This window comes from Cajanus cajan, chromosome 6 (assembly GCF_000230855.2).
Source record: "Cajanus cajan strain Asha chromosome 6, NIPB_CcT2T_4, whole genome shotgun sequence".
NCBI lineage: Eukaryota > Viridiplantae > Streptophyta > Magnoliopsida > Fabales > Fabaceae > Cajanus > Cajanus cajan.
Genome location: NC_138522.1, coordinates 47,367,003 through 47,511,181, shown reverse-complemented (window position 1 = coordinate 47,511,181; position 144,179 = coordinate 47,367,003). Strand labels below are relative to the sequence as shown.

Below are 144,179 nucleotides of genomic sequence, written 5' to 3'. Positions count from 1 at the left end.
TATATTTAGACAAATGAGAACATTTGTAACTGGCCGGTAACAAATAATTTGTAATATTAATATATTCTAGTGCAATCTTTTTAAGAACATTCTAATGCAATGTTACATGAGAAATTTTCTTACTTTATTTATTAATTTATTAGAGGGGAGAAACATTTCGTCCTTCTATGTTTTTTTTTTTATTTTAAAAAAACTACAATTATGGAGAGATAGAAATTGAAATAAGAAAAGTAGCTATTGTAACTTTGAAATTGTAAATTATTTTGTTGTGTGGGATTGAGGAAGCAATTATATTTCAAAAGAATGATTATTCACCTTTAGTTCAACCGTCATGTTCACAAAATTTTGTTTAAGCGAAATACATATAATTAAAAGATGGTAAAAAAATTGTAGTATAATTGAGAGATAAAATTATCTAATAAAATATATTAAGATAACGGGACATTTCCTTTTATATTGCTTTATATTATAGATTATGATAGTGTATAATGAGAAGTAATAGAATGTTATTTTCCCCTTTCAAATTCCTTTTTACATCGAAGGGAAGATTTAATCACACGTGTTATAAACACGATCATTGATTGAATTAACGGACAATTGCGTATCTTTATTGCATATATTTAACATGAGATAATTAGATTAAAAAAAAAAGAAGGTATAAATAAAAACAACTACTGTAAGTTTTTTTTTATATTAATTATTATATTTTAATAATAATTGTGTGTTAAGTTGTTCTAAAGTAAAATGTTGAAAATTTTGAAAGTTAAAAAATTGTTAAGAAGTCTTTAGATGTTTTAGAGAATTTCTCTATACAGAAGTTTAATTGACCTTGAGGAGAAAAGTATATAAGATTTCTTTTGAGAACTAATAAGCCTCATAGACTCATTCTCATAACCTCAAAGAGATCTTAGAGAGAGGAGTTATGGATATTTTAACCTCCCTTCTTCTTCTTCAAGATTTCCTGAGTACGTAAGAATTTGTGTGAAGTATTGATTCGAAGCTAATGGGAAGCAAGGAGTGTAGGTGCAGAGCTTGTGGAAGCTCGAAGTTCATTTCTTCCTTCTTCCTCTTCTTCTCAGTTTGGAGATTTTCAAAAGGTAAGGAAAACTATGAATGATTTGTTGGCTTCTTTCCTGAGTCTAGATTTCCTAAGTACGTAAGAATTTGTGTGAAGTATTGATTCGAAGCTAATGGGAAGCAAGGAGTGTAGGTGCAGAGCTTGTGGAAGCTCGAAGTTCATTTCTTCCTTCTTCCTCTTCTTCTCAGTTTGGAGATTTTCAAAAGGTAAGGAAAACTATGAATGATTTGTTGGCTTCTTTCCTGAGTTATATGTGTTGAGATGAAAATATATGATTAGTTAAATTATAGGTTTGCATATTTGTACAAAATATTATATAATTAAAACTTCTTATTAGTAATTTTTCTTATTTAGCCCCTAATTTGTAAGAGTGAAATACTATAAAAATCTAGTATTTTGAATATAGAAAGCATGAATGAAAATTATTGAATTTTTTTTTTTCAATTTGGTACCAAAGTTTAGTTTTTTTTTTTCTTTCTAAACCCTCAAAGATCTTTGTTAGAAAGATGACAAAAAAAAACATCAATTTCAGTGGTAGTTCAATTTAAAGGTGTCTTCACTGTATACATTATCCTAAACGAATCCAACTATGACCTGTGGTCACAACTAATGGAGATGCATGTTGCAAAGAAGGAAAAGTTGTCCTACATATATGGGAAGGCGGAACCTCCAACAACAAAAAGATGAGGGATAAGAAAAATGGGATGTTGAAAACTAAAAGGTGAAAAGATGGCTATTGATATTCACCACTACAAGAAAAAGTCAAATTTCCCACAGATTATTTCCCACGGACCAAAATCCGTCGAAAATTTCCCACGGATTTAGATCGCGGAAATTTCCCACGGATTTTTACATGAAGGAATTTCCGACGGAATTTCCGACGGATTTAAATCCGTGGGAAATTTCCGACGGAATTTCCGACAGATTTAAATCCGTGGGAAATTTCCGACGGAATTTCCCACGGATTTATATCCGTCTGAAATTTCCGACGGAATTTCCGACGGATTTAAATCCGTCTAAAATTTTTGACGAAGTTTCCCACGGATTAAAATCCGTCTGAAATTTCTGACGGAGTTTCCCACGTCTAAAATTATTAAATAAAATTTAAGCCAATTATTTTTCAAATGCAACCAATCCTAATCGCATCAATACACACAACAATGCACTATATAATGTTTTCATTATTATATGGGTGTTTTCAAAATATAAATAAGATAAATATAAATCAAAGTGTGTGAGGTATGACTTATATTACCTATATATAATTATATGTTTAGGTTATTATAAATTATAAACTAATTAGCGTAAATGTGTTTTTTGTTACTTATCTTGAAAAATACCAACACATGACGTTCAAATTTAAGAATAACACATCTTTTCTTTAATTTTTAAAAATTACTCATCTCTTTGAAAATAACATTATTAATTAAATAAGGGGGAAAAAAGTTAAATTATGTTCTGCAAATCATATATATGTATCTATCATTTATTTCTAAATTACATCCAATATGTCATTTTGATGAAAAGTTTCATTGATCTTCAATTTTGAAAATAAGATTTTTTTCAATTCATTTTTAAAATTATTACTTGAATTTAATATATTTTTTAAAATCACAGTGTGCATGATATTTAAAATAAATTTCAAAAAAGTTGAAATAATGAAATAAGAGATCAAATCTCATTTAATTATTGATATTTGTATTAATAAATTATTTTCTCTTAATAGTATATAAACAATATTATCTTATATAAGTAGTTGTATGTGCCTCTTAAATAAATAAATAAGAAAATTAATACTCACTTAAAAATTTGAGAAGAGATATATGTATGACGTTATTGAGAAAAACTTCAAGTAGGGGTTAATGAAATTTTTTCTAGATTAAATCTTCTTTATTTAAAACTTAAAAGATTAAAGTTAAAATAATTACACTAAATAATTATTTTTGTTCCTAATAACTGATTGATTTAAAAATCTCTTTAAGTTGTAATAATTTCTTAAATTTACATTTTATTGATTTCTGAATTTTATATTTAAGTAAATCAGTAACAAAGTAACAAGTATAATTATGAGTATTTAAAACTTCAATGAATCTATATATAGAAAGTAGAGATAAAGACAGAGAAAATGAATAGAAGAAAAATAGTTAAATATATAGTTGTTTGATTATCTATAGTAATAGATAAAGGGAAATATATGTCATCTTGTAACTGATTTTGTCTAATTTTATTTGTAATAATATGATTATATATTTAAATAGTTTAATTTTAATAATTTTTTAAGTATATTTTTGTCTTTTCAGTTAAAATATTTGAATTTCTATATTTTAATTTGAATTATTTTTTAAGTATATTTTTGTCTTTTTGTCTTAAATTTTTGAATTTCTATATTTTAATTTTAATAATTTTTATTTCTATTATTTATTAATTCTTTTCATTTTAAATATTTTATAACATTAATAAAATTTTATAATTTTAATCTCTCTAATTTTATCTTACTTTTTATTTTATAAATATAATTTGGATTATTCATTTTATAATTAAATTAAATTTTTTAAATTTTTTATGAGTTTACATTCTAAGAATGTATTGAAATTCCTCAATATTTGATTATTAGATAGCAACAACATGGATATTCTGATTATTAGACATTATGTTATAATTCTACTACTGATCGTACTATATGTTATTTTTAAATTTGAACTCCTAAACTTTATTTGTTATGTATGACATTTTATTTTGTATGAATGAATTTGTTTTGATTTACATATTTATGATTGATTTAATATCTTTAAATATGATAATTATTTAATAAAATTTTGAATTTTAAAAAAATAATTTTTCACAGAATTTCCCACGGATTTATCCGTGGGTAATTTCCCACGGACTAATCCGTGGGTAATTTCCCACGGATAAATTACCCACGGACAAATCCGTGGGAAAATCCGTGGGAACTTACCCACAGATAAATCCGTGGGAAATCCGTGGGAAATTCTGTGAAAAATTATTTTTTTTTTAAATTCAAAATTGAGGAGTTTCAATACATTCTTAGAATGTAAACTCATAAAAAATTTAAAAAAATTAATTTAATTATAAAATGAATAATCTAAATTATATTTATAAAAAATAAAAAGTAAGATAAAATTAGAGAGATTAAAATTATAAAATTTTAATAATGTTATAAAACATTAAAAAAGAAAAGAATTAATAAATAATATAAATAAAAAATTATTTAAATTACAATATAGAAATTCAAAAATTTAAGACAAAAAGACAAAAATATACTTAAAAAATAATTCAAATTAAAATATGAAAATTCAAATATTTTAAGTGAAAAGACAAAAATATACTTAAAAAATTATTAAAATTAAATTATTTAAATATATAATCATATTATTACAAATAAAATTAGAATATATAAAATAAAAATCATTTAAGGGTATGATTATCTATTATTTTTTAGACAAAATCAGTTACAAGATGACGTATAACTTTATATTAAATGTGAATTTTGTAAATTCAACCGTTAAATTAAAAATATTTTACTCTTAAATCATATATACAAAATGTTATATTAATCGAAGATGATTTCTTATAAAACAAAATTAAATATGTTGAAAAATTTATATTTTCGATGAGAAAATTTTTTGTAGGAAAAACTATATTATTGATGAAATATTTCAAACAAATTTATATTTGTCGAAAATGTAAGAACTGGTTTTAAATTTGATATGAAAATATTATGATATTATTAGATAAGATTTTAAGTTAGTATTTTATTAATAGTTGATAATTAAAAAATAAAACAAGGATAAATACATTTTTTTAATTTTATATGTTTGATTTAAGATAACTTATAAAATAACTCTTTGGTAAAGTTATTCCGCTCAGTAACTCATGGCGTGTGTTGAATTTTATCGATCTAATTAATTGTTAAATTAAAAGTTACTAAATTTTACTAATAATTAATATAAAAAATTAATTAGTTTTGGAATAAATTATTTGTGAATTAACAATATAATTGAAACATTAATTATTTTAAATTATTTAACTAAAATCTTATTGACAATTTACTATATGATCTTAATATTTTTGTATAATTAATATCTGGTTTTACTATATGATCTTAATATTTTTGTATAACTAATATCTGATTTTAAATTTGATATGAGAATATTATATATAATTAGATAAGATTTTAAGTTAGTATTTTATTAATAGTTGATAATTAGAAAAAAAAAACAAGGATAAATACATTTTTGGAATTTTATATGTTTGATTTAAGGTAAATAAATATATTAAATTAATTAATAATTTATTTAAAATATTAAAATTTAATTTATAAGTATGTATTAAATAAATATTTATAATTTTTTAAATTATATTATCATTATAAATTATAAAATTAAATAATTTAAATTATAATTTTAAATAAAAATAAGTAGACGTTAATTATAAAAGTAAGTACATATAAATAAATAATAATTAAATATATTATTATTATTAATTATTATTATTTGTAATATAAAATTATTATATATTATTATTATAGTACAAATATGAGATTGTATATTTGAGAATGACTTAAATGAATTAATTTGTACAAGTTATACTGACAACATACATATACATTTCGGTAGCTTACTCATAATAACTTCACAGTTAAGCGTGCTTGACCTGGAGTAGTACAAGGATGGGTGACCTTCTGGGAAGTTTCCCAGAAATTGCACATGTAAGGATCCCAGAAATTGCACAAGTAAGGATAAAACACACTAAACAATGAAATATCGTGAAATAGAACCCTCGAGAGGTCAAATATGAGGGTTGTTACATTAATAAATTTATTAAAATAAAAAAAAATTATAATTTTTGGGTAATTTCCCACGGATTTATCCGTGGGAAATTACCCACGGATAAATCCGTGGGAAATTACCCACGGATAAATCCGTGGGAAAGTTACCCACGGATTAAAATCCGTGGGTAAATTTCAGACGACCAATTTACCGACGGATTAGTGTTCGTCGGAAATCCGTCGGAAATGCCTCATTACCCACGGATTTTGGGCATTTCCCACGGATTTTTGCCGTCTGAAATACCGAATTTTCTTGTAGTGCACAAAGCCATAAATCATGAAAAGGTATATTCAATTACTCACTACCCTTGATATTTGGAATGTTTTGTCAAACACATTCTATGATGGAAGTAGTGAGCTCTAAGTGTTTGCCTTGAATCAAAGGGTATTTATCGGAAAACAAAATAATAGAACACTAACTAGATATTATGAGAAGCTGGTTGAGATTTTTAGGGAATTGGACCATCATCACAAAGTAGTCATGAAGGACCTAGATGTTGTGAAATCATAATAGAAGTCAATTGAGAGATATTTTAAGCAAGTTTGTGGAGAAATTTTGCACAAGAAAATAACACATGATTTAAAATAATGTTACGTCTTAATTTGTTGAGAGACAGCCCGATAAATAATGTCGAAGACAAAAGATATCAAGTCAGATTCCACAATTTAAAATATTTTATATTTTGTTTTTATTTTTATCATATAAAAATATATTTATTATTTTTAAATAATAATTTATATGTTTATTAAATTTGTTTTAAGTTTTAAAAATACCATTGTAATAAAAAAACTAGTTACATGTGCTAAGCAGAATAAACAACAATACTAATAAAGAGTCAAAATAATTTAGTAAAATATAATTATATTTTTGAAATTTAATAATTTTTAGAATTTTATATGATATTTTAAAGAGTGGAACTTCAAAGCATCGTTAATACAACATAAACGGCTTTACAAATAGATGGAATATATATGAAATTAAGTGACTGAATATTAGTTATTCTTAAGAAGACATATTTCCTTAATTATTTATTTCGTCCCATTAAAAAAGTAAACATCTTGTAGCATGTTAAAGTCACACCTTTTTCTTGCTTTGAGTGGTTGGTGTACACGAATTTAAGTCTAAAAGCAACACCTAAAATTTGACTAGCATGCAAAAGTGATAAATGCGAATTTCCCTCTTCAAAATTATAGGTGGAACACAAAAGAAGTTACTATTATGAATTCAGAATACAAATTTAATGGAAGTCAAACGAAAGAATGGTCCTCTAAAATGGGTACTAATTAATAAATTTTAACCGTTCATTTACAAACAATATTTTAAATCGAAAGAAACAATCTACTTATAATGACAGTAATGGTATTTTTTTTTAATATTATTATCCAATAATAAATATATATGCATGATAAATTTATTAATTTTTATAATAGTTATTTTAAAAAATCACACTTAAATTGATTTTTAATATAATTTTTTTAAAAAAAATAAAAATACACGAAAATAAAATCATTACATGAAAAAGTATACTTGTAAAGATGAATTTCAAAGGGGTGAAAGTTAAACGGTAACTTTATTAGGTTTTGTTAATAGGTGTTTTAAAAATACTAATTAAAGAATTAAAAAATATTTTTTTATTAAAATTTTAAGAAATTAATAAATCATATGTATTATTTTTCATAAGCATACCACAGGCATATAATTTAATAGATGGGAATTCCTCGTTTTATTTTTCCAACAAGACCACTCACTTCACTTGATGTTATAAAACTTAAAGTTTTCTCATTAAGTAGGCCGATTGAAGCGCTATGTAAATGTAATGCGCGATGTTCCCTTATTATGATCATCCAATTCTTGTAATCATAGCATAAAAAGCTTAAAATCGATTGTGAAAAGAAAATATTGAAATTCCTGTAGGGAAAGTTGAATTTTGAGGAAAAAGAGTGGAACCCATTTGCGAGTTTCACTTTTTGTTGGACAGAGAAAATAAAATGAATCCATGAAAGGACAGAAGAATTTGGTTTTCCCCCCCTTGGTTTAATGTTTTTGCATCTCATGTGGCATAAGACGACAGCATATAAACTGCAAAAGGTTAGAGAATCTCTAGAAGCCCCTCCCTCCCTTCCCTTTATCTGCGATGCCCTCGTCCTTTCCCTCTCATAAAACCCACTTTTCATTCGCCCAAAAAAGAAAATAAAAAAAAGAAAAAACAAAGAGAAGGTTTTTTCAGTCTTTGCATTGCAAGTGAAAAGAGTTATAAAAGGTTGGGAAAATCCCACAGCTTTTACTCCCTTGTCTCCCACGACGACAATGTCATAAACAAAAGGAGCTTCATCACTTCACTTGTGTTCTGTCTTGAGCTTCTTCTTCTTCTTCTTCTTCTTCTGTTCTGAAAATGATAACAGCCTTGGACCTCTACCACGTGCTGACCGCCGTGGTACCACTCTACGTGGCCATGATCCTGGCCTACGGCTCCGTCAAGTGGTGGAAGATCTTCACGCCGGACCAATGCTCCGGCATAAACCGCTTCGTGGCGCTCTTCGCCGTCCCCCTGCTCTCCTTCCACTTCATCGCGGCGAACAACCCCTACGCCATGAACTACAAGTTCATAGCGGCGGATTCGCTGCAGAAAGCCATCGTCCTGGGCGTGCTCTTCCTCTGGTCGAGGACCAGCTCGAGAGGGTCCCTGGAGTGGTCCATCACGCTCTTCTCCCTCTCCACGCTCCCCAACACGCTCGTCATGGGAATCCCCTTGCTCAAGGGCATGTACGGCGACGCCTCGGGGACCCTCATGGTTCAGATAGTGGTGCTCCAGTGCATCATATGGTACACCCTCATGCTCTTTCTGTTCGAGTACCGAGGGGCCAGGCTTCTTATCGTGGAGCAGTTTCCCGACACCGCTGGCTCCATTATTTCCTTCAAGGTCGACTCTGATGTTATCAGTTTGGATGGGAAGGAGCCGCTTCAGACTGAGGCTGAGGTTGGTGACGATGGCAAGTTGCATGTCACCGTTCGAAAGTCCACCAGCTCCAGGTCTGACATTTTCTCTCGCCGCTCCCATGGCCCCAACTCGCTTTCGCTCACGCCACGCCCTTCCAATTTGACCAATGCCGAGATTTACTCGCTCCAGAGTTCCCGGAATCCCACGCCGCGAGGCTCCAGTTTTAACCACACCGATTTTTATTCCATGGTCAATGGAGGGAGGAATGTGAGCCCCAGGCAGAGTAATTATGGGTTTGATGAGGAGAGTGGAGGGAGGGGTAATGGCTACCCTGCTCCTGCCAATGCTGGGATCTTCTCTCCGGTGGCTAAGAAGAAGGGTGACCCTGCTGCTGCTGCTGCTGCTGCTGCTGCTGCTGCTGCTGGTGGTGGTGGTGGTGGTGGTGGTGGCAAGGATCTTCACATGTTTGTGTGGAGTTCAAGTGCTTCTCCGGTGTCCGAAGGTGGAATCCATGTATTCAGAGGTGGGGATTTTGGGAATGACCAGCTTCCTGCTACTGGTGTCCCTCACCACAAAGGTTTGCTTGCTTTTTCACCCCTTTTTGACCTTTTGACCATTCACAACTTGTTTCTATTTTTTGGTTTGTGGACTTGTTGATGTGTTAGGTTAAAAAAAAGGAGAAGAAAATTTAATTTTTTTTTTGTTTTCTACTGAAAGATCTAGCTTTTTGTTTTTTGGTGGGGCTTGATGGTTTTTGGAAACCTATTGGTGAAAAACAAGGAATTATTTATCTGGACCGTGGAAGATATAGTTACTATTAGGTTATGTGGAAATTGTAATTTTTTGTTGGTAGAAAATATATGAATAAAGTCACGTTTGTGATGTGGAATTAAGCATGTTATTTGTTTTCTTTTGACTGTACTGAACAGACCCGTAATCTTGTTCAAATGTGACTTTCCTAGTTTTGTTGCGAGTGTGTTTTTGTCTCTTTTAGGTTGTTGTTGGTGTTAAAGTTGGAGTGGGGTTTGTTGGACTGACTTGGACTTGCTTGTCTTGTCTTTTCTCGATTGCAATAGTTTTGGTTTGTTAATCCTGATGTATCTGATATTTGGTTTTTTCCTGGTCCAATAATAGTGATTGTTTGTTTGGGCGTGTCATTTTCTCGTGTTCTGATTGGGTGCGTGTTATTTTCGACGTTACTGGTCAGATTATGATGAATTTGGTCACGACGAGTTTAGCTTCGGGAACAGAACCGTGGCTAATGGTGTGGACAAGGAAGGGCCAGTACTTTCGAAGATTGGTTCAAGTTCCACGGCTGAGCTTCACCCCAAAGCTCAAGGTGAATCCAAACCCACGTCCATGCCACCCACAAGTGTTATGACAAGACTCATTTTGATCATGGTTTGGCGGAAGCTGATTAGGAACCCTAACACATATTCCAGCCTCTTTGGTCTTGCTTGGTCTTTGATCTCGTTCAAGTATGTAATCATACAATGTTTTCTTATTTAGTTATTAGTTCAAATGGTTTTAGTTATACAACAAGGTGTTAATGTTTTATGGTATGTTGCAGGTGGAATGTTGCTATGCCCGCGATTGTTGCTCAATCAATAGCAATTTTATCTAATGCTGGCCTTGGGATGGCCATGTTTAGCTTGGGTATATTTTTTAATTTGGGTTTGTTGACATGTTTGGGGTTTGGTGTTCATGTATTGAGATTTTGAATTTCTTGGTGGTTGCAGGGTTATTCATGGCATTGCAGCCAAAGATTATTGCATGTGGAAACTCGGTTGCTTCCTTTGCTATGGCAGTTCGTTTCCTTACTGGACCTGCAGTCATGGCTGTTGCTTCAATCGTTGTAGGGCTCAGGGGAGTTCTGTTGCACATTGCTATTGTACAGGTAAAAGGGTTGTCTCAAGCATTTTTTCCTTTAATGTAAATTATTTGCTCTTTAATATTTTATTTTTGTGATTTTATCACATGATAGTTCTTTAATGCATGTGTTGTGTGTTTTTTCAGGCTGCTCTGCCTCAAGGGATTGTCCCTTTTGTGTTTGCTAAGGAATATAATGTTCATCCGGACATACTCAGCACTGGGTTTGAACTCTTGTTCCTCTATTCTTAATTATATGTCATCAACATGAAATGGTTATGTAACGAATGATCATAATGACTTTTGGTTGTTTATTGTGTTGCAGGGTTATATTTGGGATGCTAATCGCTCTTCCAATTACGCTAGTTTACTACATTTTGCTTGGGCTTTGAAGGAATGATGAGGACGTGAAGGGAAAAGAAAAAGAAGGCTAATTGCAGTGGATTACACTAGTCTTTTGTTATATTATAGGTTAATTTTTTTGCTATCCTCTAACAATGTAGAATTTGGGAAGTTAGCGAGAGGGGGGGAGTGACATTGTAATATCTAAATTCTAAACACAATGGTGAGAGCTGGAAGAGAAAGATGAAATATTTTAGGGCTATAGCTACTAGGAAACTTTTGTTTTAGCCTTTTTACTGTGAACCCCACTCTTTTATATTTTGCTTCGTTAAATGAAAAAAGAGAAAGTGAAGCTTGTTTGTAGTTGTGGGCACCTTTCTTTTCACAAGTACTACTACTACTACTTTTCTAGGCCAAAAGGAGATCGAGAATCTCAATCTCTATCCTATGCAAGTATAAGAATAAGAATATATGAAGCAACCAGTGGTTTTTGTAGGGCAAAAAAAGTAGGAAACCAAACAGGAGCTTTTGCTGGCTTGTCTCTTTGGTGCTGTTTTTTTAGCATTTACTACATCTTTTGATTTTGAATGCCACAAGTTGTCTTGCACATGATTTATGGAGTATCGTTGGAAATTGAAGCTAGGTCTTAGGTGTATGGCTAAGGTTGCTACTAGTGGTCCTGCTGTTGGCAACAACTACTGAGGCTAGCTTGAGTGCTACTGCTACGGCTAAAGTTTGGTTCGCACTTTGCATAGCACATCACATGTTCCTGCACCCTCATTGGGTCTTCTTTACTTGGAAAAATGGATGCCTTAAATCAATTGTTGGACTGCTGCATGTAGCGGGAACACTTATTGCACTCTGCTTTAGTGATCCTTCATAAATACCCTTCATTGCTCCTCTAGTTCAATCATACCTGATGCATTTTGGTTTTCAAAGACTTGTTACATTTCATGTTACCTCTTTCTAAAGTTCAAATCTAGAAATCAATTATTACGGTGGATGATATGAAAAAAAATGATAAATGTTACTTAAATTTTAGAAAGGACATTACTATAATAAAACCGGAGGGAATACAAAAAGATGGGTTGTTTTTTTTCCTTTTTGGAGACGCTATGGAATTATTTCGAGGTTAAAGCTGTATCCAATGATTAATGTGATACAGGCATTTCCTCTCTTTACGGCTTTTACTGTTTTTAGTGCCTTTTTAAGTTTTTTTTACTACAAATAGATAAATCACGGTACAAAAATATTAAGAGCTACATTAAATTGTACATTATTTGCAACGGTTGATTTAATGTTTATTAATAATGTTTTTTTTTTACTTTTTTTTTATTGTTTAGATAAGAATACTAATACACATTTGTTAGTAACCATAATTTTAACTTTCGTGTTGTAATTTTTTATACAATTAAAATTTATAATAAATGAATCATTTAGATTTACATTAAATGATTTAATATATAACTTTTTGAACAGTTAACAATAACCTATAAAAGTTATTGAAATTTATTTCAGAAATAGAAATAAAAGAGAGTTGGTTAAAATTGATAGGCAATTAAGAAAGTTAAATATGCATATAAAGATAAAATAATGATAGTTTAAATTGATTGAGAAGTTTTTTTTAATTGCTTGCAAGGATACGTCATGAAAAGACAGTTTAAATAAGAGAGGATAAAAAAACTAACTAATTTATGAGGAGTAGTGGAAGATTGAAGTAGAATCCACAAGGTTTTAGACACTTAGTATTGTTATCTAAATTTTTATGGATAAAAAATAATAAGAAAAGATAAAAAAATATTGAGAATGTGTGAAAGGGAAAAAAATTGACATTTTAATTTATAATATAAAAATAAAAATTTATGATTTTAAATTTTATAAAGTCTACTACTAGTAATAATAATAATAATACTTATTATTATTATTATTATTATTTACCGGTTGATTTTGTATTTTTATTTGAGAATAATTGTTGTATTCGTTAGATTTATAGTTTGTGATGTCTTTCTTTTTTATTCTTTATTTTTCAATCTAAGTCACAATTATCTTCCATAGAATTAAAAATTTATATAATATTTAAATTTGAAATCTCATAGTTATGTTGCTTAAATTAACTAGTCAAAAGTATTGAAACGACTAGTGTTTGATAAGTCACTTTAGTAGCTTATTAACTAGAAATTAATTAAGTATGGATGAACATAAGCTAGAGTTTGGGTATTGAGAATCCTAATTCTAATTCCAAATACTAAAATTATTCTTTTTCACAAGTATGATTTTACATATTTAATGAATACTTAGATTAAATTATTTTCATTAATGCATAACTTTTAAGTACAAACAAAACCCTTGATTTTATGATGTAAACATCGGGATATATTAAATATTTCACATTACAACACTTTTATAATCATTTATCCTTATCCCTTAAATTATTATCAGCTTAAATTTGTTTAGGGCTTAGATATAGGTCGTGTGCCCTTGAACCATATACTAACCACAAAATCAAGTTTCAAGGGAACCAGTTTCTTGCTTAATGTTTGAAGAGAAGGTATAATATAACATTGTTCTCGGTTCATGAACATAGAATTAAGGGTCTCTGAACTCCATTTTTCATTACTCGTATAAAGCCCCAATGGTGAATTGGTGATCCACCAAGTGAGGAGCCCGTTGTTTAAAAAATTGATCTTCAACATTTTTTAAAATAATTGTTAATAGTTAAAAATATAATTTATAGATTAAAACACATTCAAAGTCCAATTTAAAAACTAAAATACTATTTTTTTTTTTACAAAAAAAAAGATCAGTATCTTATTTATGTATACGAACATTTATAATTGAATTAATATAATTTAAGATAAATAACTATTTTCACTCAGTTTTTATATAATTATTCAATTTAGTCCTTTATTATAAAAGTGTTTAATTTGGTCTTATTGTATATGTGAATAAACATATAAAATAATCAACGTGTTTCTCTCCATTAGACAAAAGAATAACAGTATGTTGTTTTTCAAAATTAAGGGATGAAGTTGAATATTTTGATAATAAAGGAATCAAATTGAATCAATTAAATAAAAAAGGAACTCAAGACTAATTTAATTTAAACTATATTGTTTCGGTTATAGATGTATTATAGATGTTTAAGATAAGATACTTTATTTTTTTTAAAAAAATAGTATTTTAGTTTGTAATTTCTGAGTGCCAAGTATTCCTTACATTTAGTTTAATCTTATTTTTCGCAGTAGCTATTTTTAATCTTTTTGTAGGCTTCTGTTCGTGCATTTCTTGCCTAGAAAAATAAATATTTCATTTATCACTTCTACTCTTCAAAAAATATTTTGTTTGGCTTGGCAGCCTTAGTTTAATGGTGATGACAGTTCAAATTCTTATTCCACCGACTTGAGACTTTCTTCCTTATATTTTTTATCCATGCACATCCACACTTTCAAATTTGAATAGTCACTTGCACATAATTATTATTCCATGATGTTGTTGTCCATAAACATAACCCCATTAAAGTGATGAGAGGTAAAATATCGATACCACATCGTGATAGAAAAAGTAAGATTAAAATATCAAGAAAATAGTTGTATTTGATAGATGTCTTAAATATATTAGATCAAAAGATTAAATTAATTAGTTGAATCGTAACTTTTTTATTTCACTTATCCCATTCAAACTTGTTTTATTTTGAATTATTAAGAACCATAAAATTGTCTTATGTTATGTTTTGTATCACTTGCGTTAAGATTTCTAGTTAAAATAGTTTATTAATATTTTTCAAAATTTCAAAATTCTATGTTATAAGTGAAAAACATATATCAATTTTTTGATTATTAATCTCAATCTGAAAATTAGATTAATAGTATTTAATAAAAATACCATTTTAATCACATTTTTTCATTTATAAAATTTAAATGAATATAAGATTTTTATTAAGAAACAACTTTACTATCTAATTTATATATAGAGTGCAAATTGAATTGCAATTTGATTTTCCTATTTTTTTTTAACAACATATAGTTTGACTAAGGTTTAATGATTGTTAAATTATAATTGAATATGTTAAATTAATTATAATATATATTAAAAATCTTATAGTGTGTTTGAATGAAAAAAAAATCATATCAAAGTGGTTCATAATTTGTAAGTTATGATGTACAATTTTTTAAAATACCTAATTAAGCACATGCAGTGTTTTTCTCTTATCACAATTATCAGTTCAACTTATTAGATCAAAAATTAATCTTGCTAACAGATTTTTCACTAAATAGATGATCTCTATACTTGTAAATACACGTTGTCTAATCACTATGGTTCATTGACATGCAATTATCTATTTATATTCCATTTAATTAAAAAAAACATGTTAAAAAGTCTTTAAATTTGTGATCAACTTGGTTCTGCATAATATCAGTGGCTTTTAATATTGATTTCATGAAACTAGATGAAAAAAATTATTTATGGTTTTGTGGTACTGTCTCATCTTTGTTCTTGAGTAATAATAATACCTACATCTCACGAAAGGCACTTTCATGATGTAGAATCATTTCAGTCATTCTGAAAGGCCGCATTTTCTGTTAAAGCAAAGCTGAATTCAGGAAACAAGAAGGACGATAACACCTAAATGTGAATGAGAAACAGCAAACAGCAATATTCAATTGAGCAATTCGACTCCACGCCCGCAAATTTAGTCAATGATAGCTGAAAGTGATTTAAACTAAAAAGTGCTTTTATGTGTGTATGACACCAATCTCAATCAAAGCAGGTATTGTCTGTCGTGCAGGTATATAAAAAGGACCATAAACTTTTTTGCCCTCTCTTTTGATTAGCTCAAGTGAGAAAAGCTCAATAAACTATTATAAGATGGTGAATATAATGATGAAACCAGTTTCATTTCCCACATATTTTAGTCATGTTTCAAAGAATGTGCAGCACATGCGTGTGCCACTTAAATCAGTACTCTCTGCCTAGGCACTGCTACTTTATTTGCCTTTCTTCTGTTCATAATGTTTTGTTTGTAATGAAATTACTTTGTTGAATAATAGGTGGAACTCATTGATTGGCATGGTTGGATGAAGCACAACCAGCCAATGCTCTTCTAGTGGTTAGAAAATGTTTAGATGGAGCTGTAAAGTCAAAGGAAAAACTTTAGTATAATGTAAAGACCATGAAGAAACAGATAAGGAAAAAGGTACCCAAGAGAAACCTTCATCATATATGTAAACCTTCTTAATTCATAATTTTGTTATTTTCTTATCTTTTTATTCATTTATAATTTTTTTTATATAACTCATGATGTAGAAACAATCTATTAATTATCGAGAAATTTTGTGTTAGATCTCTACTGTGTATAAAAATTCTTAAAATTAACAACCTTTATATTATTATGTGTGAAATTAGTTTCTATTATAAAAAATTAAAAATATCATACACAATTTATATGCAGGTACAATTTTCAAGGAAGAAAAGAAGGGAAAATATAAAATAAATGATGTATTGAGAGAAGTATAAAAAGATGAGTTAGAAAGACAATATAAGATGAGTGTGAAAAATTAATATAACTTATAAATTAATTTATACAGTATATACCGGTGGAAAGAAGGTGCATGTTATGGTTGAATATAATTAAGAATGAAAGTAAACGATAATGAGGCAGGCACTAGTGTGAATGTTGGCATCAAGTGTAAATAATTGGTTCATAGCTCGAGTGGAGTAGATCTCAATGTTGACAAAATAGAGATGGATTATGATTTATGAACAATAATGAAATGCATTGATGATTGGTCAGAACCGAAAAATTTTAGGTTCTTGTAAATTTAATTTTTGATGGTAGGAACAACTGATAAAGGAACAGAATTAGGGCACTGTGTGAAATTATTTGTCTACAACAAGTGGAAAAAGTTTAAAAGCACAGAGGCACCGGCGAATCTCGGAGATTTGACCCACGAATGTAAGTCTATTGGTATTCAATATTCTGTGCCCGGAAATTAATTACACTAGGGCGGCTAGTATTCGAACCCATTTCAATTTTGATTCAACATATCTGATTTGATTAAATACGGGTACGAATAGAAGTAAAATTTGATATATTAAATTAGATATGAATACATTCTCATCTTCGATTTAATACTTACTCTTAATTTAATTGTGTTAAAGAATTTTAATATTTAATTATGTATAATTATTTATTATAATGTAAAACATTTATAGTTGTTTAATTATTAAGAAATCTCTTGATTAAAATATAAAATAGAAAAATAACTTAATTATAATTATAATATCATGAAAAATAATTTAAAAATGTTGTGTATTTTTTTTTGCATTTTTTTTATGGGTATGAGTATGGGTATACTCCATACCCAACGTGAATGAGATGAGATAAAAATTATATATCCGATAGATACATGTACGAGAACGAGAATGTGTTTGTATCATAGGGACGAAGACGAGTATCATGAAACCCGTATCCGACCCGTCCCGTTGTCATCCCTTACACCAAGTCTCATTTTCAATTAGATCAACTTAAACAAAAAAAAAATCAAAACTTTAATTTACTTCTTTTCATTGATTAAAATAACTTGTTTATATAACATCTATTGTAAAATATTTCTTAATTTTGGTTCTTATTTTCAAAATTCATGAATAGTTATTGTAGAGCGCATAATGGACATGTCGTAGCCTGATAGGGTTTGAATTCAGGGGTTAGATTGCATCAAGACTAGTGCGTATGAAGAAAAGATCTGTATTTTAACATCATTTTGTATTTCAGGACATAATTCCCTTGTGGAATTATCAAATTAGATGATATTTTGTTTTTTAAAAAGCTACACATATGAGAATAAAATTAGCTAATCTTACTTCTTATAAAAATATTAAACTAAAATTTAACGAAATATGTTTTGAAAAAAATTTCCACAACAAATATGAATAATAGCATGACTGTTCTTCTAGTGAGTTGAATTCCCCTTACTTAACTTATGGACACAAATGGAATGTTTGGTTGGGAGAAAAAGAATAAAGAAAGAACTATGTCATGCAACTCCTTCACCCCGTTGTAACTAAAATAACGGTTTTAAAATTTGAGTGAAGAAAAGAGAATATAGGTTAAAGTTGTAAATGTGCAATATAAACTTGTAAGCTAATAATAATGTTGTTTTACTGTATTTGAAGGTGTTTCCAGAATATGAGGCAGGAAGACAGGGTAGAGTCCATGGATTAGAAGCCCACTAGCGAATTTGGACCTAAAAGGCATTACAACCATCCATTGTCAGTGGAGTCTCACTTTCCATCAAAAACAAACAAAAAAAACGTGGACACTCTCCAAAAATATCCTCTTTGCTTTTAAGTTTTTATATTTTGTGCACGCAGTTCCAAAAAAAAAAACCCTAATTGAGAGAAAATACATTATCTATTACACTTTTTGCTCCTCCCTTCCTTGCACCAAACATAGTTTTATGGTGTGTTTAGATGAGAAATTTATATAGGATAATTCATTTATTTGAAGAATTTCTAATTTCTTGAAGTGAAATGCTTTGTTTGAATGAAGAATTTACAAAGAATTTGAAATCCAAGTATTTGTGAAATTCTTTAAAATAGTAGAATTTCAAATTCTTCCAAAAGTGGGAGAATTTCAAATTCCTCATATTTGTTTTTCTTATTTCACCTATATATTTTATCTTATCTCTTCATTCTTTTAATTATTGGATATTCAAAAATATTTTTAAAATTATTAAATATTATCTTATATTAAATTTTAAAATTTTAAATATTATCTAATATTAATTTTTAAAATTATTAAATATTTTAAAATGAATTAATATTTACTTTTATAAAATTTAATTTAAAAATCTCAACATATAAATATATTTTTAAAATCAATTTTACTATGATGGAATCAAATTATCATATTTGACCTAACAATTTAAAATTTAAAAAATTTGAATTGACTCATCCAAACAAAATATTTTAAGAATGATAGAAATTGAAATTAAAGTAATTCAAATACCAAGAATTTAAAATTTCTTGAATTTATAAAATTCCTCATCCAAACACACTATTAAGGTGTATACTATTACTTCACATGCATCAATGATGAATACACAATTATTTGGTTTGAATTAAAAGTTCTTCTGAATTACTCTTGTCTTTCCCTCCTCAACCTAACCCACATAGTCACATATCATGGCTCATGAGTGGATTCAACATTCGAGCAAATTCATGACGATTAACTCTACCAAAAAAAATTATGCTTTGAAAATACCCTATAATATTATTATAAGATATGTCCATTTTAATAATAATACATTTGAAAGTACTTTTAACTAATATCATCTAAACAAGCAACGACGAGCTTCTAAGGGCCCCCAAACTTTTTTTAATTTACTAAATTTTGATAAAAATAATTTTAAAATAAAACTGTAAAGTCATACTAAATTAACTTTTAATTAAACCTTAAGTTTACAAAGTTAAGTTTAACTAAACATTACTTATAATTCAAATGAACAAAAATGTTATTATCAATGGAGATATGGGCACAAATCTTTATCTCATAGCTAATTAACCAATGTGAAGTAGTTTTCAAAACTAATTACAAAGTAAGATTAGTTTTAAACAAATTCTCATTTTAAAATAGTAATTACATGGAGTGTTGCTGGTAAAAATAATTCAAAATGAGAATTCGTTTAAAAACAATCTCACTTTCATAATTTGTTTTCGAAAACTGCCTCACATTGTTGCTCAAATACTGAAATAGCTCGCCACTCGCATGTTAAGTGTGGCCTTGTTGCATATGGCAATGGCATGCATAATATTTGAAATATAATAGTCATAGTAGAAGAATGGTTCTAAAAGACAAACTTCTGATTATGGCCACCCTAAGCATGGAACGGATGGAGTTTGATTTTAATTTATGGAAAAGCAAATGGAATATATTTTATAACTAATTATTTTTAATTGATCAGCTCAAAACAAATCACTTTGTATTTTTCAAAAGCAATTTTATTTTAGTCAAATAATTTTAAAATGGTTTTAAAAATATTGATTTTATAGAAAATAAAAAATTGTTCTGATTAACAAACAATTTTAAATCAAATTATCAAAGTCGAATTTAAAATTAATTTTTTAACCAAATCAGATTTGAATCCATTTTTTTTAAAACTCCAGTTATAAAACCCATTCTAAATATATATTGAAATTCAATTTTAAGTTGAGACCAATTTTAATAATAGTTTTTAACTAAAACTCTTATTTTTTTAAAGACCACACATTTTTTTATATAGGAAACAATGGTTCTGTTTCATATTTTGCACTCAATTAAAATCACGATTAAGGAAAACTTAAATTGATTTTTTAATTATCAAAATGACAATAACGATAATAAAATTTAAATTTAAAATTATATATGTTATTTTAATTTTTATCACTAAATTGATCTTAGTGCTTGAATAAAACTGATTCTAAAATTATTTTTTATCCAAACTTTAAATTATTTCTTAAGGTAAATGAAATGCATTAAACTGGAGTGTTAAACATTAAGTACAACAGGGATCCAATTCACCTGAATTTTTTACTAAAAAAAAAAGTGCAACAATATTAAGCTAATGGCGTTCAACGTCGTCGGAGGAGCTAAGGTTACGGAGTTGTGCATATGTATGAAAAATTGTTCCTGCGCTGTCTCAAGATATTTTGAAATTGTGATGTTTTTTTTTTATGTCATTGGCTTTCTTTGATGGAAATGTTCCATAGAGGTCAAATCACTATAGAAGAGATGGAAATATACTTAATTTATAATATTAGTATTATATTATTTTCAATGCAATTTTTTAAACATATACTTCACATATTATTAGCTCTCTCTCTATGAAAAAATATAATCAAAATATTTTAACTTATTATTTACGAGGATGCGATGATTTTCATGTTATTAGCTCTCTTTCGAGTGGTTATAATCTCTTCACTATCAATTTTCTTTTTTAAAGATAGGAAAGATTAGAAAGATAGTCGCAATGAAGATTGAACCTAAGTCATCATACTTCTAACTACCTCAATCCTTCCCCACCCCTAGTGGTTGACCTTCACTATCAGTTTGATGTATTAAAAAAATATTTACGAAAATATTTAGGAAAAAAAATTTATAAAAATATTTTATAAGTTTCATTATGTATTTAATAAGTCTCTTAGTTAAATTAATAATCGACTCCTATACAAAAATATCAATTATTATTATATATAATAATTTTTAATTTTTTTATCTAATTCAATTTTTTTTATTATAATTATTTATAATTAAATTTTAATATTTTAAAATTAAATTATCAATAAATAAAAATAATTTTTTATTATAATTATATTTTTATCATAAGTCTAAAATATAATTTATATATAATAAATTTTTAATTTATATTGCATAAACTAAAATATTAATAAAACAAAAATGTTAAGAAGAATGTTACCCCTCTGCACAATGTATTTTGAATCTTCGTCCCACCATGTACCAGTAGGACATTTTAATATATATATATATATATATATATATATATATATATATATATATATATATATAAAATACATTATTTATTAAATAGATTTTATTCAAATATAATTTTAAATATTTAACTATTATAATAATTTAAATAATAAGTCATATAATTTGAATTTATTAATTAATTATGTTATAATTAAATATTTAACTGTTATAATAACTAATCTGTATTTATAAGAAGAAGAAGAAAGGAGAGAATAAAATCTAAGTTTAATGTGTAGGTGTGCAATTTTGATATTTTAATGGGTTCAGAGAGGATAAAGTAAGGGTATTACATCCTTAAAAAACTGCACCCTGTCCTTGCCTTTGCAAATTAGAGAAAACCTAAACCAGAGTCCAAAATTAATCAAATTATCAAAGTGAATTTTATCCGTCAAAGTTGGATAAGAATTAGATGAGTGCTTACAAGTTTGGATTTAAACATCCGAGTTTTTTACTTTATTACTTTTATTTTTTGAGCCAGTTGCAGTACTATATATATTTACATGCATCCTAAAGTATATTCATTATTTAGAGACAAATAAATAAATAAATAATTGCTTAAATGCTAGTACTTTTTTTTTGTAACATTGAATTTATGCAACACACAATTTTGAACAATAAAAGAAACTATTATTATATAAAGAGAAAGAAAAGCATATTAAGTAAGAGTGTGGATAGCAAGACTTGAAAAATTTATAAATTTATTTGACAAGTTTAAAAGTTCATTTGATTAAATTATTTTTTTAAAATACGAGTTTATTTTAGATATTTATAATTTTTTATTAGTTAATTGAAGTAATTTATAATTTATAAAAAACTCTTAGCTTAATTTAAAATAATTGATTTATATCTTAATCTCTTTTCTTACTTATTGAATAAATGAATATGATATTTAATATTAATCAACTAATTTTATTAAACACTTATAATTTAGTAAGTTTATAAGTTGGTTTTATTAAACACATTTTAAGAATATTTTTTCTTCTTTTTCCTAATTTTATTTGAACTAGCTAGGGTTGACTATGAGTATGGAGGACGATATAAATCTCCTTATTAAATTTTAACACAATTATATTGAGTGATAACATGAGAACATATAAAGAATGATTTTTAACAACTTATACATAAATGATTGATATTAAATTTAAGTAAAATTAGTCTTGATTGTTAACCTATAATTGTATGACCATATCTTTACCTTTCACTTTATTAGGATTTGGGGATTAAGGTTACGTATAAGTTCTCGATCGTGACTCTCAATATCTTTTAATTTTTAATAAATAAATATTATGCGTCACTCTTAATTTATTATACTAAACATGAGATAAAATTTTACTTATTTAATATATACGAATAGAGTTAAATAAATAAATTTAAGCACAATTTTATTATTATAAAATTTCCCCCTTTTTTTTACACTAGTTATTATAAAATGTAACAGGACAATAGGAGAATATAAATTTTCATGTATGCAAACAAAATATAAATGATTTGAGTCCATAAAGTAGGTCTCAAAGACACGTGTGAACCAAAGAAGCGGGAGGGACGCCAGTCAGAGAAGTAAATTGATTAGCATATCAATATAAGGAAGGACAGATTTTTATCATTTATGTACAAGACATGACAACTAATATTAAAATCATAGCTTAAAAACTTATTTTAGTTTTTTATAATAATTATTTATTTTAATTTAATTTAATTTTTATTTTTAGTCTTAATTGAGTCCTTAATAAATTAATTAGTTGCAATATCATATTTTTATCCAAATTATTTAAAAGGAGTTAATTGTTGATCACGTGGATGTCACGTAGAAACGTAGGTGGATGTCACATGAATGTCGAATTTCTTGAATACACCTGGAACCAGAACGGGCCGTTCTGAGTTCACTCTTAGTGTGTTAATTTTTCATTTGAAACGGACCGTTCCAGATGCAAAATTAACACACCACGAGTACATCAGAATAGTCCGTTCTGAAACTAGAACGGACGTTCTGGTTTCAGAACGAGACGTTCTGAATTCAGAACGGTCCATCCAGAACGCCAACTTGTTAAGTGGGACAATAAAATATTCTATATTATTTTTATTAAAAAATATAATAATTTTGAAAAATATTTTTTTTACGGTAAAAATTTTAAAATTACTTATTTTTATAAAATACAATTGTCTTATAAATAAAGTGATAACTTTTCCTTTTTCTCTTTCTGTCTGAAGAAATATTTTAGTGTCACTTTATAATTTTTTGCAACTTATTTAAAATTAGAGGAATAAAATGATAAAAAATTAATAGGATAAACATAATAAAATTATTAATTTATTTTCTTTTAGTGTCCTCTAAATTTTTACACTCATTTAAAACAAAAATATTTTATATGTTATTTTGAATTAATTTAATGAAGTATCATATAATTTTTAATTTTTTAAAAAATTTTATAAATTTAATCTATACATGAAAAACTTTTTAATTTAACAATTAAATTTTTAAAAATTTGATATAGAACATTAATTATTAAGTAGAATAAATCTATCAAGACTTATTCTTGAAGTAAGTAAATTTTTTCTTCATTAACAATGAAGATAATTTTTTACCACAAAATAAAAAAACAATTAAACAATAAAATAAAATATAAAAAATATTAATGTATTTATTATATTAGATATAACAAGATAATTAATAATATATATTTTATAAAATTATTAATATTTTATATATAAAAAAAAGAATGAAATTTTTTTTAGTGGGGGCAAGTGCTCCCACTATGATTAACTTAGATTTGTCCCTGCATGTGGTTGTGGTGAAATGTTAGTCCTATGTATCCTCTTCTTTTACTTCAGGTTGGTAGTAAGTGGTTCATTCCAGTTTGACTAACAATGAAATAAAATCTGCTACCATTGTCTTTAGTGATATACTACATTGTCCTTAATGATACACTGTATAGCCCAATTGTTTAGTAATTGAAATTATCAATTTTCATTGACAATATTACTAAATCCAGTGTTTGAAATGCTTTGTACCTTGGATCTTTTTCCTTCCACGATTCACAACTGTGAACTATAATCATTGACCGTTTGTGTTTGGTATTCTGGAACCAGAACGGCCTGTTCTGAAACCAAAACGACCCGTTCTAGTTGCACTCTTAGTGTGTTAATTTTGCACCTGGAATGGGCCGTTCCGGATGCAAAATTAACACACCAAGAGTGCACCTAGAACGGTCTGTTCTGGTTTCAAAACGGGCCGTTCTGATTCCAGGTGTTTTCAAGAAAATTGGCATCCACGTGGCATCCACCTATGCATCTACGTGGCATCCACGTGACTAACAATTAACTCCGTTTAAATAATTTGAACGAAAATCTGACATTGCAACCAATTAATTTATTAGGGACCAAATTGAAATAATAAATAAAAATAAAATTAAATTGAAATAAACAATTATTATAAAAGACTAAAATATATTTTTAGCCTAAAAATCTACTTTAATGTTTTTGTGGGTGGGCAGGCATATATTTGTAGCAGAAATTAAGGAAAGAGTTGTGGTGTGAAATTGATTTATGTGATTTAGTTATTATCTATATTGTGTTGAGTGATTTCAAACATAATAAAGCAAAAATATTGTGAAGATATTAAGATTTATTGAAATAGTTGGAAGTAAAAAAATGGGCACCGAAAGGCAATAGGAAGAGTATGAGGCTATGAGGGGATTTGAATGGGAATGGTTTGGGGTGAGTCAAAAGGTGCAATGATAAGCATGAGTTGAGCACTAAAACTGAAACTGTACCACACTAAGACCCTTCTTATTAACCCCTCCCCACCACCTACCCTATCATGATGCACCACTTTGCTATGGACAACTCTCAGCATCAGCATCAGCATCTCCTCCAATTCTTCCACACCACCCCCTTCTTCCAATCTCCCCCCCACACCACCACCTCCCACCAATTGCAAGACAGAGCCCTGGCTGCCATGAACAACCACAAGGAAGCTGAGAAAAGAAGGAGGGAGAGAATCAACTCCCACCTCGACCACCTCCGCACTCTTCTCCCTTGCAATTCCAAGGTTCTCTTTTTACACTTTAATTGCCATTTCCCATACCAAAACTCTATTTGCAAAACGTTTTACCAACATAACATAACATAACATATCATATAATTCATTCCTTTCAGACAGACAAAGCTTCGCTTCTCGCCAAGGTTGTCCAGCGAGTCAAGGAGCTCAAACAGCAAACCTCCCAAATCACTGACCTCGAGACGGTTCCCTCGGAGACCGACGAGATCACCGTGCTCTCCACCGGCACCGACTACGAAGCCGGCGGCGAAGGGAGGCTCATATTCAAAGCCTCTCTCTGCTGCGAGGACCGCTCCGACCTCATCCCGGACCTCATAGAAATCCTGAACTCGCTTCACCTCAAAACCCTCAAAGCGGAAATGGCCACGCTCGGAGGAAGAACGCGCAACGTTCTCGTCGTGGCTGCTGATAAAGAACACAGCATCGAGTCCATTCATTTCCTTCAGAACTCCCTCAAGTCCTTGCTAGACCGTTCCACTCCAACTGACAGGTCAAAACGACGCCGTGGCCTAGACCGAAGACTAATGCCTTTAACATGACACCCCATGCAAATGCACGTCTTACAAACATCACTCTTCCTACATATCTTTCCTTCATTTCGATTTGCTACCACAACCACAACCCCCAACATACCCTATTACATTTCTAAGCCTACAAAATTTTGTTTAAAGTCTAGACAACTTGGTTAAAGTTGTACAAACCACTGTTACTTTTGCGAGTTTTGGTTATGGAAAGGGAAGTTAATTAAGATGGATATGTATTACTTAGGTTGTTATTATAGTACGTAGTAGGTACTACTTAGGTATAGCTAGGGTTTATGTGATGTCTGCATGGGAACCAGTGTTGCATGTAAGTAGGAGGGTAAGAATCTTAGTGGGGTTTTGTTTAATTACGTGATGTGCAAGTTGAGGCTAGGGAAAGGAGTCTGTCTGTTCTGTAAAAGCAATGCTTCTGTGAGTTTCCAAGTTGTAGAAAATGGCATATTCCTTTCTCTTTCTCATGTCCTTATTTTCTTTATCTGATGTATATATATGTGTTTTTCCTTTTACACTGATTCTAAAGAAAGAACTGGCCGGTGGGTTGGGAAGTGGGTTTTGGGTTGGATTCTAGCTCAGGTATGTTGCTGTAATGGGATGCTCAGGTTTTAGTTACAGTGCTATCTGCTGGTGTGTGTGTGACAGTGAAATGACAAGGGGGTTTTGGTCCTGGAACTGCAACATTGTGTTGTGTTTCCAAATTTTGCTTTTGGGGGAGAAAAAGGAAAAAAAAGTCTAGTCACTGGTCGGAGAAAGAGAGCTACCTCTCACTCTGGATAAATGCTAATTAAAACCCTGTTTAATTTAATTAATCTGAGTGCATAATTTCTCTCATTATTTAAAGGCCGAATCAATATATTGATTAATAAAAACTTGGGGAAGAACTTAGTCTTGCCTGCTGCTTCAGATGTCAGTGTGCAGAAATTGTATTGCGTTTAAACTTTGATGTCAATTTTGTTTAGTAACATATTCAAATCAAATGATTCTATATTTGGATAGATATCTGATTAATATATATGTTATTGCTTAATGCTTACAAGTGCAGCTTCACTATCTGATTTATCTAAATAGTTCAGCACTGTAAGTTTGGGAACCGGTCGAGAAATAAAAAGAAACACTATAAGGATTTAAAAACTATAATTATAAGCTTCTTAAAGTCATATTCAAAGATATAGAGAATCACAGCAGGGGTGATGTGAAACCAAACGCATTATTAGTTTGGTCAAGATTTGAGTTGAGGGCGTCAAAAAGGTTTAAGTTGACTGGTATATACTTATCTACTTTATATCCTTAAGCCATATCTGTAAACTTCATGCCTTGCAAAGCTCCTACATATATGGTTTGGGACATGAATTAAATTAATACGAAAGTTTATTCTGCTATTCTAGATTCTCATGTCTGAAATTTCAGACATATCTAAATCTAATTGGACGGCTCCATTTAAGAAGAGAAAAAGTTCTTTCGGCTCAAAACCTTAATTAAAGAAAACAATGACTTTATCACTTGTCCGTTAATCCTATAGTATTTAAATTCATGATTACAAATGTTGCAATTTAAATTATATATTGAGACGATTTTGGGGAATTAATTAACCTCGGTGATTCTCCCTCACTCTCACACACACCAATGATAATAACTAGGAAAAAAAAAGAGACTCTATACTTCTCTACTTTATTTTATTTTTTTATTATTTTTTTTTATAAACAAAATATAAAAGAAAGAAAAAAGAAGTTAACAAAATTAAAGTAGGTAATTGACTGGTAAAATTTAGTTATCATATGAAAAAGTGAGAGCAGTTAATACATATTAGAGATAAATACATCTAAAAAAAGGTAGAGGCCGCTGTTATTATATATTATTATAGATATTATAGATTATAAATACTAATTTGAATTAATTAGGTATGTATGAGTTTGACTCATTTATATACAATTCTACTTCTCACATCTTTTATATTTTATAAAGAATACTTGTATTTTTCAATAAAATATATAATATAATTTATTTTACAATAAAAAAAATCACAAAGAGACGAAAAAAATATATGAAATAAGGTAATATAATAAAAGAAATAAAAAGTAAATAAGTTTTTTTTTTCTACATCATTATTCAATCACAAATTTTCCTGTACAATAAATTTATTAAATTTTATAATAATTATATATTTTAAAAGTACTTTTTATTGGCATTGACGCATTAAAAATTAAACTCATTTATCCATTATTATGTGATAAGATAAGAGAGTAAATAAAACATAAATGAAAAAAAATGCGAAATTAAAATGATTGTTCCCTATCGGAAAACTTGTACATTCTCTTGCACGGCCATTAAATCTCTTTCCTATATCAAATCAATGTCTTGTGGCGGTCGAAAAAGGAGTGTGACTCACTAGCAGTGTCCTGCAATGATCGTCCAACGTACAAAGAAATCAGCAGATACGTAAAGCTTCACGTTGCATTATTGATTATTGTTGTTGTTTTCTTTTTCTTTTTCTTTTCTTTATCCCGGACACAAATTTAGCTTTTTCTTTTATGAGTCCACCTAGTTTTGGCCTAAAATATTTTTTGGCCTTTAAAAACAGAGAAAAATTCACCCAATATTAATCTATGATTTATAGCCTTTAAAATAGATAAAAATTTGAATAATATTTTAAAATTGATAATTAAAAATTAATTAATTTGCATATGTGAGGTGTGAATTCCATTTTCTAACCGAGTATATATATTACCATAATATATAACTTTTTTTTTTCTCACTTAGTCCACCTAACTCCAGCTTCGAAACGATTTAAAAGCCTTTAAAATAGACAATAATATCATATATGATTGGGAGTTTAAAGGATCAACTGAAAAAGAAAATGGTAAGTCTCATGATTAGCTAATATATAAGCAAAAAGCCCTGCATTTATGCATTTTCCATTCTCCTTTTTTTTTTATTAACATGAAAAAAAAAGATAGGTTGCTCCTCATCAAGAATCTATAATTATTTCAGACATTTTTTTTATTATATAACTTGAGATTGCTTATAAATATATTTTAAATAAAAATATTAAGTTTTAAGCCATTAAAAAATAAACAATTTATATCAAATAAGTTAGTCATTTAAGTACATAAAAACAATGTTATTAAGATTATATTTAATTGTGGACATCCACTTGTCTAGAGTCTTTATAATGACTAATTTTTTTTACAATGTTATAAAATATTTAACATTATGACAATAATTTTTTCCTTCAACTTGATGTATCATTATTTTTCTTTATTGATTGACAATAACTATTACAATTATTAATATACATATTAGGGTTATGGATAGGGTTAGTATTTATGGTTAATGATTTGTGGGTTTAGGGTTTAACTGTTTTTGGATGCATAGTTTTTAAGGTTTAGGTTTTACGGTTCTATGATAACAATTTATGGTTTAAGATTTTAGCATTTTAGGATGTATGGTTTACAATTATGATTTTAGGGTTTAAGGTTGTAGTATTTTAAGGTGCGAGGCTTTTAGGGTTTATGGGTTATGATTTTACGATTAGTGAAAGGGTTAAGGTTTATGGTTTTAGTGTTTTGGGCTATAAGGTTTATATATGATTCTAGGATTTGGATAACATTATAGGATTTAGGGTTATGTATATGTGCTTATGGTTTTAAGGTCAATGGATTTTAGCATTTAGGATTTAAAGTTTATGTTTTAGGGTCTAGGGTTTGAGTTGCAACAAAAAATCCTAAATCCTAAAAGCTCGAACCCAAAATCTTAACCATGAAAAGTAACCATTTTCTTAATGTGAAACCCTAAACACTAAATTATAAACTATAAATCAAAAATCTAACATTATTGCTAATGTTAAACCTTAACAGTAACCCTAAACCCTAAATAATAAGTCAAAAATCATAAAATATAAACCCTACTACACTAACCATTAACATTAATCCTTACCCTAAACCTTAAAACCCACAAATCATATACCTTAAACCATAGACCCTAAACCCTAAAAACTAAACCATAAACCATATACAATAAACAACATTCATAACCCTAAACCATACTCCCAAAACCCAAAATCCTAAAATACAAAATCCTAAACCCTAAATCACAAACTTTAAATCATAAAAATAGCCATAAATCATAAACCCTGAAAGTTGTAAATCTAGTTAACCATAAACACAAACCATAATCATAAATCCTAAACCATAAACCTTAATCATAACCCTCAACATTAACCCCAACCTTAACACTAAACCTTAATCTTAAATCTAAACCATACACCCAAAACTCTATACCACAAACCTTGAAATCATGAACCTTAAACTCTAAAACACTAACCATAACCCTAATCACAAACCAAAACCTCAAACCCTGACCCTAACCATTACATACCCTTGCATGTAACCATAACCTTAAACACTAAACCATACAAACAAAATCTTAAACCTTAAATCATAGTCCATAAACACTTAACCCTACTTAACATTAACCTCACATTAAATCCTTAAACCCTAAACTAGTTACAATGATGGGACTTTCATTTGAGTATAATGATGTGATTTTCACGTATTAAATTAGTTTATACAAGAATATTATTATAATAAAAAATAAAGAGAGTGAACCTATTAATTATGAAACCCACACAAAGTGAATAAAGAACCATAGTTAGGTCCTTCTTTTGAAAAGAAATATATATAATTTTTTAAATCCTAAATGACATTGAGAGACCAATATAAAATATATTTAAAAATCCAAAAAGAATCCCACATAACCATTTTACTTCAATTTCCTCTACTTTTATTCAAACTTTTAGGGTTTTACCCATTCCTTTGTCCAAATCAAGCTCTAACATGCTCCTAAATTTTCTTTACAAAGTCTAAATTCTTCAAGTTCAAAAGTTAGACCACCCAAAAAAAAAAGCTAACAAGTTTTAATTGATAAAATTAAAAAACAATAGTAGAACTACTCTTAATTAATATTAAAATACATACAAACTTACATGAAATACTATTGAAAAATTGACATGGAGTATGACATAAGAAGTAGTTAATTAGTCACTAAAGGCTATATTAGTTTTTGCATATATAGAAGAAAAAAAACATCATTACAATTTTATGTTTGCTAATTGCAAACAAAAATACATAGTTAGAGTTAACTAGATGTAATAATCTTTTATATGGGATGGTAAAACATGCTAGCATGTTTCAACCCACTAAAAAGGAGGTCATTCTATCATGTCTTACCTAGCAAAGTAGTTTGAAAATTCTTACCCTAAATCAGAAATCCTAAAACCTAAAATAAAAGTTCAAAAATCAAAATTAATATTACTATATTATATATTTAAATCATATAATAAATTTATACTTTACTAAAAAATAGAAACATAATATAAGAATTTTTTTTAAAGAAATTGATATGTCTTGACCCACCTTTAACCCATTTTTTGACTAATATAAAATGGAACAAATCAAGGTGTGAACACAACAAGTTAGTCAGTTGAAAATCTTAAATTATCTCACAAGAAAAAGGGATTTAGTGAGTTAACTCGTCAAATCTAGCATATTTTATCACCTCTACGGCTAAACCATACTAAATGGACAACGCATCACAAATAATGTCATCAAGTCAATAATTATGGTGCATTATTTTTTTCAAAAGAAATTGAAATTGCAGCAAGCCAGAAGATGATCATAGAAAATTGCAAATGTCATCAACCCTAAAATTGCAAATCAAGCAACCCCTATAAAGTACACAATATTTCCCACCAACAACAGAAAAAGTTGCAACTTAAAAGCCATGTCCCACCAAAGGTAAATGGGGTTTCCATGATTTTGGAGGGCGAAAAATTATGTATTGTTCATGTAAATAAAAGTTTATGCAGAACCAAATGTTTTTGCTCCTTCTTTTTCACAACGTTCAATGGCAAGCAAAAAGATAGATATAGTGAGACAAAAGGTAACAACACACTGCTTAACTTTCTTCGTCTTGCAATTACAGATCAGACTTCGACGACCAAAGAAGAAATGGAGAAGGACATTGTATTTTTTTTTACACGTGTGAAATTAAGAAAAATATACTATATCTTTAGAACCGTGTAAATAAAAAATGCAAGTTTTTTCGTCAAACAATTCATGAATTTCTTCCTTTTTATTCTATAATAAGGAGGGAACCATTTGAGGGCAGAAAATTCAGACACGTGTAGGGGTATAATAAGATGGAGTTATGAATAAATTAAAAGCATCAACAATCTAATTTGATATCGTCTTTCTTAACTCAAAATTTTGAAATGTTATGTGATAAGATAGAGTCTAATATGATGCTTAGAAGATATGCTCATTCTACCCGTAAGAGTTTGACTTAGTGAAAGCGTGAGGATTCTTTAAGGTATAAGATGGTGTACGAGGACATTTCATAAGAAAGGCTTTGGCTTGATTCTTGTGAAAAACATTATCTTGGAACTCTGAAGTTTTCTTTTAACAGTTTTATCAATAATAAAAAAAAAAAGCAACTCATTCTTTGTTTTAACTTCTAAGATGCTGCATCTTTCTTCAATTTTTCCTTTTTTACCTCCTCCAACACTATATTTCTAATGAATATTAACAACATTGTTACAAATGGCTCATTAATTTGTAGTATGTTATTGTGACGGTAATAATGACCAAATTGTATTGGCGTGTAGAGACTACTGGGTCTGTCTAAAATACAGGTAGTTTTTTGAATTAATAATTACAATTTAAAGAAATTTAGTAAAGTTTGAGCTCTTAGCATTCATTGTTCAAAGATAAAGTATCATATTAAAAAATTGAAATTAATAATATAATAATGTAATACTTTCTTTTTTTAAAAAAAAAAAAAGAAGAGAGAGTATAACATAAAAGAAGACAGTAAATGGAGAGTCTTTTTTTGTTTTTGTTTTTGTTTTTAATGAAATTGATAGTAAAAATGAAATAAATGGTAAGTTAAAAGTTATAGGCTCAAATATTATTTCATGTATATAATATTAAAGAAAAACATTATAAATTAATGAGATAAATTAATTATAAGACACTTTTAGTTAGTTTAAATAAACTTATAAGGTAGACAAATAAATCAATTGAAATGACTTGTTAAACACAATGTATAATTAATTAGACAATAACATTAAAGTTAATGTCTCCTAACCAGTAACCACGTAACAAATTATGATACGTAAAAGTACACCCTTCAAGGCTGCAAAAATCAACCCCTTGAGAAAAATATGTTTAAATAACTTCATATTTTATTATATATTTGCATATATTTTAAGTCCCAACTATTGATTTTCAAATTAAGAACTATAATTTTTCATTTTTTCTTCTATTTGTTTTTCTTCCCAGTTTAAACGAGTCAAGTCTTGAAAATGAATATTCTAAAAAAATTACAATATATGGAGATTATTGGCATAGCCAGTGATATTTCTTTTAGTGTTTAATTTGCTTGTTTTTTCCATAGCTATGCTCATCATTAATTATATTATTATATATGTTAACTCGACATTGACGTGATGTTACACTAATAATTATGAATAAAATGACAACTGTCTGTGTGTAGAATTAATTCAATTATCTTTATAGTTAAAATTAAATTTACTTACATACACCCATTAAACATGATGCAATATATGCATTAAGCAAATTAAAATTAAGTATTGATTTCATATATTTTTTTTTTTTATTTTAGCTTTAGACCACTTATTTAATTGACATAACTTTATTGATATTGTTTTTTCTTTTATATATAAACTTTGCTTAAGTTTTAGTCAGAACTGATTCCACGCCTAAAAGCTGGAAAGCAAAGAAAACACAGAAAGAAAAGGCTGTATCTGGTATCATAAAGAATGAAGACTTTATATATACCGTCATAATCTCTTGAAACGAATGAACATGGCTGGTGGGAATTGAAATGAATGCAAGGCAATGCACTAAACATAAAAAGGAAAATTGAGAAGTGTAGGAGCTTGAATTAATAGCCTGCACCATCGTCCATGAATATTTGAGGAGGAAGAAAAATGTATCACTATATGCAACCAAAGCGTGTGCTATATCATTATTATTGTGTCCCACTTTTACATTTTTAATACTATAACTTATGCCACTTACATTGATTCAATGATACAAAACAAGTAACTTTCTCCTGCTCTTATAGTACCCTAGAATCTCTCTCTCTCTCTGATATATATGTAAACACACGCGAGGGAGAAGCGTGCATAAAGGAGGCTGACAAAAGGCACAACTAGTGGGGACTAAAACACAGCAAATCATACAAAGAAAATGATATATGTATATATTATTATATTTAGCTATATATATATATCCATAAACATGATTCACATAATATCCTAAATCTAATAATTAAGAATAAATGTGTTTTTTATTAACCAAATATTATTTTAACTAGCATATATGTGTGTATTTTTTTTTTAATGTAATGAACCTTGTATAATTTAATTCATGTTTCATTGGGGGTCCATGAGAAAAGGGTTTTTATCACTTCTCATGTTAATAATCATAATAATAACAACATACAGTGGATTAAACTTTAAATAGCATGATTAAGTTTCACCCAAAGTGCAGACAAAATGCATTGTGAATCGGGTGATTTGTCGGAGACGTGCTTATTTTTGAATATACTTTAATTTCTCCAGACTGTGATCCATTTTTAATGGCCTCAATTGTATTGTTGATGTGCCTTCCTCAACCACAAATTTCATGTAACATGCCTCTGCCCTTATATATATTTATACATGTCTTTTTATCTCCCCCACACACAAAACAAAAAAGCACACATGTAATGCAATATTCTTGTCACTAAATTTTAACTCTTCTACATACAGTTGGATATGCAGATAAAGTCTCACCATCCTAAATCAGTAACTGAAGCCTCTCAATTGTTTCCTTAGTTCATTTGGCTGTATATGATTTAGAACTCATACTTGAAACCCCTCCTGTCTCTGCAATTCTCTATTTTTCTTTCAATGAATATTAGGGTCCTTGATCAACTCATTTGGTACGTGAGGGAAACGTTGAACAAGTCTCTAAAATTTAGTACCAGCAATTGTTACTCTAGTTTGGTTTTTAATGTTAAAAATGGGAATTTAAGTCTTAACATTAACAATCATAAGTCGACTTAGTCATTAATTTTGATGTGCATCCTACTGTCGACATTAAATCTTGTGAATCTTATTTTAACGAGTAATATTGGAGTTACATCGGTGTAATCATAGTATTTTTCATGGTTGTAAAGCCAAGGGAAAGTTACAACTTCCTAAACACTTCCCTCTCCTCTATTCCAAAATTATTTTTAATTTAAAAGCATGTTCTTATATCTTTTCACATGTGATATTTACGTTTTGTCTTCCTCCGATGTTAAAATCAAATTAAATTTAAGATAATTTTCTCCATAACTATTTATAAATGAAGAAAAGAAGGTACAATGAATTCAACTTCTTGTATAAACAAAATTATGCACTTAACTTTAATAGAAGGGTTTAGGGTTATAAGGTTTATAAGTTGATTTTATCTTGGGAAGAAATTCAACATATTTTACCGTCTCATTTTCTGTACTTGTAAGTGTTTATGAAAAAGAAAATATCCAAAATAAAGTCCTAAAACTATTCAACTTCAAGAAGTTACCTAAGAATAACATGTGGAAATGCTCTTGTATGACATGTTGTTAAGTTTACATGGTTGTGTAACTGCAACATATGCAAAAATTATAATTGGCTGAGATACTCAATTTTGCTATTTAATTTTTAATCTGTTGACATTAAATTTGGTACTTTACAATAATTCACGCACTATTCAACTGACATTAAACTTCCTTGGTTGCCATATGTTGTTAAACACTCATTTAGGCTAGACGAAAAAAGAATACCGTAAAAAAAAATAGTAATACCTTTCGTTCTTGTAATAATGCACAACTCTTTAATGGAAGTTAAAAGGAAAAATATAATCAAACTCTCATTTTCACCATTCATTTTAGAAAACTTTAAAAACTGTGAACAATAAGAAATAAAAATCAAATAAAATCAAACCCAATTTAAATAATCCATAGGCCAATTATGAAAAGTGAAATGTAACTATACCGTATGGAGGCCGACCAGGCCGAACACCCTAGTCTATACCCAAATACGCCGAGTATTCGAGCCCGTGACTGACTGAACCGAGCACCCGAGCTAACCGACCACTAATGAAACGGAACATGTCGGTGTGCTCGGCCTAGGCATGGATTTATACCAAAGTGATTAAGGAAAGATTAATTTACGTAATATGCCGATTTAGTCCCCTAATTTTCCGGGGTCCAGTCTCTAATCACGGCCCAATAAAAAACACTATAAATAGACCCCTTCAAGGTACGTAACTAATTTTTCAACTATCGCATTTAATACGTCGAACACTTACTTGAGCGTTGGAGTGTCTTTGCAAGCACCCCCCTCACTTCGGAATACTTGGAGAAGGACGAGAAGACCTAGATCCCGGACCCGACCCGCTACAACAAAGATAATTGGAGTGTGTATCCTAACACAGGAAGAGTAAGGAAGAGTAAGTATATGTATATGATGCAAGGAGTTTTTATCTGTTATCGTATTGAAACAAATTTAATTTTAAGGTGGAAATTGACATGACAGAGCAGCCTGCGGGATCCGTCAGTTGTTTTACCTCGTTCGATTCACATGATTCAAAAAGCAAAAGAGCACCCTGCGAAATCTTAATTTGATCGTTTAATTATTTTTATGAGACCATTGGGCTGTAATGAAATGCCTTGATAAAGGACCAGTGCGTGACGAGTTCAGCTGAATAAGTCTATCAACCCCACATTTTAACATAATATATCAAAGACTCAAAATTAATATTATTTATAATTAAAATGTAGAATAAAAAGTGTATAAAAATCAAAGTAAAATATATTTAATAATATAAATTTTTAAATAAATAATATTATTATAAATATAATATTATCTATTAAATTAAATAATTTTACACAATTATTTAAAAACATTTTTCAAAAAATTATAGGTCATTAACCAAATTGGGACGGATCCACAAAACTTTAAAATGAAATATGGACTGTCTGACACACTACACCCAAGAAGGTCCTCTCAACTCAAGTGAGCAAGTACGAATTTATCACTCTTAAATTTTAGCATATTATCATGATGCACTTTAAATTAAATGGATTTAGTGGTTATAAATATAAAGATGATAATAGATTAGACTTTAAACATGGACCTTTGATCTAGCCTTTTTAAAGTCTAACATGTTTAATAAAAAAATTAAATTTAAATTTTAAAAAAGTCTATTTATATAAAAAAAATTAAATTCTGTTAAGTCTAATAGACCAATCTATCTATTTATATAATATAATTAAAAAATAATATATATTATTAAAATATAGATAAACAAATAAATTTATAAAATAAAAACAGATTATTAATATTTAAATATTTTTTTATATAATTATTTTTTTTCATTATAGGACCTATGCTTGAATATATATCAACATACATGATTATACGTAAATTATTTCTTCAATAAAAAATGATTCAATTTTTCTCCTATATTTCTTTTAGAATTTAAATTTTAATAATATTAAATAAATTATATTTTAAAAATAATTTCATTAATTTTTAAAAATTAAGTTTATTAACCTAATTAATATTAATAATTTAAATAAATTTTTAAATAAATTAATAGGTCATACCAAACTTTAAAAAGGTCATACTAGACTTATAAAAAAAAATCCATGATAAATAATATATTAGATTTAGACTTTAATTTTATAAGACAAATCTGACCTATATATTTAAAATTTGACCTAATTTATTCTCGTCTCTATATAAGATATATCCTATAATAGGAGAGTTGACCTATAACTCCCAAGTTTGATTTTTGTATATATTAAAATAATATTTGACTAATAAAAATCACACCCTACAAATCAAATTAATCTTTAATTATCAACTTTAGGACATTACATGTATTAAATCCACGAAAAAAAAATGGGTTCATACAACCTTATTAGCTCACTACCCCTAGTGCATGCATTATGCATAATACCTCTTATTCATAGTTGTTTTAGAAGCCACTTTCCAACATTTGAGGTGCATTTGAAAACATGTTATAAGGACACGACATACTTAGTTTATATCATAAATTTTAGGCAAAAATATTATTTTGGTCCCTTATAATATTTTAAATTTTTAATTTAGTCCCACCTTAGTTTTTTATTTCAATTTGGTCCCCAATAAGTTAAATCACTACAATGTCGAACCTTCCGTCCAAATTTCTTAAACGGAGTTAACGGTTAGCCACGTGGATGCCACGTAGATACATAGGTGGCAAGGTCTCATGTCTTCCTCCTCCTCCTTCTTTAATGCATCTAGAACGGCCCGTTCTGAAACCAGAACGGGTCGTTTTGCGTGCACTATTTATGTGTTAATTTCGCATCTAGAACGGGCCATTCCAGATGCAACATGTAACACACAATCATTCTGGATTCAGAACGGGCCGTTCTGAATTCAGAACGGACCGTTCCAGAAAGTGAACGTATGTTCAACAAAATACAGCAACAACTACAAAATGCAGCAATATGATTCAGAGATTGAAAATAAAAATTCATAATATAACATAAATTCAAAGATTGAAATATGGTTCAGAGACTACAAACAAAAATTCATAACATAACATATACTAAGAAAGTTCAAATAAATTACTAAGGGGGGTTATAAAACCATGTCGATTCGTCCTTAACTGTATAGTGCCGATTTGGTACGACTAACAATGAAATAAAACCTGTCACCATTGACCTTAGTATCCTTAGTGATATACTGCATTGCATAACAAGTATTATAATTAATACTTCTAGAAGTTTTTATATCCTGCAATTGGTCCAGAAATGGTGTATAGCCTAAATGTTTAGCAATTGAAATTATTAATCCCCATTGACAATATTATCAAATTTAGTATTTGAAATATTTTGTACCTTGGACTTTTTTTCCTTGAACAATTCATAATCGTGATTTAGAATCACTGGCGTAAACTATAATCATTGACCGTTTAGGGTTGGTGTTCTGGGACCAGAACGGGCCGTTCCAGATGCATTAAAGGAGGAGGAGAACATGGGACCTTGCCACCTATGCATCTACGTGGCATCCACGTGGCCAATAGTTAACTAGATTTAAGAAATTTGGACGGAAGGTTCGACATTACAGTAATTTAACTTATTGGGGACCAAATTGAAACAAAAAATTAAGATAGGACTGAATTGAAAATTTAAAATATTATAAGGGACCAAAATAGTATTTTGACCTAAATTTTATTACAAATCTGTCGAAATAACGGGGAAAAAACTTATACAAGTCATAAGATCTAACAAACTTCCAAGAAACTTTTTCAAATGGCCCCTCCAAAGAGAATGCGTAACTTTCTCTGAATATCAAATATTCTGCTCAAATATATTTCCTACACAAGTTTAGGGTTTAGGGTTTTACACGCAACAAATTATCTAAAGATCCTATCATGGTAATGAAAAATGTTTAGCTTAAGTTAGAAGTTCGCAACAGTAATTGCTAAAAGCAAAACATACGTAAATATCTCCACACAATGCTAGCAATGGTAATTTAATGACCAAAATTTATCTGCCAGCTAGAATGGTGGTCATCCCACTGATTAAAAAAAAATACAATGGAGACATTTTACATGTGCCTTAATTTGCAGCAAAGAACAAAGGAAAATAATTGGAAGTTGTTGGTATAATCTCACCCTTGTATAAATAATACCACTTCTGTAGTCTGGCCTGCAAAGCATTTACTGTTCAAGGGTTGGAATCAATGAGCAGATGATAATGTTAGTCAGTCACTTGGCACTGGAACTTATTCATGGGTCCAGTAGGAGGATGTAGTATAGCAATATGAGGGAGACAATGTAGAGACACATTTAGATGACAATTTTAAGTCGCAGGCAGAAGATTTGCAATCATTAGGAAGCTCAAGCAGTTACAGACTTAGAATGCCTGGAACTCTCACAGCCTGGGCAGTTATGTAAGCTCTCATGAATGTAGATGTCACAATCAAGGCAGAATTGTTGTTTGCATTTTGGGCAAATGACAGAAAGTCCAGGCTTGTTTCCTGTGTCACAACAAGTCAATGGAGGGGTGTTAAGGAAAATTGAGCAAAAACATATTCTATATGCAATACTATTTGGAAGAGAAGTCAAATGACAAGGTATTTTACAGCATTAACTGTACAACCGAAGATTTTAAGCAGTGGGCTTATGCAAGTAAAAACCTATCAATATCACATAATGCTTAAATACCTTTAACCAAAAGAAGTCAACATTTTGTCATATACTCATGACATATGACCACAACCACTTAAAGTCACGTTCCTTAAAATTTCAACTTCTTTGGTAGTTGTAATTAGCATGCCTAAAGCATAGAAGTTGTTATTAGAATTCAACATTGTCCATAATCCGCATGTTCCTAAACAGCCATATAAGCATCATCACGATCAAAGAAAGTTGAGGCTTTTATGTCAGGTAAAAAGTCATTCCCTATTATCATGCACATTATATTATAGTTGATAGAATTATACTAGCATTAAGACACATTGTATCAAGAACATATTGCAGAATAAGTAGTCAGACTGCCATTTAAAAAACTTAAGCCACCACAGTCAGAACTCTACAGTTCATTTATGTTGCAACTTTCAAAGCTCTAGGTGATTAACAAGGATGTTTAACATAGATAAGATATTTTCTCTTTGCCTGCAGAGGCTGCACAATGAAAGTAGTATTGAATTTTCAAGACTTGAATGTGTATTGTACATTGAAAGCCAACTGCATCTCTCAAAAATACTATTGCTAATCTCTTTTACTATGGTTAGATCCTTTTAGGGTTTAGGGTTTAGATATAATAATACATGAACAAACCAGCAAACCAGGTTACAACATGAGACCTGAAACAACTTCTGTTATCAATTTATGAACATTTTTAAAATCTGGAAGATATAATCTCAGTACATAACTTGAGAAATTACAGATATTTTTGCTATCTTTACCATTATTTCACCTTTAGAGCAGCATGATGAGTCTATATCTGATATATGTTCGCCAACATGGTAAAATTGTACAACACCAAAATTGGAAATGTAGGAAGAAACTTACCCTGACTATTAAGACTTTGTTGACAACCAAAACAAGTGTTGGAAAAACTGAAGCTTGGATCATTTTGAGATGACGGAGAGACCTCATCAAACATTACTATAGGAAATAGATGATGATATGATCTTGCCAAATGGGGTGAAGAAATAAGGGTCAATCCACAGATACGACATTCAGTGGGAAGCTCACAGACACGAACTTTGCATCTTGGACAAGTGTATCCCCCTCCGGTCTTGGCCTCTTCATGACATGTACATATTGCGACAGAGCCCTCAGCTGATCGCTGTGGGAAACCCATCTTAATTAAATTAGCTGTAGCATACTCTGCTATTGCTGGAGGAGGTGGTGCATGCTCTAGGATTAACTCTTTAAAGTGGGACTGCACGAGATGTATATAAATATATGAATGTGTACATTCATGAATTTACAAACATTTAAAAAATGAAAATAAATTCCACACTGATCAGCAATATTATAAGTACTTGATTAAACTAAGGCTGCTTGACTATAAAAACTCAAATCACTTTTATAGAGGACACTTATTTGTGTTTGTACTACACTACATGGGTTCCACCAATTTCAACAAACTAACCTCATCTAGTGCAACAGAATAAGTCCCTCCGGTTTCCTGGCAGAGATGTTTGCATACAAACATTTCAGCAGCAAGACCAATGACTGAGCACCTTATTTTACTCTTTTTGCATTTCTGGATGGTTTCCATGAGATCACCAGGATCGCATGTACTTAGAGCTGAATATAAGACCAGAACTTCTCGATGACCATATGATGGGATTTGATTTAGATATCCAAGAACAAGCTCCAGTGCATTTTGTAAGGAGGCATCACCTGAGCATTCCAGTTTACCCATCAAAGCTTTAATGTGAGACTCAGGACTGCCACCAAGTTCTGTTAAACAATGAGCAATCCCATCTTTTATAGTCACCAGACCAACATGACTAAGTGGATTCTGATCAAAAAATTCCCTGATAAATGCCTCAACCTGTTTCCCAATCACAGCCATCCTACTAGGTCGAAAGTCTCTCTCTGAAGCTGCCTTCACATGATAACAGAAACTGGGTTATATTCAAGGAAAAGAGATTAAAAGGATATACATATAGGAGAAGAAATTCAACTTTCAAAATTTTCATTGACAGTGTTTCTATCATGATCACCAGATCCTCCAATTTTCTAGTAAATAAAAACCATTGCTCAATGTCATGTATCTCAGAACTCAGAAGTTACAATCAAGTAAATACCTTGGAGAGGTCAACGACAATGTACAGGTATCGTATAAGCCCCTTCTGAATCCGTGCAGTAGCTGCTTTGGAAGCAAGATTACGAAGGCGCCTGCGGTACTGAGCATGGTAAATGGCTGTATTATCTATGGGGCGAAGAAGTCCAGATTCATCCTCTTGCAAAGCCTCCCACGACCTATCTTCTGCATAAGTTCTCTCCCAGGCTTCAAGGTCTCCACCCTCATCCTCATCATCATCCTCCGCGTCTCCATTAACCGGTCTTTCAGCAGCATTACTCATAATTTCTAGACCAAAACGACGCAACAGTCAATAAACCAAGGGCAGCATAGTATTGATCAAAGAAATTCCGTATTTTTTTTTCATTCTATACAATTACACTCTATAAAGAGGGCATGAAAGAAACAACATAATACAGTGTAGGTTACAATCCGCTCCAACTCCGTGTTTCTGTTTAAAAAATAAGTAAATTGAAGATTGAAGCGTCCAAGTTTGATCGTAATAAATGAGAAGTAATTGCAAGGTGATTTATGCGAATCGAAGGTGTTATTATTGAAATCCGAAACTAGAAACGGCATTTACAATCATTGAAAAGGAAATGAATCTGAAGAGCTCGAGTAATCGAAAAATTTACCTCAAATAAACAACAGCAATGGTTTCGAACAAAAACTCCACTACAGTATCTTTACTCTACAAAATACAAATCCTCTCACTGCTCGCTCTCGCACTCTGACTCGTTATTCATTACAAACTCCACTATGCCTTTAGTTTTAAAACACCTGATTTGGGCTTCTTTAATTCTTTTGGGCTTTCTTTTATTTGAAATACAACATTTCCTAAATTTTTCTTATTTCTTTTTCCTTTTTATAATCACTGTCAAACTAAAATATTAGTAATACAGTACCAGCAAAAAAAAAATATCAGCTTGAATTTGAATGGCAATATTACGTAATGAATTTTATAAATTTAAATATTAATTAAAGTGAGAATTTTATAAAATTACGTTTTAAAGTGACCTGTACAATCTCAAGGACAAGAACCAATAAAGAACTTTTATCTGTTTTCCTTTGTAGGAGCTTCAATAAAACTCAAAATGTAATGGACTAAAATTGGATTAGAGTCATTTCTTGGGAAAAATGAAAAGATTACAGTTTCTTAAAATACTGATTTTGACGTAAAAATAATCCTCGTTTTATAATTTTATAATAACAACAATAGAAACATTCACATCAAAATAAACTTATTTTAATGTAAAAAAAAAATTGATAAAAATACTTTTTCATATCATTTTTAAATTTTGAAAAACTTACTTGGTATAAAAAATTTAAAAGATTAAATTAATGTAAAATAAATCTTTAAAAGAATTTTAAGAAAAAATCTTAAAATACTTGGGCTATGTTTAATAAAAAAACTGAAAAATCTTGGGGTCAGCTATCCCACTCTTTGAGGTGCCTCTAACGTAGCGAGGAGATTAGTCACTGCTGTCGGTGGTGGATACTCCAAGAACGAATAAAAAAAAAAAAAACTGAAATTAACTACAAATTCAAGAATTAACCTTTTACTAAGATTTTATTTGAAATCTGATAGGCTTATTAAATTAAAAATATTTATTGAAACTAACTGTCAAATTAGTTAATAAATGTAAAATAATATAAAAAAGTATGACATATTTTTCGTAAATTTTTAATTTGAAAAAAAAGTATTTTTTTTAAGTAATCCTAGTTGTATATATTTTTTTAATTATTTTCGAACTCTCATCCTTTTCCAAACTCTTAAATTTTGTTGGTTTAAAATTATCTCATTATATTCTTGAAAATACATGGATAGGGGATGTATTTTTTTTTCATATTTGTTACAAGATTAAAATTTTCATTTTCGAACATGGAACATTCCTAACAAAAATTACTTTTTACATTCCCATGATTTTATTGCAAAAAAAAAAAGAAAGAAAGCAAGTTGATTGCTATATCATGAGAATAACATTATGATTTATACTCTTTTTAACTTCCTCCACACCCCACTTTCACAAAAAAAAAAAAAAAAAATTCACAACACTAATCAACGTATGTATATATATATATATATATATATATATATATATATATATATATATATATATATGTGTATATATATTTATTTATTTATTTATTTAAATGCCAAGAAATGTTATTCCTGTCAATATTCCTAAGAATAGAAATTGATAACTAAAACTAACTCCCATCTAATTTTGTTTATCAATCAAATATTTTATTGAAAATTAAAAATAAATAATATAAATAATGTAATAATTGAGATAAAAAAAGTATAACATTAAAGGAAAAACTTTATTAAAATAAATCATGTAACATTAAATAAAAGTAGTAAACGAGAAATTTTATCAAGTATTGAAAGCAAAAATTTAACAAAAACAACTGCAAGCTCAAAATGTTATTTCAAATAATGTTTGAAAAAACTTTATTCAAACTTATAAACTAGTGATAAATTAAAAATTTATTGTATAACATTCCTAGTCCTGAAATGTTCACAAATGACAGGAATAACAAGTTGCGCTAAAAGACAAGGGCGCCTGGCCGGGTTATGAAGTGATCAAGGAAAGTTGATCGAAATTTGGACGACTTTTTGTCTAGCTTCACCATCATTCGCATACTATGTAAAAGACTAAATTTAACAAGCATCATAACAATGTTTAGAAGCACGCTACAAGTGTTAGAGCTTCAAATTAAATTTAAGAAAAAAATGTCAAGGAGCATATATACAGTTCAGAAACACTTGCCCTGAAATTTTACTGCAAATACATTAGCAAGAGAATGCAAAATTAAGTCATGCTGGCTTTAATGAATGAGCATTGCATTTGGCTCCAATCATGCATTAATTGCCCCAACAATATGAGCTCCGGTATCCGAGTGACACAAAATTTTATAGCATATGCACTGACGCAGGTCCAAACACATTGACTCATAGTTAACTCAGTCATCACTAGTTGCCAAAAAAACATTCATCAGAGCTCAGCAAGAAGCATTATGATCATATTCAAAATACTAGCAGCAACACTAAAGTCAATTTTTCAAAATAGTGACAAATGCAGCTAAGCAAATGTTGGCACTTTAACAGAAGTAAATGCAGTTTTGATCATGTGGACGTACGTGCAGATCATAAACATAGGAAAGGAAATTATATTTGCATCATACAACTACATCTATACTACCGCATGCAATCAATTGCCTGAATAAGTAGTTGGATTGACAATCTAAATGATATAATCAATCCCATGTTATGTGAAACGCTGATGTAATACAGACTTTTCCATGGATTCAGCAACATGATTACTAACCTTTCAATGCCACAGCATTCGATGATAAACAAAACAATTCAATGATGAAGATCACAGAAGATGGAAACTCCCAGACCTATAGTAAGGACACATACTTCATAGTTAAGATATATATTGCATTTAATAACGTCATAGACATTAGACAGACACACGATCAACAATAAAGTTGAAAAAACCAACTTAGATTTCTTCATTGCAAATATTACCATCATGGCAACAAGAAAAATCTTGAAGTAACTTGAAATCATGAGCATAAGCAAAAGGTCATTGCACCTGCATTGATTAGTGATTTAAGCAGAACTGCTGAAGTGATCATGGTGGTCCAGAAACACCAAACTAATATGGTAGAAAAATATAATAACTATAAATAACAAAATCATAAATGCTTCCATGAAGTTAAGATGAGCATATATAGTCCCATATTCTATCATGAATTATCTTTTTTCATCCCATTAATTACATATTTAGATGGATTAAAAGATAAAACTTGATAGCATAATATTAGGCATTAATTACATATTTAAATGGAAGGATTGGACATATTTACATAGATTAAAAGATAAAATTTGTTGTCCATTGCTTCAAGTATTTGAAGAGACAAGCATAGATAATTTGGGAGTCTTTTAAGACAGTCATTAAAGAGATTTTCTATTGGAGGCACAGAAAATGCTTACGGGCAACTTGCAGCATTGAAGCAAATAGATAGGTTGGATGGAAGAACTTGTCCAGCAACCAACAATTTGAAATGTAATGGCCAAAACCAATGAAGTGCCAGAGAAATCAGTTTTGAGGTTCTTAATGAATAGAATTACGTTACCAAAAGAAAGATAAGAACTCATGATCCTCAAACCATATAACCAGTGGCCAGAACCAGAAGAGCTGAAAATGAAACTTACGGAGAGAGTATAGGCTTAGTTTTAGAAATAAATTTGAAGGGCTCTGCTTCTGTTATGGAGTAATATGCAAATGGAGATATGATTATAGATCAGTTCAAAAAGTCAGGTTTGCGGCATGAACATTTGGTGTTTTCTCAATCAACAATTACTGTTTTTTGGATAACCCACTTAATTCAGGTGTGACCCAAACCCAAGAACCACAACCTGACCCAAATCCAAGTGTTAAATTGATGGGATTTTCTCTGTATCTGGTTTGAGCTCTAATGCAAGCAGTACACCAAATTCATAGTTTAGAAATAGGAGAAAACAACATCTATTTTACAAAGAGTATGTCAGGAGAGAATAGAGACATTGTTTTCAATGTGGTCAACAATTTGGGCCATTCAATGGGCATCATGAAAGGTGGTTTTAGGAAAGCTTATTTTGGAGGAAGATGATGAAGGGGAAGAAAAAAGAAAATTTGAAAGGGTTGAACTGATAGAACCAAATTCAAATGCTAATCTGCAAAGGACAGATTTCTTCTTTCAGTTTTGATAACAAGGCTGCTTAAGTACCAAAAGGCATTGATTGACCAAAGTCTAAATTCGCTAGTTATAACTCTGTACTGGGAAGTTACAAAGCAGCCACTTTTATATTAATTTCAGATTAGGCAGTTATATGATATGGTGTGATAATTATAGTGATATATATAGGTTGTGTGACAGACTTATAGAAAGTAACTAAAGTGTCAAATTGTTATTTCTGGTGTTTCTATGTTCATACTAATCTACTTGTCATATCTAGTCCTATAAAAAGAAACACACCCCCTGAAAAAATCTTGAGTGCAAAATTTTGATAGCATGAGATTCCTAATGGACAATTTTGTTACTAAATCTTTCTTCAACCTGCTAAAATAACAGATTGCTATCTTTTTTTGTAAAATTAAATGGAAAGTGCGTTAACTAATTGTCCCTTTCCTCATTACAACTATGGTATGACAAATAAATAAAAAATATATACCTGGAGAGGGTGATTGGGACATGAAAAAATGTCTTAACCATAAAGAAGAAAGTCAATAGAAACATAAAGTTCCCAAATATAACATCCATCAGCACCTGACAATGAAAGCCATAAAACATTCATCACAATTGGCACAAAAATCCATACTAAGTAATTTGAGTAAAAGAATGATTTTAATATAGACATCTGAATTCTGAACCTTCCAGCATATTGATAATAAAGAAGAGAAGCTCGTTGATGAACCCAATTTTCCCTTGCTGCCTTCCAAGATCAAAAATCTGTCTTCAACAAACGGAAAAGTCCTCAATTGTGATATATGGTTTTGTAAACCAAAAGCTAGAATTTACGATTTTATGCTCCTTAAGCATTAAAATAAAAAGAAAAATATCCACAAAAGAATGCATACAAGCTTCAAAAAGAAGAAAAATGACAGCCGATTTCCAGAGTAGTCCCTGCAAAGTTATAAAAAAGTATTTGCCAGTTAGTGTTGGTAAAGGTATAAATGAATCAATAAGATGTACAAGTGAAAAATTGATGAAAAATTGGATTTGATTATTCTAAGCATTACACATGCCATATGTTAAAATGAATTTTTTTTAGTAAGAGATGTCTTATTAGAATAATTTTTTTTTTTTGTGAATACTTATTTTAAATTTGCATTCCCCTACCGAACCATGCATATTATTCAAGTTCTACCTGATCATAAAACCAAAACAAATATCTTGTGTGCACCGACAGGGCCAAAATGCAAGTAGCAATAGAAAAAAATATATCAATTTGTTTATTTAAATACCCAAAATCTATTGATGAGATATTTTTCATATAAAGTTTAAGAATACACAAAAGTGACAATGTAAAACCTGTTGAAGATTCTAATATCCAGTTCAAAATTCAGAATGCTTCATGCTTGCTATTATCAGACAATAAAATGACAACTGCTACCAATAACACTAATGTCAGCAATGATGCCGACTGAAATAATGAGATTGGCAATATTCAAAAAAGAGAGAAGTCATAATTACAATACTCAACTGTTAAAAAAAAATAGTGCTCACCAAGGATACATAAAAACAACACACACGATGACTTAATTATACAGGATGGAGGTGTAGGAGGAATAATGTAGGATCTCAACCATACCTGAAACTTGATTGTTTCTTGATTGATGACATTGTGGAGAAGATGTCTATAGGCCTTGAGCTTGTGAAGTATCAAATCAATTACAAGAATCTACAAAGGGGAATCAGGTTAATCTCAAGACAAAAAATTAAGGTTTCAACTTATAAACTAGTGACATAAGGGAGTATGGGCACCATGATTTCACATTCAATATATTCATCTGCCACAGCCTTGCAGCTCTCCTATGACACAAGGATCGGGAAATCAGTTCATTAATTGGGAAATTCAAGACCAAATAGAATGAATGATCATGAGTTTCATTTTATTTTTCCTATAAAGAAGGCCTACACATTTCATCAAGCGAATGTTGCCTGGAGAATACTGCACGTAAAGTGTTCTTACTGGAAACCCACACTGAATGCATCTGTAACCCATTGGTGATGAAATTACAATTCAGATTCAATCAAAATTGCACCTTCATAATTGCCAGCATCCAGAGACACTCAACTTCTACAAAAAAGAGACAAAGGAACCTAAAGTGTGAACACACAACAAGAATGCTGAGATGGAAAATGTATGAAAATTAAAAGTTTGAGTGTTGAGGTGTTATATGACCCTTTTCTTCTTCTGAATTGGTTTGTTACTGTTAAAGCTATTTTGAAGCTAACATGCTTTTAAATCATAACTTAAGAGTCAGCAAGAACAGGTATTGACGATGCATGTCTGCCTCCCTTCAATTTTTCTTATCAGTGTGTGTGAAATCATTTGTTACAAATTTAATTAAGTGAACCTGTCAAGTCAGGACCATATTATTTCCATTCTTTGACTATGATTACATTTAAATGGATTTTAGGGCCTAGTGTGTGATGGATAAATCAAGTTATAACAAAAAGGGTTTCAAGAGAAAAATAGTTGTTCAGGCCCTTTTTAGAAAGGTCTTGTCTTCTATCTGTCTGGGTTAAGTGACCACAAACAGTCAACTTGATACAAATTCTGTCCGTCTATTTCTGTATGAAAAATAAAATAAGCCTTTTTAAATTTCTTTGGTAACCTTTATTTTGTTCTAGGATTTCTTAAACAAATATCAGGTACCCATAATACTGAAATTAAATGATGAATTATTGTAGGAGAAATTTTGTTTCTTTTAAAATGTATGTTAGGAAATGTTCAAAACTCAAAAGGCTGCCCCTAGTTTAATTATGGAGAGGAATGGTTTTATTTATGGTTTCAGGAAAAAATCTGGTACTCTATTCTTAACATTGGAGTATGCAATTGCTTAATGCTCAAAAGTTTTCTCTTACATTTTTTTCAACATTTTAATGTAAAAAGGCTCGTGAGAGGGTAGTCTTGGCACAATGGTAAGATTGTTGCCTCGTGACTTTGAAGTCACAGGTTCAAGTCTTGGAAACAGTCTCTCCACTGGCAGGAGTAAGGCTGTGTCTATCCTCCCCAAACCCCACTAGGTGGACAGTCTTGTGGACTGGGGCACCCTTTAATTTAAATGGCATTCAATGACCACACTTGCAATTGTGTCTGTTATGAGCTTAATGTATGATTAAATTTTTCTCCTACTATTCTGTTTCCAGGTGCCAAAGTTTTGTTCAAGAGATAACTCATTAGTTGTCAAGGAAATCTTAGGTGTTACAGAGTATGCTCTATATGCTTGCTCTTATGGTTGTTTTGGTTCATGCTAGTAAAAATGATTGAAATATTTGATTCTTTGGCTATGCATATAGAGAAGACTTTGTTAGAAAATACAAAACTCACTTCAATAATCTCTACACCTTGAAAGGAATTAGTTTTCGACTATTAGTTAGAGGGCATCCTTGGAACAAACCAAAAGAAATAAAAGGGAAACCAATATCTAGAATTTTATTTTGTACCATTCTTTCCTTTGAAGTTTCTTGACAAACTTGATATCTCTATAAGCATTCTTATGTAAATATAGCTAGCATTAAAGATGTCAGATGCTACGAATTTATACCAGCATGCTAGAAGTCCAATGGAGCCTTTTTTTTTCTTTTTTCTTTTTTATGAACATGTCTTTGTAAATAGGGTGATAAATTTTTCTTCAAAGGAATGTTAATTGAGTTGCAAATTAACTCTCAGAACAGCCAAACAAAAATGTATAGCAGCATGCTAGAAGTCCATTTGAGCCTCGCTTCTTTTTTTTTTCTTTTATGAACATCTCTTTATAAATAGGGTGTTGATTTTCCTTTCAAGGAAGTTAATTAGGTTGCAAATTAACTCTAAAAACAACCAAAAAAGAATGCATGCACATAGTCAAGTTCATCAACACCATGATAACAAATTCATATTACATGCATCATCACAGTTCACTCAGCCCATAAGTAAAGAAACAAACTCTGAGAAGAACCAACACGAGAGAGATTAGCCCAAAATGAGACCTATTCCTGCAGTCCAAATCACAACCACTAAGCACTAAACAGAAAAAACAAACTAATTCCCCACTTGTTCAAGCAACAAACACCACACAAGCTTTTATATAACAAAATATAACTCCAGCAGTCGCAATGGACTTGAACAGCGTGTGGGAATCCAAATTCCGTGCATAAAACTGGATGCAGTATAGATTTCAAGCCAATGTCATGTGAAGGTAAGATTAACCGCACGGAATTTTGTCATGCCGGAATATTAATTAACAACAGTAGGTTACAATCCGAATAAGTCCAATATATCCGATACCAAAAAATAAAAACAAAAGGCGATTGAAATGTCATTTTTCATCGTAAACGATGACAAATAATTAGAAGCTGATTCACGCGATCCAGAACCGTAGGTGTTAGTTATTATTTAAAGTCCAGTACTTATGGCATTACAATCATTGAAAAGAAAATGAATCAGAAGAGTGCAAGTTTAGGCATTGAATAGAAGGCACCACTTAGTTTACAAATTACCTCGAATGAACACAATTGCGTAGGCAGAAATGACTTCAAATTGTGTCACAGATAGTGAATCGGAAGAAAACTTCAACTACTGAGAGTGCCTCTCGCCTACTGCAACTCTACCCTCCAAATCCTCTCAAAGCTCGCAACGCGACATGCCGAAGCTGTCTCTATTTTGTTTCTGAAACCCCGGGAATTGTTGGGCTTCTTTTGGGCTTTTCATTTCAAATACAAGATCCCAAAATTACAAAAAAATATAAAATTCGTTACAGTAATATTTTTTTTGGTTACACAAATTACAAATTAAACATATAGAATAATTAATAGTATAATTTAGCTTTTTTTAATATCAAAAATATATTTTCCTTTCTTAATAAAAAATAAATTATTTTCTAAAAAATCATTGTGAATTTTTAGTCTATAATAAACAATGATCATTTTAAATTTCAAGATGTAATTTTAAATATTTTTTTACTTAATCAAAACATAAAGTCAAGGCGTAATTTTAAATATTTTTTACTTAATCAAAACATAAAGTTTGTCATATTCATTTACATAAAAATTAAATTATCAAACTCGACCAATATTTATTAAAATGCTCAATTTGATCTATAAATTTTTAAAAATAATACAATACACTCCTTTGTTAAAATTTTCAACACTGATCTCTCTAAAAAGTTTGATACATCAATCCTTTCTCCACACTAAATTGTTAAGCACAAATTTTACAAAATAACACACTATCCCATTCTCTCTCTTTTTTTTTTTTTTAGGTATTCCTAATCATGCCATAGTACTTAAAAAGATAATTTTCTACTGCAATTCAATTTTAAATATGCACGGAAATCATCTATAACAGCGAAATTAACTAAACACAACCCACCGTAGCACAATCCAATGCGTGCAAAATATAACTTTAGTTACATTTTGATCAGTTGGTAGTAGCAACTCAGTAAACCAAAAGGCAAAATAAGATTCAAGTTGAAGTTTATGGTTGAAGCATCGAGTTGGCTTTGTACAATACATTGTTTGATATATCTCTTGCTTTGCTAGTAAAGATAAAACATTGTTGCCCTGCTTGTGAGAAGTGAGAAGTAACCAACTACAGTGGTCACTTTCTTTAATGCAATGGATAGAAGACATAACCAATGACTATGTTCTGGTTCGTAAATCTATTTTATAAGGTTAAATTAAACTTAAATTTACTTTTTTAAAATATGTATCACCATTGTAATCTTTCTTGCTCAAATAAAAAATGTGGCATGTTACATGCTGAATGTGTCATTATTGGTATAATCGTTTTGGAGTTATAATTTTCTTGTGCTCATAAATATTTGCATCATAGATGTTCATATTAAGCAACAACACAGTTTCAACCGTCACTTTGTCTTTATTGATCTGCTGCGTTTGGGAAAAGTCAATCCACCACTTTTGTGCAGACAAAGAAACGAATAACCCAAACTAAAACACGAAAGTTACGCAAAGTTAAGAATCGTATATGGGCCCAATTATTGATATTGAATTGGGCCTCCCCATTGGGTTCCTGGGTCCACGCTATTCAGCATAGTAGTATTTTATGTAGAACAAGACAAACAAGAAAAGGAGAGAAGAAAAAGTATTGCAGAATCTAAGCATCAAAGTGGAGTGTGGTCTAGAGCATCAAACAGGAACAAGATTGTGTTCCAAACTAAAATTTTAATCACTAATTTTTATTTTTTTAAAAAACATCCCCACCACTTATTTATCTTAAGAATACTACTATATTAACCACTAGTGGCCGAAATATTGTTCAGACCAATGTAAATAAACTACATAAGCTATACTTTGGGAAGGGATTAAGAGAGAATCTCTAATCCCTAATAAAGTTCTGCAATGCATAATCTTTTGCATCGGAAATTGTCAGAGATTCCACCCACCGATCTGTGACATGTGTGTGGCTTTAGGACATTATGAGAACAAGTGAGAAAGAAACTCATCTAATGCCAATGCAATGCTTTGATCTTCCTAAACTCAATGATCAAAAACTCCCAAATGATGTCACTTTCTTTTCTTTCCCTCCATTCCTAGTCAGTGGTCAGAGAAATTCCAATCTGTTTTTGGTACAACATGAAAACCCTCTTGTGGTGGGTCACCTACTACCTATACCATGATGAAGATAAAGTGGGCCAACCCTACCAAAAAATCACTTGTCATTCAAATGCTCTTAAGGTATTTCAGTACCAAAAGCTAATTAAAGTAAATTTGTAGCTTCAAGTTTCAACATCCTAATCAATGTAGTGAGCACTCAGCAGTGATGGTACACACTCCTTAAAGTAGCTCACACAATTACCATTATAATTATAATTACAATATACTTTGTTTAAGTAACACTCCAGGCATTACTTCCTCCAAAACAAGCCCCAGCCAAAAGAAAACAACCAAATTTTCCTCTTAAAAAAAGGGTATACAACTTTTCATCCCATATTTTTTGGTTTGCTAGGAGAAGCACAAAGCATATAGTATTGATCAATTAGTTAATAATTAACCATGATAGGTACCCCAAATTAATAACATTCCCCGATGCATTCTCAGTTCCCACCTCCTCCACTTTGTCCTCCTCCCAACAACTTCAGATGAGAAAGTTTGACATCCTAATATTATTTGGACCCTTTTGCTTGCCAACTTGGAGAGACAGTGAGAGAGAGAGAGATCATGTCACAAGAAGCTAAACATGTGTCGTGATTTGCGCGTAGAGCCATTGGATTCTTAAAAAAAATTGTGGGTTTTAACAAACATTTGACCAATTTTGTTAACAGTGTCTTGATCAGAATTTTAATTCTGTACAACACATGTACATTTTCCTTTTAATAATTCAACACAACTTAACTCTAATGTTTCTTTGTATGATGAGTATGATGAGTGTGTATATATGGTGGTGGGGAAGGGTGCTTATTTTCTTGGACCCGGGAGAATAATTTTACTTTAATTTGTTTTATTCTCTCCTTCTCCCATTTATACAAATCAGCTTTATTCTATTACCATCAAGGGAAAGAGAGAAAAAAACATGAAGGAAAGAAGTAAAAGGTGGAGTGATAACAAATGTAGGAGGGTATCAAAGAATAAGAATTTCTTTAATTTGGTTTTGAAAAATGGGGGGGAAAAAGAAGAAAAAAACCTCCACTGAGAGATAAAAGGCAAATATTATTGGAATATTTCATCTTTCCTTAGATCTGGGGCATCATCGATATATCTAGTGGCCATGAAAGTGTTTGCCAAATGTGAGATATATTCTCATACATGGTTCGGAGAATATTTTGCTTTACAATGTATTTGTGAGTTGTGACTACACAATATATATACACTAGTGTTAGAATTAGTGAAAACCACAGAAAGTTTTTGATTAGGTTTGATCTCTATAATGCAAGAGATTTTCTATTGAATATGACGTGGGTAATGTGTCTTTTACCACCTTGGTTTGTCCTTAAAGAAAATAAGAAATGTGGTCAAACTTGGATCAGCAAAAAGCCCTTGCTTTTCCACCTCTCTTTCTTTCAGAAAGAACCAACTACCACCAAGCACTGCCTCTGCGGGGGCAATAATGCCTCTCTCCATTCATCAATCATACTAACAACATTTTTTTTCCCCAATATTTTTCACGTACTATTTCAAAATTAAAAATTATAACTTCCGCTGGAACATTTGATAATGCACACAAAATTCAATATAATTAAAGCAAAATAGTAATCACTCTCCTAAGAATTTTTTTTTTAATTTTTATTATGATCTATAATATTTTTTTTAATAAAAGTGTTCAACATCATTAATGCATGTAACTTAGATGGGCTCATCTTATTACACTTTAATGAATCACACACCGCTACATTATATTCAACCAACCAATAAGTAACACGTTAATTTTTTTCTTTAATGATTAAATTTTAAGCAACTCTTACTGTACCCACATTTTTAATGTTCAATCTCCTAATTTTTAAGAATAAATAACCGTATCTTATATAAGACAGAACTTACTTTTAAGCAAGCTACTGTACGACATATAAACTTCTCTTACACTAAAAAAATTAAGATACGCTTGTTTATTAGACTTAAATTACCAACAGTAAGCTTGCAAATAATTAATGAATGTTGAGATATTTTGTATCTCTATATTTTATTTAATAAAATATTTAAAAAATTATTATTTTTTGATATATTTATTAGTGTTATATTTGATTTTTAAACTTAAAAATCTTGAGTTTAAGTCTTATTTTTTAAGAATGATTAATTTTTAATATTATTTTTAGTATTTAAATTTAAGGTTAAATTTTTTTTTTTAAATATGTACATCAAACAAGACAATCTCTTTTATTGTGTGTTATGTTATAAATACTAACAGTTATTATAGAGCGGACATTTAAACCAAAAAACACTATGTTCCTCTACTAAAATAAACCAAAAAAATAATTAATTTTTTCTCAATTTTATCTTTAAAAGATGCTTAAGTAAAAATAAAAAATAAAAAAAAAATATATATATATATATATATATATATATATATATATTTCTTTTATGTATTACCAACAACGTAAAAGACACTACTGTATCCGAAAAAATAAATATCTTTTTAAAATAAGTCAGTAATTATTTTTTTTCTTAAAAAGAAGTAGTTATTATTTTGTATATACATTTTTTTCTTATGTTATTTTTAGATATATATTGGTGAAAAAATTAAAATACAAATATAAGGGTATAATTATCTTTGAAAAAGTGGACACTAAAATAAATTATTCTTTTGGACATTATTATGGTGCCCTCATAATTGAGATATTTTTATATATTACTATTACTAGTGAAGAAAAAGACACTCTATACCTTACTAATGTTGTTGTGGGATATGAAAGTTAAAAAAATGATTACGATATAATTCATTTTTAGAAAATAATCATTTTATTTAAATTAATAAAGTGAAATTATTGAATTATCCTTCACTAACAAGAAAATGAATTGTGTAGTTACTATAATAAATAAAAGATAAACATGTATTAAAAATTGTGTACACGAAAATGATGAATCATCTTTATATATTGTTATAAATTTGTGAAGTCGAAACATTTCGTATCTCTAAATTTTATTTAATAAACGGTGTTTAAGAATTATCAACATTTGTTGAACCAACTAATATTGCACTTGGTCTTCAAGTTTTAAGGTCTTGTTTTTTTTTTTTTTGGTTTTTTATTAGTGTTTTAAAGTTTTACTTTAGACTAATCTAGTTCGATCGGGAGGTAAATAAAGTTTGATAAAAAGTTGTTAAGGTTTTGGGTTTAACAATAGTAGTTAATTTTCAAAATTATTTTTTATTATTTAAAAATTTAAAGATAAAATCGTCTAAAAAATGTGAAAACAAGAAATTATTGTATTTCTTTCATATATAAATATAAATTATAGACTAATATTTTAGTATGTGCAAATGCACTGACATATTTATTATATATAATATAATTAAAATTTATAATAAAATATATAAATAAATATTATGTTTGAAATATATAAATTATATTTAAAATGAGTATATATAAATATTTTTAAACATATAAATTATATTTTAAATTTATGATAAATAATTTGTATTGTAACAAAATATTTATTTTTAGTTATTGATAATTTATTTTAAAATAGTATCTAATTCATAAATAATTATGATAAATAAAAATTAAATTATATAAAAATTTTAAAAAAATTCATACAAGGCATCTCATTGAAAAAAAAATTCTTTAAAATATGTTTATATAACATAGATATTCGTATTTAATATACAATGATTAATTACTAGCATAAAAAATAAAAGTAAAATAAATAATATAATTAATCAAAGTTAAATATGTATGAGTAATTAATAATTAGATGATATAAGCGATTTTGAGAAGTTATTTAGATTGTAAAAGAATTTTGAAAAATAAATTTACAAAATAAATAGATAAGAGAATAAAAATATATATAAAAAAAAGTATGGGGAAAAATGTTTTAGAAGTCAAAAACGACAAAATGGTCAATAAAAAATAAAAAATTATTTATTTTTAATGATTTTCCCTCCCTCTTTTCTCAAAAGTCAAAAGTGATAGTAACATAATTTAAGGGGTTTTATAATAAGGACGGCGTTACACACATAATACATAAAAGTATTGTAACGTTGAATTTAAACTCATACAAACTTAATTATTTCTCATATTAGTTATACATTTTTATTAAAGAACTCACAACTTTAACATAAATTATTTGTAGTAGAAGTCATAAAGCTAACCTTATCGGAATAAGAGCTTCTAAGCTATTAAATATGTGCCATAGAAATTGCCTGGTTTTGAAGGTTCGGATTGGATGCCTAACTTATCTTAATTATTGGGTCTATATCTCTTATCCATTAAATAAAATTTAATAAGTGAAACATACCTAACAACTAATGGAGATTAGTATTTTTCCCTCATCATTTCCTAATTAACTAATTAATGATAAAAGGTGTATTCACTTGTGGTAAGTTAGGTAAATGGGTCACACTGCGTAATTTTATTTTTATTTTTGCGTCAAGAATTTTGATTTGGTACATAGAAGCTTCTGTTTATCTGTTGAGTATTGAGGTAACTTAACGAATGCACTATACCTTATATGATAAATCAACAACAATCATGCATTGCTTGCAAAATGACATTGACAACCTGACTTAATCATATTGGTATTATATTTTTGCCATAATCAAGCCTCATTATGCGGCAAATCATTATTTATTATTATTAGTGAAACCCCAAAACCGAGTCCTCGCTTTTAAAAATGAAAAGAAAAATATATAATAATAATTTAAAGACTTGTACGTGTTTTGATTTTTCTTTTTGGAAAAAACAGAATATATAGACAGAAAAAAGAAAAGGAAGAAGAGAAAGCTTTGTGCTGTGCCCATGGAATATATACTATTCTCAATAGCTTTACGAAGATAAATGAACTTCTTTTATGTGTTTGCCGAGGCAAGAAATGACGAACTCAGAATTTAAATGTCATAAAAGCTTTGGGGCCATTCGCAGACTCGTGCCACTAAAATTAAACATGCATTTGATGCTTAGATACCAAAAAGTTCCCAACACTTACATAAGTTACGAGTAACGTTAACTATATTATCTATATCTCCGAATTCTCTTTACATATGCATAAATGCCATCACGTGGTTTGGTTTGTTGGGTGGGATATGCTAAATAGAGTTATCAGTTATGTATGTCTTAAGTCTTCAACCTTTTCATATGAATGTACTCGATCATCGGAATTAGATACGAGACAAAGAATTCATAATACTAAAGTCTATTAGGGGTAAAGGAACCCCCCCCCCCCCCCAACTACTAGCAATAGTAGGAAAGAATTAAAGTTTGCAAGGATAAAGTGATGTTCAAAGACAATGCTTGTCAAATAATGTTTCTTTTCAGGTTTTTATGATTGCAATTATTTTCTTCTTTCTCTAGTTTGTCAACCGATCCTTCTGAAATCTCAAGTCTTTATGTGGGAACTTAAAAAGTAGCTGCACCAACTTTGGAGCAAGATCTGTTTCAAATCAAATGCAGTCAACAAGGCTACATGTGACACTTGGATTTTAGGACCATACTAGGATTTTCTTAGTTCAATCAATTTTCACCATAAAGAGTACTCTGTTTTACAAAATAGTAAAAGAATATGGAAATTTCTATAGTTTTCAACATAGATATATATTATTATGAAAATGAATTTAATTAAACTGAAATTTGCCGTGCGACATGAAGCATTTCTACATCTTAATCCAATAGTGCTCATTGGTTTTAAAATAAATTGAACTAAATAGAAACCCAAAAATAATGTCAGCATCCAATGGACCTAAAGGTGTGGGGGCAATTGACCTAGTGAGAGTCACTGATCTGCAAATTAGACATGCATGGTAGGGGAACAGTACCATGACTTGGCCAGAGATGCATGCATATGCCTAGCTAGTATAGCATCATGAACTTGGTGGTGTGAGGAAGGTTGAGCTGGTAACAGGTTGGTAATATATGTCTTTCTATATATGTGGTGATAAAAAATTGAGTTATTGACTAATTATAGCATTCCATATAAGATGCATGAGGAGTCCCACTGCCAGTGCTGACCTTAATAGAGTCATCCATGTGATCAGTTTTGGTTGGCTTCTTAGCCAATACATCCAAGGTGCGATATCTCGACTGTGTATTGTCTTTGATTCAAAATAATGTCCTTGTGGGAAAGTGCGATTCAGAAAGTACTTCTAAGTGGTCCATATTCTAAATTTTGAATCATGCATGCATCCAATATAAAAAAATAACATTTTCGTTAGGTTAGGATTATGTTACCCATGTACGTATACGTAAATCGATAGATAGCAGTGAATGAGTTGGAACTTGGAATCCTTCTTCAACAAAAGAGAAAGAGAATATATACTCGGAGACAGTGACTCAATAGGAGAATCGTGTTGTCTTTTGTTGAATCCAAACCAACTCACCGCTCTCAATTAGTTTAACTATATCAAATTTTAATTTTGTCTATTCCATCGGATTCAAACTTCATCAGCATAATAAAGAAGTTAGTTGAACAACCGTATGTGAATTGTTGTAAATAATGCCATACCAAATTCAATCATATTTATACAAAATAATCACTTTTTTAATATAAAATTTAATAATAAAAAAAACATTATTTTGGTTATTTTAAAATTGATATAAATGAATTTATTTTAGTCTAATTGTTCAAATGAAATTATATATATATATATATATATATATATATATATATATATATATATATATATTCAATCATCATTCAAGTCAACCTAGTTACTTAAAATTAATCAATTCAATTAATTTTACTTTTTTAATATAAACAAATTGCATATTCAATCATTCAAGTCAACCAAGCTATTTAAATTTAATCAATTCAATTTTTTTTTATCCTAAATAGACATTGCGTAGTTGCAGCCACCTGGGGTCCAAAGTCAATGAGAGTTTGAGTTTCATTTTTCTCTAAAGTTTGTATTTTAAATGGGATCTCTCGCACTTTTTCTTTTACATTTAGTTATTACACTGCTTACGTATCAAAGAGCTTAAAAGATAGGCTGAAAGACAATTATTTTAGAAGTAATATGATTAGAAATAGTGAAAAAAAGAAGATAAACATGCATGCTAATGAGGAATGTGGCTTTATTGGAAGACCACAATGCTGTGGGAGTCTTGAAAATAAGTGTTCTCCTAAATCTAGGGTATTGCCCAGCAATTGTTAGGACAACCTGTAGTTTTAAATAGTTTTTGAAAACGCAACTAATGTTGGAGTTGTAACTTGTGAGATAAGAGAAAACTGTTGTTAGATAGATGTGTTAATATAGAGTTTGTTTGAATACAAGATAAATACTTTTGAGAGTTTTTTTTTTTATACTAGAACTAGGGTATTTTTTTGTAATTAAATTCATGCCTTTCAAAAAAAAAAAACACAAAGATTTCGACTAGAGCTCCTGCAAATTTCGCAACTTCTTTCTTGCTCACTCCTTGTTCGCTATTTCTTGAACTGAAGCAAAACTTGTCCTTTACAAACCTCGAGATCAAAAGTGTCACTTACTATTATTATATAATTTTAATTTAAAAACTAAAGTTGAAAAATAAGGTTAATCTCATTTATTCATTTCTTTTTAATAAATTCAATGATGTTAAGTTCATAAAACACATATGAATCACATCCTTAATTTAACACGTACTTTAATAACATAGTTATTCGGTGAATCATTTGATCAGTAAATGCACGATAGAAAACGTCTATTAATTGTATGTATTTAGAATTTCTAATTTTGGGTTGTTCAAATTAGGAATTAGAGTTCCCCTAAAAAAATAAGGAATTAGAGTTAATTTGTCATTAAAGTTGTAAAAGAATTTATAATAGTTATTGAGGAAAAGATAATCAAAGAAGGCAATGAGTAAAAATAATTATTTACATGACATCAGAGTCTTCTAGTTTATAATACATTTTCTTCTGTGATAAAATTGTGTGTGTGTTTTTTTTTTAATAGTAATAAGGGTGTGCAAAAAATCTAAATTGATCCGAACCGATCCATAACCGATCCGATCCATATTAAAAAATCTGATCCATTTTGAAAAAAAATCCAAACCGAACCAATTTATAAAACCGGTTCAGTTATCCAATCCATTTTTACAAAGTGAATCGGTTCGGTTCGGTTTGGTTTTCTAAAAAAACCGATCCATATATGAGTAAAAAAATGGATAACTACACCGCACCGAACCGATCCAGTTTCAAAAAAACCGATCCATATTTTAAAAAAACCAAACCGATCCACTTTATAAAAAATGGATCGGTTAACCGATCTACTTTTATAAAACGGTTCGGTTCGATTTGGATCGGTTTTTTGAAAAAACCGATCAATGAACACTCCTAAATAGTAATGGGTGTCAATCTTTTTTGTTTATTGCGCGCCATTCTTGCACAATCTTAATTTAGTGCAAGTATACATTAAATAAATCCTAAATAGTAATGGGTGTCAATCTTTTTTGTTTATTGCGCGCCATTCTTGCACAATCTTAATTTAGTGCAAGTATACATTAAATAAATCCAAACTGCTTTTTTGTATGTGGTAAGGGAAAAATGGATAGTTAGTCTAAGGGAAAAAAAAAGGTTTTAGATTAAAATTATTTATAGAGAAACTTACATTTACCTCATGCCAAAGAGATGAGTGAGGGATCAAACCTTTAAATATGAATTTTTGTCTTGCTCCACTTGACAACCCCTTGTGGTTATCCAAACCCTCCTTGAACAACAACACCAAGTAGTTATTACACATGTAATTCTTATGGTAAATCATCGTACTGAAAAATATTATTAACACTAAACAAATATAATAAGCAATGATGAAAGGTACCCAAAAAGATGAGCAAAATTAAACGTTGGCCAATTAAGTCATGAGTGAAAAAATCTCAAAGCAATTTATACCACAAGTTCAAGCATCACTCATGCTAGTGACCAATTAAATTTGAGGATGATGAATAATATCCTATTTGACTTTAGTAATGTAAACTTATTTTCGGTGCATAACACATTTGATAGAAAGACAAAAAATAACATGTACAATGTTAGGTAATACTTCAAGTTAATGTTTCATTAAAAAAAAATCATATAAAGACACACTAATGAGATAATATTATTTTTACTTACATAATAAATATAATATATATTGATATATTATTAAAAAAAAATATATAAATTATAATAATTATTTAAAATTCTATAATATTCGGACAATTCCAAATTATCTTATAAGAACTTCCACTGGTATCAAGTTTTAATGAGAGAGAAATAGGATAAATTATAAAAGAATGAAAATAAGAAAGAATGTAAATAATCAATAATAAAAATTGGAAGCAATATTATAATAAGTTATACATGATTAAGAAAAATGTAAATATTCTATAATAAAAATTAGAATCAATATTAAGATAAGGAATAACACAATAGTGTTACCTTTTTCTTATGGTAATAGGGTTGTCTAAAATCAAATCTTGTGACAAAGAGATCAATAAAATCAAATAAAACAATAAAATAACTTTAGGTAAATAATCAAGTACTTCTTTATAGATATTACCTAAAATTTATGACACAATATGTGACATTAACATATACCTACTAAGTAGTTATCTTAAAAGAATACTTGATGCAAACAAAATAACAAAATGTGAAATTGATACTAAACCTCCAAATAAACAAAAATATTTACATCTTCTATTCTTGTAGAAAATAATAAATTAAAAAATCAAACTATATTTAAATAAAGTAAACAATGAAGTTTAATTCAGTTGATTAAACATAATGCATGAATTATTATACACTCTTTATATTAAATTTGATTTTCATTGATATTAAAAAAGACTCCGGGAGAGTAACAATAAAAAAAAATTAAGTATTACCTCAATTTGAGAGAAAAATAATGAAATAATTGTTAATGGTGAGAGTAAAACGAAGATATTTTTAGAGATTGTGATGTAGTTGAAAAATATAAAAATGGGCTTTTCTTAAAAAAAACATAAAAAAATAAAGATAAAGTGACAAGAAAAAATAAAGAGACAAGGAAATTGAATTTAATGAATAACATGACTTATAGGTAAGACACTCCATTAATTAAGAAACAGACATCAAACAACATTTAGCTAATACTGTTTGAGACAAAAGCACATTTAATAGCAACTTAGTTTCTCTATATCTCTTTTTTTCTTATTTATTTATTTATTCATCTTTTATGTTAATTAACTGTTGAGATCTAACACAATTTTAATTTTTTATATCCTTCCTTGCGAATGCACTAAATAAAGAACCAAGCACGTGACTTATGTATGAATTAAGGTCTTAAGAGAAATATTCTTCTAGGATTCTCAAAATGATTATTCAACTATAGTAATATAGTAGATTACCGATTCAATAATTAATCTATATAAATCATTAACCAACAACTTTGTACCGAAGAGCCATTTCCCTTTTGTGTGTAGATAGATTCAACCTTAATGCTTGAGAGAAAATATTTGCTCTCCAAAATTTTCACATATTTTGTATGCAGTTAAGTAAATGCCGTTTTAATTATTAGCCTGTGAACAAGATGTATAAATTGATTAATGAATACAATATTTATTACCAACAAGTTGTATCAACTGACAAGTGTTAAATAATTTATACTTTTTATGATTAAAAATTTAATTATCTTTTAATTTTTATAAATAAAATATCTTATTTTAATTTTTATATATATTATTTTCATTTTCTTTAATTTTTATAATTATTGAAATTTTACTTTATGATCCTTATATAAATAAACGACAAATACTAATAGAAAACAAACATATATATATATGTATATTTATTGTGGACTAAACCACTTTTAGTTACAGAGAAAAAAATAATGAAACCATGACTAATAAATTATCGTCAATTGTTAATAGATGAAAAACTGTGTAAAAATTTTGTTAGACAAATTAACACTACTACAATTTGTTGTCTCAACAATCTTTTTGTAATTCTTTAATCTCATTGTAAGACCAAATAGGAATGCAACATTCCTACTCTCCTGTTGTAAACAAAAAAAATACTATATTGTTTGTCTTACTCTATGATCATTATTGTCGCTTATTATCTGGTATTGAGTTTCCTTCCATGCTTAGAACATTCCATTTTTGTTGTTCTTACATGTTCATATTTAATTTAAGCAAGGTCCAATTTCTTTTATAAAAAAAGTAGCAGACTGGGAAGTGTTCAATCTGTCTCTGACACAACAATAGAAGAGAATACCACGAAAACAAATCACCAAATTGGTATGTTTTCAGCTTTAATTCCCTTAGCTTGAAAGCTTCTCAGATCTCAAGTCACTTATTAGCAACAAAGACCGACCCACCATGAAAAAACTAAAGATATAAAAATACAAAGCAGAAAAAGACAATCTTTCAGAGGCTAACAAAAGGAGGTCAAACTTCAAAGGCTAAATACACAGTCTCACTTCCTTAACTCCTTACTACATTCTCCTTCTCATATGAAATGGATACATCCTAGTTTTTTTTTTGGGATCAATAAGGACAGGCTGGAAGGATCCAAAACCAACCCCACTTACCATTATTATTATTAGGGAAGAAAGAAAGAAACCAACACAACACCACCCTCTCCAATAAAGTGTATTTCTGTACACAAAACTCTTCAGTCTTAACCAAGATTGTAGTTGCAGCAGAAAATTAAAAAAAATAAATAAATAAAGAGCCCTTACAAAAAGCAAAAAAGAGGAGGAGGATTGATTTCTTTCTTTCCTTTTCTTTTTCCTTGCAGACTCTGCCAAGCATCTTTGCCTCCTCACTTTTCCATTCTTTTATCTCCTTCCCACTCCTTCACCCCTCTTGGGAATTTTCTCTTTTTTTCCAACCAAATTATCTTGGTTTGAGCCTCTAACATCCCATCTTATATTCCCCCCTGTCTGCCACAAATTGCTTCTTCTTTAGGTGAATTCTAGCAAGTTTTCATTCCCTCACTCACAAAAGTTCTCTTCCTTTTCTCAATATTCTACACTCCCAATTTCAAACCCCCCCTCTCACAGTTACAAGACTGCATGCCCTGATCTCCTTTCGGGGTTCCATTTCTTAGCTTGCTCACCCCAGAAAAGGCCAAAAAACAAAATCCAGTTTTGGAAGTTCCCCTGATCTAAAAATCTGAGCTTTTTGGTATTTTTGTGTGGTGTTGTGAATTCTGTTTCTGGGATTTTGTTTTCATGGGACTGTGTCATGGAAAACCCATTGAAACCTCACAAAGTGAAGGTGGGCACCATGTTTTCCCTGGCGAGAAGGAGGTGGTGGCGAGTCCCAAAACCACCACAAAAGGTTCAAAGTTTCCGTTTTACAGCCCAAGTCCGTTGCCGAGCCTCTTCAAGAACTCGCCGGCGAACTCGAGCGTGAGTTCGACCCCTCTGCGCCTCTTCAAGCGCCCCTTTCCGCCGCCGTCGCCGGCGAAGCACATTCGGGCTCTGCTGGCCCGGCGCCACGGGTCCGTCAAGCCCAATGAGGCCTCCATCCCCGAAGGGAGTGAGTGTGAAGTTGGGCTGGACAAGAGCTTCGGCTTCTCCAACCACTTCCAGGCTCACTATGAGCTTGGACCCGAGGTGGGCCGTGGCCACTTTGGCTACACTTGCTCTGCCAAGGGGAAGAAAGGCACCTTCAAGGGCCATGATGTTGCTGTCAAAGTCATTCCAAAATCCAAGGTTGATTTTCGTTGGTTTTTGAGTTTCTTTGTTTTGAATTGGGTTGTGTGTTGGTTACGGGTGTAGCTTTTGTGTGTTGTGTTGTTATTAGCTTTTGTTTGCATTGGGGAGAGGGTGTTTATAAACTATCGTTGATCTCTTCCCCCTTATTCAATGTGAGACTTTTGGTGGGACGGAACATTGTGAAACCATGATATGAGGTAGTAAGAGATGCTACTTTTAGGTTCTGGTTCACTTGGTGGTATCCCCTCTCTCATGATGAATTGTGTTGCTATTGGGAGTATACCTATTCTAATGTGGGGAATCCAGCTTTAGATATATGATTGTGATACTTCAGTAGATTGTAGTAGCCAGTAGACATCTATCTTTTTTATTTTTAGTAAATGACATTGTTTTCTTTTCAAGTATGTATCTTCTATGGGTTTGTTTCCATTCCAGTTTTTGTGTTGGTTAGGATTAGTGTTCTTCGTTTGGCTGTTGATTGTGGAAATCAGTAATTTGCTCTTTGTGCTTATGAAAGTGGGTGATGTTTGGCAGATGACAACAGCAATTGCTATTGAGGATGTAAGGAGAGAAGTAAAGATATTGCGAGCTCTGAGTGGGCATAAAAATTTGGTGCAATTCTACGAAGCCTATGAAGACAATGACAATGTTTATATAGTTATGGAGTAAGTTCATATTACAGTTTTTTCTTCTATGGGCTATCCACAAAATCTTTGACTGTACTGATAAATTAGGGATATAATCCCGGGTTGAATGAGTTTGATGGGAATGGTGGAAGTTACATATAAGCGTTAATTTTATCAATATAAAATTGACCTATGATTTTTCTTATATCTTGGTTGTATTTCCGAGTAACTATGACTGTAATGCTGATTGATTGGAGATATTGTATTGATCAAAAAGGGAATTGAAAGTTGTTAACTAACTCCATAAATTAGGATCTCATGTTATGCTGTATCATATGCTTTTCAGGTTATGCAAAGGAGGTGAACTGCTAGATAAGATTCTTTCCAGGTAACAATTTTCATTTTCCTGTGCTACAAAATAGAAGAAACTAAAAATATGCATTCTGGTTTTCTCATTTTACTGCTGACATCATGGAAGGGATTCTGATTAGTACAATAATAAATTCTGATCTATAGGGGTGGAAAGTACTCAGAAGAAGATGCCAGAGTTGTTATGATTCAGATATTGAGTGTGGTAGCTTTTTGTCATCTGCAGGGTGTTGTTCACCGTGATCTGAAGCCAGAGGTAACTAAGCTAATAAAGCTTATCAATGTTTAGCTGGGAAAATTAATCAGGATATCTTTTGCCTCTGGTTCTATTAGATCATAGAATGACATTGTTACACTCTGGAGTAGAATTTACTTGTTTGAATATTCACAGTTTATGCTAGCGTAATAGTGACCTTGCACTTTGCTGAAGCTGCTTAATTACTCAATCTTATTGATTGATATGATGAAGCCTTATTATTCTCTTGCTCTGGGTTCTTTTTTTTTCTTTTTTAAATATATGGACAGATAAGATTTAAGGCTGGGAGAGGTGGAGAAAGGAAAAAACGAAAAATTTACACAGTAAAAATTTCTAATGTTCAAGATAATGTATAATATACTATGTGAGAAATTTGGCCGAGGCTAGTATTTTGTCCTCCAATTGATGATATCATTGATACCGTTTTATATTTAATTTCGTTACTGAACTAGATTGGCTAGAAAAATTTTCAGGTACTGATCAAAATAGAGAAAGGAAAACAATTATCTGGAAAGTTTCTAAATAAATTACTAAAATTTACATTTTCATATTAATTATTATAAAGTGTTTACGATTATAGATATTGTTGCTGTCCTCTCTTCATCATCTTTAACAAATTTCATTAGAATGTTCAACGATTCATTAGCAAACTTCAGAAACAGGTAATGCTAGAGAAAGTCATGTGTTTATGATTACAAATAACTGGACTCCTAACTTGTTTAGAATCTTCTTATTACCTTTCGGTGATGCTCCCAGGGGCTATTTTCATCTCAGTTTGGTTCTTATGCTGTATGTTATCTTTTGATGTTTAATATTTGTAACGTACCTGTCATTCTAACAAAAGCAAGCGATACTTTATACCACTGCCAAGCCAGGGAGGAAATAAGTAACTGAGTGAAGGCATGAAATTTGCATTTATTTTATGTGTTCATTCTTTGCATACTAGGTTCATGACCATTCTGAATGGCAGCATTTTGTTTGAAAGTTAATTCACAAGTTAAATTATGTTGTGGTTCTGTAGTTCTTTACCCAGAATTATTCTCTTCCATTTCAGCATGGTAAACTGTTTTCATCCTTAACAAGAATGCCGATTTTCTTCTGCAGAATTTTCTTTATGTTTCTAAGGATGAAAACTCCACTCTGAAGGTCATTGATTTTGGATTGTCTGACTATGTAAAGCCAGGTTTGGCCTACTGCATATCTATATTTTCTTTGGTTTTTTAATAGTAAATAAGAGTCTGTTTGGATACAAGTTAGAAATACTTTTGAGAGTTTCTCTACTAAAAATAAAGAGTTATTTTCAGTAGAAAAGTCCTAAAAAATACTTCTAGACTTGTATCTGAACAAGTTTTAAATCAATCGGGGTTAACATTCAGATGTTTTTGCAGATGAAAGGCTGAATGACATTGTTGGAAGTGCATATTATGTAGCTCCTGAAGTTTTGCATAGATCTTACGGGACAGAAGCAGATATGTGGAGCATTGGTGTAATTGCTTATATTCTTTTATGTGGAAGCCGACCCTTTTGGGCCAGGACAGAATCTGGCATATTTCGGGCCGTCCTGAAGGCGGATCCAAGTTTTGATGAAGCTCCTTGGCCATCTTTATCAGCTAATGCAATAGATTTTGTAAAGAGACTGTTGAATAAGGATTATCGTAAAAGGCTAACTGCAGCTCAGGCTCTCAGTATGTGCTCCATTTCCCATTGGTGGTGTTTGGCATTAACTTTTGCATCTTATAATCCCATGTATTCTCTTGCTCATAGCTTTATTATATGCACAGGTCACCCATGGCTCGCCAATCATTCTGATGATGTGAAGATACCTTTTGATATGATAATTCACAAGCTTGTTAAAGCTTATATATGCTCATCTTCATTACGCAAATCAGCATTAGGGGTATGTAATACTGTCTCGTCATTTATTATTTCTTATGCTTTACCCTTCTCATATCTTAATAGAGTTTGTAAATCTCTTAATGATGATGCATGGATATGGTTACCAGTATTGGATGCGACACAACATAATATGTAAATATGACAATTTAAAAAAAAAAAAGTTAGGTTACAGGTATGACAATATATAAATAAAACATAATCATACTATAAATTACTTATATTTATTAATTTATTTTTCTTGATTTTTTGATTCTTCATAGTATTGGTTAGCCGTGGTCATGTTATTGCTAGTCCTTGATTTCATGAATTTTTTTTTATAAAAGCATTATCTAATTTGTAACCAAATTTAAATGAAAAAGTTCTATTCAAGTTCTGATCCCTTTATTATGCAAGTAACATTATAAGAAGCTCGTAAGATACGACAGCCGTGTTTTGATACAAAAGACTGTCATATCATATGCGGATCCATATTTGATACAAAGGCTGGCATATAATATGCGGATCCATATAACATGAATATGTTTTGAATTTTGATCAGTATCAATTTTGTCATTTTGGCAGGCCCTTGCTAAGACATTAACATTAGTGCAGCTAGCATATCTGAGAGAACAATTTAATATCTTAGGCCCGAACAAAAGTGGGTTAATCTCCATGCAGAACTTCAAGACGGTCAGCAGCACATGTCCAAAGTTTTTGTACTTTTTTCTCCAAATAACTTTCAATCTACTAACACATTTAAACTAGCAGGGTATTTTAAGGAGTGCCACTGATGCCTCAAAGGATTCACGTGTCTTAGATTATGTGAACATGGTAAGTCTACTAGGGACTGTAACTTTTCATACATGTTTCTAACATAGTTGCTCCCTTGAAAATTGAATTGTTACCATTCATGTTGCAGGTTAGTTCAATCCAATATCGGAAATTAGATTTTGAAGAATTTTGTGCTGCTGCTATAAGTGTCCATCAACTAGAGGGAATGGAAAGCTGGGAGCAACATGCAAGACGTGCCTATGAGTTGTTTGATAAGGAAGGAAATAGACCAATTATGATTGAAGAGCTTGCATCGGTACTCCTCTTGTTGCAATACCATCTTTTCTAAAATAATAGTACATTTTTATTTTTTATAGAGAATCACAAGTGCCAAGGAACTGCAACTCATTAATTATTCCCAAGGTCCTATTAATCACTCAGAAAATGGCCCTAAAATAACCATGCTTGTAATGTGCACTCTCACTTTGCGTGCAAGTTCACTTTAGTGGAGCCTTTTACTAATCACTTTCCAATATGATGAACATGACTTGGGCCTTATTTGGATAAATATCTATGTAAACACTTACAGGAGAAGAAAATAAGAAAACAAAATGATTTTAGTTTTTTCCATTAACTAAAATCAACTTATGCAACTTAGTTTTTTCAGAAGTTAAATGTAAGTTTCTATAAGAATTAAGTGCATAAGTTTAGTTTACAAAATAAGTTCAATTCATTTTACTTTCTTGTTTGTTTTGTTTTTCCTATAAATGTTTAGAGAGAAATTTATTCAAATAAGAGTAAGACAATATTAATTATTCAAGTCAAATTCTTGATGAGCAATATGCTTTTTCAACCACATGTATAATGGTTCTAACTAAGCTTATGTAATTTGATTTGTTCCAGGAACTTGGGCTTAGCCCATCAGTGCCTATTCATGTGGTACTCCAAGATTGGATAAGACACTCAGATGGGAAGCTTAGCTTCTTGGGGTTTGTTAGACTTCTGCATGGAGTTTCTTCTCGCACATTTCAGAAGGCTTGAGAGAAAACACACATGATTGCTATTATTTTTTGTCCCCCTTATTGATCATAAACCTTTTGAATGCATGACTCATGAGCAAACTCCAACAGCAGGTTTCTTCATCTTGATTGGCTTCAGCAAAGCCAAAAGCTATAGCTTGAAGGGAGTTTGTTGCCTCTGAAGTGACTTGCAACATCTTGATGAGTTCTACAAACACAAAACACTTCATCAGATTGATTGGTGGTGCTGGAGTTAAGGCTTGTACAGATGAAAGTAGAGCACAGGTTGTACTTAGAACTAGTGGAACTTCCATAAAGTGAGTTGTGTTTTCGGGTTTATCCCATGTGTACCCATGGCGCACTTGTCAATAAACTATTTCTACTTATGTGAACTCCTTTATAGTAGACATTTTTCTGTTATCAAAAAAAAGGAAAGCTGAACAGTTAATACTCATGGATGCATGGAAAATATAAAAAAGTATAATGTGTAACTATGTATTGTAGCTCCTTGAATGAGCAGGATCAATGATAATTTTATATAACTAAAACTTTATAATAAATATATATTTTTATTTTGGGAATATAAATTATATATTAATTAAAATTTGTAATAAATAAATATTTTTGAACATAAAAGTTAGAAGTCGGTCAAGGGTCTGTTATTTTATTAAAACATTCTAACAATTTCTCATTTGACCTAAGGGTCTGTTATACATTGAGATTAAGTTATCATCTCATCTTTAACTAAATAGAAATGATCAGATCATCACAGTTAGAAGTCATTAATCTTTAACTAAATAGAAATGATCAGATCATCACAGTTAGAAGTCATTAATCTTTAACTAAATAGAAATGATCAGATCATCACAGTTACAAGTCATTAATGGCATGATTCCTTCCATTTATAACATAACTCAATTCAAACAACTTTATTCAAATTTTACTATAATATTTAATATCTTTCAAAGAAAACTTTTAATCACCCGAAAAATAACACATGTAAAGAACATAATGTGGACAGCAAGCAAAATAAACAAAAAAAAATGTAAATTGAACTCATTGGAATTACAACAATATGAGCAAGACAATACACATCATATTATCAGGCTGAGAAGACTTGTTTATAACATCCATCAGATTAACATGGTCATTGAATGTTTTGAGAAGAAACCCTTTAGTTAACGAATTCACTATCATCAAATTAATACCAACGTGTTTGATTAATAACACGTTTTACTTTTGCACTTCTTCTATGGTGGACAAGTTCAAAGCCTTATGTTTTGTAATACTTGTTACTGTTAGAGAAGAAAACAACAATGAAATTATCACAATAATCACAGTACATGAACAATTGCCTTAAAGCACACCATGAATTCAATCTCTGTTCTAGAAGTAGCAGTGCTAGACTATTTTCCACTTTTCCATTGAATTGCTCCTTTAGTTAATAGGAAGATGTAAGCAAATGTAAATTTTGTCAAATCTACATGCTCCAACATAGTTTGATTTGAACAACAAACCATTTCAAGACGATTTAATCTTTTATACATGAACATGAAATATTTGGTGTCCTGTAAATGCCTAAAAACTATTTTTAGCGGGTTACTTTAATATCATTCCAACAATCCAACTACAAATTTTATATTTTGCTAAGTGCATGTTTGAGTTTACATTTAAGCTAAATTATTGATACATCAGGAATAAATTTAATTTATTCCTAATCACTTTTTAGACATTGTATCTCATTAAACTTGTATTTACATTAAAATTATTCTTCAAGAACACTTTTTCATTCTAAATTTCTTTAATACTTTATTGATATAGTTTTTAAAAGATATCCTAACACTTACTGTGATTTATTATAAAATTATTTTTATTCTTATTCATATGACATGACGACTTGTTCATATCTTTCATTTCAAAGTTTTATATCTTTATTATAAAATTATTTTTATTCTTATTCATATGACATGACGACTTGTTCATATCTTTCATTTCGAAGTTTTATATAAGATGAAAAAATTTCTTTACATTGTGTAACAAGTCAACATTATTAACAAAAAAAAATGTTATTAATACATAGGACCACAATAATAAACTTGCTCTCACTAGCCTTCACGTATATATAATAATATTGTTGACAAAGAACAATATTTTTTACAAAATCATATGATATAGTAGTATTGTTGAACTTAATATATCATATATTCACTTTTTTTTTAACTTATACACAGTTTTTTCTTCTTCATATAATCAAGTCATGTAAACTTTTTCTTTTAAAGTTTTTTTCTCTCACTTATTCGCTATTTACAAAAAATAATATTTACATCCACTTCGTGAAATTCTAGGTGATAATGAGTTACTAAAATCATAAAATCATTAAAATATCCTTTTTTGATATTTGAAAAAAAGATCTTTTTAATAGTCCATGTCATTCTTTTAAGTATAATTTTTTATGATAATTCCAATCTTATACATTTTAATATTGTCTATTGAATATTGTTATGTTTTAAAGATTCATTTACAATTTTTTGTTTTGAACATTTAAGAAACTTGACTAGTTCTTACATTAATTTCAAAATTTATTTCATAACATCCAACCAATTTTCAAAATTATTACATTCCATGTCTTGTTTAAAAGAGACTAGGTCCTCATCATTACTAAAGTTATATTATGTTCAAACAAGTAAATCTCATAATTATATAAAATAACTAATTATTCTTTCTTATAGATCGTCTTAAAGTCATTTATAATAATTCATTTATCAATTACTCTTTTCTCAAGTTATATAATTATATGAAATAACTAACCCTTTCTTTCTTGTAGATATTCTTAAAGTCATTTATTGTGATTCATTTATGATTACTTATTTGAGAATTGTACTTTGTTAGTTATCTCAACACCAATATGTTTATCTTGTGAGTTTGTAACATTAATTTGTTGTCTAAACATGTTTTAGGATTGTGTTACAAAAATAAGGACAACTTAAAAAAATAATAATACGTACACACAAGTATTTTTATGTCAATCTTTCAAAATATACACATTTAGTTATTTCTTGTTTTTATCAAATTAATAATTCTTAATCAAATTTTACTAAAATTAATTATTTTTGTACTATGATTTGAAAAATAAAATATACACCCCGACTTTTTGGGTTTGGAAACAATGAAATAATCACTGTAATTCTTACATCAAGTTTTTTTTTTTATGGGATTATATACCCTTACTTTTATTAGGTAATCCCAAACATAATTATAAACTCTTAATAAGAACCATGTAAAGCAACTATAGTGTTCTCTAATATATGTCCAAGATTATAAATATACGTTATAACTTATCATACTCCTAATTATATGTATAAAAGTATATAATTTCTCCTTTCATTATTTTAACATTTATTATGGTGTAGCAAATTAACGTTGTATATTGTGTACATATGTTGTGACTTTCGGAAGTTCGCAAATGGACTTATTGTCTTTTATCATCAATGTTACCATAATACTTGCCACTTCTATTAAATCTCACTGACCACTTTTACTTTTCAATAATTGATGATCATTTAAAGAATGTCTACATATTAAGATTTATCATGTGACATATACAAGTAAAAGTATAGCGAGTAATTTTATATAAGTTCATAATTCTAAAATTATGAAAATCATGAAGTATCTCTAATTAATTCTATAATTCTCACACTATATAAGAGTATTAACAAAGACTTATATGGATCGATGTTTGAGTTTTTTTGTTAGAATATTGAGTAGAATTTGACTTCTTTAATGCTTTTTCCACTTTGATTTTTTTTTCTATTTTCTTTGATAATGAAGAAAAAACATAACTTTTTTTTTTGTTTTTTTTGAATTTATGGTAAGTTGGTAACCAATCGACAGATATAAAAAGGAAAGAGATTTTCAAAATTTAAAATAAAATTTCCATTAGGTTTAGGTTTTAATTCCTACGCGAACAAAATTTTTATATTTTAATTTCTGCCATCATTTATTATGCAACTTTGTTAGTTTTAGGTTTTCTATAACTTCCACAAAATTGAAATTGGTGGTGTAAAACCGCCATAAATTTTCTAACAATCATGAAACCACCAAAAATTTGTGTAAAATAGCCACATAACCAATGTTTTTTTCTTCTTCTTAAACTTTTGCAACTATAAGAAAATTCATTCTGATTTTACACTACCAGTTTCAATTTTGTGACGGTGTTAGCGAATAATGAGCCAAATAAAATTACCTAGCAATTAACAACAATAACTAAAGTATATATATAAAAAAATCGAAAAAGAGATTAAAACTAGGAATTTTTAGGTATAGGAACTAAAATGTAAGGAGTGAACAAATGTCGGGATGAAATAATAATTAAATTTCTCACTTTTTTTTATGTTTAATATTCCTTTTTCTTTTAATTTTCCCCTTATATGTTATTAATTTTAACTAAGTTTTGGCTCTGCATTGAATTTGAATTATTAAAAAAGTTATAAGAATTTTCTGAATTATTCTTAATTGGATTGGTTCAACTGAAATTTAAAGAAAAAATTGTAAAAATGAAAGTAAATAGATCCGTGAACACCCTGATCTCCATGGTTTCCAATATTCCTTAGCAATAAGAATCATAACATTGAACCCACTTTAAAATAGTCAATTACCTACTTATGTAATCAACAGGATATATAAGGGATGATAGAAGGATTCCCATTGAAAATGGAGCTTATTCGTTATTCCTTGTTCCTACTTCCTACGAGGCAATGCAATATACCACGCCTTTGTCATCGCACACCTGTTTCCTATTAACGTATCAGCATAATTAGTGCTTTTGAGAGAAATTAAAGACACTCTTTATCTTCATTTTTAACTTCTCATGTCAATGTTATGTGGATATGTATGTATATATAAAGCAGGTGATTTTGATTTCTATATATATGACAGTACTTGCTAATCAAAATCCATTACCTAGCTAGCTTGCATAATATATATATCAGTGCAGTGTGCATGTGCATGTGATGTGTTAGTTGATGAGTAACACTTTGGCCAGCCACCTGTTTAGTGCTCTCTTAACTACCTTTCTAATCTTCCAAGCACTCACATCCACATTCTAGGACTAGGTGTTGGAACTGGCTGGCACCACCAATTTTAAGGAAAACAGATATTTATTAATTAATTATCAACACTTGTTTTACTCAGCATATGCAAATGGAACCCACGTTAGCATGTCTATGTACTTTCCATTACTTTCAACCTGAATATGTGCCACACTTCTTGTCTAGAATCAAATTCTCAAGCATCACTTTTATCAAAACCCCCACTGCTTTGACTTGAAAATGTTCTTATCCCATTCAAGTATTTAAATATGCTGTATTGTATTACACATGTTTTTCTTTATCATCAGTAGTCACAACTTACAAAAGCTTATGTAACTTGTTTGATTAACTAAACTAAACTCTTAGTAATTAACGCATCTAAGTCTACTTATGAAAACAAAAACTACCACAGCATCCTTAAATAACCAATTTAAAATGTAAATATTTATAATATAAAAATAAATACACAATTTAATTAAGACTTAATATATCATTTATGAATTTTTTTAAGAATTTCTAATTAAGTCTTGAACTAAAAAATATTACAATTTGGTCTTTTATTATTATTATTTTTTTATAATTTAGTCCCTATTAATATAGATTCATTTATAATCCATAATATTTAATTTTACATAATTTTTTTTACTTCTTTATACTTAGATAATCATATTATATTATTATTTAATGTCATCATTTATCTGTATTAAGTTTTAAATTTCATTGATTAAAATTTTTTACAATTCTAAAATTATTATGATCAAGGAGATTATAATTTTCTTATAGGTAGATTAAAATCCACTAAACATATACAATGATATATGAAATAATAATATAAGGTGACTTTACATATATAAAAATATTAAAAAATATCATATTTCACGAAATGTAAACAGTAATCTAATCTTAAGAACTAAAAAAAAAAAAAATAGTGACTTGATTACAAATTTTTAGTCTAGGGACCTAATTAAAATTTTTTAAAAAGTTCATAGACCAAACAATGTACTAAACCTTTAATTAAAAATAACTTGATTTATTGACTACATTAAAAAAAATAACAATATTAACAAATATAAAATAGATATACTATGCTTTTTTTATTCAAGTTACTTTTATACTTACTATCATTTATTATAAATTATAATATAAATAATTTTAAATATTAAAAGTAATGTATTTTCAAATCAGATGGACAAAAATAAATTGAGAAACTAGACTAATCATGGACAATTATCTCTGCAATCAAGATTTAGGATCGATCCTAATATTATGAGCGATAAAATTTTCATTTCAAGTATTTAATACGACTAAATATTTAGAAGTTAAACTTTTGAGTTTTGATTCACTCGTGTTTTTTTAATCCAGTGTTATATTTTTTTTTTTTATTCAGTGATTCTTAAATTAAAAAGATTATCTTTTATAACTTTTCAAAATAAAATAAAGAAAAAAATATTTCTCACATAATTGGTTTCTACTTCAGCATGAATGTTCTTATCCATGGCCAATCATAAAGGGTTTTTGTGCATTTAATATTTATGTGAGTGTCCACGTTTAGAATTTGCTTACCCGTTCAAGCAATCAATAAAACATCCCTATATAATTAAAGAATTCTCACATATATAAAGAGCGAACTAAATTTTTTATTTACCTTTTTTCTATAAGATATGCAAGCCCTAGCTATAAAGATTTGTGTTGGTTCATTATACAAATTTAATTAACATTGCATTTAGTTCTATTGGCCAAAAAGTTAGGATTACTACTGTATAACAAATTCCTTTCTAAAACAGCAAAGATTTCTCATTATTTCTTGAGTATTTTGTTGAAATCTCTTCAAGCTTTTTAACTCAAGTATTTTTGTACAATTATTTTTTAGACTTAACTCTCCTACAAACTCTAATGGTGAAATCTAATGTTATTCGGAAATAAATAATAAAGATTCAATTATAACCAATAAATTCAAAGAATTTTCTGAATAAAATACAAAGCGTTGGAATCCTTCCAAATTGTGATTATATAAAGGAGACTTCTTCTATCTATCAATATTCTTGTAGGTACCACCACCGGAATTTGACATCGCGGCTGCGGGAACCGTCACATTGTCGCCATAAACTTAACTTATTCCATCCATTTCTCAATAATTTTATTTTAGATATAAGTCGGTTAATATTTTTGGAGAGCATTAAAAAAATAAGATTAACATTCAACCTATGCATTCAACCAACTTAATTAATAAAATTTAGCAATTACTTCAAAAAAAAATAGCGTTGAAATAATCATGATATTAGTATAAATATTTTTTTTAATTAGTGACTAATATCCATCAAGGACCATAAATAATATATATAAAATGAATATTTCATGCATCTAACTAAACTATTAATAAACACATTAAAAAAAATAAGTTAATATTCAACCATGCATTTAACAAATAAAAATAAGTTTATTGAGACAGTAATTTGATGCAAATATTGGCTACTACAGTCTACATATCTAATGAGAAGTTGCTTTCTTCCTATAGGATACCTCGTAAACTTTTCAATTTGATCAACTTGGCTTGAAAAATTGTTTTCTTCCTTTAGTATACACAGAAAACTTTTGGCTTAAATATTGTTTATATATTTTACTATTTATGTATAGTAAAATGAAATAGTTTTGATTTTGATTTTTATAATTTTATTTTATTTTTGACCTTTTTTAAATTTGTATTTTTTATTTTTTATTCTTAAAAAATATTTTTAATCTTTACAAAATGTTAAATTTTAGTTTTGATCTTTGTAATTTTTTTATTTTTTATTTTTTATTTTTTTATCTTTATCTCTGTAAAATCTAAAATCATTATTATTAGTCCTAAAAATGATTTAATTATATATAAATAACATTTATTTTAAAAATTTATGAAGCTTTTAGAGGTGTCACATACTAATATGGTACTATGATTAAATAATAATGAAGACTTAAAAAGTAATAATTCTAAATTTTAAAAAAATGAAAGACAAGAGAGACTAAAATCAAAATTTACAAATAATTTGTAAACACTAAAAACATATTTAAACTCAAACTTTTCAATCTAATCCACTTGACAATTAGTCAATTTTCATGAAATTCAACTTATCATATTTCTTTTAAAGGATATATAATAATTTTCAACCATTTTTTATCATATTAAATTTATTTGTTATTATTACTATCATCACTACTCTCACCATAATATGTAGTGACAATGATGAGAGCATGATAATAACGATAATAGTAGAGACAATAATAATAACAACAACAACAATAATAATAATAAACAACATCATCATCATCATCTCATAAAAGATGTATATAATTGAATTTTAATTTCAATCAAATATTATCTTTTATCTATACATCTAAAGATTATTCACCGGTGTAAAAATTTGATATTAAATGTTATTAACATAACATAGAAAATAGTGTAATAACATACGTATAAATATGTCAAAATATTATATAATAGGTAAATTGTCACTCCCCATAGCAAGAAACATTCTACTAAAAATTATTTTTGGAGTAACTTAATCTCCACCTATATATATATTCTTTGTAATTTATTTTTAGTGAGATCCACTATTTTTATTTCTCTTTTTTCTATTAAAATTATAAAAAAGACAATTTTATTTGTCAACCCTCTATTCAATTTCTCCACTCAATTTTTACAATAATTTTCGTGCAACCAAACACGGTGTAATATATCAATTAAAAGTTAAAAATACATTATATTTGAGTAACTCTACTATGCTCCCAGTCCAGTTTGGTGTATTCATGTATTGGGAAAGAAAGCAGAAACATGTTAATAAAACCAGCCATTTAGGCGGATCCAGCCATATAGGCGGCAACAAATAAATAAAACTAGCTAGATGATGATAGACAAAGAAAGAAAAGAAAGTAGACAACACAAGAATTTTACGTGGTTCACCCTTACACTAGGGCTACATCCACGGGACCAACTCCGAAAATATTTTATTACCACCTTCCACAAATTGTGGGAATACAGAACTCTTCACTCAACAAACACTCACTCTACAAGAGGAAACTTGTGTTTTTGAGTAATTTCTGAGTTGATTTACAAGTGAAATGGGGAGGCCTATTTATAGTTGAAGCTCCAAGGACAATCTCGTAAATATCCTAAAGCTTAGGGGCAAAATCGTAATTTTCCCTTTTGATTTTTTTCTTCTCCACCGAAAGATCTTTTGTCTTGTTTTGGTGGCTGGATTCTTCTACAAATCTCCCCCTCCAGCCATATTTTCCAAACATTCTAAACAGTCATTCCGACAAGCTCGATACATTGTCTGAGCTTTTCTCTGGTCACATTCTTTGTTAGCATATCAGCAGCATTTCTATCTGTATGAATCTTCTTTAACTGGAATAATTGTTTTTCAATGGCCAATCTAATCCAGTGATATCTTACATCAATATGTTTGGTCCGAGAATGATACATAGTGTTCTTGCTCAAGTCTAAAGCACTTTGACTATCGCAATAAACTATGTATTCCTCTTGCTTCAACCCTAATTCTTGAAGAAATTTCTTCATCCACAACATCTCCTTTCCAGCTTCAGTAGCCGCAACATATTCTGCTTCAGTTGTGGATAAGGAAATGCATTTTTGCAACTTAGATTGCCATGATATAGCTCCCCCTGAAAAAGTAAATATATATCCTGAAGTGGATTTTCTATCATCAAGGTCTCCAGCCATATCTGCATCTGTATAGCCTTCAAGAATTGGTTTGGCTCCTCCAAATCTTAAACACAGTTTGGATGTTCCTCTCAAGTATCTCAAGATCCATTTTACTGCTTCCCAATGTGTCTTCCCGGGATTTGATAAATATCTACTCACGACGCCAACAGCATGAGCGATATCTGGTCTTGTACACACCATAGCGTACATTAAGCTTCCGACTGCTGAAGAGTATGGAATTGTTGACATTTTCTCCCTTATTGTTGGACATGATTTCTTGCTGAGTTTGAAATGCCCAGCAAGTGGTGTAATAACAGGCTTAGCATTTTTCATATTGAACCTCTCTAGAACCCGTTCAATATATCTTTCTTGTGATAACCACAATTTTCCTGCTTTCCTATCTCTGATGATGTCCATTCCTAAGATATGCTTTGCTACGCCCATCTCCTTCATGTCAAATGCCTTTGACAATTCTACTTTTAGATTTTTGATCATTTGAACATTGTTAAGTCTCAATTTTACCTCTTTTTTGGATGAGACTTATACAAGATTTAATGATCAAATTCTTCCATTCTTTGTATCATTGCATATAATTGTTCTCATTTTGGTTTCTTTTGTATATGCAGGTATTCAAGTAGAGAATTGAGGAAAAAAAGGGTTAAAGGAGTGGAAAACAAAAGAATTAAGGAGCAGAGCAGGCAACCGCGCCAGGCGCCGTATTAATCTCGCCGGGCGGGCATAAAATAGAGTACTCTCAGCCTTTGGGAACCTCGCGCCGGGCGCAATTTATAATTGCGCCGGGCTCAATTCAAGGCCGAGAGCACATTGAGCATCAGGGGAAGCCCGCGCCGGGCGCGAAGTGTAACGCGCCGGGCGCAATAACCCTAATTTGTCTCCCCGGGCTGCATAAAAGGAAAATGTCGAGGGTTTTCTCCCTCATTCGCCCAGGGGCGCCTCCAGGAGCGCTGCAGGAGGGATTCTCAGGCTTCGGAAGCCTCCCACGGTGGATCATTCCTTCGGTTCTTCCTTTCCTCTTCCATCTCTATTTTAGTTTTCCCCTCTTTGTTTTGAGAGGTTCTATCCATTGTATTGGGGTTTTGATGTAACCAACAAACTCTATTGTAATCCTTTTGTGTTTAATGTTATATATGTTTTGTTTCATTCCTTGTTGTGTATGATTCTATGCTTAATGCTTGCTTTGGCTTGATCACCCTTTGCATGATTTAAGGTTTCATTGAGTATTGGGAAATATCCTTGAAACTAGTTATGAACATATGCCTAGTGGGAATTGTACCTAGGGATAGGGCTTGACCCATTAGTAGTCTTAAAACCCTAACCGGTAATGCGGGTGGAGGTATTGAGTACTCAAGGGATTGATATTCAATATTTTGCACCTAGGCTCTTTCTCTAAGGAATTAGGTCTGAGTAAATTTATGGTTGACTGAACAATGGTTGTAACAAGAGACATAGGATTCACTAGTGTTTGTTTGGTGAAATCAAACCCCCACAACTTCAAGTGTCCATTTTACCATTTCTCACCCCATTTCATTTCTAATTCATTCATTTGTGTTTTAACAATTCCAGTAGTTTTGTTCTTAAATTCATATTCATATTTATTGGGATTGTTCTCAAGTCACAAGTAGCCAATGAATGCTTAGTTTACCTTCTAATCCCTGTGGATACGATATTTTTACTACTTGTACGGCCGGTACACTTGCCGTGTTTGAGTCCGTTGAGGGAAGTAACCTAATCTATAATTATAATAAAAAGTACTTCAACGGAAATCTCAACAAGTTTTTGGCGCCGTTGCCGGGGATTAGAATGGCAAATTGAGTATTTATAGCTATTTGTGACTTGTTTGTTTATATGTAAATATGTTTTGTGTTATATGTTGTTTGTGTTATGTATTGTTTGTGTTATTTGTTAAGTGTGTGAATCATGTTTGAAATGAGTAAATATAGGTTATACTTTGTTTGGAGTGTGAGATATGAGGTAATTCTGGTTCTGGTTGGTTACAAGGTTCCCTTCAAAGCAAATTTAGGTAAAATGTAACCATTTCAGAGTACCACGCCCGGCGCGAGTTTGTGCTGCGCCCGGCTCGGTATCAGAATTTGAACCTCGTTGGCCTTTTACTGAGATGGCGCCTGGCGCGAGTTTGTGCTGCGCCCGGCGCGAGCACTCTCCTGAACCTATATTTCTCTGTTTTCAAGCATGTTTCTTTGTGGTTAATTTTGGTCTAAGGTTGTTCTTCATTTTTGATATAATTGTATGGTCATCATTGTATACTATGCTCACCATGTTCTTCATGATTATACTCTTTCACAACTTCTGGTTACTAGGACTTGCAGGCATATACTGGTTGGCCTGGGGACCAGGCTTCTAAATGTGGGAAGTGGAGCTGCTGATGCAGATGCGGTTGAGCACTTACTGAGGAAGATGACCAAATTTGATGGAAATAGATGAAGCTCACCTTAGTTCACCTCTGTTTGCAATTTATTTTTCTGTTGTTATTTTCAGTATTTTAATTGTTTTTGGATTACTCTGGTTGGTACATCTTTTTGAATATCCTGCTAGAGCATGATTTTTAATCTTGTTGAATACTTGTTTTGTATGTGATCAATTTTGGATTGAGGTTTGCTTGATGTTTATGGTGTGTGTACTTTAGACATTTTCAAGTCATATTAGAGCTTTAGTTCATGATTAGTTGCATACGGGTTTCAATGTTGATCATAGACTGAGCTGAGCGTGATAATTTGTGGATGCCAACCGAGTGAGGTCTGAGCCTAAATACTGATGAGAGAAACTACACTTATGTTGCATGATAGACTTTGCTTGAGTTTCCCGGGTGGTTTGCTAGTGTAGTGTATTTACATGATCAAGGCATTTCTATATTTTGATAACCATCTAAGCCAAAAAGCCATATTTATTTTTTCTTTTGACCCATATCTTCCTAAGCTTAAACACTCAACCTTCCACTTATCCCAACTTTGAAAAATTAACCATAAATCCTTGTTTTGGTTAAGAGAGTATATTGATGACATCAAATAAGTTTGGGGGAGTTGAAGAATGAAGAAATTTGAGAAAGAAGAAGTATGTGGTCAGTAAAAAAAAAAAAAAAAAAAAAAAAAAAAAATGAAATAAGATGCAAAAGTGTACAGATGCATCATATAAAGGCTAATGGCTGGAATTGGTTGAGGGCCTGTGCTAAAATGATACATTGGGGTATGGAGAAAGAAATTATTGAAGAAATTTCAAGTACTCTCTTAAGCTATAGCACCCTTATTCCTTGAAAAACCATGAAACCGCTATGCTTGACCCTAATTACCTTAAATTGCCCTAATAAAGCCCTTGTGATAAGTGCCTGCATGTGTATTACCATTGGTTTCATTTGGAAACGAAGAGCAAAGTTGAATCCTGTGGCGTGAGTAGTAGATATGAGAGAAACACTCACCCCTATACACTAGTGTGCATATGAGAGAAACACTTTCCTAGTGAGGATGCATTCATAGATAGTCATTAGCTTTTCTCAGTTCTTTGATCTCTTTTGAAACTTTTGTTTGCACATTGTCATGTTCCATTGCAATAGTTGTGGCTGAAAATTCGTTTAAGGTTCATGCTTGTGAAATGAAATTGTAAGTGAACCAAGAATAAGGAATTTGACACACATGCATTGCTTGTTATCTGCTTGATTAATTACCTTTTGCTTGAGGACAAGCAAGGTTCTAAGTTTGGGGGAGTTGTTAAGTCTCAATTTTACCTCTTTTTTGGATGAGACTTATACAAGATTTAATGATCAAATTCTTCCATTCTTTGTATCATTGCATATAATTGTTCTCATTTTGGTTTCTTTTGTATATGCAGGTATTCAAGTAGAGAATTGAGGAAAAAAAGGGTTAAAGGAGTGGAAAACAAAAGAATTAAGGAGCAGAGCAGGCAACCGCGCCAGGCGCCGTATTAATCTCGCCGGGCGGGCATAAAATAGAGTACTCTCAGCCTTTGGGAACCTCGCGCCGGGCGCAATTTATAATTGCGCCGGGCTCAATTCAAGGCCGAGAGCACATTGAGCATCAGGGGAAGCCCGCGCCGGGCGCGAAGTGTAACGCGCCGGGCGCAATAACCCTAATTTGTCTCCTCGGGCTGCATAAAAGGAAAATGTCGAGGGTTTTCTCCCTCATTCGCCCAGGGGCGCCTCCAGGAGCGCTGCAGGAGGGATTCTCAGGCTTCGGAAGCCTCCCACGGTGGATCATTCCTTCGGTTCTTCCTTTCCTCTTCCATCTCTATTTTAGTTTTCCCCTCTTTGTTTTGAGAGGTTCTATCCATTGTATTGGGGTTTTGATGTAACCAACAAACTCTATTGTAATCCTTTTGTGTTTAATGTTATATATGTTTTGTTTCATTCCTTGTTGTGTATGATTCTATGCTTAATGCTTGCTTTGGCTTGATCACCCTTTGCATGATTTAAGGTTTCATTGAGTATTGGGAAATATCCTTGAAACTAGTTATGAACATATGCCTAGTGGGAATTGTACCTAGGGATAGGGCTTGACCCATTAGTAGTCTTAAAACCCTAACCGGTAATGCGGGTGGAGGTATTGAGTACTCAAGGGATTGATATTCAATATTTTGCACCTAGGCTCTTTCTCTAAGGAATTAGGTCTGAGTAAATTTATGGTTGACTGAACAATGGTTGTAACAAGAGACATAGGATTCACTAGTGTTTGTTTGGTGAAATCAAACCCCCACAACTTCAAGTGTCCATTTTACCATTTCTCACCCCATTTCATTTCTAATTCATTCATTTGTGTTTTAACAATTCCAGTAGTTTTGTTCTTAAATTCATATTCATATTTATTGGGATTGTTCTCAAGTCACAAGTAGCCAATGAATGCTTAGTTTACCTTCTAATCCCTGTGGATACGATATTTTTACTACTTGTACGGCCGGTACACTTGCCGTGTTTGAGTCCGTTGAGGGAAGTAACCTAATCTATAATTATAATAAAAAGTACTTCAACGGAAATCTCAACAAGTTTTTGGCGCCGTTGCCGGGGATTAGAATGGCAAATTGAGTATTTATAGCTATTTGTGACTTGTTTGTTTATATGTAAATATGTTTTGTGTTATATGTTGTTTGTGTTATGTATTGTTTGTGTTATTTGTTAAGTGTGTGAATCATGTTTGAAATGAGTAAATATAGGTTATACTTTGTTTGGAGTGTGAGATATGAGGTAATTCTGGTTCTGGTTGGTTACAAGGTTCCCTTCAAAGCAAATTTAGGTAAAATGTAACCATTTCAGAGTACCACGCCCGGCGCGAGTTTGTGCTGCGCCCGGCTCGGTATCAGAATTTGAACCTCGTTGGCCTTTTACTGAGATGGCGCCTGGCGCGAGTTTTTGCTGCGCCCGGCGCGAGCACTCTCCTGAACCTATATTTCTCTGTTTTCAAGCATGTTTCTTTGTGGTTAATTTTGGTCTAAGGTTGTTCTTCATTTTTGATATAATTGTATGGTCATCATTGTATACTATGCTCACCATGTTCTTCATGATTATACTCTTTCACAACTTCTGGTTACTAGGACTTGCAGGCATATACTGGTTGGCCTGGGGACCAGGCTTCTAAATGTGGGAAGTGGAGCTGCTGATGCAGATGCGGTTGAGCACTTACTGAGGAAGATGACCAAATTTGATGGAAATAGATGAAGCTCACCTTAGTTCACCTCTGTTTGCAATTTATTTTTCTGTTGTTATTTTCAGTATTTTAATTGTTTTTGGATTACTCTGGTTGGTACATCTTTTTGAATATCCTGCTAGAGCATGATTTTTAATCTTGTTGAATACTTGTTTTGTATGTGATCAATTTTGGATTGAGGTTTGCTTGATGTTTATGGTGTGTGTACTTTAGACATTTTCAAGTCATATTAGAGCTTTAGTTCATGATTAGTTGCATACGGGTTTCAATGTTGATCATAGACTGAGCTGAGCGTGATAATTTGTGGATGCCAACCGAGTGAGGTCTGAGCCTAAATACTGATGAGAGAAACTACACTTATGTTGCATGATAGACTTTGCTTGAGTTTCCCGGGTGGTTTGCTAGTGTAGTGTATTTACATGATCAAGGCATTTCTATATTTTGATAACCATCTAAGCCAAAAAGCCATATTTATTTTTTCTTTTGACCCATATCTTCCTAAGCTTAAACACTCAACCTTCCACTTATCCCAACTTTGAAAAATTAACCATAAATCCTTGTTTTGGTTAAGAGAGTATATTGATGACATCAAATAAGTTTGGGGGAGTTGAAGAATGAAGAAATTTGAGAAAGAAGAAGTATGTGGTCAGTAAAAAAAAAAAAAAAAAAAAAAAAAAAAAAAAAAAATGAAATAAGATGCAAAAGTGTACAGATGCATCATATAAAGGCTAATGGCTGGAATTGGTTGAGGGCCTGTGCTAAAATGATACATTGGGGTATGGAGAAAGAAATTATTGAAGAAATTTCAAGTACTCTCTTAAGCTATAGCACCCTTATTCCTTGAAAAACCATGAAACCGCTATGCTTGACCCTAATTACCTTAAATTGCCCTAATAAAGCCCTTGTGATAAGTGCCTGCATGTGTATTACCATTGGTTTCATTTGGAAACGAAGAGCAAAGTTGAATCCTGTGGCGTGAGTAGTAGATATGAGAGAAACACTCACCCCTATACACTAGTGTGCATATGAGAGAAACACTTTCCTAGTGAGGATGCATTCATAGATAGTCATTAGCTTTTCTCAGTTCTTTGATCTCTTTTGAAACTTTTGTTTGCACATTGTCATGTTCCATTGCAATAGTTGTGGCTGAAAATTCGTTTAAGGTTCATGCTTGTGAAATGAAATTGTAAGTGAACCAAGAATAAGGAATTTGACACACATGCATTGCTTGTTATCTGCTTGATTAATTACCTTTTGCTTGAGGACAAGCAAGGTTCTAAGTTTGGGGGAGTTGTTAAGTCTCAATTTTACCTCTTTTTTGGATGAGACTTATACAAGATTTAATGATCAAATTCTTCCATTCTTTGTATCATTGCATATAATTGTTCTCATTTTGGTTTCTTTTGTATATGCAGGTATTCAAGTAGAGAATTGAGGAAAAAAAGGGTTAAAGGAGTGGAAAACAAAAGAATTAAGGAGCAGAGCAGGCAACCGCGCCAGGCGCCGTATTAATCTCGCCGGGCGGGCATAAAATAGAGTACTCTCAGCCTTTGGGAACCTCGCGCCGGGCGCAATTTATAATTGCGCCGGGCTCAATTCAAGGCCGAGAGCACATTGAGCATCAGGGGAAGCCCGCGCCGGGCGCGAAGTGTAACGCGCCGGGCGCAATAACCCTAATTTGTCTCCTCGGGCTGCATAAAAGGAAAATGTCGAGGGTTTTCTCCCTCATTCGCCCAGGGGCGCCTCCAGGAGCGCTGCAGGAGGGATTCTCAGGCTTCGGAAGCCTCCCACGGTGGATCATTCCTTCGGTTCTTCCTTTCCTCTTCCATCTCTATTTTAGTTTTCCCCTCTTTGTTTTGAGAGGTTCTATCCATTGTATTGGGGTTTTGATGTAACCAACAAACTCTATTGTAATCCTTTTGTGTTTAATGTTATATATGTTTTGTTTCATTCCTTGTTGTGTATGATTCTATGCTTAATGCTTGCTTTGGCTTGATCACCCTTTGCATGATTTAAGGTTTCATTGAGTATTGGGAAATATCCTTGAAACTAGTTATGAACATATGCCTAGTGGGAATTGTACCTAGGGATAGGGCTTGACCCATTAGTAGTCTTAAAACCCTAACCGGTAATGCGGGTGGAGGTATTGAGTACTCAAGGGATTGATATTCAATATTTTGCACCTAGGCTCTTTCTCTAAGGAATTAGGTCTGAGTAAATTTATGGTTGACTGAACAATGGTTGTAACAAGAGACATAGGATTCACTAGTGTTTGTTTGGTGAAATCAAACCCCCACAACTTCAAGTGTCCATTTTACCATTTCTCACCCCATTTCATTTCTAATTCATTCATTTGTGTTTTAACAATTCCAGTAGTTTTGTTCTTAAATTCATATTCATATTTATTGGGATTGTTCTCAAGTCACAAGTAGCCAATGAATGCTTAGTTTACCTTCTAATCCCTGTGGATACGATATTTTTACTACTTGTACGGCCGGTACACTTGCCGTGTTTGAGTCCGTTGAGGGAAGTAACCTAATCTATAATTATAATAAAAAGTACTTCAACGGAAATCTCAACAAGTTTTTGGCGCCGTTGCCGGGGATTAGAATGGCAAATTGAGTATTTATAGCTATTTGTGACTTGTTTGTTTATATGTAAATATGTTTTGTGTTATATGTTGTTTGTGTTATGTATTGTTTGTGTTATTTGTTAAGTGTGTGAATCATGTTTGAAATGAGTAAATATAGGTTATACTTTGTTTGGAGTGTGAGATATGAGGTAATTCTGGTTCTGGTTGGTTACAAGGTTCCCTTCAAAGCAAATTTAGGTAAAATGTAACCATTTCAGAGTACCACGCCCGGCGCGAGTTTGTGCTGCGCCCGGCGCGAGCACTCTCCTGAACCTATATTTCTCTGTTTTCAAGCATGTTTCTTTGTGGTTAATTTTGGTCTAAGGTTGTTCTTCATTTTTGATATAATTGTATGGTCATCATTGTATACTATGCTCACCATGTTCTTCATGATTATACTCTTTCACAACTTCTGGTTACTAGGACTTGCAGGCATATACTGGTTGGCCTGGGGACCAGGCTTCTAAATGTGGGAAGTGGAGCTGCTGATGCAGATGCGGTTGAGCACTTACTGAGGAAGATGACCAAATTTGATGGAAATAGATGAAGCTCACCTTAGTTCACCTCTGTTTGCAATTTATTTTTCTGTTGTTATTTTCAGTATTTTAATTGTTTTTGGATTACTCTAGTTGGTACATCTTTTTGAATATCCTGCTAGAGCATGATTTTTAATCTTATTGAATACTTGTTTTGTATGTGATCAATTTTGGATTGAGGTTTGCTTGATGTTTATGGTGTGTGTACTTTAGACATTTTCAAGTCATATTAGAGCTTTAGTTCATGATTAGTTGCATACGGGTTTCAATGTTGATCATAGACTGAGCTGAGCGTGATAATTTGTGGATGCCAACCGAGTGAGGTCTGAGCCTAAATACTGATGAGAGAAACTACACTTATGTTGCATGATAGACTTTGCTTGAGTTTCCCGGGTGGTTTGCTAGTGTAGTGTATTTACATGATCAAGGCATTTCTATATTTTGATAACCATCTAAGCCAAAAAGCCATATTTATTTTTTCTTTTGACCCATATCTTCCTAAGCTTAAACACTCAACCTTCCACTTATCCCAACTTTGAAAAATTAACCATAAATCCTTGTTTTGGTTAAGAGAGTATATTGATGACATCAAATAAGTTTGGGGGAGTTGAAGAATGAAGAAATTTGAGAAAGAAGAAGTATGTGGTCAGTAAAAAAAAAAAAAAAAAAAAAAAAAAAAATGAAATAAGATGCAAAAGTGTACAGATGCATCATATAAAGGCTAATGGCTGGAATTGGTTGAGGGCCTGTGCTAAAATGATACATTGGGGTATGGAGAAAGAAATTATTGAAGAAATTTCAAGTACTCTCTTAAGCTATAGCACCCTTATTCCTTGAAAAACCATGAAACCGCTATGCTTGACCCTAATTACCTTAAATTGCCCTAATAAAGCCCTTGTGATAAGTGCCTGCATGTGTATTACCATTGGTTTCATTTGGAAACGAAGAGCAAAGTTGAATCCTGTGGCGTGAGTAGTAGATATGAGAGAAACACTCACCCCTATACACTAGTGTGCATATGAGAGAAACACTTTCCTAGTGAGGATGCATTCATAGATAGTCATTAGCTTTTCTCAGTTCTTTGATCTCTTTTGAAACTTTTGTTTGCACATTGTCATGTTCCATTGCAATAGTTGTGGCTGAAAATTCGTTTAAGGTTCATGCTTGTGAAATGAAATTGTAAGTGAACCAAGAATAAGGAATTTGACACACATGCATTGCTTGTTATCTGCTTGATTAATTACCTTTTGCTTGAGGACAAGCAAGGTTCTAAGTTTGGGGGAGTTGTTAAGTCTCAATTTTACCTCTTTTTTGGATGAGACTTATACAAGATTTAATGATCAAATTCTTCCATTCTTTGTATCATTGCATATAATTGTTCTCATTTTGGTTTCTTTTGTATATGCAGGTATTCAAGTAGAGAATTGAGGAAAAAAAGGGTTAAAGGAGTGGAAAACAAAAGAATTAAGGAGCAGAGCAGGCAACCGCGCCAGGCGCCGTATTAATCTCGCCGGGCGGGCATAAAATAGAGTACTCTCAGCCTTTGGGAACCTCGCGCCGGGCGCAATTTATAATTGCGCCGGGCTCAATTCAAGGCCGAGAGCACATTGAGCATCAGGGGAAGCCCGCGCCGGGCGCGAAGTGTAACGCGCCGGGCGCAATAACCCTAATTTGTCTCCTCGGGCTGCATAAAAGGAAAATGTCGAGGGTTTTCTCCCTCATTCGCCCAGGGGCGCCTCCAGGAGCGCTGCAGGAGGGATTCTCAGGCTTCGGAAGCCTCCCACGGTGGATCATTCCTTCGGTTCTTCCTTTCCTCTTCCATCTCTATTTTAGTTTTCCCCTCTTTGTTTTGAGAGGTTCTATCCATTGTATTGGGGTTTTGATGTAACCAACAAACTCTATTGTAATCCTTTTGTGTTTAATGTTATATATGTTTTGTTTCATTCCTTGTTGTGTATGATTCTATGCTTAATGCTTGCTTTGGCTTGATCACCCTTTGCATGATTTAAGGTTTCATTGAGTATTGGGAAATATCCTTGAAACTAGTTATGAACATATGCCTAGTGGGAATTGTACCTAGGGATAGGGCTTGACCCATTAGTAGTCTTAAAACCCTAACCGGTAATGCGGGTGGAGGTATTGAGTACTCAAGGGATTGATATTCAATATTTTGCACCTAGGCTCTTTCTCTAAGGAATTAGGTCTGAGTAAATTTATGGTTGACTGAACAATGGTTGTAACAAGAGACATAGGATTCACTAGTGTTTGTTTGGTGAAATCAAACCCCCACAACTTCAAGTGTCCATTTTATCATTTCTCACCCCATTTCATTTCTAATTCATTCATTTGTGTTTTAACAATTCCAGTAGTTTTGTTCTTAAATTCATATTCATATTTATTGGGATTGTTCTCAAGTCACAAGTAGCCAATGAATGCTTAGTTTACCTTCTAATCCCTGTGGATACGATATTTTTACTACTTGTACGGCCGGTACACTTGCCGTGTTTGAGTCCGTTGAGGGAAGTAACCTAATCTATAATTATAATAAAAAGTACTTCAACGGAAATCTCAACAAACATCTTGGCCTACAATTAGCATATCATCCACATATAGGAGAAGGATAAGGAATTTACCATTTGGATATCTGTTGATATACACACAAGGATCTGCATCTGTTCTTTTGAAACCTTGACTCTTTATGAATGAGTCAAACTTCTTATACCATTGTCGTGGAGCTTGTTTTAATCCATACAAGCTCTTTTTCAACTTGCAAACCATATCCTCTTTTCCTTTGACCTCAAAGCCTTCAAGTTGCTCCATATAGATCTCTTCATCTAAATCACCATGCAAAAATGCTGTCTTTACATCAAGCTGCTCCAACTCCAGATCCATGCTTGCTACTAGTCCTAGTATGACTCTGATAGAACACATTTTAACAACTGGAGAAAAAATTTCTTCAAAGTCAATACCTTGCTTTTGGCTGAAACCCTTTACCACGAGTCTCGCTTTATGTCTGACTAGCTTATCACCATCTTTCTTTAGTTTGAATACCCATTTATTTTTGAGTACTCTTCTTCCTTTTGGCAGCTGTACTAATTCATATGTATTGTTCCTTTTTAAAGAATCCATCTCCTCTTGCATTGCCTTCACCCAGCAGCCTTTGTCTTTATGAGACTGCACTTCTTGGAAGCTTTCAGGCTCTCCCTCATCAGCAATGAGGATGTATTCAGAACTGGGGTACTTTGTAGATGGTTGGCGTTCTCTGGTAGATCTTCTTATTTGTGGTTCTACTTGCCCAGAGGTATAGGATGGCTCCCCCTGCTCATTAGCCTCTGTATCAGGTATAACAACTTCTTCATCTACGCTTTCTTCATCCCCAAAAACTGGCTCTTCTGTCTCATGTTCTGGTTCTTGGGTTTGTCTTCCATCAGTGGCACATTCTAATGGAACATGAGATGTTGGATTAACACCATCTTCCATAGGTTTTGCAGCTTCCCCACCTTTTAGATCTTCTATCGTCTCGTGCTCATGGAATATTACGTCTCTGCTTCTGACAATTCTCTTCCTTTCTGGATCCCATAGCTTGTAACCAAATTCCTCATTTCCGTATCCAACAAAAACACAAGGAATGGCTTTATCATCCAGCTTTGATCTTTGTTCCTTTGGCACGTGCATAAATGCTTTGCAGCCAAAGACTTTCAGATGAGAGTAACTTACTTCTTTTCCTGCCCAAACTCTCTCTGGAATATCAAAACCCAATGGTACTGATGGTAATCTGTTGATGAGATAGACAGCAGTCTGTACAGCTTCTCCCCAAAATGGCTTTGGTAGTTTAGCCATTCTGAGCATACATCGTACCTTCTCCACAATTGTACGATTCATCCGTTCTGCAATGCCATTGTGTTGAGGTGTGCCAGGAACAGTTTTCTCGTGACGAATACCATACTTGGAGCAATAATCTTTAAACTCCTTTGAGATGTATTCTCCACCATTATCTGTTCGGATACACTTCAACTGTTTTCCTGTTTCCCTTTCTACCATGGCATGAAACTGCTGAAAACATTGGAATACCTGACTTTTTGCTTGTAGCAGGTATACCCATGTCTTTCGTGAAGCATCATCAATAAATGTGACAAAGTATTTATTGCCACCAAGTGATTCTACCTCCATGGGACCACATACATCAGAATGTACTAGCTCCAACTTATTCTTTTTCCGATTGGAGCTCTTTTTGAATGATACTCTATGATGCTTACCGAATATGCAGTAATCACACGGGTTCAACAAATCTCCTTTTGCTTGAGGAATAAGGGACTGCTTGGCCAAAAGTTGTAATCCTTTCTCACTTATGTGCGCCAGTCGTCTGTGCCATAAATTTGGTGAAGCATCATTTTCCACTGCATTTAGTTGTCCTTTACACACCTTTACGTATGTCTTGTAAAGCGTGCAACATAACTTCCCTTTTGCTACCACCAAGCTTCCCTTGGTGAGTTTCCATCTACCGCCTTTCATGGAATGTTCATATCCTTCCTTGTCCAGCACATTCACAGAAATCAGGTTCAAACGTATATCTGGAATATGCCGCACATCTTTGAGTATCAATGTGCACCCAACACCAGTTTGTAAGTGGATGTCACCTATTCCCACTATTTGTGAAGTACTTTTGTTCCCCATATTCACGTGGCCAAAATCTCCTTTTCTGTAGGTGGTAAAGTATTCCCTCTTGGGAACACAATGGTATGAGGCAGCCGAGTCGATAATCCATTCCTCATCTGGTTCTGCAATATGACAACACTCTCCTTGATTACATAAGAGTGTTATTTCATCATCACTGGCTGATGTTGTTGCTGTAGTGTTTCTGTCATTTGCCTGATTCTTGTCCTGGATCTCCTTCTTCAAGAATCTACAATTTTTCTTGAGATGACCTGGCTTGCCACAATTGTAGCAACTGCGTCTCTCTCTGGACTTGGAATGATCTCTATGCCCTCTTGGTGTTCTGCTTTTACTTCGACTCCTGCGTTCTGTGACAAGAGCATGCGTCTCATTTTTGGCAACATCTCTTCTTCGAATCTCCTCATTGAGTATGCTATTTCTTACCATATTCAATGATACTTTGCCTTCTGGTGCAGAATTACTTAAGGATACCACTAAAGTATCCCAACTGTCTGGTAATGACCCCAAGAGTAGCAATGCTTGCATCTCATCTTCAAGCGTTAAGCCTGCTGAAATTAGTTGCATGACTAGGCCTTCGAAGTCATTTAGGTGCTCCGCTACGGCTCGTCCTTCTTGTAGTTTCAAATTCATGAGCTTTCGCATCATGAATATTTTTGATTGAGCATTCTTTGTCTCGTACATACTCTCTAGCTTCTTCCAAAGAACTTGGGGATCTGTTTCTTTGGACACTTGATTATAGTTACCATTGACGGATGGTACTTAAAGTCTTCTTCTTTAATTTCTTCCAATCACCATCAGACATCTTTTCGGGCTTCGATCCATCGCCTTCAATTGGATCGTAAAGGTCCAATAAATTAAGACGATCCTCCATCATTGACTTCCACAATGAATAATTTGTTGCCGTCAATTTCACCATGGTGCCTGTGTTGCTCTCCATGACTTATCTGCTTCTTGTTCTGCCTTCTCGGATCGCTTCTGCAAACTTCCGCCAAATTGGTGATGAAGACCAATTTGCACTATTCACTATTCACGTAAATAGTATTTTTATTTTTTTTACAAAATACTATTTACTTGAACAGTACTCTCGCCAGCTGTTTAGCAGAAACAACCGGCTCTGATACCAGTTGTTGGGAAAGAAAGCAGAAACATGTTAATAAAACCAGCCATTTAGGCGGATCCAGCCATATAGGCGGCAACAAATAAATAAAACTAGCTAGATGATGATAGACAAAGAAAGAAAAGAAAGTAGACAACACAAGAATTTTACGTGGTTCACCCTTACACTAGGGCTACATCCACGGGACCAACTCCGAAAATATTTTATTACCACCTTCCACAAATTGTGGGAATACAGAACTCTTCACTCAACAAACACTCACTCTACAAGAGGAAACTTGTGTTTTTGAGTAATTTCTGAGTTGATTTACAAGTGAAATGGGGAGGCCTATTTATAGTTGAAGCTCCAAGGACAATCTCGTAAATATCCTAAAGCTTAGGGGCAAAATCGTAATTTTCCCTTTTGATTTTTTTCTTCTCCACCGAAAGATCTTTTGTCTTGTTTTGGTGGCTGGATTCTTCTACATCATGCACCTGAGTTTATATTTATCACTTTAATTTGATATAAATTTTTTGGATTAATTTGATTACACCTAAAAAAATCAGTAATGGCTCTTGGACAGTGAGAATTCTACGTAGAGGAGTCTTAAAAGGGGAAGGTGGCGTTGGTGAGGGGCTGAATAGTTTCTCCATGCATGATGAGTGGATAAATAACATGAGTTTTGGAGAAAAGATGGGTGAACAATAATCACGCATATTATTTCATATACCATGCCATGTATCTTGACATTTTCTTTGCATCCAACATCTCTGTTCAATGCAATTTGGCTCCACACTGTTGGGATTCATCCCAAGTCCCACATCGGTAAAATGAAGGAACATTGGCTAGTTTATAAGTGTCCACCATTCCACATAGTATGAGGCCTTTTGGGAAGGAGCCCAAAAACAAAACCGTGCGGGCTTGGGCCCAAAGCGGACAATATCATACTATGGTGGAGGAACAGGTGGACTATCGGGCCCTACAAGTGGTATCAGAGCCAACGGTTCGTCTGGGTTTGATGCGGGAAGACCCTTAGTGTTGTGCCTCGCGATGGAGATTCGAACTTGGTGCCTTGTGTCGAAAGTCTTCCTGATATTGTGGTGTTCAGGCGGCGTGTCCCGTAGAGTTAACGGCGGTACAAGATGGTGACGGATTATCGCTTGAGGGGAGGAGATCACGAGACATGTGGTCCTTGGTCTGAGGGGAGGTTTGTTGGGATTCATCCCAAGTCCCACATCGGTAAAATGAAGGAACATTGGCTAGTTTATAAGTGTCCACCATTCCACATAGTATGAGGCCTTTTGGGAAGGAGCCCAAAAACAAAACCGTGCGGGCTTGGGCCCAAAGCGGACAATATCATACTATGGTGGAGGAACAGGTGGACTATCGGGCCCTACACACACCGCGTGTCATGCAATGGGAGATCGATACAACATAATCTTTTCTTTTTTACTTTTGATAAATGATAGGTTGAGTCTCCTCATATATATATATGAACTGTCATAGAAGCTGACATTTGATCATCAACATCACCGTCCACTCTCTTGCGCATTGCTACCCCAAAGTGGAAACAAATGGCTCCATGACCCTTGCTCTTTTTTCTTATATATACATTAGTGCAAGTGAAAATGACCACCTTTCACTCAAAATTCTCCACATATATATGTGATATGTCTGTCTCTTGGTCTTTGGTTGGAATTATTAGTGAATTCCAAGCATCATGATTGGGTGTTAGAGAACGTGAACATGAATCATCTGATAGCTCAAAATCAAATGATAATGAATTAATATATTTTTATCTTAGTAATTTGAATGTTCTAAATAGAATAAGTGGAGCTAAAGTCTAGTAGACACATGACTAACCTATGAAGCACAATGAGATAGAACTCTATGATTGAATGCCGTAATAAATGAGGAAGGATGTTGTGACTTGTGTTGCAAATGAGGGGAGATTGCGTTGCCAACCAATCCACCCTTCCCCACTACATCATATTCAAGGATAAATAAAATTAACCTTAATCTAAAACTTAAAAATATCAAAGGATTTCTCATAAATAAATAATTCTTTACTATTATTTTGTTCTCTAAATATATATATGAAATTAAACTAATCTAATTATCAATTTCTATTTTGTTTTATTTCCCTTTAATTCAGAGAGGAATATAACAATAAATTTCAAATATCAAGTTCACTCGTATAACATTTTTGTGTTACTTTCTAAGTTCTAAACCTTTTGAAAAACCTAAAGTTAACTAATGCACATATATTAATTTATATGAAGATAATTTTAATTATATAAAATAAATATTTATCTAATTTTATATTTCATGCGCTAACAAAGACATGCGGGCCCCAACCCCAACACGCAGTGACTAACTGAGTATTTATTTATTCGAAACTCAACCCTTCCATTCATTCCCTAATTTCCGATTTCTCTTTGGGTTTTCATCATCACACACTCACAGTCCAATCTCCGAACCCAATCGAATTTGAATTGAATTTGAATTTGAATTTGAATTTGAATTTGAATTTTCCTGTGATGCCTTACCCGGTCCGAGAGAACCTCTCGATCGGCAACATCGGTGACGCGGCGGAGATTCTCCAAAACGGCACCGTCCAAAGCGTCACGCACATCCTCTCCGTCCTCAGCTCCGCCTCCATCTCCTTCTTCTCCGAATGGCGCCCCGGCCTCTCCATCCCCGCCAAGGACATCACCAAAGTTCACGTCGCCGACTCCGCCGCCGCCAAATCGGCTCTCTCGCCGGAGAAGCTCCTCTACTCTCTCGAGTACGCCGGCCGCGACCTGAAGCTCGTGAGGATGGCCGTCCCTCTCAAAGACACCGAGAACGAGGACTTGCTCGATTACTTGGAGGTTTGCATCGACTTCATTGATCGCGGTCGGAAGGAAGGTTCCGTTCTGGTTCACTGTTTCGCCGGAGTTTCCAGAAGGTTCTAACCATTTTAACCTAATCTCATCGCTCCAAATTAAATTGCGTTTAATTGTTTTTCATGAAGGTTGAGAGTTTTGCATGTGTTTGTTGCAGTGCGGCGGTTATTACGGCGTACTTGATGAGGACGGAACGTCTATCTGTAGAAGGTGTGAAAATTAAACCGTTACTTTGTTTAAAGTATTATATGACTGTGCATTGGAAGTGTGATTGGATAAACACCTCAACACTTTATTATTCAATAAAAGCTTGTCAAGTGAAGTGAGAAATTATTCATGGGCTTTGCCTTGAAGCTGAGTGAAATAAGCTTGATAAAAAGGGCTTATTTTGATAAGCTTTTCTACGAGGCTTATTACAATAATCCAAAAAAATCTAGTAAGTTGTTGGTATGATTGGAAGTTGGAACTAAACTTAAATCGATTTTTTAAACAAAGTCTTGAGTTTAAGTATGGTAAAAACACATGGTTAAGAATGGTAAAAAATATGGTTAAGAAGAAATGACTTACTAAAGGTAGTCAATCAGATTATATAACGGAAATTAGTAATTGACTTTGTCGGTGGATACTTACTTAACATGGTTATCTGGAAAAAAAAAATATGAAAAAGAGATTTTAGAAACATTATAAAGTTCTTTTTATTAGGCGAAATAAATTTCATATAATATCTTTCAAATACTTCCACAGTAGTTTTACTTTAGCAAACTAAGATATACTACCAGATAGTTTCAATAATGCCTTTTAGATAGCATATTAACATTGTTATCATCGTCGATTCAGTAGCAATGTTAAATGTTAATATGAGCAATTGAGTATCTTCTTCAAAATGGCCTGTGTATCGTTTGTTTTATTTTTAAAAGCGAAGTGAATTGAATGATCCGTGTAGAGAACTTATTTGCTGTTCCCTTTTTTTATTTTATTTTTATTTTATGTATTTTTTCTGTACTACAGATGCCCTTGAATCGTTGAGGCAGAGCTGTGAATTTGTTTGTCCCAATGATGGATTTCTAGAGCAGGTGTGTGCTATGTGAGGCCTCTTTGTATAGTGATGCATATATCTTTTTTTAACTTGAGGTGCTTACGAATCAGAATTATGACATTCTTGTTTTCTCTCCTGTCTTAGTTGAAAATGTTTGAGGCGATGGGTTTCAAGGTTGATCACTTCAGCCCTATATACAAGCGCTTTCGCCTAAAAATACTAGGTATGGCTTCATCCCCCTGACTTTTTGTGGATTTGTGATGCTTCGTATCTTTCTTGCAAGTTTCATGGTGCTATGGCAGGAAGGTTATAGGAAAAAATTATGATAAAAAGACTCATCTTTTAAGACCTAATTTATGGCAATAGGTTTCTTAACCCTTTTGTATTTTACATATATCAAGCTTCTTACCTAGTTAGTTGTTTTAAGTTAACTTGTTCCTACTAGTTGCTGTTATGGTATTATGCTTTATGCTTATTTTGTGAGCATATCAATCTATCCGTCTATTTTGAGCATTGAAAATGAGATCATTTGTCATCTGAGGAAAGAAATGTCTCTTATTTCTTCAGGTGAGAATCATTTCTCAGGGTTGAGGATAGACAGTTCTAAACTTGGTGCTGATCCTGGCATGCCTGTCGAAATTTCTTCAGAGGCAGAAGAAACTACTAAAACAGTAAATAACCGTAGTCCTACGTATCGTTGTAAGAAGTGCCGGCGACTTGTTGCATTGCAAGAACATGTCATAGATCATGTTCCTGGTGAGGGTGAGACAGCCTTTGAGTGGCACAAACGGAGAAGTGGCAACCCTTTCAATAAATCTAACGAATCTGAGTGTTCATCCATATTTATTGAGCCTCTAAAATGGATGAAAGCTGGTAAGGAAACATTCTACTGCAATACTACAATGTCTATTTTTCCAACGAGTTATAAATTTATGCTGCATTTTTTGTACAGAATGTTCCCATAATTTTGTATAAGAGATCAAGAATGATCTTCTATAATATTTTGAAGTGTGTTACCACTTTTTTTTTGCCTCTGTTGGGACATTTACTGAATTGTTTTTCTTTACTGCTCCCTACATTTCAAACTATCTGTTTGAAGTAATATACACATTTTATGAAAAATATCAATTGCATCAATTATTATGACAAAATAATTCTTTGACAAACCAGGATTCCTAAAGTGACACATGATTTGGAATGTGGGTAGTACATTTGAGTAGAATGTTATGTACACACACTTGTAAGGTTGTTTGGTTACATAATATATATCCATGGAAATGACAGTTTTTTTACTTATATCTCTTGTCACTCAGTTGAGGAAGGTGCATTGGAAGGAAAGCTGTCCTGTGCTCATTGCGATGCCCGTTTGGGATACTTCACTTGGGCGGGCATACAATGCAGCTGCGGAAGCTGGATAACCCCAGCCTTTCAACTCCACAAAAGCCGGATAGACATAAGCCCAATATAACCCCCTTCGCCACTTTATGCATATCCTCATCCCGCAATAAGGAATGCCACCTATATTTTTGTCGTTGTTCTTGGACTTGTGTGTTCTGCTCAAGTTTTCCAGGCTGGTCCATTGCTAATGAAGTTATGGAAGGAAGGATTGAAGTTTTGTTCTTTGGACATGCTCAAGTTTTCCAGGCTGAACCAATGCGGTTATATATGGAAGGGAGGATTGTAGTTTTACACTTTTGTGCTTCTTCCAGAATCACTCTTTGGAGCTATGATTGGAGATTAAGGATTACATTTCTAGTACATGACAAGGCTTGAGTTGGGTTTCCAGTATTAGGGCTTGTTCCCCGTATGATTTTACCGTAAGCAAGCATGATTATTTTTTTCTGCGAAAGAAAAATGAGTGTTCACCATTGTATTTGTGCCTGTTTTTCTTTGTATACTCAATATGCTTATTTTTTTCTTCGGCGTAAAGAAATTGGGTACTAGTAGAAATAGTCACAAAGGTTATCTAATGGATGAATCCTGTTTCTTGTCCATCATTCTCATGCCTCTTCACTTGCGTTCATTTTTTTTGGTCAATTCCCATCAGGCAATTGGATCAGAATTTGGTAGCTGATCTAAGTTAGGTCACAATTAATTGTTAAACGTGTCATCAGACGTTATCAGGTCTCTCTCCGCAAGATTTGCAGAAAGTACTTGCTGAAATCAAAATAGTTTTAAACAGCAATTAAGAAATTAAACCAAACAGCGTGTTCTGGCGTGTATCCTCCGAATTTCTTGTGCGTATATTGCACCATTATATACTAAAAGCTTCATGCAAAAATATAATACAATGCACAGCATGATTATGAACGTCATAGGTTCATGTTAAAAATACCATATGATAATATTATCTCAAATTTGACTTTAGGTTATGCTGTAAAATATATTTTAATATACTTGGTAGTTCTTTTTACACTATCAATTTTTGTAGGTAGCTGGCTTTTTTTTAACTGTGTTCGATAACACGTTTGTTACACTCGGACATGATCCACCACAAGCTACACTTCTTTTGTCGCATTTGATTTGAGAACAAGAATTGTGCATTGGAAATGCAAAGGCAAGTGTGAATTTACGTTAGATTATTTAAAATCACGTTGAAACACTGGTTAAGATTATTTAAGGTAAATACTTAAAAATTCACATTAAAGAATTGATTATGGAATCAAAACTGAGTTAAAGCAACTTTCAATAACTTTTGCGAATTAAAAAATATATGTATACTAAATTTTATTTCTAACTGCTTAATTTTAACCAAAATCAATTTTACAAATATTCACGTGGGAACCAATAATGTTAATTAATGTTTATTTTCTAAACATGTACAACATATGTTTTGCTAGAATATATTATACCTATTTAAGTGATTTTTGCTCCTCAGAATAGATACTATTGGCTGTATGATACCTTATGTACATTTAAAAAATCTAGGAGTAGCTCTACCTCTTCCTCTACTGTGGATTGACCCATTTGAAACAGAATTAAATAGTGTGCAATGGTTCATTAATAACATCCGGTGAATATAAATTGCTCATGAGAGCCAGCATGATCAAAGGAAATTACCTCAAAGCCAAAATTAATATGGGAGGTCAAAAATTTCCACCTTAAAGCCTAATTTTTCATCTAATTTTCTGAGGCACCAAATTAACCTCAACAAATGGTAAGTTTGGAGGCTAAGACCTCCACAATTTGCACTATGATTTTCTTTTTCAGATTTCATTGGATTAGGTGGTTTACAAGAAATTTCATTATAGACAATAAGAAGACCTCATCAGAGTGACATTCTCAACAGCTTTCACAGATCAGCATGAAACTGAGCTCCATGAGCTTCAAGCAAACTGCATAGAAGAACCTTCAACTACAGTTATCTGATTCACATTTCATGAAAATATGCATAATTTCCATATGTTGCAAGTAATTTGTACAGGATCCTAACTCATTCGTCTATCAATGCCAGTACTCAAAATGGATATCTAAAGATTAAAGTTAAGGTGGGAAAAATGATCCTAAGAAAGGAGGAATATCCTTGAGGATGGTACTAGGAATGCCTCAAGTTCACAAACATCCTCACATCATGATTAGTGAATTTCCAATCCTTCATGATTGGGATTCCATCTATATCAATTCAGAACAATCTGGCTCTCGTGTTCGCAGAACATTTATGGAATTAGTGAGACTGTGCCTCCAGTAGGATGTTGGTGGCCACATTGACATCATTTCTGGCCTGCACCAGGGCTTGTCTGGCAGAATTCCTGTCAAAGCCCATAGAAACGAGGGTAGTGATTGAGTCCTCTGATGGTTCTACTGCAGATTGCATTGGAGCAGGGTAGTTTCTCTGCAGTTAACAGATGAAAATAATTGTCAAAAAGTACATAATCCTTATATAATAATCCTATGGATGTTGACACAATGAATGTAAAGCCATAAATCACTACAAATTGCATGACAAATTTTGCAGCTAAGTCTTGGCTTTAAACCAACTTGTTTCATTATTTATATTTCAAAGCTAAGCTCAGCTTGTTAAGAAAGTTAGTCCGGTTTTTCGGCTCAAGCTAACCTCACCTCACTATGAATTTGATATGCCAATACTTAAATTCTATAATCAACTTAATTTATTTAATTTTATCTATTTTAATTGAAAAAAGTATATAATAATAAAAAAAGTAACATAAAAACACACAAGCTGAGCCAAACATAAGAACCCTCGAGCATAATTCATCGCATGAGCCTTGCTGTTGAGATGTTAATGAATCAAGCCGTGAGTATCTAGACTCTAGCGAGCAGCTTGACTCATATCCAGACCTAACAGACGTAACAAGTTCAGTTTACATTTAAAGATACTGGATGAACAGCTGCAAATGATTTGACAGCAGCTGCAAGCTAATATGCAATTATGCATATGAATATTAATATGTGTGTTCAAAGTAGAATCAGCGTCATTTGAGATTATTACATACACGTCAAGGCTTTAATTATCATGGCTGCATAGAAAGCTGATAGGTCATCAAAATCATAAATGCATAGCCGTCGAAGTTATGCAGATCACACCATAAAAGAGTTGTAGGCATAAAGAAAAACTTGCCTCCATTTGGTGAGTTGGATAGGAAGGTACATTCCTGACAACATTCCTTGCTGGTGCTGCACGTGGACTCCCCATAGATGGCAATGAAAATCGTGAAAAGAATGACGAGATCAACTCTGGGAACTGTAGTGTAGGATCACATAAGCACAAACAAATAACAACTCCCCAATAATCACTTGAGGAATAATAATATATACTGCATTTAAATTATAGGGGAAAAAAGTAAAAGTGGAAAAAATAGAAAAACCAATACATTAAAAATAGTTTCCGTGGTAGTTCACTTCATAATAATTGATGAATGAAAGCAATATAATGGAGTAGCAAGACAATTTGAATACCATCATACAGCAGAATTGCATGTACCTGGAGGGACCAGACAATATCTATATACCTAGACAATGCCCTGCTCGCAGGAACCACATGGTGGAGTCATATTAATAGTTAAACAAAATCTTAACTTATTATCACCATTCTTCTCAAACAAGAACAAGATCACCAACTACCATTTGGTTTACAGATACAAGTGCATGCAGCATCTAATCTACAAGTTCTATATAATTACCATGAAGATTCAAGATGGATTTGTAAAGTTGTGTTATGGCAAGAAAAAAAAGTTCCACTGTTCTATCATAAAAAAATCTTAATAAAGACAGCCACTAAATGCCACTCATAAGCAAAAGAAACTTAAGGTGTGTTTGGATGAAGAATTTTAGAAATTCAAAAAATTTGAAATTATTAGAACTTGAATTACTTTAATTTCAATTTTCATCATCTCTTAAATACTTTGTTTGGACAAGTCAATTCAAATTCTTAGTTTGAATTGAAAAGAACAATTTAATTTCCATTCAAGATAAAAATAAAGTCTTAAGATTAAATTTTATAAAACTAAATATTAGCCAATTTTTATAAATATTAATTCTATAAAACTAATAATTTTAAAAATTATTATAGGATAAAACTTAATGATTTAAAAAATAAATTTGACTATTCAATAATTAAAAAAAAACTATTGAAAGAAAGGAGATGGAGGTAGGAGAAAACAGAAGAAGAATTTCAAATTCTACATCTTTATGGAATTTCACAAATACTTAAATTTCAAATTCTTTGTAAATTCTTCATCCAAACAGAGTATTTTACATTGAAACATTTGAAATTCTTCAAAAAAAATTGGATTGCTCCATTAAAATCCTCCATCCAAACACACTATTAAACTCTGTTTGGTTTACTTAGTGAATGAACTTCACATTTTCAAAGCAAAAACACACATTCCAAGATAAACCGACTCCCTTATTAGAACCATAATCATCAGTCCTGGATAATGACGAATACCAGCCAGCCCTAAAAACACTAGTTGGATGATGAATTGCAGGATTACCGCTATTTTAAAATTTTGTTATGCAAACCACATATAAATGCTAAAAAAAAGTACCCAAAATTAAAGACATGCTCATATATAACAATAATAGAGCCAAAACCCAATTTTCTTTTACTTATTGTACCATTTAACTGCATATTATAACTTTATTTTTCTCATTTTGAATTCATTTTTTATTCTATCTTTTAACTTCCCATTCGTCTATATATAAAACCGTATTAAATACGAACTTTTATCTTGCACAAGAGTATTTTTAAGGGATTTTTCTTCGACAAGAGGGATTTTAGGAATTTTTTTTACTTCTTATGTAATTCGACTTTTATTTATCATAATTATTTATGAATTAAATTTTAATATTTTTAAAATAAATTATTAATAAATAGAATAACATTGTGCTACAATATAAACTATTTATCAAAAATTTAAAATACAATTTATATGTTTAAAAATATCTATTTTTAGAAATTTTAAATGTGATTTATATATTCAAACATAATACTTATTTATATATAATTTATTATAAATTTTAGTTACATATAATAAATATTTAGTACGTGCATTGCACATGCTAAAATACTAGTTTAGCTAATAAATATAAATGTAAGCACGGAATGTCATTCTTCCATGGGTAATTAATAATCAATGAGAACACAGAACTGACATGGAGATGTTAGATTATTTAGTCTAATAATGACTCGTGTAATTAGAAAATGACTTCTAATGAAAAGATGTCTAATGTGATGGTTGTTAGACTTAAAATATATTAAGAGTCATTTGGGGATTATTTTTAAGTTATTAAAATTAATTATCTCCCTTCTCACTTCATTAAGGATAATTTTTGGCATTAAAGATTTTGAATTTAAAAAAGGAGGTTATGGGAGTTAAAGTTGGTTATTTATAAAAGCATAACCTCTTTTTCTCTCTCAAGATATTTTTTGGATTTTACGTATATTTAGAAACTTGTTTTCATAAGAGGAAATTGTGAAAACTTAGAAAATTGTCAAGAATCAATTAAAGAGATTTCAACACTATCTTAGAGACCAAGTAAAGAAAGTAAGAAGGGAGAACAACTTATTAAAAATTCTAAATTGCATTATGGATCCAGATATGTCTTCTAAAATTTCTCATAGAATTTACAGAGTATGATAGTAGTGACTATTGAAAAATATGTTGATCTAAGATCCTTATAGTGTAATTTTCTTGAATGATGAACTTAATGAAGTTACATGTCATCATAAAATTTGCTTACAGGGGAAGAACAGAACACTGTCATGGGGTTGACCAGAAACCCCATATCAAAGCCGGAAAAGTCACCAGAAGACACGAGTGATGAGAGAACTAAGAAGAGGCCTGTCACAGGGAGTGATAACAAAACAAAACAAGACCACAGTGGGGTGTCACCAAAAAAACACAGAAGGGTGGCTTGGCCATTCTGGTCGCCCAGCAGAGGCAGAACCACATAACGGGAGAGAATCATGAGAAAAATAAAGGAGGATTGAGCTTTTTTCCTTTATGAAAAAAGGGGGAAAAGGTGAAGTTTGTTGAACCCCCTCTCCCCTCTCTCAAAATGACATGGTTGAGGAAGAAATTGGGTTCTCAAGCCAGTCTTTCTAAAGAAGCAATGCAAAATGCTGTATTTTGGGATGTGAATGAAAATACCCATGGACACCCAGTCACCCACAAATGAAAAACACACCACTATTGAAGTTCTGTGGTAGTCAATGGACGCTAAAAGTGCACAGTATGCTACCGATAACTGCTATGAAAAAACACTTTTGCTTACCACAAACCACACTCAGTCTAATAGACAATAGTAGAAAGATTTTAAATTTGATTGCACCTCTAAGAAGCAAAGTTTAAAACATGCATAACATGGAGAGTGATTTAGATGTTATTATATGTATGTATTAATATGTTGACTTTTCAAGCTAAACTTTGACTTAATATGTTGACTTTTCATGCCAAATTTTAAAAATCTTGAACTATAATAATTATGTATGTATGTACATACATGTATATATAACACTCAATATAGAAGGTTCTTAAATAAAACTAAGCACCAATAATACTTATATATCAATATTTTCTGCCAATTTCAGAAACATACAGCCACATGCATCTGGTGTGTACGAATATATGCATATAACTTTGTATAGAAAGCAACTAAATTAATCTAATCATTTATTTATAAGTATTAGATATTTTGATACCGCTCAGCACTTTTTTTTAAAAATTTAAATAACCTTGTGGGATCAAATAGTTGGTATAAACTTTTGCTTGAAAGTATAACTTTTGTTATCAAATAACAGTGATTGAATGGAATACAAAGTAGTCTTCAATTAATATGAAGTTTTCAAAACATGATGTGAACGATGAAACTTTCCAATCCAACAGAGAAAATAATGAAATATTCATCCCATAAAATGTTATTAATTCAAGTAAGATTGATTTCAATTAACAATATCAAAAGAAACTTGATGCAATATATTTTTCCTTAGAGAAAGCTTGCATACATAATTAAAGGTAAACATATTATAGGCCATCTGAATGCACTGCCACGTAATTGCTAAAATCCAAAATAACAAAAAACTCAAATTTCAGACTTAAATGTACCTTTGCTTTGCGGATGTAAAAGACATTTAAGCGGTACAAGGAACCAGCAAGGATGCCACACAACCCTGGTAAGATGGATCTTTTCCATGATGACAAAAGAAGCTACAATAATATAAATTAGTTTTCAGACATGGAATGATTCTAGAAATGCATGTTATATAAACACCCATAATTCAGTTCAACAATACCTGAAGACCAGCTAGATATATGAACGACTTGTCTGAGAAGAGGAAACTAAAAACTCGAAATCGTGTTGAAACCGGAATGTCAAAGAAAAAGGGTACAAATGAAGCAAATATAAGGCCATAAGGCCCAGGAGTGACAAGGTTTGCTGTAGGATCTGCAAAGAGTGGACATAAAACAGTCAAACTAAGAACAAACACAAGTTACTAAAAAGGAAATGTCAGTACTTTGAGCACCAAAGTGCAAAAAGCCACATAATTAACCAGATAATAGCATCTTTTATTTTTCCATTGGAATTACATTAACTACACTAGGATTCGAACCTAAGACTTTGTGCATACTACTCCAACCCTCTCATCAATAGGCCGACCCTAGTGGTTCAACCAGACAATAACATCTTAAACAGTTAATTGCTATATCAAATTAGAGAATCAGTCTCCACAAGTTGCACACTGTAAACTGCCCTATCAAATTCTCACATAATATGTATGCGCCAGCGCCATTCACCACTATAAAAATTGAGGCAAGAGCAAGACATTCCTATATCTTTCAACATGCCTACAAGTAAGATTACAGTGAAAAAAGCTATTTGTGAATTATTCAAACTCAACTTGTTTAATGCTTAAACTTGAAAAGGAGAATAATTTTTATTATTATCAATAATTTTTTTGTATTACATTTTCCTAACACCTATTTATAACAATCTAATCTTCCAAAATAAGGAAATATGGAAAAAATATTCTGAAAAATAAACTAGAAAATTCTACAGATATTTTCTCTAATTAGGAAGATTTTCCTCTAATTACAACACTCCCCCTCAAGTTGGTAAATGAATATCAATCATTCCCAACTTGCCTACAAGATCTTGAAATCTACCCTGAGGGAGCCCTTTTGTAAAAAATCTGCTATCTGAAGTTCTGTAGGAACATGAGTTGTTATCACAAAGCCTCTGTCTAGATTATTAACTCATTTATTTAACAAAACTAACAAGCTTGATTATTAACTCAAATATAAATGAGTCAAGCTCAATGTTTACAAGGTCAACACCAAATGCCTATGAGTAGCTTGTGAGAGTACAAGTGTCTTTGTTATGGATGCTTTATTCTATCTCTACTTATAAAAGACCAAGCCAACTGGCTGAGTTCTTGCGATTGATTGGCTCATCGAAACCACTAGTCACTAGCTTACCCTTTTGTTCCCAATAGAAACATAGAATTCGTTAAGGAAGAACTTTAATCACTAGCATCACAAACACTTGAGATGCATTCAATTTCCGCTCAACGAAGTATACACAGATGAATAACTCTTGTTATGCTGTTAAAATCAGATGCAAAAATGCTTAGAGTAATCTTATACAACTACCTTTTTCAGTAACATGCTACTTAGCTTATTTTTCCTGGTGAGAAGGTTTAAAGGAAAACAAAATCATAACTTGGAACACATACACTCCTTAAAAATTTGGTAATTAAATTCAAACCTTAAATTTTACAGAGAGTTTTGACTCTTGTACTTGGCTATTTTCCCATTCAACCTTTCCTTGTAACACCATTAACATCAAGCATAGCAGTATACAGACACCTAAAATGTCCTGGTATACTTGGGACTTATTTCATAACAAAACAAGTCACTATTCTTCTGTCAGATCATCTCATCATCTTAAATGACATAAAGTCATAAACCATCTTTTTGACCACTAGAATTAGATTTAATGAAATGACTAAAGAAACTAACTTCCTTATGTCACTCATTCATTAATATGAATCTGTGTCATTAGACCTTTTTCAAACATTAGAAAAAACATAAACTTACAGAGCTGAAGCATAGAAAACACATTTAAGATACTAATTACAAGAAGAAAAACAATGGCATCAGTAAACTTCAAACCCATTTACTCATTAGAACAGAACAAGTTGCTGGTAGCCGGTAGGCATTCTAATGTAAAATAATCACATGATTAAAGCACAATTCTGCTAGTCAAATAATTTACCTACCTAATGCCAAAAATAATTCCATATATTATTATTACAGGGAAATTCATTCAATTCACTTACTAACACAAACAATGACTCTTGATCCTTTAAATAAAAAGAAATCAAATGGTTTTGAATATTATAATAATAACTTGAAATTTTTAACATGTTGTGGGATAAAACTTCAGATGCAAAATTCAACTTCTTTATGGTCAAACTCAAACAGAGAAGCTCTATCACTCCATAATATTCACTTCAAGCAGTTTGCTTAGCTCTTGACTAAATAGCATTGAGACATTTTGTTATTGGTACTGAGAAATTAAAGCACCAAAGTGGTTTAAACTAAGGAAGTACACAGTAATATCAGCATTAACATTTTATATGAAGGGAAGTTCCTCATAATCAGTCAACCAAGTATCCTGCCTTATATGTTCTTCACTAAATCAGTATTAGAAAATGGTTACAAAATGCCAAGAAAAGGCCAAAAGATGAGACAAAAACAGTCCAGAAGGAAAATTCAGTACATGAAAAGACTTGGCATGCACAACCAAAAAGATTAAGCAAAATGTATCACAAGAAAAATCATATACAGTGATTAATCAAAGTTAAAGTGGTGAAAGAGAGGCATACGAAGACCAATATTGAGAATATTACCTTTTAAAAGTGCTACAGCAAGGACTTCAAGCAGCAGTGAAGTTAATATGGAAAACACGATAAAGACCTGCATAAAGGGAGCACACAGATATTTGAAACCATATACAACAGAAAAACTCCCCTCCCCCCACCCACTGTGTGCAAGTGCATTTATAAGGTTGTCATGCAGATGGAGAACCTATGGAGGTAGATATGGTATTTCAAAAAATAAACATAATATCATTGACAATGCATCAAGGCAAATTTGATGATGGATAGGGGCTATTTTGAACAGGGGACAATGGAAAAGGTAATGAAAACATCAACTTTGTTTGGCAATTGTATTAGACCATGGTACAAATCAATCCAACATAATGAATTACATACCTTTTTTTATTATTAACCAGAACTGAGTTCCAAAAATATATGTACAGATGGCACATAAACTCCTAAATGTAAACTTTCAAAATAAAAATTACTTACCGAGTATTTATTGGAACCTATCTGTCTCTCAAAGACCCTGAAATAATATAGCAGATACAGTCCAAACATCAACTCTGGTGTTGATGAGAAGGAAAATATGGACATGATCCACTTCCAAATGCGAAACTTTCCAAAAACATCCTGCCAGAAAGAGAAGAAAACGGACTAAGAAAACATAGTTAATGCACAATAAGTTCAGGTCTGTGCAAGAGTTAACACAGTCCCAGTGCTTCTGGTGTTTAAACACTCTAGATGGCAAATAAATAACACCCGCCAGATTTGTTCATTAATACCATTATCCCTAGCTACAATTCCAAGAGAGATAACTAAATGAATCTTAAACTCAATTTTAAATCAGTGGTGATTTTACCCTGTGGATCAATCCCAAATACCATTATCATCACAAACTGACATATCATGCCAGAAAATTCTAAATATATCCAAATCATTATCTGAAAAAAAAGGCCTTCAAATTAATTTAAGATCAAAATCAAAATCTCAAACTCAAATGACCTACCCAATTCTCTCTTAACTCCTAATACATATAAACATCGCACGCAAAACTCAGTTACACATTGACACATTGGGACTAATTACAGATTATTACATAAAATAAAAAAGAACGAACAGTTAAAAGGAAAATAAGAGGGACACCTGATATGACAGTCCCAGAGTGTTGTAACGGCCTTGGATCCCAAAAAAGATTGTGAAAAGCGCCGAGGCGATGATGAAAGCCCTCGTGACAGGAGCATTTGCTGCGAACACACATAACAAAGCGTTTGAATATCATAAACACCATTCAAAAAGGGGAAAACTTTGTCACAATAAAGATAAAGGGGGTGTGAAAAATGAACACCCCAGATGATTATTCGACTCGGAAAAGATAATTGACGCACTGAAACCAGATGGGCCTCCGTTCATCGTCGCAGTGGAGCAGAAAGCAACGACCTTCTCTTTGAGAGTCTTTCTGGGTTTTATTTTTTTTTTCTTTCTTGTGTTTGCTTCTTAGTTGAGGTTTTCCACAGTTTGGCTTATATTGAAATCAACTAATTTAATTATTTGATTAAATTTGAATATATTAATTGAAAAGAAAATAAAGAGGGGTTGTTGAATTGAATGACTTCTTTGGAATCTTCTCTTCCCTCTAACAGCCTCTTTCATGGAACTGCCTAGGCGGTTTACTTTTTCTTTTTGGATTTTTTCTACAAATCCAAAGATCAAGTAAATTAAAATATCTCATTAAAATAAAATAATATATTTTAAGTAGGTTAATTATGATTTTAATCTTTTAAAATTTAGGGTAAATTTTTTTCTCAAATTTAAAGTCATTATTGAAATTTTGTACCTTGAAAGCATAATTTATATATATATATATATATATATATAATTATTTACTTTATTTTAAAATTCAAAAGAAAAATAAAAATATGAGTTAAATAATAACATTAACGTTTTGTTTAGCAATTAAAATGAAAATAGATAAATTAAGTTTAGGAACTTAAATAAAATCCTATAATTTTTATAAATTTATTTAAATTTTTCTTACTTTCAAGATTCAAAGTATAAATTGCATACACTTTTAGGACCTATTAAGTCTCATTTATACATATGTTTAGATATAAATTATTGAACAATTTCACCCATTCCTTGCACTCTTGTAATATAATTGTTCTTTTTTTTATTAATTTTTGTGCAGATATAGCTAACCCAAAAATCATCTGACAATACCATGATACACCTCATTTTTGTGCAGGTATTGAGTTAAAAAGTTGAGGTTGAAAATCCATTGGATTGGAAATTGAAAGAGCTAAGGAGCAGGAGAAGCATCATTGCGTCGGGCGCAGACTACCCGCGCCAGGCTTGTGAAAACAAAGAGCGTTCAAAACTCTCTGGAAGACATTGTGCTTGGCGCAGGAGTATCCGTGCCGGACGTAATTCGAGACAGAGAGTAATTACCTCTCTGGAAGACCATGCGCCGGTCGCGAAGTATAACGTGTCAGACATGTAAACCCTATCCTGTCTCGACCAATTCGTATTTGGGCAAAGCTTCGAGGCTTTTCCGCCTCATTCACACATTGGGCGACTTCTAGGAGCTGTGGAAGGGATTCTCGGTACTTGAGACCGGAGGTTAGATATAACCAACTTAACTCTTATGTAATCTTCACGTTATCAATGATATATATATATATATATATATATATATATATATGATGTTTCATTCATTGTTGTGTTATGTTTGATATAGAGTCCATTGGGTATTAAAAAATAACCTTTGAAACTAGCTTTGAAACAAATGCCTAGTGGGAAATATATCTAGGAATGGAGCTTGGCCCATTAGTAGTCTTAAACCCTAACCCGTAATGCAAGTGTATGTATTGGATACTCAAGGAATTGATATTCATTACCTGCACCTAGGCTCTTACACTAAGGGATTAGGTTTGAGTAAACTTATGAGTTGACTAAGCAATGAATGTAACAAGAAAATAAAGATTCATCCGTGTGAAGTTTGGTGATGTCTAATCACACAATCTTACAAAATCATAATACAATTTTTATCCCTTCCACACACTCAAAGTATATTATAGGTATGAAATTCCATTAGTCATAACCTTTATTTGAATTGCATGACAATCTATGAAAAATTAGAATTATTTTTTAGTCACAAATAGTCAATAAATGCTTATTTTACCTACTAGTCCCTGTGGATACGATTTAAATTTACTACTTGAACGGCCGTATACTTATCGTGTTTAAGTCCGTTGATAGAATAAAAATGATTTATAACAAAGACAGAAACTAATGTCAACAAAAATCTCAATAAGACCATATATTATTTTATCTTATAATAATTTAATATAGACAATGACAATTTTATTATTAGTAATTATTTAAAATTCAGTACAATGAAAAGTAAATTATCTTTATGCAAATAAAACACATACAAATAATAAAACATCTTCTTTTTTTTTTATACCAAGCCTTCTACTTTTTTATTTAATATTTAATATATTAATTAGTTCCTAATTTTTTTTCATAATTTATAATTAGGTCTTTAAATTATAAAAAAATTATAATTAAGTCTTTCATCATTTTATATTCTTATTATTTAATCTTCGAGGTTAAATTTATTTTTTAAATCTATAAAAATTTTACAAATCATTCTTTATATTCGTGTAAATGAAATATTTTTAGAAACTTTTGTAACTAGTATTATAGCATATGTAATATATCGATATGTTTATTATATATAATATAATTAAATTTTATAATAAAATATATATTAAAAATATTATATTTGAATATATATATTATATTTAAAATAAGTATACATAAATATTTTAAATAAATAATTATATTTTAGATTTATGATAAATAAATTTTATTATAAAAAATAATTTTTATTTATTAACAATATATTTTTAAATATTAATATTTATTAATAAATAATTATAATAAATAAAAATTAAATTGGATAAAAAATTGTAAAAATCTCTACAAATTATAATGTAAAAAAAACTCTTAAAAATATTCTCACATAAAATAGATATTCGTCGATATTTTTGTTATTTAGTCTTTGGGATCAAATTTTTTTTAAAATCTACAAAATTTCATAAAATATTTTTTATATGCTTGTAATTGAAAACTTTTAAAGAATTTTTTTAACTAATATTTAAACATATATAATATACAAACATGTGTTATTATTTATAATATAATTAAAATTTATAATAAACTATATATATATAATATTTAAATATATAAATTATATTTAAAATAAATATACATAAATATTTTAAACAAATAAATTATATTTTAGATTTATGATAAATAATTTATATTATAAAAAAATTATTTATTGATAATCTATTTTTATAAAATTAATATTTAATTAATAAATAATTATGATATACAAAAATTGAATTGAATAAAAAGTTATAAAAATATATATAAACTTTATCATTGTAGAAAAACTTATAAAAACATTATTGTATAAGGTAGAGATTTATGTTTAATATATAGAAATTAGTTTTTTATTTAATTTAATTTTTTATTTATAATATTTATTTTTTAACTAAATTTTAATTTTTTTTATAAAAAATTATCAATAACTAAATATAAATAACTCATCTAAATTTAAAATATAACTTATATGATTTAAATTATTTAACTATATATATATATATATATGTATATATTCAAATAGATTATTTATTTGTTTATACAATTTATTATAATTTTTTGTTATATATAATAAATATTTAACGGCTACAATACTGGAGTTGCTTATAATTAGAAGAAATGATATTGGATCCTTTTGTTCAAACTTCTAAACAAGTGTTTTTAAAAAAATTTACTTTACAAACAGATAGGAATTGTTTCTTAAAAAAAATAGAAAACTACTTATTTTTAAAATTAAAAAAAAAAGTTTAGACAAATACAAACAATAAATAAACAAAAATGCGTATTTAGTATGTGCATTAAATATTTATTATATAATTAGAATTTAAAATAAATATTATATTAAAATATATATATTTTAAATTTGAATAAATAAATATTTTTGAATATATAAAGTATATTTCATATTTAGGATAAATAATCAATACCTATATATTAAATACAAATATGTACCTTTTACAAGAGTGTTTTCAGACTTCAAGGAAAGAATTTTTAGAATTTTTTTAATTTCTTATCTAATTTCTTATTGATAAATAAAAATAATAACTTTTATAATATAAATTATTTATCATAATTTTATAATATAATTTATAGCTTTAAAATATCTATTTATACAAATTTGAAACATGATTCATACATTCAAACATATCATTTATTTGTACATATAATTTATTATAAATTTTAGTAAAATATTATTTTGTTGGTTACATTGTATTTTTAATTTATCTATTTCATCACTTTGTAATTTTAGTCCTTTTATTTGAAAATAGAAGCATTTAATTTCTCTAATTTTAGAAATACAAAATTTTGATTGTCCTATCAAATTAATATCTATTATTTGTTATATTTTAACATTTTATTTATATCTAAGTGTATGTCACATTTAGTAAAATAAAATATATATTGTATTAGTATGATGTTATTCATCTAATTAATAGGTGTGAGACCCGCAACACCCAAACTCTTTTCTTACTCACTTCCCTTTTCTCTCTTCACTCTCATTTCCTCTCATTCTCTTTTTCCTTTTCTCAAACCTCCTTATGGTGACTGTTGTGATCGTAGGTGCTCAGTAGCTGAGAGCTCTGACTCCTCTTTCCATTTATCTTCTTCTCCTCCTCTTCTCCGGGAGTTCAGATTCTTCTTCTCCGAGGTAAGGGAAGTTAGTTTTCGTGCGGATTGGTTGTAAATGAGTGTGGGAACTCAAATGTTGCATGATTTTAGAAGATTGATGGTTGGATTGGAGAGTTCTTTGTTTTCGGGGTTTTGGGAAAATTGGGAAAATGGGGATGCTTATGTGTTTGATGGTTTCATGTTGAAAAAGAGATGGCTTTTGAGTTGCATGTTGTAAATGTAGTTCATTTGATGGATTGCATGTGTTTGAGTTGACTGATTTTGCAAGTTTTGCGTGAAATTTTCGAAATGGTGAGGGTTACTGTTTGAAATTGTGTCGAGCGTAGTTCTTGGCACCGGGCGTGTGTCCATCAGAGAGCTTCATTGTTCAAGCACGTCGGGCGCAAGGTTAGTTGCACCAGGTGAGCTTGGGAATGGAAGTCCATGGATGGCTCACGCCAGGCGTGGGGAGAACCGCACTAGACGTGATATCAGATAGGGACTCAAAGAGTTGAGTTACTGGCATGGCGTTGGGCGTGATTAGATCTCGCTGGGCGTGATTAGATCTCGCCGGGCGTGATTAGATTTTGTCGGGCGTCGAGACTCCATGAGGGTCTCTACCTAGGGTGGCGTCGGGCGCAGAATGAGCGCCCTGGGTGTGAGACCTTGATGAGGTCTCTGCCTTACTTGCGCCAAACGTGAGTTTGGTACGCTGGGCTTGGGAGACTCCTGGGAGTCTCTACCTCCTAATTGCGTTGGGCATAATTGGAATTGCGTCGGGTGTGTAAGAGCTTTAGAGCTCTCGGGTTGGGTCCAGGCTGGGCGCAAATCCTATTGCGTTGGGCGTGGAGATGTCTTACCCTATAACTCTGAAAATGCTGAATGTTGTTTATGCTGATTAATGATGTTAAGATGAGCTGTGTTGTATGTTGTTTATGCTGATTAATGATGTTAAGCTGAGCTGGCTGTTAATGCTGTTAAGTTGAGCTGTGCTGAATGTTGAACATGCTGTTTAAATTGTTGAGTTGTGTTGTTGAATGTGAGCTGTTGATCACTAGGACTAGAGGAGATGTTTTTGAAGTTGTTCATCCCATTGTGTGGATTGAGGAAGCTGTGGTGCTCTCAGAGCCCAATTTGTTGAAAACCCTCCTTGGGAAGTTGTTCCTTGGAGTGGTCATTGTGTTGTTCTCCTCTAGTAATTAGTTGGTCCCGTGTGTGGGCAAGGTTGAGGCACACGTGTACAAAGCGACCACGGTATAGGGGCCAGGTCGAGTTATACCGATTACAAGCGGCCAATTGAGTAAAGTACGAAGTCGGGAACTTAGTTCCTAACTAAGTATCGGAAGGTTGTGGTATTTGGAGGATAGTCGGTAGGCTAATTCCATAGGTGGCTTAGTTAAGCTAGCTAATGTCGTGGTAGGCCTAAAACCCAGCTGTTCTATCTTGATATAGTACTATACTTCCTTGTTTAAGTGGCAAAGTCTGAGAAATCGTGAAGTTGTGAATTGATATCCAAATTTGTTGTTTACCTAGCAAATCCAAAAAGGTTCTTTGTTGTCGGTTCGGTAGGACCTAGTCACTTATACTGCTCACCCATGTTGTAGGAGATCTCCGAGTTGAAATGCATGACGACGCATAAGCTGTTTGATGTTGATTTTGCTGATTGATATGAGTTGTATATGTGTAACTATAATATAGTTGTATGCTGTTATGTGTTGTATGTTAAATCTGTTGAGAGTGATGATGTGCTGATAAGTTGAAAGCTGTTTATAATTTAATTATATGCTGATTCTTTTCACTAGCTTACCCTTGTATGTTTCCATGTGGGTTGGACTGCAATGATCATACTGTGTATGAGAGCAGAGCAGGGATAGGCTGGAGTGTAGTAACAAGGCTACAGGTGATAACAAGAGCTGACTTTTTGTTTATGGACTACTTGGTGTGGCTATTTTGTAGTTTTGGATACTGACTTGTTGAGCCCTAGGCTAGACTTATGTATATATAATTACTCTTTAATATGCATACTCTATTCTGTGTGGTAATGTTTGTTGTGTGACGGCCAGGCGGGTCATTACAATAAACATACATTAATATGTGTAATTTTTAGTTATATTTTATTTTACTAAAAAATCTAATTGTATTAATAAAAAAAATTAAGTCAAATTATTCATATATTATTTTAGATAACGATGTTATCAATACAAAATAATGACAAGTTTTAATTGGAGAACCTAGCTAATTTACTTTTAATGGAATACCCTCTCACAATCATGTTTTTTCCTATACTTATACATTTAATACTACTAAACAAAATATGTTTATATATATATATATATATATATATATATTATAGTAGTATTAATAATATTATTACTTAAGGACAAGGTTAATAATTTTATGAATAGAAAGAAGTTAATTTGACTTTAGGCATGACAATAAATTTGATCTTGTGATACCCATTTAATCTTAACTCAAATTTGATGAAAAGAGTCTATTTTGATTGAGTTCAGGTCCAAATTGTTCTGTTTTGTAAAAATGCAGGCGAAGCCATATTTATGATACAACTACCTTCCTCTCTTAGATTCGAACATGCATCAATCAAGATTATACACAGACATACTTATAGTTAGAAATTTATTCTCATAACCTCATTTGTTATAATTATTGAAAATATAAGTTAATTATTATAACAGTTAAATAATTGAAATTATAATAGTATATAGTTAAAATAGATAAATATTAAAAAAATTGTCATCTATTATTTTTTATATAATATATTTGAATAACAATTTACTTGCTATGTGAATATATGATTTATTTTAAAGTATACATAAATACATTGAATTCAGGGGAAATAAAAGGTGAGGTGGCTTTCTTCTTCCTTTTTTTTTAACAGATTATTTCAACCCCAATATTGTTGTGATTAGGTTTAAAATCTCTATCTCCCTCAAACTCAACCTCAGACATATACTATACAATTATCATGCCTAACTAATTTGGTAGTGCACTATCTGTCACTCTTGATTTATGATTAGGATTCAAGAGACAGGACAAGACATGCTTATCGTTCTTGGTCCCATCAAATTACAAGGAGATGATAATGATTTTATAAACTAACACGATGAGCAACCATGGTAATGCGGCATTTACATTTTACACTATTTTTTATGTCGTGGCACACATGTCACAGCCTCAGAAAATTCATTCATGCACTCTTTCGAAGTTTATACCTGTTGTTAGGAATGACATTGTTCTTTGACAAACTAGTCCTTCACATTTTAGGAAGTGTATCTGCTTAAGTTACAAAAATTCTAAGCTCTAAAATGAATCAAGCTATTCCACGATTTTGGTTGGCCACAGATTCTTCCACCTTGTAATTTCTTCCTGGCTATGCAACTTCCTGATTCCCCCATAAAAACCATCTATTTCATTGCCTTTTTCTCTATGATGCTTCCTATTTATCACAGCTTGTCTCCATCTGGATCCAGATGTGTACTGTGTGAACTCCAAAATCACCATGTCTGTCAACAACACTTCACTTTTGTTAGTGAAACGCCTAAAACATTGTTTAGCAAGTAGCACAATCACATGGACTTCAGAAAAATATTTGGAAAGTTGTTCAATTCTGTTTACTACAAGTTACAATACAATGAAAACTAGATTTTAAAAAAAGGAAGAGAGGGTGGGGAGTAATATTAAAATGTACAAGTGGACTGATTCCCTTACCATTGTGGTGACAATGGCAATGGTTCCCATGTCCTTGACATTGTTCCAAATGACCAATGACACCATACCACCAACCTAAAATAAAACCCCAAAAATTATTACATCAAGATAGTCCAATATACATATCATGATCAAATTAGTATTAACTATTAATTTTTGTTTTTGACAAAGTATGATAAAGGCATTTTTGGTGGAGTTAGTTTAGAAATTAGCCCAAGTCAGAAACATGGTGCACAAGGATGGAATTAAGACATACCATAAGGAAACTCTTTGTTTCTTCTCCACTGGATCTCAATGTGATCTCCAGGTCTCAATTCATCCAAACAGTCAGAGATATGAAGGGCATGTGGAGAAGAGGCAATTGGTGGCACCCTCAACCGATCCCATTTTATGTTTTCCTCAGTTGTCCATCTCCCATGAGGTGAGTACCTGCCACAAAAATTGGACTTATCAACCTTCAAAATTTGGGTATTGCTAACCAATCTCTCAAGGATTTTTTTTTTTTTTTTATGGAAAATTTTCATCAAAAACTATAATAAAGTTATCCCGGAGAACATGTAAATACATTTTTTTAATAAATTTAATTTATATAAGTTGCAAAAAAAATTTAAATCTTTAATAACTCAATCAAATTTCGATTAATAAAAATTTGCAACTTGACAAATTCAAGAAATTTTTTTAAGTACTAAAATATTATTTAATGAGAAAATAAAAAAAAATTATAAACATGATCTGTGTAATGACATCGTTTTATAATCCTTCTATTTGAATTGACAATTTTTTTTATCATAAGAAAAAACGTTTTTAATAATTAGTTTTTGACAACTTATTTGTTAAAATGTATGAATAAATTAAATGAAAAATGCACTGGACTTAAAATTGGATCAGGTTCCAATCATTCAAATGGATTTTCTTAACTAATGGAGCACAATTCCTTAAAAATTTAGGAAAAGAAAGCCATCGTATAAGAGGTTATGCTGCTAAGATTTTTGTATGACTTGAGGGGGCAGTAGGACAGATAGACAGAGAAGACCTTTCCACATACCTTGCCAGAAAAGTGTCAGATCTCGAGTCATAACAAAGTTGAGCATCATAACATGAGAGCATGAACCCAGCATGACCATTCTGAAAAAGGAAAGTGTGAAACAATTATACCAAATCCCAAAAAGAAGAATCATTATGCAGAATATTGGTATTTATTCATTTGGACTTAAAGAAGACATAAATCAGATTATGTGCAACTAATTACCTCACGGTTATAGACTTGAGCTGGGAACCAAAATTTGCCACTCTCAAGAGAAAAATATAGTGCCCCGATTGAATCTTCTGGTAATGAGCTACTTGACTGTGTTGTGGCCTTTTCTGATTTTGCTTTGATCCATAGAAAGGGAAGAAAACCACCATGAATGAAAGCAAATATTCCTTTCGGATTTTGCTGGTTGGAGATCTTCTCTCTGTTCATGGAAGCTACATGCCATTTCCATTGGCTATAAGCAGCATCACCAAACACCTTACGCCATTTCCTCTCCATGTGTTTCTTCCATAAATGATCACTTCTACATCTATCCCTCAGAGATGTGCACACTCTTGCCACACTGCATAATTCAGATGGTGAAAGGTGCTCGAGGATAGACTCCAATGGCAAATCAGGCAAATCCAAGAGAGAAACCTTCCCTTCCTCTTCCTCATTCTCCACCTTAGACACCAAACTCTTCTTTTTCAATGACATGCCAAGAAAAAACTGAAAAAAACTACAAGGGGTGCTTGTGCTCCCTTTCCTGAGCCTAGAAATTAACCAACTTGAAAGGCTCCCCAAAAACCCAATTGCCCCTAGTTTGGTCCCACCCTCCCCTGATGAGAGAGGCTTACCGGTAAAGGACTTGGAAAGGATGAGAAATGAGACAAAAGATATAAGGAAGTAAAGCATTGTAATTGAAGGTTTATATAAAAAGGGTCCAAGTCTAACACCAACAGATATTGGCAGAAAGATCAGCAATGCTGAAACTCATACCAATGATTTCCTATTAAAGGGGAAAAGAAAAAAAAAAAAGATCCACCAATGGAAGGACTTAATGCAGTGCTTTGAGTGAAGGAGTTGTGTAAACTACACAACCGACAAGGCTTCACAGCTGGTTAGTTAAAGCACTTTCCACATTGAACCCAAAACAATGATGAAGGGAGCTCCTTAAAAATGTGTTAGCCAGCATCTACACACAGTGAATTCCCACAATATGTACGGGCAGTGGGAGGCAGCTGTTAAGTGATTGATGGCGAGGTGTTTGAGAGAAGGAAAGCATGATATTGGTTAGATCACAATGATGATGACACCAAAAGGAGGCATGGTGGATCCAAATTTAAAACCAATATAGCCTGTTTAATCACATGATGCTGGGAATAAGATGAAATCTAGGAAATATATGAGCCACGTGGGATGTGTTAGCCTGTTAGTATAATTGCACAAATTAATGCATTCACATACCCACCGATCAATGAATTGAAAATGCAAACAAAACAATAACAACTTATTAGGATGGACTTAGTGATGAGAGAAAGATAATTGTTGTTGAAGAAAAGAAAATAACAAGTATATAAAACTAAAGAAAAAGAAGTTAGGAGGCAAGTGGGGTCCCCATGAATTGATCTAAAGTTCAATCACAACTGGGGTTGTGCTTGTATCTTTATGGCGTGCTTGAGTAAAGAAGAGGGAGAAAGGGACTGATATCTGAAAATGAATGATGGGTTTTGAAGGGTTTAATGAATTACGTTAGAGAACAGAGGTGGGGGTGGGTATGTATGTTAATGTGATTTGTCACAACTTCAACTAGAAGGGTGCCATAATAAAGTCTACCTGTTTCTTTGCCTAACTCCCACCAAACTATAGTAGAACTAGTGTCCAACCAGACAAGGGTTTTCATGGGATTCTAATTTCTAATCAAGACACCAAAGATGTGTCCTTCGATTCATTAAGACCTCATATTTATTGCTATGCTCGCGGAAAGGACACGGGGCCTCTTCCTCTGCCTTGTTCTATGTGATATTTCCTATGTCCTTCATATTTTCTATCCAACTGCATTAACTTAACAATCATGCTGCCTGCCTAAAATTCAATTCCTTTTACAATTCTTTAACCATTTAAATAATTAATAAATTATATTTTTATTAAAAGAAATACCTCTGTTTAAAAATATTTAAAAATAGTTTTGTTTTTATTTACTTAATTAATATGCTCGTACATTCGCTTTTGTTTTTTAAGTATATAATCACGGTGATAAGATTTGAATTTAAGGCAATAATTAATCATATATTTTTCACATATTTCCTATTATTAAAAGAATTCGATGTGACTCAATGAAAAGTGAAATTTAATAATGTATATATAAATTTTGCCTGTTCATAAAATAAATATATTGTTAACATTTATTACAGGCCTTATTATTAAGTATATTAAAAATAAATATTGAATAATTATTTGTAATTTTAGTATAAAAAATATTTTGAAATATTTAACTTTTATTTTCTTAATTACTACAACAAGGACAACCATTAAATTTTCCCTATTAATAATCGCTTTCCTTGTTAATTAAGTATACAACGACGTTACTAAGACGTCTAGTTTGTATATTATTTTTCATCACTTAAGATGTAGAAATGACATGACCTGGCAGTAAATAAGTGATAATAATGCAATATCACAAAAACAGATTTATTCTCTTGGACATATCCAAATGGTTGAATTACAACGTAGATAGGCGAAACTAATTAAGTGATATGGTAAAACGTATTTGATCGAAAAATACTTCCTCTCCTTTTTATTATAAAAAGAAAAAAAAAATTAATTTTATGTATGTTAAAAAAGTTAGTTATTTCTGTTAAATTTTATTAAATTATTCTTATTATAAATGTAAAAATTTAAGAGTAAAATCATCTTAAAAAAAATATAAATATCTTTACATATGTTATACATAATAGTATTTATTTTGTCATTATATTTTCATTAAACTCGTTTATTATATTAATTGACTAATTTGTCATCATTTATGAATGCATTTAAAGTTTTATGTAAAAATATTACTGTCTCTCTATATATAAGACCGAAATGCATATAAATAATTGCGATGCAATTTTACTCTATTTGTAAAATAGGCAAATAAGTGCTAGCTTTTTAATCAAATTAAACTTTTTAAATTTTTTTATTTTAACATGGCTAGATCAGGTACTACTATCTTCAAACAGGGGAAAAAAAAAAACTAATTTAATCAGAGTACGTGTTAAACCTAAATTCACCAATAAAATAACATTACGTTGGAGTTTTAAATTGAAAAGCCATGGTAGTAGTTGGTTGGTACCAAATTTAAGAGTTCAGCCATTTAGTTCATTAAAAAAAGAAAAAGAAAAAAAAAACTGTAGGTGATGGCAAAATATTAAAATAGGTAAGAGAGTGATTAAATTGATGAGAAAAGTAGGTTTAAGAAGAGACCCCATGAATGTTCCATTTATGCATTCGTTCAATTTAATAATTTATTTTCTCTGCTGGTTTGGTTACCTTGGCTGACCAAATTTCTTCTTAAAGATAACGCCTCTCAACTAAATCTATCTTTTCACTTCTTTCACATTAGCCCAGCTACCTTCGTCCAATCATATTTCTACATCCAAAATTCTATGCCTACATAATCAAAATAATAACCCTATATTATAAGTACTAAAATAATTGAATAAATCTTATACTATGATAATGAGAATTATACTAATTATATCCCCATAACATAAGATTGTTAACAACTATAAACTTATGTCCAACCTACTTCGTTGAATAAACTGGATTTGTAAAATATAATTAATCTAGGACTTGGTGGGAGACTCCAAGAGTTTGGGGATCCGGGTCTAGTAAGAAAACCATGTTAAACAAGAAACCCAATTTTGATTTTAATGCCTCATATGTTTTGTTTCATATTATTATATATTAATAAAGTTGGGACATTTCATACTTATTAAGTAATAAAATAATTAATTAAATAATTAATATTTGTTGGTGTTGCAATTAGTTTTTAAATTTTTAAAAATTTGAATTTAGATATTAAATTTGATAAAAATATTTTTAAATTTTTATTAATAACAAAAAAATAATAATTTATTAAATATGAAGATCAAAGGTAGTTATTAAAAAATATATATTTTTTAATATATTAGTATAGATGAAAAATAAAAGGCAAGTAGGCCATCAACACCTTTCAGATTTGTATGATGTCATCCTATTGAAATGGAATCCACATGAAACATAATATTTAAAGGAAAGCACCCAAATATGTGAAACGTTTCTCTTCTAATAAATATTTATCAGATTTTGCTTAGCGGGATATTCAATTTTAGGGATAATTTAACAATAACTTTTTCTTATACCTTAACGATGACAGCTATCCCTATCCTTTAGTTGTGTATTAATTTATAAGATTCTTTTATATACTAATAAATTATAATAAAAGTAGTTTAGTCTTAATACATGAAATCTTAATGCGAAGATGTCTACGTTATTAATAAGATAACATCTGAAATTAAATTTTTGAAGTAATTATGATATACTTTAATGCTTTGAAATATAAGAAGTTTAATTTTGTAAAAGTTAGTTTTAGTATATCCTAATTAAATTTTAGGAGAGAATCTACATGCATGTTAATTGAAAAGGTTTATGTTAAGAATCAGCCAAAAAGAAAAATCGAGTGCGATATCTCGTCTAGCCCAGAAAAGAAAAACATATTGTATTGGTCCTACTAACATATTCTACATATATAAGTTTTTATTCTTTGTATAACCAAAGTGAGGCAAACAAAAGCATGTTGTAGCTAAAAGAATTGAATTGCTAAGGTAAGCAAAATGGGTCGTCACACTTCACTCCCAGAAAGTATCCACTACTGCTTTATTTATTGTTACTATTTTAATTTGATAACACCAATTATAACACTGTAAAGTAATTAAGGAAAACAGTTATAAGTGCATAGACCACGCACGTAGCTAACCGTGACATATATTTAAATTTGATTTGATGATTAAACATTCCATTGATATTGGGCATGTATGCTGATAACCACAAATTAATGAGCATGTACTAGTAATGGATTGATAGTTTATTATTTAAATTTTTGTGAATCCTAGGTCGAGCACTAGCTAGGTAGCTTAGGTAACCAAGCACTAAGAATATATTCCCAAATTCTTAGCAAACTAAAACTTTCTTTACTCGAGAAAAGACCCACCCATGTAGCATTGTTGGATTTGTGTCAACGTACACATAAAGGGATACAAATCAATTGTAAAAGGATACCAACATAAACAACTACTGGTCCAGGATCCAGTTATGGAAAGACATGCTACTATTTTCTTTTTTTAATTTGCCAAGGGAAAAAATAAGCACAAAATGTTATTGTGTTGTGGTGGACGCACCAATCTGAATAAATATATAATCATCCAATGAATTCAAAGGAAAAAAAAAACCACATGAGACACGATCCTTGATACTTATGAAACAATTAACCCTGATAAGGAAAATTATTAAGTTGTCTTAATTCTACCTCTTATAATGTTTGCGCAAAATCAATTGTTATTAATTTTATTTATATATTAACATTAGTTATGATCATGAACATGACATGTATATTTGAGGATGACTAAATACTTTTTTCCATTCCAAACGAGATTAATAAATGGTCATTGGGGAGTGAGGAAGACGATATTAGTATACAATGAATGTGGTTTGTGTTGTATAAAATTGCGGACGCAACTATGAGTAACCTAAAACACTGAACAAACGTTAGTAAAATTCTCTTGAGGCGTGTGATGACACTGATCTTGAGGACTTATTCGCGGGATACGCGCAAGCCCCCCAGGATACAACAAGGTCGTCTCAAGAAATTGAGGAGCAGAATTGGCAATTAGAAAATTTGAGAACTCATAAAGAAGGAAGAGAGAAATGAGTTTTGTGGTGAGAAAATAGTGTACCGGAGGCTTCTATTTATAGAGTCTCAAAAACCCTAAAAAAGCACGTAATTAATCTGGCAATTAAAGAAAATAAATCTAGTAATTAAAGGAAATTAATTCGGTAATTAAAAGAAAATTAATCCAAATTTGTAACGGTAAGATATTAATGACAGAATCAAATTTGAATTTGAAATGTGAAAAACTGTCATTTTCAAATAAGGTTTCCTTAATAATTTAATGTAATCAAAATAAAAATATTTTCGGATCTCATTTTCTTTTGGAATATCATATATGTACAACAATCCCACATATTTCAAACAAAAATACTTTATTTTTGATTGCATTAAAAATGAGAGATAAAGAAAAGAAAATGAGTTCTCATATTGGCTGTAATACATTGGACCTGGTGTAGCAAACTATATGAACCAGTCCTAGATTGATAATACTTAACATACAATGAGATTGGTGTAGCAAGCTATATGAACCAAAACACTTAATGTATATTAGCAATTTTATCAATCATATTACACCCCTACAATTCTTGTCATTATTGCTGTTTTGCGCTACTAGGTCATGCGCGTGCCCGGTATTCATGAGTACTTTAAAGATCTTGCCAAGATCTCATGCAAGCGGCCCCACTTGACACTCATATAGGTGATTTCATCAAGTGCATGCTGCAAATCATACACCACCCATAAGGGATATGAAAATCATTAAAAGTTTTATAATGTGTTAAGTTTTCTCATCATAAAGCTTAACAATAAAACTTACCCTCTCAGCAGCTCTAGCACTTTCTCATATTTTAGGAAGAGACAAAAAAAAATATTAAAATTGATTAAAATCAATTTAGTGCTATCAGAACTGACAAGTGACTTGTTTTTACCCATATAAACCTTATTCATGGGATCTCCAATCACAAAGGTTGGGTTACCATCACTTGTTTGTTTACAAGTGGCTTAATAAAGTCTCATTCCCCTCGATGTTTAATATAACAATATCTTTCTTAGGGATTTAAGTGATAGGATCGGTCGAATCCATTATTAACTTCACATGATCCATAAATTCAATCATTTTATATAAACAATTACTTTACTACATTATTTTCAATGTTATATTCCCAATGGAATATTTACTAAGAGATTTTTCAACCACTCAACCTCATAATCAACCATATAAAGAGAAATAAACTCTAACTCAACAATTATTTAATTGGTTGATCTCAAAGTAATTGCACCACATCCAAGTGTAGTGACATAACCACGAATGGATTTTGTCTCATTTTGATCAAAGATCAAATAATAATCATCATTGTATTTCTAATACAATGGAAAATCCACCATGTTGAATACCATCAATTTATGGTATCTTTCCAACATCTCATAGTATTAAAAATTACAATATAGATAATTTTACATTTCATTATGCAATTAAAATATTTAATCAATTAATATACTAGATCAATACTAGCTATCTTCTCATAACGGGAAGTTTCTCTCTCACGCAATGTCATGTAGGTCAAACTCATATATAATCATGTATTACCTCGAAAGCAAATAACAAAAATATATTAGTCATCAAATCAAGTATTGATCACAAAAATATGAGGGAACTTTAAACCAATATCTCAAAACATATAGCAAATATGTTCAACAACACATAAAGTAATGTACCCAAAACTCATCATATATAATTATATTGGTGTTAAAGGGAGTTTCATCTCATTTATGAAAATTAATAACAATAATAAGGTGTATTAATAATTAAATATTCTCATCATGAACATGACATGTATATTTGAGGATGACTAAATACTTTTTTCCATTCCAAACGAGATTAATAAATGGTCATTGGGGAGTGAGGAAGACGATATTAGTATACAATGAATGTGGTTTGTGTTGTATAAAATTGCGGACGCAACTATGAGTAACCTAAAACACTGAACAAACGTTAGTAAAATCCCCTAAGGCGCGTGTGATGGCACTGACCTTAAGGACTTATCCACGGGATACGCGCAAGCCCCCCAGGATACAACAGAATCGTCTCAATAAATTGAGGAGCAGAACTGGCAATTAGAAAATTTTAGAAAATTTGAGAACTCATAAAAAAGGAAGAGAGAAATGAGTTTTGGGGTGAGAAAATAGTGTGCCGGAGGCCTCTATTTATATAAAGTCTCAAAAACCCTAAAAAAACACGTAATTAATTAGGCAATTAAAAAAAATAAATCTGGTAATTAAAAGAAAATTAATCCAAATTTGTAAGGTAAGATATTAATGACATAATCAAATTTGAATTTGAAATGTAAAAAATTGTCATTTTCAAATAAGGTTTCCTTAGTAATTTAATGTAATCAAAATAAAAATATTTCCAAATCTCATTTTCTTTTAGAATATCATCTATGTACAACAGTTTGGTGGACCTTTTCTTCATCTGAAAGAAGAGAGGGACAAAATTACAGTCTTGTTATCAGAAGGAAACAAGGATGCAATTGCTTGGTGAGGAACACGAGATGGAGATATTTGAAGGTTGCGTGGACAGTTTCAACAACACAATGCTCTTTCCAACTCCAACTAATTCATACCACTTGCTTGCCTTGACTAAGCACTTATATATACCTCAGATTAAACAAGGATGACAAAATTTAGATTCATGATCATCAAGGGCTTTTGGTGTTAAAACCAATGTTTTATTTTGATAATATATATGTAATAAATATTAAATGTCAACATGGATAGCAAAACTTATTTTTATCGGAAAATATAAAGGATATTGAAAATATTATATTTAACTACCAAGTCATTGACTTAAGTGAAATTAAATCCAATTCTTTTAAGTAAAATTGAATTCAAATTTTGTAGAAGAGAAAACGTTGTCAAAAAAAGAACATGTTTAAAAGGAAAGAAAAAACCTTATTGAAACATGTTAGCTAATTCTCTAACTAAAATTAGTCAAATGATATTTTGTATCAATAGAATGATTATAAAAATCATATCTAAATTTTCTAAAAAAAAATGTGTAATTAGATAATTATTTTGAAAGCATTACCTATACATATAAATTAAGAAAGTTTGTCGATTTAATTAATAATATTAAATTTATTCATAATTTTTATTATTTTTTTAGAAATGACTTTAAAATTATTGAGACTCATCATCTCACTTTTTTAACTTAATTTTTCACCTAATTAATTAACGTGTACGGATTATTTTTTCAAGAACATTTAATAACTATAAGATATTAATATATATTCAATCTAAAAAACCTTATTTAATATTGGATGTAAACAACGAACTTTGAAGTTTGCTGACGTGCTTTTTAAATAGATTTTAAGTACATTATTTCTCGTAAGTTGTAAAGAACTGAAGATCAAACTTAATTATTTTTTTAATAGTGATATATGTAAAAAAGAATAAATTAATGAGACTTAAAATTTTGTAAAGTAACAATAAATTTGAAATAAAAATATTAAAATATCTATAGTTTTGGATCGGAAGTAATATTTAATCTGTAGACTAATGAAAATGTTGTTTTTAAAGAGTGAGAAAATATATGTTATATCTGTTTGTTTATTTATATCTTACAAATATATCATTTTATTTATATATCATTTCATAATGATTTAGCAAAAACTTATAAAATATTATTTGCATGATTTATTGTAATTTTTTTATATAAAAATGAAATGATGTTTTTCATAATTATTAATACAAATAAACAAATTCTTAAACTAAATTACCCTAGTCATTCAGTCACAATAATTTATTGAGATATGTACTCTTTGAATGTATGGACTTTTCCTACCATATATTGATACATAGTTTTCTCCCTCTAAAATTTTTCTATACAAACTGTTAAAAAAAAAACTACAAAAAAAAAGCTGTTGGGACACTTGTATTCATATATTATGTAACAAAAAAAAAAAAAAAGCAAATAAAAAGTGTTTGTTTGATAGTATTTACTTAACTATGATATCGAGGGTCAAATTTGTGACGTGAAGAAACTTTGCCAGTGAACTTCTACCACCATTTTCATTTATTTTTCTTCTTTAATTGCGTAATTAATTTAATATTTGATAAAATTATTAATGATTTTTTTTTTCTATAAGTATTTTCATTATTTTTTAAGAGTGTTTCTGAAATACTTTTAGTATAAAGACATGAATTATTTTTAAATAATTTTAAACTAGTTTAGACTCTTAGGATCAATGATTGAAGTTAAATCAAGTTGGTATTGTATAGCACCATGTATATAACACACAATATTTTTGACATTGTGATCGTAAAAACTAGAATTCTTGTCACTTTTGTCATCAGGGTACTTTCATCAAAATAAAACACGTGGGTATGAATTTCATGGTCTTTTTGTTGTCACCGCATGGGCCTTGTTCAATTCTTTGAAGATAAAAGGCTAAATATGGGCCGTGATAATGAAAAAGGTTTATGATGTATACACTTTTTTTTATTTTTTTAAAAATATTTTAAAATTTAAATAAAAATAAAATAAATAAATAAATAAAAAAGAACCCTGAAAGGAGGTGTTTTTAGTGCAATGTTATGGCATTGAATATGGATGATGGTGAAGGAAAGTGAGCAAGTTAAGTTTGGTTTTGGGAGAGGGACACTCCCTTATTCATTGATTCCGCATGCAAATACAAATACACATATTTCTCCTCTCAATCAAATAAAGCTCCCATTTTGGGAACACCCGCAAATGGGAGAAAAGGTTAACAAATACTTTGCACATCTTTAGAATTATTACATCAATATTTTGCTATAGCATTAGCTCGCTCAGGGTTTTGGGATCTATTTTTCGATAATGCATGTAAAAAAAAATGTAGAAAATGGTAAAAAGATTTGGGTCTGTCAGACAACCGTGAGACCATCTCAGACGGTAACTGTCCAAGAACGATCCTCTACAGCACTAGATGACACCCCTCGGAAGAGGGGCTCATTAAGCCGTTAATCACGCTCTGGTCCCACGGTCATGGTTCATCCACCAGACTTAGGTTCCTGTCTCCTTAGAACTCAAGGATACAGAGGTACGAGCCTATAGAACAGATCCTGTTCAAGTAAGGTCGTGGCCCAGTGTCTGATCCCCAAATATATAAACTGATGTATTTGAATAAACTCTTTCGATGTGGGACTATTATTATCTTAGTGTGTGGTAACCTATTGTGGCTTTTAATACATGATTGATACGCAAATTGATAAGAGGCAATTGTCTGGCGGTATTGGGTTGTGGGGTTCAGACTTTTTACATGATGAGTGCCATTGTCATTGTGCAAATTGCCAAGAGGCAATTGTCAGCCTCTCTAGGGTGGGGTTCAAAACTAGGTCAAACCTTGTGGGATGAAAAAAAAGTTTAAGAGGTTTAGTGGGATATAGTTGAACTTTGTGGAATGAAAATTAAGTTTATTATATGTATATGTCCCTCCAAAACTTGAAAATATTGAATTTCGGGATTGCTTTTCTTAGTTACTTAGGTTCCAGATTGCACTACTCAGAAAATGGAGATAGAATTTGAAGATGCAAATGTTTTAATGGAGCATTTTTGGTGTATCTTAAAACAAACTGCAATAAAGCAGCCTTTGCACAATGCATAAAACTAATCGTTAAGTTTGTTAGTATTGTCACACTATTGTCATATTTCTGTTGTCATACTAAATTCCATTGTTGCGTTTTCATTGTCATAACCAATGGCTATCCAGGATCCAAATTGTTTCCATGGTGCCTTTTATCTACAGTTCCCCTGGGTTAATCAGTGCATTTTATACTTTTTTGTTTAAACTTATCCAAATGATTTCATTTTATACGAGATGGATACCAGAATTTTGAGGCCAATTTTTTTTTTTTTTTTTTTTTTGCATAATGTGAAACTACAGTACTGACTACTGAGTGCTCTTGATAATCTTAAAGGTGTCAACTCCAAGAATTCATCTGTCAAGAGTTAATGATAACTCTAACATATTGGTTGGAATTCTGTGCAAGAACTCTGCCATGTATGTTCAGATGCATCATATGACATTTTGACCAACACCCCCTTTACAAGATCGTAGGGATGTTGTTACAGAGAATGTTCTCAATTTGATAGCTCATGTGGCATGGCAGAAATTTATGTTGGCAGACTATAGATAATTATAGTTCTCTTCATTTTGCTTTAGTATTAGCTTTCAAAGTAATGGTATTTTAGTCTTTACAATAAGATCAATCTTCAATTTTAGGAAGGTAGAATTGTTATTTACTAGGTAGAATTGTTTTTTACTTCTTCCTTTCTTAAGTTAATAAGGAACTGAAGACCAACCAGAGCGTAAGATGTGAGAAATACAAATTCCATTTTAAAGTATATTTCATATTCTAAATCTAAATGAAACATTCAGGATGAATGTATTATGTATTAATTGGTTCATGCACCGGAATGTTGGACAAAATCTAATTATCGAGATTCTAAGAGTTTGTTCCACTTTTCAATCTCCTCCTTATCAAGTTTTCTGATTCCACCGAACCAACGAATTCTAGAACCTTGTTCCTCATACACGTTTCTACTCAACACTGATCTTCTCATTCTACTCCCTGGCGGATAATGCTTGAATTCCACTACCAACATGTCTGCAGCCGAGAAAAACATTGCAGTAATAAATATCATATTAGATCCCCTATAAAGAATTAAAATTTTTGTAAGTATATTAAAATTAATTAAGTTCAAGGTAACTTAAGTTGAAATTAAAAGGAAATGTAATCTCATAGTCATTTGTACCCATAAATAAGCATTTCTGAAATTTTTGGGGGTGAATCTTACCACTATATTGGCAATGGCAATGATTCACATCCTCGTCACATGTTTCCAAATGACCAATTACAGCATACCACCAATCTATATAGCTCATTCAAAGTAGAAGTCAAGAAATTAATTACAAAAATGATCAAAGTACTTCTAGATATAGAGTTATAATAAATAAATAAAAATGATGTTAAGTTAAAAATAACACATGCTTTTAATATTTAAATGAAAGATGAGTCAATTTAATTACTATAAGTGGTGCTCTGGCGACTTCTCATCTGAATCTCAATTTGATCTCCTGGTTTCAAATCATTCCTACAGTTAGACATATAAAACTCCCTTGTAGAAGTTTCAACCGGTGATAATCTCAACCTATCCCACGGAACATTTACTTCAATCATTCTCCATCCACCAGTTGGAGAGCTGAAAAATACAAAGCATATATGCCATAAACAGAACAACAACAACATATTAAGTTATCATATCATTGTATTGCGTTTATACTTTCCTTTATGTAAGAACCCAATTAAGCAGCGTGTTGAAGAACAATATAATTATTGACCTGTGCCCCAAATTAAACAAACTTCATACGAAACTTAGAATAATATTATTCTCAAGGGGTGAACTATATACCTTGCCCGGAAGGTGTCTGTTCTAGAGTCATAGCTGACAATGGCATCATAATAGAATAGTCTTGAAATCTACAACCAAAGTAAATCATGATATAACCAACAGTTAATGCGAGGTACCAAAGTTAGAAATGTATAGATAGATAGACACAGTAGCAATTAATCATTAATTAGTGTTACCTTACAAACTTGAACTAGAAACCAAAAGCGGCCACTTTCAAGACATATATACAAAGCCATTTTTGAACAACTTCTAAAAAAACTAATCAAGTCAACGAAATTTTTCAAATAAGAATGAAAGTGTAAGAAAGGCCAAACACCAGTGAAAGTGCCACATGAACCACTCTGATTCTGCTGTAACAAGAGGCTTTGTGTGTTTATTATCTTCGTTGTGTGCCACTGCCACTCTTGGTGAGCAACATCACTAAGAATATGACCCCATTTCTTATGGATTTGTTTCTCCCACAAAGCATCACTTCTGCTTCTAAGCCTCAAACTGGTACACACTTGTGCCACTCTGCACAAGTCCAGTGGTGAAAGGCACTCAAGGATGCAATCCAAGATCCACTCAGGCAAATCTAAGAGAGAAGAAGAAACTTTGCATTCTTTATGTTTCTCCAATTTTCTGTTCTTCTCAGATGACATTATGATTTGTGGAAACCTCGAAGATACCAAGATCGTTTGAAATGATTTTGAAGCTTCCACTAAACAAATCCAAAACTGGGAGAGATGATGTAATTTGAAGTTCTCTGATTGACGAAGAATGTTATCTTGCCTTAAGCATATATATGAAATTGGTTCCTTCGTCATTAAGTATCAACATGACTTATTAAATTGGCAAGTCAAATTATGTCCTTATCTAGATATTTTTTATTCCTATCTAGATTATTAATTAACACCTAAATTTATTCCGGTGCCCTCTTATTTGAAGGGGTTTTGGTGCCCCTCAGTACAAAAGTTGGGTTTTTAGGGGCAATAAAATAAATTGATAAATTGACCAAAGGCTATCAATTTACCTTATTGTCCCTAAAAACCCAACTTTTGTACTGAGGGGCACCAAAACCCCTTCAAATAAGAGGCACCGGAGCAATAGCCCTAAATTTAGTCCTTGTGTCAGGAAACTTTATTCAAAGATTAAAAAATAGTTTAGCGAAGATGTAATGAAATTACTGTAAATATCAAATCAATTAAACAAAATTATTTAATATTTAATTTTTAACATAACAAAAGAATTGGTGTAAAAAAATGACAAAAGAATATCCAAAATTAAATGATATTAAAAATAGCATGTGAATTAATGGTAGTTTACTGTAATTACTTAATTAGAAAGGATAAAATATAATTAAATTTAAGGAACATAAATTTTATTTTTGAAGTCTATGACTGGTCAGGAATACATACAGACACCTTGAATGCACCTATACTTGTCCTCGATGATTTCTATGTCATTTTTCATTGTTTTATTCATCCACATCATTCCGGTTATTGTCTCTTGGTTTGTTGATCTTCAGCAAAATGACGTGTACGTAAGAACATGCATGAAAAGTTAAATAATTAATCTTTTGGTTGGAGTAAACAAGTTTATCTTAATAATTATATAGGTAAAGGCTAGGTCCGAATTCTGCAAGGTAGCACCGGGTTATTTTTGTCTTTTGAGTATCTAGATTTTATATATAGTTATGATGTTGATATCTATTGTATGCTTTAGTTTAGAGAAAGATTACAAAATGTTGTTTGAAGATAAAACTTACGTTATTAGAGAAACAAATATACATTATAGAAGTGCTAAAGTTCATATGAAAGGTTAGAATTTTTCTTTAGATTTAATGAAGAAGGAATCGTTATTAAAAGAAGATAAAAATGAGAGATCATAATTAGATAAATGGTATGTTTGGTTCAAAGGGAAGAGAGAGAAAAAAGAGAAAAAAGGTTAGAAATTTTATTTTATTGAGAGAAAGAGAGGAGAGAGATTTTGAAAATTAAATTAAAAAAAAAGGATATTATACCAAAAATATTTTAAAAATCTCTCTTTCTCCCCCGAATCACCCAATATTAAAGAGAAGCTAAAGTTAGATGAAGAGAAATTTTGTTGCCCTTCAGTATCCTGCCCTACCCTCTTAAAAACTAAATCAAACAAGAAAGTTTATGAGAACTACTCCCTTCTCCTCTGCTTTCTTCAAACCAAATACTGTATTTATTTTTCTAGAAAAGACAAAGACTTGGGACCAATTCTGTTGCTGTCGTGAAGGAAACACCTTGGAATGAAGATTGAAGAATTGAACATCACATGCATTGCATTCGCAATAGTTAGATCAATTCTGTCAGAAAATGGGCTATGAATACATGAGTTAGAAATATGCCACGAGGTACATATAGTCCCACATTGGAAGTACCACACAAAATGCAAGCGTTTATATTAGTGAATGTGAGTATCATCGTTTTGGCCTTACTTGAACCGGATCTGTATTATAGGATTATTTAAGGCTGTAGATGTCGCTCTCGAACATGTATTATCTGAGATTGTTTTAGGGGGTTGTCTGATAGACTCAATATTTACTTTTAACTTTTCTTTATGCCATTCTACATTTGCACATTAATTATTAAAAAAAAAAAAAACTCAAAAGAAAGAAAGATTGAATTCTTTTTTTTTATCCAAAATAAAAAATCAATAAATTATCCCCAAAAAAGGCCCTAAAAGTAATCATTTTATCATTTTTATCCATAGGAGTAATATTTTACTTTAAAAACTCAAAATGGTATTAAAGTAAAATGGGAGTGGATATACTTTAAAAATTCTCAATTTTAAAATAATTGGAGTGACCAGTTAAAAAAAACACACCATTAAATTATGAGTGATTATGATCTTAATACCTTGTATACTATATATCAGTGTTTTAAAACCCGGACCGACCCGGCCGGTCGGACCGGTTGGACCGGGAATCGGTGGTCTAGTCGGTCCGAATCTGAAGTTGGATCGGTTATGCAGTCGACCCGTTTCAAACCGGATTGAACCGGTCAATTTTCCGGTTCAACCGGTGAACCGGTGGGTCAAACCGGTTCAACTACTTTTTTTTTATAATTTTTTTAAAAAAAAATTTAAGGGACCATAAATCACAAAAATAATAATAAAAATTGAATCTCTTAATGAAAAAGCAAGGAGTCTTATTAAATATAACAATGACTACTTGTTATAATATATTTGTTTGCAATATATACAACTTAAATAACTTTTATAGTATATTATTAATTTTAAATTATATATTTAATAATTCAATATCTATGTAAATATTACATATATTATTTTGTGATATTAATTGCAAGCATATTATATATGTACATATTATTTATATTTTTAATTTGTATTAATATACCGTTTAATATGTAATTTTTTTATGTATTTTTTTACAAAATAAAAATAAAAATAATTTTAAATAAGAAAAATTTAAATTTAAAATAAGATATGAATTTATTAAAATTTATAAGTATAAATATATTTAATATAAATATTTTTTATTAAAAATAAATAAAAATTGAGTCATGCGGTTTAACCAGTGACTCACCGGTTCAACCTTTGATCCACTGACCCAATACATTAACCGGTTCAATGACCGGTCCGGTTTTTAAAACTATGCTATATATACTTTTAATAGTAATATTAGATTATAGTAACAGTTTTACTCAATGAAACTCACCGTTCATTAACTCTTGAACACTCAACTTTAACTTGTTTATTTTCCCCTTTTATTTTTCCCAAATTGTTTTAGGAAGACAAATAGATAGATCACTGCTGGGAAAGATTCTGGGTTTGTTAAAGGATTGAAAATATGTTTGGAACGTGGGTTGGCTTGTGGAAACAGAAGTCCAGTTTTTGAGACTCTAGTTTGCTTTTTGTGATTTTGTTCTTTTTTATTTTTTCTTTATACATATTACATACCCAAAAAAAAAATTAAATCACTGCTTTCATATTCACACTGATCACAGAGGGGATTCATTCGAAACAGACATTTTCTTAACAATTAAATAAATATTAGTAAATTTTGTTAAGTATCAATAATTTAATAAAAACAACAAATAAGATAACCATTTCCATAGTTAATGTTCTTGAACCCAAAAGCTGAATTTTCTTGCGAATTCAAATTATCATGAACCAATGGTTTTCATGAGTTTTCTTATCTCCGCTCTCATTTAGCATAAATATTTGGGTAAAAAAATTTCTGAATTAATTTAATTTTGTAAAAACTCTCTTGTAGGATTTAATTTAACTAGAATAGTTAAAATGGATCTTGATCCAAATCCTTGTAGGCCAAAACTAAAAAGAGTTAGACTAATTTCATGGGTAGTAAACTTAAGTGAATTAAGTTAAAAATATTTTGGCCAAGATCTAGATAAAAAAAAATGCTTTGTGTGAGGTTGTTAAGTCTCAATTATGCTTCTTTTTGGACAAGACTTATTGAACAATTCCACTCATCCTTTGCACCATTGGAACATAATTGTTCTCTTTTTGATTCATTTTGTGTGCAGATATAGTTAACTCGTAATTTAGCTAACAATACCTTAATACACCTCATTTTTGTGCAGGTATTGAGCTAGAGACTTGAGGATTGAAGACCCTTAGGATTGGAAATCTAAGGAGTAGGGAGCAGAGCAGAGTGGCTGCGCCGGGTGCAACATTACCCGCACCGGGCTTGAGAAGAACAGAGTGCCTCGTCTTTGCAAGCAATATGCGCGCCGGGCGCAAAAGGAATTGTGTCGGGCGTGTTCTGAGGCAGAGAATACTTGACCTCACTGGAAGGCCCTGCGCCGGGCGCAACGATTTATACGCCGGGCGCGTAAACCCTAATCTGACTCCCCATGCTCGTATTTGAAGGCATTTTCGGGGACTTTTCTCCCCATTCACGCAGGAGCGCCTCCTTGGAGCTGTAGAAGGGATTCTCAAAGCTTGGGAACGTTCGTGTGTGGATCTTTCCTTCGGTTCTTCATTTCCTCTTCCATCTCTATTTTGTATTTACCCTCATTGTTGAGTGGTTCTATCCATTTTTGTGAGGTTAGATGTAACCAACGTACTCTATTGTAATCCTTACGTTTTTAATGATATATATATATGTATTGTTTCATTCTTTGTTGTGTACGTTTCTAAGCTTAATGTTTGCTTTGGATTGATCACCCTTTGCATGATTTAAGGTTCCATTGAGTATTGAAAAATACCATTGAAACTAGTTCTGGAACATATGCCTAGTGGAGATTGTATCTAGGGATAGAGCTTGACCCATTAGTAGTCTTAAACCCTAATCTGTAATGCGGGTGTAGGTATTGGGTACTTAAGGGATTGATATTCAATATCCGCACCTAAGCTCTTTCTCTAAGGGATTAAGTTTGAGTAAACTTATGGGTTGACTGAGCAATGTATATAACAAGAGATTAAGGATTCATTAGTGTAACGTTTGGTGAAGTCTGACCCCCACAACCTCACAATACTATTATACCATTTCTTACCCTTATCCACTCACAAACAAATATTTTTATAGCTTTCATTCCAATAGTCATAACTTTTGATTCAACTTGCATGACAAACTATGAATTTGGAATCATTCTTTAGTCACGAATAGTCAATAAATGCTTATGTTACCTTCTAATCCCTGTGGATACGATAATTTTACTACTTGAACGGCCGGTATACTTGCCGTGTTTGAGACCGTTGATATAATTAAACTGATTTACAATTATAACAAAAGTGTTTCAACGGAATTCTCAACAGAGGTCAAGTTGAAGATACAATGACCTGAGGTTGAAATGAAAATGTTTTTTTTATCGAGGTTGAGCTTAAAATAATTTGATTAAGGTTGAGTTGAAATTACTTTAGTTAAGGTTGAGGTGAAAATATTTTGGTCGAAATCGAGTTAAAATTATTCTGATTGAGACCAAATTAAAGATACTCTAATTGAATCTAAGTTGAACTTACTTTAATCAAGTCAAAGATAAAAATACTTTAGTTGAAATTAAGTTGAAATTAAGTTGAAATTACTCTAATCCAAACTAAAGTGAAAATATTCTGGTTGATATACATAGTTAAAATTACTTTGGTGGAAGTTAAGGTGAAAATACTTTGGTTAAAGTCAAAATAAAAATACTTTAATTAATGTTAAGCTAAAGTTAATTTGAAGTTATTTTGATCAAGGTTAAGTTAGGATACTTCTCTTGAGGTTAAGTTGAAATTACCTTGATTAAGAGTATGGTAAAAATACTTTGGTCAATGCAAAATTAAAGATACTTTGATTAAATTCGAGATAAAATTAATTTTCTTAAAATTGAATTAAAGATACTTTATCAAAAATTAAACTATAAATATTTTAAACAAGGCTAGAATACTTTAGTTGAGACCTAGTTGAAAATATGTTAGTCAATATTGAGTTGAAGGTACTTAAACCTAAATTGAAATTATTTTGATTGAGATCAAAGTTTTTTTTTTTTGCCTGTGAATAATTAAAAAAAGAAAAAAATTTAAAATAGACATAATTTGTAGACTAATTCCTTTAAACTTGACCCAAGCTCTTTATTAAATGAGATGTGCGGGTTGGGGCTTTTAAACTCCTTATTAGGTCAACAAGAAAAAAATAGGGCAATTATAGCTGGCCAAGTGAACTTAGGGCTAAAATAACATCTCAAAATTTTACCTTCTTCGTATCTTATTGTATTTTTGCATAAGATAGGAAGAAAGTTGACTTTAACTAATCAAATAAAAAAGAGAAAATTTTAATTTTTAGTCCGATTCAGAACAATAAATTAAATAAGAAGCAAATTTCACACATGATTAACACTTGATTCTAATATTGTCCAGTCTAATGAAAACCTTTTAGGTCTAAAATAAGCCGACATATTCAAATAAATATATTTTTAGTATGATTAATATATTAAGTTTGTATAATATGTTTAAATCATACATTCATTTTTTTTTAAATGTTAAGCGTGTTGATCTAGAGTAACACTTTATAAGTTTATTAAATTATTACATTTATGTCTTATTTATCGATATATCATATTGCAAAATAATATCCTGATTTTGAATATTAGAAGAAAAGACAAATGAATTGAAAAAGGTAGATATTGTTATTTAATTTCGTTTATTTTATTTAAAAATAACTTTTATTTATTAAAATTTGATATAAAAATAAAATGAATCATTAAAAATATAAATATCAATTAAATAAAAAAAACATTTTTTTATCATATCATTAAATAAATAAAGTAAAATTAGTTTAGATTTACTTATATTAAACAACAACTTATATATGGTTTTGTTTATTTATTTTTACATATATTTGAGATAAACATAATATATGATATAAAAAATTTGTATCATGTATTGTTTATATTTAGATATTAAATATTAAATCCTAATCTCTAAACCTTAAATAAGTTATCATAAATGTCAAATTAGACAATAAAAAAATGTTTATATCATATGAATAAGTTAAAGTAAATTATGTTATTTTTTTAAGAGATGAGAGTATTACCTTATTTTCATCTCTTATGTTAAATATATAATTTAATTTAATTAATTTAATATTGTTAATATAAATTACCCTCTCATCCTTAAAGAAAAGTAAGTATTACATTATTCATCCTTCATATATTAAAATATCAAATAAATTATATTTTTATCTCTTAGTAATAGACACACACACACAAAATGAGTTTAATATTTGTCTTTGATTTTATTATACTCACATATATATATATATATATATATATATATATATATATATATATTATTTTCATTTTGATATATAACTTTAAAATATTTTATAAAATCAATAATGAAAAATATATTTTTAAAATATATAATTAATTTAACAAAATTTATAAAGAAAAATTAGACTTAAATATTTTTTGATTATATAAAATGAACAAGTTTTAATTTTGATCTCTGTATTTTTTTAAAATTTTTATCCTTTTAAAATTTATAAACATTATTTTTTGTCTCAATAAAATAAGAAAATTTTGGTTTTTACCTCTAAGTTTTTTTTTATAATATTTTTATCTCAAAAACTTAAAATCATTAATTTTTATTCCTAATGACTATTTTAAGGTATATTATAACACTTACTTTAAAGATTTATAAAGATATTTGGAAGTGTTACATGTAGATAAAGTATCATAGATGACGGTACCACTTGTGATACTCACACAACCTTCTAATGAATACATAAGTTGTTAAAAATGTCATATGATAATAAAAATTAAAACTATAATTTCAAATTTTAAAGGGATATACTTAACAAATAAACTTTTCATAGGGAGCAAAACATGCTCATTTTGTAGTGATTAAAAATATAGTTAAGCTAAAATTTTATAATAGCAATTAAATATATAAATTATGAGATAAATTATTATATTATAACATATTTGAATTTTTTAAGAAGGAAAATGTTTATTTTTGCACAAGAAGGGAAAGTGATGTAATATTTATATATGTGACTCATTTTAGTGTACATAAAGGTTATTTTAGGAATAATTTTTTTTGTAACGAAAATTTAACAAATTTTTTTAAAAATGAACAAAGGGTTATATATTGAAATTTGTTAAAGGAGGGAGCTATAATTTCTATCTTAAGAGAGAAGGATAGTGTAAAATTTGTATATCTCAAAAGAGGAGACGAGAGTGTAATTTATTCAATATATATACTTATTTTTTATAAAGTTCAATAAACTATTTTCACATTTATCTTTGTGTTAATTTATTACAAAATAGGTTATTAAAAGACTTTTAGATCAAACCAAACTTTTATGTAAGACAAATCAAACTTTTAAAAAAGCCCATAGTAAATAAACAAATGAAACCTAGACTATGTTTTTTTTTAATCAATATTAGCCTTGGAAAAAAAATTATAACTTATTCTCATCCCTAATTGATAACATTAAAAATAATTTATTTTTCATACAATTACAAATCATTTTAGATACAAATTTTGAAATTATTATAATAGTCATTAACAATATGTTATTAAATGATAAGATAATTATTTACAAGTCAATATATTTTAACTAAATTCTAAAAATAAATCTATACATTAATTAACAA

At 30.9% G+C, this 144,179-nt stretch overlaps 10 protein-coding genes and 1 non-coding gene across 16 annotated transcripts in view; 4 read left to right on the top strand and 7 right to left on the bottom strand.

The window, feature by feature from the left end:
• Positions 1 to 8,035: 8,035 nt before the first annotated feature.
• On the top strand, positions 8,036 to 11,440 carry LOC109798031 (putative auxin efflux carrier component 1b). Its single transcript, XM_020358220.3, has 6 exons — positions 8,036 to 9,443; positions 10,074 to 10,344; positions 10,437 to 10,522; positions 10,606 to 10,763; positions 10,883 to 10,959; positions 11,061 to 11,440. Exons 1-6 carry the CDS (start codon positions 8,321 to 8,323, stop codon positions 11,125 to 11,127), a joined length of 1,782 nt encoding a protein of 593 aa, XP_020213809.1. The 5' UTR covers positions 8,036 to 8,320; the 3' UTR covers positions 11,128 to 11,440.
• Positions 11,441 to 25,354: 13,914 nt separating this feature from the next.
• LOC109797848 (transcription factor bHLH106) lies at positions 25,355 to 26,662 on the top strand. The gene is made up of 2 exons (XM_020357999.3): positions 25,355 to 25,653; positions 25,761 to 26,662. The coding sequence occupies exons 1-2, from the start codon at positions 25,423 to 25,425 to the stop codon at positions 26,199 to 26,201; spliced, it is 672 nt and encodes a 223-aa protein (XP_020213588.1). The 5' UTR covers positions 25,355 to 25,422; the 3' UTR covers positions 26,202 to 26,662.
• A 12,926-nt stretch (positions 26,663 to 39,588) lies between these two features.
• GTF2H2 (general transcription factor II H2) lies at positions 39,589 to 43,389 on the bottom strand. Of its 2 annotated transcripts, XM_029270937.2 has the most exons (6): positions 43,247 to 43,374; positions 43,029 to 43,062; positions 42,616 to 42,899; positions 41,952 to 42,413; positions 41,363 to 41,738; positions 39,589 to 40,326 (listed from the first exon to the last, which is right to left on the bottom strand). In XM_029270937.2, the coding sequence occupies exons 3-6, from the start codon at positions 42,892 to 42,894 to the stop codon at positions 40,187 to 40,189; spliced, it is 1,257 nt and encodes a 418-aa protein (XP_029126770.1). In that variant the 5' UTR covers positions 42,895 to 42,899; positions 43,029 to 43,062; positions 43,247 to 43,374; the 3' UTR covers positions 39,589 to 40,186. The 2 variants fall into 2 exon arrangements, with proteins under 2 accessions (XP_029126770.1, XP_020212198.1); XM_020356609.3 differs by lacking the exon at positions 43,029 to 43,062 and having other exon boundaries at positions 43,247 to 43,389.
• A 1,819-nt stretch (positions 43,390 to 45,208) lies between these two features.
• Positions 45,209 to 52,060, bottom strand: LOC109795774 (protein ARV 2). 3 transcript variants are annotated; one of them, XM_020355313.3, is made up of 10 exons: positions 51,876 to 52,060; positions 49,360 to 49,467; positions 49,152 to 49,199; positions 48,979 to 49,068; positions 48,245 to 48,290; positions 48,038 to 48,120; positions 47,839 to 47,933; positions 46,150 to 46,216; positions 45,944 to 46,019; positions 45,209 to 45,588 (listed from the first exon to the last, which is right to left on the bottom strand). In XM_020355313.3, the coding sequence occupies exons 2-10, from the start codon at positions 49,390 to 49,392 to the stop codon at positions 45,428 to 45,430; spliced, it is 699 nt and encodes a 232-aa protein (XP_020210902.1). In that variant the 5' UTR covers positions 49,393 to 49,467; positions 51,876 to 52,060; the 3' UTR covers positions 45,209 to 45,427. The 3 variants fall into 3 exon arrangements, with proteins under 3 accessions (XP_020210902.1, XP_020210900.1, XP_082933389.1); XM_020355311.3 differs by having other exon boundaries at positions 49,306 to 49,467; positions 51,876 to 52,059; XM_083077263.1 differs by lacking the exon at positions 49,360 to 49,467 and having other exon boundaries at positions 51,876 to 52,059.
• Positions 52,061 to 65,497: 13,437 nt separating this feature from the next.
• On the top strand, positions 65,498 to 72,003 carry LOC109797515 (CDPK-related kinase 7). Its single transcript, XM_020357570.3, has 11 exons — positions 65,498 to 66,630; positions 67,168 to 67,298; positions 67,606 to 67,647; positions 67,776 to 67,884; positions 68,989 to 69,067; positions 69,273 to 69,569; positions 69,666 to 69,781; positions 70,342 to 70,449; positions 70,528 to 70,590; positions 70,679 to 70,846; positions 71,434 to 72,003. Exons 1-11 carry the CDS (start codon positions 66,145 to 66,147, stop codon positions 71,569 to 71,571), a joined length of 1,737 nt encoding a protein of 578 aa, XP_020213159.1. The 5' UTR covers positions 65,498 to 66,144; the 3' UTR covers positions 71,572 to 72,003.
• A 26,360-nt stretch (positions 72,004 to 98,363) lies between these two features.
• Positions 98,364 to 101,672, top strand: LOC109797517 (uncharacterized). Its single transcript, XM_020357573.2, has 6 exons — positions 98,364 to 98,907; positions 99,003 to 99,055; positions 99,854 to 99,918; positions 100,026 to 100,104; positions 100,449 to 100,754; positions 101,195 to 101,672. Exons 1-6 carry the CDS (start codon positions 98,498 to 98,500, stop codon positions 101,347 to 101,349), a joined length of 1,068 nt encoding a protein of 355 aa, XP_020213162.1. The 5' UTR covers positions 98,364 to 98,497; the 3' UTR covers positions 101,350 to 101,672.
• A 1,549-nt stretch (positions 101,673 to 103,221) lies between these two features.
• On the bottom strand, positions 103,222 to 112,771 carry LOC109797519 (rhomboid-like protein 20). Its single transcript, XM_020357575.3, has 8 exons — positions 112,614 to 112,771; positions 112,372 to 112,472; positions 111,718 to 111,858; positions 111,256 to 111,322; positions 108,637 to 108,788; positions 108,449 to 108,550; positions 104,461 to 104,583; positions 103,222 to 103,713 (listed from the first exon to the last, which is right to left on the bottom strand). Exons 1-8 carry the CDS (start codon positions 112,636 to 112,638, stop codon positions 103,546 to 103,548), a joined length of 879 nt encoding a protein of 292 aa, XP_020213164.1. The 5' UTR covers positions 112,639 to 112,771; the 3' UTR covers positions 103,222 to 103,545.
• A 7,435-nt stretch (positions 112,772 to 120,206) lies between these two features.
• On the bottom strand, positions 120,207 to 123,557 carry LOC109798125 (F-box protein At2g26850). Of its 2 annotated transcripts, XM_020358348.3 has the most exons (5): positions 121,982 to 123,540; positions 121,778 to 121,857; positions 120,989 to 121,161; positions 120,733 to 120,807; positions 120,207 to 120,527 (listed from the first exon to the last, which is right to left on the bottom strand). In XM_020358348.3, exons 1-5 carry the CDS (start codon positions 122,657 to 122,659, stop codon positions 120,340 to 120,342), a joined length of 1,194 nt encoding a protein of 397 aa, XP_020213937.2. In that variant the 5' UTR covers positions 122,660 to 123,540; the 3' UTR covers positions 120,207 to 120,339. The 2 variants fall into 2 exon arrangements, with proteins under 2 accessions (XP_020213937.2, XP_020213939.2); XM_020358350.3 differs by lacking the exon at positions 120,733 to 120,807 and having other exon boundaries at positions 121,982 to 123,557.
• An 8,985-nt stretch (positions 123,558 to 132,542) lies between these two features.
• Positions 132,543 to 135,875, bottom strand: LOC109797518 (F-box protein At2g32560). The gene is made up of 5 exons (XM_020357574.3): positions 135,282 to 135,875; positions 135,106 to 135,173; positions 134,723 to 134,895; positions 134,491 to 134,565; positions 132,543 to 134,300 (listed from the first exon to the last, which is right to left on the bottom strand). Exons 1-5 carry the CDS (start codon positions 135,744 to 135,746, stop codon positions 134,128 to 134,130), a joined length of 954 nt encoding a protein of 317 aa, XP_020213163.1. The 5' UTR covers positions 135,747 to 135,875; the 3' UTR covers positions 132,543 to 134,127.
• Positions 132,552 to 132,773, bottom strand: LOC114915896 (small nucleolar RNA U3). The gene has a single exon (XR_003804085.2). It is a non-coding gene; the product is annotated as a small nucleolar RNA U3 (small nucleolar RNA).
• Positions 135,876 to 143,481: 7,606 nt separating the features above from the next.
• Positions 143,482 to 144,179, bottom strand: part of LOC109796326 (F-box protein At2g26850) — a 5,713-nt gene continuing 5,015 nt past the window's right edge. For both annotated transcript variants that reach the window (XM_020356008.3, XM_029270935.2), the window contains exon 7: positions 143,482 to 144,179. This exon is cut by the window's right edge and continues 589 nt beyond it. The gene's annotated coding sequence lies outside the window, so the exon portion shown is untranslated.

What these genes read in the sequence shown, in the direction of transcription:
- LOC109798031 (XM_020358220.3), top strand. Translation starts at nt 8,321, where the DNA reads ATGATAACAGCCTTGGACCTCTACCACGTGCTGACCGCCGTGGTACCA. An exon ending in GATGGCCATGTTTAGCTTGG is followed by an intron (nt 10,523 to 10,605) that starts GTATATTTTTTA and finishes TGGTGGTTGCAG; the next exon opens with GGTTATTCATGGCATTGCAG. An exon ending in TGCACATTGCTATTGTACAG is followed by an intron (nt 10,764 to 10,882) that starts GTAAAAGGGTTG and finishes GTGTTTTTTCAG; the next exon opens with GCTGCTCTGCCTCAAGGGAT.
- LOC109797848 (XM_020357999.3), top strand. Translation starts at nt 25,423, where the DNA reads ATGATGCACCACTTTGCTATGGACAACTCTCAGCATCAGCATCAGCAT. An exon ending in TTCTCCCTTGCAATTCCAAG is followed by an intron (nt 25,654 to 25,760) that starts GTTCTCTTTTTA and finishes CATTCCTTTCAG; the next exon opens with ACAGACAAAGCTTCGCTTCT.
- GTF2H2 (XM_020356609.3), bottom strand. Translation starts at nt 42,894, where the DNA reads ATGAGTAATGCTGCTGAAAGACCGGTTAATGGAGACGCGGAGGATGAT. An exon ending in TTGTCGTTGACCTCTCCAAG is followed by an intron (nt 42,414 to 42,615) that starts GTATTTACTTGA and finishes TATCATGTGAAG; the next exon opens with GCAGCTTCAGAGAGAGACTT. An exon ending in ATTCTGTTGCACTAGATGAG is followed by an intron (nt 41,739 to 41,951) that starts GTTAGTTTGTTG and finishes CATCTCGTGCAG; the next exon opens with TCCCACTTTAAAGAGTTAAT.
- LOC109795774 (XM_020355311.3), bottom strand. Translation starts at nt 49,392, where the DNA reads ATGGGTTACAGATGCATTCAGTGTGGGTTTCCAGTAAGAACACTTTAC. An exon ending in ATATTGAATGTGAAATCATG is followed by an intron (nt 49,069 to 49,151) that starts GTGCCCATACTC and finishes TCCCCTTTGTAG; the next exon opens with ATTCTTGTAATTGATTTGAT. An exon ending in TTTTTCTTGTTGCCATGATG is followed by an intron (nt 46,020 to 46,149) that starts GTAATATTTGCA and finishes TCCTTACTATAG; the next exon opens with GTCTGGGAGTTTCCATCTTC.
- LOC109797515 (XM_020357570.3), top strand. Translation starts at nt 66,145, where the DNA reads ATGGGACTGTGTCATGGAAAACCCATTGAAACCTCACAAAGTGAAGGT. An exon ending in ACCGTGATCTGAAGCCAGAG is followed by an intron (nt 67,885 to 68,988) that starts GTAACTAAGCTA and finishes TTTCTTCTGCAG; the next exon opens with AATTTTCTTTATGTTTCTAA. An exon ending in TGATTGAAGAGCTTGCATCG is followed by an intron (nt 70,847 to 71,433) that starts GTACTCCTCTTG and finishes GATTTGTTCCAG; the next exon opens with GAACTTGGGCTTAGCCCATC.
- LOC109797517 (XM_020357573.2), top strand. Translation starts at nt 98,498, where the DNA reads ATGCCTTACCCGGTCCGAGAGAACCTCTCGATCGGCAACATCGGTGAC. An exon ending in GGAACGTCTATCTGTAGAAG is followed by an intron (nt 99,056 to 99,853) that starts GTGTGAAAATTA and finishes TCTGTACTACAG; the next exon opens with ATGCCCTTGAATCGTTGAGG. An exon ending in ATGATGGATTTCTAGAGCAG is followed by an intron (nt 99,919 to 100,025) that starts GTGTGTGCTATG and finishes CTCCTGTCTTAG; the next exon opens with TTGAAAATGTTTGAGGCGAT.
- LOC109797519 (XM_020357575.3), bottom strand. Translation starts at nt 112,638, where the DNA reads ATGAACGGAGGCCCATCTGGTTTCA. An exon ending in CTCTGGGACTGTCATATCAG is followed by an intron (nt 111,859 to 112,371) that starts GTGTCCCTCTTA and finishes TCTTTCTGGCAG; the next exon opens with GATGTTTTTGGAAAGTTTCG. An exon ending in TTTACATCCGCAAAGCAAAG is followed by an intron (nt 104,584 to 108,448) that starts GTACATTTAAGT and finishes CCTACACTACAG; the next exon opens with TTCCCAGAGTTGATCTCGTC.
- LOC109798125 (XM_020358348.3), bottom strand. Translation starts at nt 122,659, where the DNA reads ATGCTTTACTTCCTTATATCTTTTGTCTCATTTCTCATCCTTTCCAAG. An exon ending in CTCAAGTCTATAACCGTGAG is followed by an intron (nt 121,858 to 121,981) that starts GTAATTAGTTGC and finishes TTCCTTTTTCAG; the next exon opens with AATGGTCATGCTGGGTTCAT. An exon ending in TCTGACACTTTTCTGGCAAG is followed by an intron (nt 121,162 to 121,777) that starts GTATGTGGAAAG and finishes TTTTTGTGGCAG; the next exon opens with GTACTCACCTCATGGGAGAT.
- LOC109797518 (XM_020357574.3), bottom strand. Translation starts at nt 135,746, where the DNA reads ATGTCATCTGAGAAGAACAGAAAATTGGAGAAACATAAAGAATGCAAA. An exon ending in ACAGACACCTTCCGGGCAAG is followed by an intron (nt 134,896 to 135,105) that starts GTATATAGTTCA and finishes TGTATTTTTCAG; the next exon opens with CTCTCCAACTGGTGGATGGA. An exon ending in TCGCCAGAGCACCACTTATA is followed by an intron (nt 134,566 to 134,722) that starts GTAATTAAATTG and finishes TGAGCTATATAG; the next exon opens with ATTGGTGGTATGCTGTAATT.